The following is a 122,155-nucleotide window of genomic DNA, read 5'->3' on the forward strand; positions in this document are numbered from 1 at the left end:
AAGCCCCAGTAAAGAGAAGAAAAGTTTTTTTTTTAAACAAAAGGAACAAAAATTAATTGGAAATAGAAAAACAGAGAAAATCAATTTAAAAAGTTGGTTCTTAAAAAAAATCAATAAAAGTGATCATTTCTAGCAAGATTGACAAAGATAAAGAGAGATGACAAAACAGAATATTAGGGATGCAGTTACAAATCCTGCAGGGAATACCATGAACAGCTTTATGTTCATAAATTTGAAAACTTTAAAGAAATGAACCAATTTCTTAAAAACCACCAACTACCAAAATTCAGCCAAGACGTAGTAGACAAAATAAATCATTATATAACCATAAAAAAAATTAAATTTGTAATTTAAAAGTTCCTAAAAAGAAATCCTCAACCCCAGATGGCTTCACTGGAGAGTCTTATCAAATATTTAAAGAGGAATTAACACCAGTTTTACAGAGTCTTTTCCAGGAAATAGAAACAGAAGGAACACTTCAAAACTCATGTGTTATGAAGCCAGTATTACTTCGATATAAAATCACACAAAGAGGGTGGGAGGGTGTAGCTCAGTGGGACAGTGTGTGCCTGGCATGCACGAGGTCCTGGGTTCAATCCTCAGTACCTCCATTAAAAAACAAACAAATAAACCTGATTACCTCCCACCAACCTGCCCCAAAGAAAATCGGAGATTGATGGCCATTCTGACTGGGGTGAGGTGGTACCTCATTGTAGTTTTGATTTGAGTTTCTCTGATAATTAGTGACACTGAGCATTTTTCCACGTGCCTGTTGGCATGTGCACGTCTTCATCAGAGAGAACGTCTTTCCATCTGCTAATCTGACACTGTAGGTGCCCTTTAGTGACATGTTCATTCACGTCTCTGCCGATTTTCTAACTGGATAGTTTGTTTTTTTCATGTTGAGTTCGAGGGAGTCTTTACACATTCTAGATGCTAATCCTTTGTCAGGTATGTGGTTTGGAATTATTTTCCCCTAGTCTGTAGTTTATCTTTTTATCCTTTTCACGTGGGCTTTGGGAGAGCAAAAGTTCTTAAATTTTGATAAAGTCCAGTTCACTAATTTTCCCTTTGATGGTTTATGCTTTTGGTGTCAAGCATAAGAATGCAAAATGGTACAGACACTTTGGAAAACAGTCTGGGAGTTTCTTATAAAACTAAACGTGCAATTACCTTACAGCTCAGCAACTGCACCCTTGAGCACCCATCCCAGAGAAATGAAAACTCATGTTCACAGAAAAACCTGTGCATGACTGTCCGTCACAGCTTTCCCCAGATGGCCCCAAACCCGGAAGCAGCCAGACGTCCTTCAACAGGGGAGCGATGAAACGCACTGAGCGCGTCGGTGCTGCGGACCCCGACCCAGCAACGAAAGGGGTCACCGACCGACACGCGCAGGGCAGCTGGGCTGGTCCGCAGGGAGCACGCGGGGGCCGGGAGGCCAATCCCAAAATGGCACATGCCATATAAATTCGTTTCCATAATGTTTTGAAATGACAAAATTACGGTTTAGTGCCAGGGGTCAGGAATAAGTGAGGTGGGGTGGGCGGGGTGGTTATAAAAGGATAATATAACGGCTCCTTGTGGGGCTGGAACTATTCAGTATGTCCTGCCACCACTTTTATCGAGTGAGCACCTCGGCCGTGACGGCGGACACACAACTTACACATGAAATAACACTGTATGGAACGGGATACAACACACACACACACACACACACACACACAAATAAAAACAAGCAACACTGGGGAACCCTGAGGACAAGGGGTAGATTTCACAACGTCAATACCCTGCTCTGATGTCATGCCACCGCTCGGCACGACGTCGCCGCTGGGGAAGCTGGGCAAGAGGTATACGGACTCTCTACATATTATGACTTAAAACTGCGTGCTCACCTCCAATGATCTCAATTAAATTTTCAATAAAAAATAATAGCTTCTAGGGGAGGGTATTGCTCAAGTGGTAGAGCGTGTGCTTAGCATGCATGAGGTCCTGGGTTCAATCCCCAGTACCTCCTCTAAAAATAAATAAATGAATAAACCTAAGTACCCCCGTCAAAAAAAAAAAAAAAAAGAGGGTGAAAAATAACAGCTTCTAATTTTTTTTTCAGGATTTCAAAGGGCACTAAAAATGAGAGAAATACGCATCAATCGTTATTGGAGATATATAGCTATGTATATATTTTAAAGGCATAGTGTCTGCATGAAGAAAGGTAAAAATCTTATTGAAACACCTACAACTGAACAAAATGGAACGATTTTCCATTTTCCAAGTCTTTGTGTGGGAAAGCATTTTAACGACAGATTTCTCAAAATTAAGATAGAAATTCAGTGCAATCCAATTTGAATTCTAATCAGGGTTGTGGTTGTTGTTTTAAATGGGGGTGAAAAGTGGGATCAAAAGACCTCAGTGCTCACTTGGAAGGGTAAAGCTCGGGAGCATATAACATGCAGCATATATAACAACAAAGTCTACCGACAGAGAACCAGCCTCCCGAGGTACCAGGATGCAGCCCCAAGGCCACTGCATTCAAATTTTCGTGCCACGGGTCTGCGACCAGACAGGCCAGGGGAGCACCCTGGAGTCAGGGAACATGATGTTAGGCAGAGATGGGTTTTCCATTTGGAGGAAAAGAATCATTTATTGCCATGTGGTGCCGGCATGACTGGTTATTCATCTGGAAAAGAACACCCCCACACTCTATGCTGCAGCAGGTAAAATTATGAAACAATGAACATTCTACAAGAATAGCTCTGGAGCAGTATGTGAGCTTAATGAGAACTTCTTGCCTGAGACAGGATGTTCAGTGGTGGGTTCCTTCTTTTCTTTTTTTTATGGAGGTACTGAGGATTGAAGCCAGGACCCTGCGCGTGCTAAGCACATGCCCTACCACTGCGCAACACCCCCACCCCCTGACACTGGTTTATAAAAAATACGAAAATTAAAAATGTTTGAATGGCAAGCTACATCAAACACAAACTTGACAAATAAATGGTGGAGCAGACAATCACACTCACAACGCTTACAACAGGAAGAGGGCTAATGTCTATAACATGCAAAGAACTATAACAAACGGGTAAGACACCCCCCACCACACACACACACACACACACACACACACACACAAACTCGCAGTGGGCAGAGTACATTCCACTCAGAGAAGAGCAAATACAAGATGCCAAGAAATGGATGCAAAGATGTTCAGACTCACCAGTGGTTGGGGATGCAAATTAAGGTAAGCATTAAATATTCCATTCATCAGATTGTCAAGTTAAAAGGCATGATTACACCTATTTCTGGATGGGCCTAGGGGAAAGAATTATTTCTGGTGGAAATGTAAAGTCTTTTGGAAAGGAATATGGCAATATTTCTTAAAAGTAAAACTGTGCACGTCTTCAACCCTGCGATCCTTTTGGGAATCTATTTCTAGAAACAAGAGTTCCCAGAACATATGTATGATGTGCACTGTGACATCTTTCATAGTGAAAAAGATGTGAAGCAAAGTGAATGTTCATTGAGAGAGGAATGGGTGGATATGTTACATGCATCCACACTGTGAAATACTATACAGCCCTGAAGAAGAAAGCATTAACATTCTGCCAGTGAACACAAAGGGATCTGGATGAGATACTACTGCAGGATAAAACTAAGGGAGGAGAGCAGACTCTATAATACAATCTCCTTTTTGCAACACAAACCATGATTTAAGTCTACATACCTATGTACGGTTATGTGCGTCTGGAGAAAACCCAAATGTATCATCTGGTTCACACAAATTCCCTGCAGGAGAAGAGGGTGTGCAGAGGGCTAGGGGAGGAGGGGAAGAGAGAAGAGGGTGCAAATCAATAAATAAGGGGGGAAGACTAAACAAGGTGAATACACACTCTAGGATGTATTCTCCTGTGTAAAATAACGTGTGTGTGAGAGAGAGTGTGCTTGAAGAAATGAGAAAACAGGATAAATGGGGAGTTCAAGATGTGCAGATACTAACTGATACACATAAAACAGATAAACAACAAGTTCATGCTGTTTAGCACAGGGAACTCTATTCAGTACCTCACGGTAACTTACGGTGAAAAAGAATATGAAAAAGAATATATGTATGTTCATGTATGACTTAAGTATTGTGCTGTACACCAGAAATTGACACAACCTAGTAAACTGATTATACTTCAATAATAAAAAAGGAATTAGAAAGCATTTATAGATGGAGATCTACTAACTTGCAGAGGAATCTGATAAATGATTAGATGAGAAAAGTAAGCTGGATGCACGGCTGAGGGTGCTTGAGAGGAAGTCAGGATCCGGCACCAATCTCTGAAAATCTGGAGCTCTGTGAAGGGCGACAACAGAAGCCCCCTGACGCATCTGAGTACATATTTGTGTATTTGCGTACGTGTTAACAAGTACTCACAGCGCTTACCTCAGGGAAGCGGCAGGGAGCTGGTGGCGCTGGGGCAGAAGCGGGAAACAGGAGATCATTAGCTTTATCTTACATATGTTGGTGCCGTGTTACTTCACTTGTTATTAGACGCATGGGGTACTGCTATAATGTTCAGAAAATCAAATAAAAACTTTAGAAACATGAACCCCAAGTTTTCCCACACGACACCTCGAAGGTAGGCCGCAGCCGGCCGAGAGCACACCTCAAAGGAAGACACCACATACCGGTCCTGGGGCGGCCACGAGGGCTTGCGGCCCGACACGGATTTGCTTCAAGGAACGTACGTTAGGAGGGAAAACGGCACCCAAACTGAGGTGCATAAATATTGATTTGAGCTGATTTTGAAAGAATATTAGTAGAAAATAGAGCATCAGAAGGACCCCTGCCGCAAAGCGGGAAGGGCGGCGGCCTGACTGACGAGGCGGGCGCAGGGAGCCGGCGGCGCAGAGACAAACCCGCGAGCGGGGGCTGTGGGCCCCGGCAGCGTAGCCCGCGAGCCCGCCGGCCGGCCAAGGCCTGGCTGCGGCCGGTCTGCGGAGGCCCCGGGGCAGACCCGAGAGCCCCAGGCAAGTTGTAACGAGACAATCTAAGTGTCTTCCTCTTCCTCGGACTCCCCAAGCCCACGTCCGAGGATGCGGAAGGAGATTTTACCTCAGTATTTCAGCCAAAGCCTCAAGGCTCGGACAGCAGGTGACAAATGGGCCCCCAGTTAAGAAAGACGCTGTGAGGCGGGAAGCGCCATAAAAAGACCGGCAGGAGCCCTAGGCAGGGCCGCTGCTCTCCTCCCAGCACCCTCCGGTTCCCTGGCCCAGAGGCTCTATCTCACTTTCTGCCTCTAAAGCGGCTAACTTACACCTAGAATTCTATTGGTTCCCTGAGCTCACTTCTGATTGGTTGTTTCCTTTACTCCTGATTGGTTATTACTCTCACTTCTGATTGGTCCACTTCCCTAACTTCTGATTGGTCCATTTGTAGTACTTTATTTGCATGGAGCTCATTCCTGATTGGACTATTTCTACAAAGCTTGTTCCTGGTTGGTCAACTTCTGTTGTACTTTATTTGCATATGATGTTGCACAGGGTAAAACTGGCAGCCTATAAAAGGCCTGTGTAGCCATAACAGATGAGGCCTAAAGGTTGCGTTGTTAGGTGCTGTTTCCCTGTGGCGTAATAAATCTGAGTCCTTCGTTTCTCGGCTGGAGTTAGATTGCTGTCCCAACTGAGCTGTAACGTTTTTCTGCAACAGTTGGCCACATTTGTGCAGGACCGATGAGGAAGGGACCAAACAGACTCGTCAGTAGTCACCAACGCCCACCCCGCCAGCTCCCAGTATGTGAGAGGTTCAGTAAGGAGCCGCCGGGTAGTCAGCGAGTTCACGTGAGTGGAAAGTGCGTCTCCTCTCTCACCGCTAAGCCCCAGAGGAAGGGACCCCAGACGACTTGCTCGCAGAGATGACGCTGTCGACACTAGAGGGGAGGCTGGTGTCTCACTTCCCAGCTAAAAGTGTTGGCTAACACAATGAAACATAACATTTTGGAGTAGAAAATGTCCCCAGGAAATTGGATCACGGATGAAAGGAGGGCCCGATGTCTACCTCCTGCCCGGAAGACTCATGGATGGGGAGCAGCGCTGAAGCCGCCCCTGGAGCAGGGCAGGAGGCAGCCGGGGAGCAGCCCGCCGTCCCGGGGAGCTGTCGTCCAACTCGGGAGCAAGGCAGTGCAGTTTCCTGTGGACCCCGTGCGTACCACGGTGAGCAGCTGGGAAGGGACGGCCTTGGAAGAACCCACCCAAGAGGGGGGCCTTCCTGGATCCCAGCAGAGGGAGGCTGTGGGTGACAGACCGGGGGCTGGAGCTGTCAGGCCGGGACAGCCTGCGTTAGACACCCAGTGGGCGCACCAGAGACCTCCCTCCCATGCTGTGTGTGGACGCCCGCCGTGTACTAGGGGACGACAGAATTAAAAGCATGATCAGATGTGAGAAACAGCCTTTGCCTCTGTCCCTCTGATCCTTGCTCCACTGCCACCTCCAGGCCTAAAGAAGCCAAGGGCTGTGGTGGGGAGGAGGTGGAGCGGAACAGACCAGACCCCCACCCACAGCCAGCCCCAAGCCATGGGTCTGGCCTGAGTTTGAGGGCAAGGGAAGAGCTCTAAGTTGGATGGATTGGCATATTTATTTAGGTTTAGTAAAAGCGCTAAGTTTTTCCTAAAAACTATGGACACTGCTCCAAAAGTAACTTGGGGGGTGGAGAAGAGGAATCCTGTTTGGGGCGTGGTTCAAGGAAGTGGTCGTAAGTGAAATCACCTCCTAACTGCACCTGTCCAACTTCAGCCCACTCAGTACCCACAAGGCTGCGCGTCCCTAGCCGGCATCCAAGGCCCTCCGCCACCCGGTCCTGACCGCTCTTCGAGTTTATTACTCAACTCATTCCCTGTGTTCCAACCAACAGGAGGACACCAACGCCCACATGCACACCATCTGCCCTTCCGTTGTGGCGCCGTCCCTGCCTTCTTTCTGCTGGTCTGCACTCCGGTGTTCTGTGAAGGCTTCCCCTTCAGGCTGCACCTCCACAAAGTGTAACCAACCAGCCCGGATCCTTAAGAATCACCCTTTTCTCTGAGTTCCATGTTGCTGATCGGCAGTAAAATAAGAGATTCCATCCCCATGAGCACCGTTAGTCCACATGACCCGGATTTCATTTGAAACAGGCGGGCACCACACCCCTAGCCTTGCTAGCTCTGTTGTCAGCTACGTCGTGTTTGTGCCCGGCCCTCACTACCAGCCCCGAGGGTGGTGCGTGTGCCCTCGGTGGTTATTGGTTTGTCTGCTTTGGCCTTGCATCTGCACACTCGGCATGTGGCAGTTTCTCCGGGCGTGTTTGGTGGTGGTGCTGATGTTGGTGACGAGTCAGGGCTTCCCCGCCTCCTGGGGGCCTCCCTAAGCCCTCACTGCCCCTGCTTTAGCTTCCGGACCACCCAACTCTGAAACGCCCCAACACAAATCAGAAAACAAGGATCAGTCATTTCACAATCACTTCCAAAGGCTAGGATGACTCAACTGGATTTCTAATGAAGGAATTTCCCAGCTGAACACACCAAGCATTTCGACACAGGAGAGCCAGGAAACAGGAAAGAAGGCAGAGCGGCCGTCCGCGGGAGGCAGAGCAGAAATCCATGGGCTTGCTTCCTGTTTTGCCAGCGATCTGTGGGCCAGGTTTCTAAAAAGGCTTTGTGCCACTTTCTCTATTTCTGAGATGGGAACAACAATGCACTTCCCTCTGCATAACCAGGGGGCAGGTTAGGAGGCCCAAATGAGATGATGTGAACTGCTTTGCTCTTTAAATCTGATCACACATCACTAGCCCTTTGCACGATCTTTTTGGAGAGATGCAGAAATAACTGACCTAAAAGAGGATACTGGCTTCTCGAAGCCTGTCTCTTTGATACTGTTGACAATTTAGGAATCAAGATTGCAGCCGTTTAGAAATAAAACAGCTGGGCCGTGAATCAATGATGATTCATTCCAAAGATTTAAACAAGGTAAAGAAAACCTTAACCCCAAGGCTCCTCACTCCCTAAAGGTTGGAACTTGCATCCTGATTTCCGTTTTCCAATTCTTTCTCCATGAGTCACAAGGACCCCTCTATGCCCTATGATGGCACAGGCAGGTTAAGTGCAAGATCAACATTTGCTCCCACAAGAAGCAAATAGCTGTGGTTCATCTGTGAATCTACCAAATGAAAGAGGTTGAAATTATATGGTGGGTTTTCATTGCCTTAATAATTCTCTGGTTAATTCAGGAAGACAAACCCAGAAATAGAATTGTCTAGATTGTCTGTCATCACCTGAATCTGAGTTTGCTTATTCCACAGACAAGTCAGCCAGTCCGTTGTTCTCCCCTTGCTCGTTTGAAACTGGTTTGGGCGTTAAGAGCAACGTGTCCAATGTGTGACCTTTTCCCTGGTAGCAGGGGCCGGGCTCCAGCCTCAGCTAAAATCTCGGAGGGCAGAGGGTGCAGGTGAAGGGAACGGGGGCCAGAGGCCAGGGACCGATGCAGGGGTCCTGGGAGGAAGGCACCGACAGCAAAGCAAGATCAGTGCATGTGTGACGACGTTTCATTATCCTGAAGAAAAATTTTGGTAAAATTGGGGTGTCCTGTATTTCCAAATCTGGTGGTTTAGAAAAAGAAGCCCTGTCATTTCCTCAAACTTGCATTTAATCTTACATAGCGACAGTGATAAACCAACTCAAAAATTAATAGTCTCCTTGCTAAGAATTTGGTGAATAAAAACAAGAATTCCGAATTTTTTAGGTAATTGTCGAAAAAGTCAACCACACTCCTGAGGCTTAAGTCTAGTTGTCTGACACCACTGCGTAAAATTAGTGTCCTTTAACGCATTTTCAGGTTTGTACGGTAATTAAGTTAGAGGTGTAGAAATACAAGCTCGGGGTGAAAAGCAGCTATTTAATCCCCGTAGGCTGAGGATATTTTACTTTTATGTCTCATTTCTAAACACCCAACAGCACGGTGCGACCTACACACGTAATCTGAGGAAGTCTGCCTTGTCCAGGTGATTCCAACAAGGCCAAATTTTGCACCCAGAAGGCAGTGCCCCCTCCCTCAGTTCCCATTCACTGCTGATTGGACCAGAGGGTCACGCCTTTCCTGAACAGCCAATCAGGTTCTCTCTTTCAGAGATCTGGGGTTAGGACGCTGGTCAATCTGTCAGACACGTGTAATGAGACGTGATCTGGAGGCAGGGCTGGGAGCTAATGTTTCCCGATGAGCACAAGGAAAGAGCTCTGCAGAGAGATGAGGAGCTTAGAGAACAGGGCCTGAGCATGAATGCAGAGGTTCAGTATTCTAATTCCTCGTGTTGCTCCATTCTTGGGATTCTTCATAATAAATCCAATTGCTTATAATAAACTCTTTGTATAGTACATTTTTTGAGATAGCTGGAGTAGATTTCTATTGCTCCAAACCTAAACAGATCTAATGAAGAAACCCTGCAATGTCACTGCAGCTGAGTATTTCAAAGCTGATTTCACCCATGACAGTTTTTAAATTTTTATTTTTATTTTTTATTTTTTATGGCAGTTTTTATTGCTGGTGTAATTGGACTTCAGCTCCTTCAGGGGTTTTGGTAGGCCAAGCTGTGTCTAAATGCAAGAATTGTAAATTCATTATTGAAAAGAATGATTATAATTTCACATATCTTATTTAAAAGACTTTTTATAAAATACTTGAATATGTTATTGATTTGCCTGTCAAAAATTTTCTTCTCTGAATATTAGAGCAGTAATTCCAAATTTCCTTTAAAAGACACTTTAGAATTTAGGGAAAACAATTATAATTGATATTTAATTTTTAGGAAAGAGTCACAAAATGCATTAAGATGATTTCCTCATCTGCCTCGCTCTATACTAGACGTTACACAAGATGAAAACCTTTTGACAAGGATTTACTGTCTAGTGCAGGAAACTTCTGTATCTTGTAATAAACTCTAATGGAAAAGAACTGAGAAAAGAATATAGATACATGTATAACTGAATCACTTTGCTGTAAACCTGAAACTACCACAATATGTAGGTCAACAGTACTCCAGTTAGGAAAAAAAGAAATAGAAAGCTTTCTTTTGGCTAATATTAGAGCAATAACGAGTGATCAGTGTTTCATGTCATAGTTGACTTGGTACATGTTCAAATTTTCATACCAAATTTATTAGGAGATATTTGAACGTTTCTGATAAATTCTCTAAATTTAAATAAATATAAAAGTAACCTTACATCATTTACCTTATCCTCTCTGCACATACTGGAGTTTTTCTCCAGGCTTTTGTAGGTGAACAATGCACCTGTGAGTCCGACTCAATATTTTGATAGAAATAACCAGGAAATGTTATACGTTTTGCCATTTTCTAGTTATTAAAAGTCACGGGGCTCAAACAGGTAGAACTGAAAGAATTTTTTTTCATGTCACCAAAGTTTGGGATAAAATAAGGATCATTTAAAATAAAAATAGGGATCATTTCAACTATCCGAGATATTAATGGCGGTAAATAAGGACATCAGTTAACGAGCGAAAAGTCTTTCTGATGTTTCTGCTGTTGGACCCCAGGATGATGAATTTAGGACATTTGTTTTTAAAAACAAGCTTCCTCTCTAACTAGAACACACAGTCGGGAGGGTGCAGCTGACGACGTACAGCTCCATGGGTTTCGGCACCACGAGGAGGCTCCTCAAGGAGCTCTAAGGACAAGGGACCTGGTGCACCAGGGGCTCCCACTGCTGCCATGGCTCTGACGCCTGCGGCCCCCCTCGGGCTGTACCAGTGACAGAGCACAGCGGGACAGCAGAGCCCGTCCCTGGGAGACATGGGCTCCCCGCCCGGCCCGCATGGCCAGCTGCCTGGAAGACTCGCCATCAGCCTGGTGGCTCTTCCTCAGCTCCACGGCCACCTGGGATGCCCCAGCAGCGTCGCTCCCGCGCTTCCCTCCAGTCAGACCTGCAGATGACGACTGTCCCTGTCTTCCCAGACAGCTCCCTGTTCTCTCTCATGGGCGTTCCCCTGATAAACTGCTCCTGTGTGTGTTTATTTCTGACTTGCTGGCTGCTTCTTAGAGAACCCAGACGAACACCACGTGAACCCACCACGTGGCCGGCCCCACGTGGCCAGCCCCAGATCAAGAAACAGAACTAAGGGGCCGAGAGACCCCCGTGTCTCTTCCTTCCCATCCTCCCCCTCCATCCTCCAAGGGCAAGCACTATCTTGACCTTACTTCCAAAGTACAGTCATTTTGGGGCTCTCAGTAAGTGGACCACACAGAACATACTCTTTTACGTCTGGCTTCTGTAATATAAGTTATGTTTGAGATGTTCATCTGTGCAGGTACATCTCATATACTTCAGAAAGATTTGGGGTTTGATTCATTCTAGTTCTTGATAGGCATGTGGATTTACCCCATCAAGGTGACAGTGACTGCTCCTCCCCGGCTCCTGAGTAAACAATCCCTACTTAGGAGCTGCAGCGCACCGGGAACGGATTACCTGGAGCGCCTCGTGTTAAGTAAATCAGGTCCATCCATGTCTTCCTCAACTTAAAAATTAAATCTCTTTGACCCTTACCTTTACATGCAACTAAATCCTTGGAGGACGAATGGCAGGGTGGGTGTCAGGGTGGGACTTCAACTAAAAACAAGATAGGTTTTTTTTTTAAATGCCCTACATTATATAAATACCCCAAATTTTCAATGCAGCATGATTTTCAGCAGCCTGAGTCTATCCCTCCAACCCACTAAAAATGCTCTCGTAAGGTTACCAGTGACCTTATAGTTTGTCCAACAGCTTTGGGTACTTTCCGGTCCTCATTTTACTCGACCTTCCTGCCGCTCTGAATACCACTGCCCGTACTTCTCCTGGAAGTGCCTCTCCGCTTCGCTCTTGAGAGACACACAGAGATGTGAAGGCGCAGGCTTTCAAGCCAGACTGTCTAGTTTTGAGTCCTGGCTCCAAATTAGACAGCTGTGCAACCTGTTTCAAGATAATTTGAACTTTCTCTGCCTCCATTTCATGACGTTCACCATGGAGATCATAACCCTGCCCACCTCAAAGAGCTGTTGTAAGATTCGCATGAATTAATACATGCAAGACCCTTAAAACGGCATGGACGCAGATCAGATAGCCGTGTCTGCTCAGATCAGTCATTTCCTATTTCTGGCTCATTCTGAACTCCTGGCTGGGCCTCAGTTGTGTCGCAGGCTCCCACTTTTCCCCCCTGATCCCCAAAGTTTTTGTTCCCAGCAATTCTCTGCTACACTTTCTCTCCTGGACTCTCTCCCCGGGGCCTCTGCGTCCACAGCTCAGGTTAAGTGAGCCTTCACGGGGTGACCTCCCTCAGGAGCTCCAGACTCACATTTTTTAACTGATAACTGAACAGCTACAGGTCCCACAGACACCCCAAGGTCATTATGCCAAAAAGTGAATCAATTCCGCCCTCGCCTCCAGCTTTCCAAACCTCCACACCTTTCCGTAACCAGCGGAGGAGCCTGGGAGCTAGGGCAGGGCACTCTTTCCACGGCTCATTTAACAGAAGAGGATACTGCGATGTTCACCCTGGCCCGAAGGATGGTCAGCAGAGAGAAGGTGCTTTTCAAGTTGTTTAAAGGGTAGAAATATCATCCCTTGGAGGTCACAGGAAGGGTTTTGGAGCAAGATATGCGTGGCTGTAAGATACGCTTTGAGAGACTGAGAGGAAAAGCATATGGCGGGGAGAGCGCGAACCCACCCTTCTCTCCTCCTGTGCCCGGGGGAGCAGAAGCCCCTGCTCCCGGCAGCAGAGGCCAGACGGAGGAGGGGACTTGCCCGGAGCCGGGTCAGGCGAGGCTCTGCCACTCGCTGAACCCATGAGAGGACCTGATTCCTGAGGAAGGGGCAGCATGTTCCAGAAACAGGCGTGAAGACCCCAGAAGGGGGAAAGGGTTAAAAAAAAAAAAAAGGACAGTGGGGAGAAGGGAGCAGGGCGGCCTTGGAAGGCGGGTCTGCAACCAGGGGTTCCCTGAAGACCAGGCAAGGGAAGTGGTGCCCTTGCTGCCTGACGGGGGCGGCAGGACGCGGGGCAGGGGCGCAAAACCCGTGCCACCCTCTGGCCCTGTGTGGTTTGGGTTTCTCGCTGGGGCTTTGTGTAAAGAACTACTGAAACGCTCTGCAGAGACCAGTGTTTGTTCACTTCAGGAAGCAGTTTTCCGAAACAGAGTGTGGAACACGTGAGGGACGGGCGGCCTCTCCCCCGCGCTGCCGGCAGCAGAGCTGGGTGCCCGCGGAGAGCAGCAGAGCTCCGGCTGCGGTGACCTCGTGTCCACGAGCCCATCCCAAGGCCCTTGAAGAGGTGGCATGTGCAACTGGCCAAATGTTTTTGGGAAATGCAAAACAGACATCTCTGCATTCTTTCTCTGTGAAGCTTCCCCACTGCCCACTCCTGTAAAATTGCAGAAGCTTCAGCTACGTAAAACCTGAGTCAGACACCCTCCCTGACCCCAAAGCAACAGACTTCTCTTTTTGTTTGTTTGTTTTTTAACGGAGGGACTGGGGATTGAACCCAGGACCTCGTGCACACTAACCATGCGCTTTACCACTGAGCTCTACCCACCTCCCAGCAACAGGCTTTTAAGCATCAAGACAGACTAAGAAACAGAGGAAACACCAGCTCCCTGAGAGAAACGTTAGTCCCTAGAAACACGTCCCTTCTCAGAGAATGGCCTACAGACACATCTCCAGGGACAAAAAGAGAAAACAGAAACAGAAACACCCGTTCGTCCCGGGGGCTCCCGGACACTGGTTAGCGGCGCTGCTTTCTAGCCCATCTCCTCTGAAGGCCCTCCTCCGCCGCCGCGCCCATCCAGTCGTTCACTGGGCCTTGTCTGTCCACCCGAGACATGCACCCCCGCCTCTGTCTCCGTCAGGCTGACCGCACCAGGCCCCGTCCTCCCTGGGCCGCTCCATCGACGCGGGCTGCCATGCTTTCCGGAGCGATCCCGTGGCATGCCGTCCTCCAACGCGGTCTTCCCAGAGACAAGTCTGACTGTGTTACTGCCTGGCTTAAACGTGGTCAGTGGCTTCCAGCACCCACCGGTCAACCTCGTGAGCAGCCCTTCCCGGCCAGGTGTGCCACGGCTGACACTGGGGCTTCCCAAGCATACACAGGACGGTAGGTGGTTTTAATTAGCCGTCATGGGGATGAAATATTTCACTGTAATCATCATTTTCACGGTGTGTGCTCGGAAAGTAAAGCCAGCACATCAAAGCCATGATTTCTTGGGGATGACTGCTTACGGGGGGTAGGGGGGAGGCAGGCAGCACCATGGTAACCTGCCTGTCTCAGACGTCACAAAGCACAGACGTGCCTGTGTCACTGCAGCACGAAGAAAAGATGCTCAAAGTAACTGAAGGAAAAGATAAATTATACCCAAGGATGACAGACTAACGGCAAACTTCTCAGCAGCAGCAGCAGACGCCCCAACGCAGTGTAACGGTATTTCTGAGCTGCTGCGAAACCCAGTCAATCTAAAATTCTATATTCAGGTAACTATCAGGAGGGTGAGGGTGAAATACAGAATTGTTTTTTTCCCAGATGAAAACAGAATTAATCAATCCAAGAACCTCACTGGAAAAACCTATTATTAAGGGATGTCTTTCAGGCCAAAGGAAAGTAATCGCAGAAAGATCTACTTCAGTGAAAACAGAAGCGGCCAGCAAAGACGTTGGCCAGTAAGGAGCTAAGTCTAAACAAATCTGTTTCACAAAAACAACAGCAGTAATTAGATAAAGGCTAATTTAGGAGCATAAACACTGTGGAAATGAAACATTGGACAATAATGGCGTATAAGATGGGAAAGGGTTACCACGACTAACAGATTCTAAGGTACAGTGATCCAGAGAACAGGGGAAACTCGGGACACCCTTGGAGTTTTCAGTTAAAGTATGCACAGCTACTCCTTCACATCTGTGGGTTCCACACGCACGGATTCAAACAAGCGTGGATGGAAAACATTAAGAAAAATAAATTCCACAAAGTTCCAAAAAGCAAACCTTGAATTTGCTGCACACCAATAATATTTACATAGCATTAATATTATGTTGGCAACCATTCACGTAACACTTACAGTGTACGAGGTACTGTAAGTAACCTAGAGATGATTTAGAGTACGTGGGAGGATGTGTGCAGGTCACATGGAGGTGCTACACCGTTTTATATAAGGGTCTTGAGCACCCGCAGATTTTGGAATCTGTGGGGGATCCTGGAACCAATCGAGTAACATAAAGACAACGTGAAAACAAAATGTGCAAAGGATACTAATGGGCAAGTCACAGAAGAAATTCAATTAACATGAAATAAAAATGCTCCAACTCACTTGAAATCAGAGAAATGCTAATTGTAACAAAAATGAGCTAGCATTACTATATGTCAGACCAGAAAAAATGTGAAAGTCCGATGACGTCAAGTGCTGGTATAGACGAGGAATGGGAAACGCACGCTGCGGGTGGGAGTTCAAACTGGCACACTTCTGAGAACAATCGAGAAACAGACGTTTAGTTGAAGAGATGCGTCTTCATGCCGTCAGCAGCTCTCACACGTGTGCCCTGGGAGACAGGCGCAGCAACACGCACTGCGACACCATCTGCAACAGCAGACAAGCAGAAACCACCTAAATATCCGCTAACAGTAAAACGGACAAGCAGATCGTGGTACATTTGTGCAAAAAGATGCTGCACAGCATCAAAGTGAATGAACTTGAGTGAAGTGGGTCAACACGGGTAAATCTTAACAGTGATTGAAAGGGAGTCTGTCAATGTAAAATCTAAAAGCATATGTCGGTACTGTGTTTCATTTATTACACATTCATATGCAATAAAATTATAAAAAGATGCAAAGGGAAAAAACATTTGGTGTATAATAACGCATACGTGGGAGGCAGAGGGTGAGGAGTGGGATGGGGAAGTACACAGAATGTTTTAACTGCACCTGTAATTTTTATTTTTTAAAAGTTGAAGCAAATATAGAAAATATTCAGATTTGACAAAATTGGTGGTCAGTACTTTCTATCATTTCCTGTAACTTTCTGTAAAGTTCTTGAAGTATTTTAAGTAAGTTCCTTGAAATATTTTAAAGCAAAGTAAAACCAATCCTGCTTGATTTATACCTTCAAATAGTTGCATTTGTTGCTTAATCCAGTAACGTTATTCTAACATTTTGAACTTGAGTCGGAATGTCTTAGGATATACTGATTTAATACCAGCAGTTTTTGCTTATAACACAGCAGACGAATAAATCGTTTAAAATCATGCAGTGTTTTTCGAAATCACTTCACGAGGGTGAAAGAGTGAAGACAGTCGTGTTTAATAAAAATGAGGAGCTGTTGAAGGGAGAGTGAGTCAGGCAAAGGGGCACTCAGGGACAGAGAGCAGTTCGCTGAGCAGCCAGGTGGAGACGGGAGCCGGAGAAAAGGGAAATGAGGTTCAAACACACATTCCCAAGACAAGAATTAAGGGAGCAAAATGAAAAGTAATGGAGTGGACAACTCTTTACGTAATTACAGAGACTATTTGAAAAGGCAGAACTAGATGCCAAACGTGACTTCACTTACCTGAGGCTGTTCCCAATGTCATCTTCAATACCCGTTTCCGAGATGGGGAACCTGAGGAGGAAGAAAGCTGCCCGCTGGTCGGTGCAGGGCCGGCAGTAGGGCTCGTTGCCTGGAGGTAGAACGCACAGCGTTCACCCCCACCCCCCACCCCAGGGCACTTGGACGCAGGGATTCCTTCTCTTCTTTGCATCTCCTGACGCACCTGGGCCTCCACCTGCTTTGAAAGGGTGCTGGTGGGGGTGAGGTGAGAGGGCAGCATGGGGGACACACCCTGGGCAAGAAAAACCTAAAAGTGGTGGCAGCAGAGTGACACAGACAGACTGGGTTAGATTTTTAATGCCTGTATGGTGTTCCTCTTGCATTTTTTTTAAAAAAAATTTTGTTTATTATTGAAGTGTAGTTGATTTACAATGTTAGTTTCAGGTGTACAGCAAAGCGATTCACATACATATATACACATACGTACATATGTATACATACATATATATACATATGTTTTCAGATTCTTTTCCATTATAGGTTATTATAAGAAATTGAATATAGTTCCTTGTGCTATTGTTTATCTGTTTTACATATGGCAGTTTATGTCTGTTGATCCTTTTTAAAAACGGTCCATTGGGCATGCTTTTTCTGTTTTAGGTATTTTAATAGACAAATTATATAGAGAATTAAAAATGGGGAATTGAGAATGAAAAATGTTGAGAACTGTTATACTAATCCATTCTTATACTATTTTTATTTCTCTTTTTCCAGCAGAACATTCTCTGTAACTTACTCCTTAAAGTCCACTAGAGAAAGTATCAAAGAGGAATTTCTCTAATTAGGCCCTAGAATAAGTTTACAACCCGCAGAGGAGCTGGCTTATACACAGCTCTGTTATGATTACAACAATTTCCTTTTTTTAAAAAAAATAATAAAGTGCATTATATAAAATTTAAACAGTACACTGTGGTTTTTGATGGTTGTTTGGTCTTGACAGTTAGGAAGCGGCTATGTGCTTTAAGACAGAATATGAAATTAAAGAAAGGAAGCAAACAAAGACCAAATAGGAGCGTGAGACAATGAGTTTGAAGTTTCTTAGATTTTTGTTGAATGGCAAAAGGTCCTCATCAGCTGATGAGATACATGGACCAAAATAACATTTGGTCTATCAGAAGTCCAACGAATGGGCAGGTGCTGGTACATTTTAGCATGTTTCTTTCCATGCCTTCGAGTTTTCCGGGTAGACCTCACTAATGGCTCCAGCAGCCTTGTGTTTAGCTGGTGACAGACTGGAGCGTGGAGTGGCTGCGAGTCTCATGAATGGCTCTTTGTCTGCGTGGAGCTGAGCTGCAGTGACAGCTCCGTCCTGCCCAGCACTTGCCAGTTAAGCCTCCCTTTGCTGGGATTTATAACTTGGCTGGAACACTTTATTCATCACACAACTTTGTGCCAAGGGATTGTTGTTTTTGTTGGTTTTTCTTTTAAACATTCTGAAAACACACACACTAAGTAAAACAAACCAAGCATGTTATGTAGAGCCTGCTTTTCTCCCTTCATGAGCTGTGTTCTCACTTTTTACTTTAAGAAGTTTTGGGAAAGGATGCAATTAGGAAAGTGGGGTTTTCAATAAGACCTTTGATCAAAAACCAGTGAGACTGCTCTTGGCAAGCACTTTTTTTAAAACACAATGAAGTTTTAGTTCCATTTGGGATTTAGAAAGAACTAAGATATTTACCTGGAAAAAGTGTGGTATGCTGTTTACTTTTAGAAAATTTCCTCTGTGAAAAAGTACCTGGGATTCTACTGAATCAGGTGAAAAACACCCGTAGTAAAGACCATGCAGTGTTGTTCTGAACTACTATGGTTAATAGCGACATGTATCTTTTTTAACTTAATGCAATTTTAACCTAATGTAAATCCTGCTGGGTTTTCTTTTGGGGAGGGTAATGAAGTTTATTTATGTAAGTGTGTATATTTTATTTTCGTACGAATGTATTTTTAACGGAGGTGCTGGGCATTGAACCCAGGACCTCGTGCATGCTGAGAACACGCTCTACCTCTGAGATACACCACCCCACACACAAGAATTAATATATTTTTTAAAAAACAGTTTTTAAATGAAACTATGAGGGACCCCTGAAGTGTCGCAGAACTCAAGGACTGAACAAGGCCTCTGAGGCCTCTCAGTCCATCTTGCCACCAGGCTGGACTGCCCCTTCACCATTTTATTCAGCATTTTTGCTAGTCTCCTTGAAATGTCGAAAGCAACACAACATAGTCCTTTGAATTACAGTTGTTAGTCCAGCATTTCACTGAAGCAATGCTGAGTGACTTTACTAAATTGAACGCTGCTTCTAGTCTTTCTTAGGAGATTGAAAACCCAGGCAGTGACGCTGTTTTAGTGTTGGAATTCTGTCTGGGTGTGGGTGTTAGGCTGGTATGCAACGTACAGGCTCCACGGCACGAACGTTTCCTGTACTCAGTCATTATGTTTCAGGAGAGGGCGTTCTGGGTAGAGTCAGGCTGTAAGGAGGACCTGCTGTAACGCTATCATTATTCTGAGGTTTTGTTGCTTATCACGTGCAATTATTCCACGCAATGATACGCTCTCCTTTTGGTTGCTCAGTCGGCAGTGTCTGGTGGAAAAGTTTATCAAAGGAAAGAAATCACCTCAGGACACAAAACGTATCATAGCTGACGGGCCCAGAGGATCTTGGTCAAGAGACCTGTTTTTAATAAAAAACGTAAGAGGGAATTAAAATGCTTTATTTGTGTGAGTGACAGGCGTTCACGAATTGGAAAACTGGTTGTGACATAAACTACAAAGCACCCTCCGCCCTTCACAGACCCGCGCCCGGCCACGCGGGGGCTCCCGGCAAGGCCCGCTGCCCCGCCGGGCGGCTCTCCCGCAGCCAGGGGACAGGCCCGCTTGCTGAAGACCCGAGGCCGAGGGCTTTCAGTACAGCGGGCAAGTCTGCGAGCAAAGTCACCACTCCCAATGCAAATTTTTTAAAAAGTGGTACACATAGACTTGACGTCTGTGTTTTCAGCTGTCCGTCCCATCTCTGTCGGCAAATTTTCTTCTTAGCAAAAGACTGTTAGGGCTTATGGTTTCATGCTCTTGGTTCTGTTCATCAATGGAAACTAAGTATCTAATCCAACGACTTACCATCCCTATTTTTCTACTGCAGTTTATTTTAAACGTCCCCTAAGCGCTAAATAAAATGCGTATTTCCCAAACAGCTCCTTTGAAACGCTGCAGTGCCCACCCACACGTGGGTGGACATTTTAGGAGGATGGAGGGAGGGGTGCGGTAGGTCTCCACACACGTGAATCTGCACGGAGCAAGTGAAGGTTCTGTGGGGGTTACCACATAATCATTGAAGTTGTATTCTAACCAAAAATCTAGGATGGTTTATCCAGCGCTTCCCACTGCGACGTGATCGGGAGGATTCAAGGTGGGGGAAGGAGGACAAGGACAGGAGGGAGGCAGGTGGGGGGGAGCACAATGCAGAGGGGGCGCTGGCTGCAGCATCGCTGATGGGGAGCGACTCGGGCCCAGGGGCCCTCCCCAGGAGTCTTCTCTGACCCCGGCCCCATTCACCATCACATCCACCATCACTACTGCTGCGTAACAAGTGGACCCAAACTATCTCACACACTTTCTGAGGGCCTGTCGTTCGCCTCCCAGGAGGCCGCCGGTCTCTTCCGACGGCTTTGCTGGGACTGAAGAACTGCTTCCAAGGTGGCCCGTCCACTTGACCAGCAGCCTCAGTTCTCCACCGGCTGGGCCTCTCTGTACCAGCCTGAGTGTCCCTACGACGGGCAGCAGGACTTCCCAGGGAAAGGGGTCCCAGAGCAGCCAGCAGGAAGCTGCGGCCTGGTCTCCAGGGACCGGGCGGTGGACGCTGCCCCTACCGCTCCTCCCGGCTTTTTAGACTCCGGTCCCTTTTCCAGCCCACACGCCGGGGAAGGGGATTCACACTCCATCTTTCCGAGGAACATCGGAGAATTTGCGGATGTGTTGTAAACCACCAGGTCACTTACCGCCCCTGGGCAGCGGGGGTGCTGCTGTGTTCTCCTCTGTGCTGCGGTGGGCATCGCATCCGTCATCCTCCTCCAGTCCTCATCCAGTTCACAGTGACGATCACTAATAGAAATAACCCACCGAAATTAGAGGCAATGGCCCAGACCGCATACAGTAAAAGTGGTAACAAATAAAAAGTTGCTTGGAGAATCTCATTTTTAAAACAAAACTAGGCGTATAAAAATGTGACCCAGGAAAGCTGAGCTTGTTAAAAACATAGGCCACAAAAAACTTGCAATAGCAGGCTGCTGTTAGAATCGGACATGCCCAAAGATGTCTTGCAGAAAATACATATATAATCTTGGTTGTAAATTTACAATGGAAAAAAATAATGCCAATAAAAATAACCTCAGTAAAACAGCAAAAGAAAGTGAAAAAGATGAGAGTAGTTTAACGGCCGAGTAGAGAAAATTGCTCAAAGATTTAAATTAGCCTAATGGCGCTCCCTTCACAGTCCACGTCACTGGTGTAAGGACAACTAAAATGCCTGTGTTGCCACATAGTGTAAAAATGTTCTTGCGACCAGAGCAGTGGAGTCTCACTATCTCTGCAGACAAAACACCCGTGACCGTGCACTTGCCACTCATATGTGCATTTTTACAACCTTCTGGGTTGGGTGGCAGTGGGGGAACAGCTTTCTTAAGTTTAACATCTGAGGCAGAAACTGGAAAAGAAAAGATTGACAGCGTTGATCACAGAAAAACAAATACATCAAAGAACGCTATGACTAACATTAAAAGAGAAATGATAAACTTGGAAAAATGACTGTACTTGATAGACAAAGAGCTAATATATTTCATATATAGTGTTTCCCACAAATCAACATGAGAAGATGAGTACACAAATGGCTAAGTGGGAAACTCATCCTGTAAGACCAAAAAAGGCAAATAAAATTATGAAGAAACGTTTACCATCATCGGTCAGCTGTGAAACGACCACAGATGGGAAACTAGTGTATGCTCCTGCATGTTGCCGGGATGGATGAAAACTGGTGCAGCTTCTCTGGAGAGCAGCATAGTGCATGCGTCAAAAGACGTAACAAAAATAGATTGACAATTCACATTCAAGAACTTATCTGTATCTAAGACTAATCAGGCAAAGACGGCTGTTCAAGAACATTCTTTATGGCGTTATCATAAAAACAACAATATAGAAATAAAAATTTCCTATAACTGGGTTTGCTTAAAAACAAACAAAAATAACGCATCCAAACAAAGAAATCCTACTATGCATTAAACTGATGTTTTAGAAGAATACTTTCGCATACTATTATGTGAAAGGTACAGGTTATAAATGAGACGTACAGTATGATCTCATTTTGGTCCAAGATAAATGAAAGGATATACACAGCATATCTCCAGGTGGTGAAATTATAGGTGTTTATTTTTTCCATTTGCTTTTCTGTATTTCCTAAATTAAAGAAGCAAATACAGATTGCTTTCATCGTGAGGAAAAAAAACTGTGTTTTAAGGGTAAAAATATATACTCAATTGCAATTAGGAGAATAGGTTCTAATTTGTTTTTAGTACTAATGTAGGGATCTTTAGGTAGTTTGTACTGTTTTCCCTCCTCCTAGTGAAAACAACATACTTTAAAAAGTGCTGATGAAGATTTAAGAACACACCATAGCTCCACCTTTTTCCGACCCCACCCGCACATCCCTGCGGCACCTCTCACCCTTACTCTAAAAAGTTAACCAAATGGCTAAGTGGCCCATGGACGGTAAAGGATGAAATTCACTTCAAATGAAGTAGAAAGCTAAATGATGCCGTGGTGTTGACGTGCTTGAGCGGCGCCCCGGGAACACTGATGTGGATGTGCCAGCCCAGCGGGGAGAGGACGGCTTACTGTGTGCACACGTCCAGGTACTTCCTAGCATTTCTAACCTTATTTACCTACAAATTGAAATCTGGTTTTCTTTACAAATCGTTGTTACTATTCTGAATGGTGTCCACTAATGTAACAAAAAAATTTGAAGATACAGTAAGAAATAAGTTTAAGTAGATTTGAAAAGAATTAAAGCAGCCATGTGTTTCTTCTGTCTTCAGGGACGTTGCTCGTGTCTGGGAATTGTGGAGGTTGAACCTGGCACGTTTTTAGCCCACTGTGCCATTTGTTGCTTTTTTTCCTTTTCAACTCCTTTCATTTGGAAGAACCTAAATGCAAAGTGTTTCTTACACGGCAAAAATAATGCTCTGAGTTATCTAAGTCCCATGAAGAACGTCATTTTGGAGGCCACAGGCTTTTGCCTTTTCAAATTCTCAACCTCAAGCTGTAATTTTCTTCCTCTAGTTTTATCCAGAACCTTTAAATTAACAACAGAAGAAACTAAACAGGAAGCTGCATTTCTCTGATCTAGAAAATGAGGAGGAAGATGGGGAACAGATGAGAAAACTAAACCAGGGGAAGGAAGCTACCCTATTTTGTTTCTGTTAATCAAAATCGTATATTCGCAATCTTCCCAGGATTCCCTGACCCCAAAGATCAAACATCAGAGAGAGGGGCAGTGTATTTTTCCAGCTGTCAATAGGTCATAATGAAAGGAATGGCCATTTCCTACATCCAGAGACAGTTCAAAAATCTGTTTAGAAAGAGGGTCGCAAAAGTTTCAGCACAGCCCCTAAGCAGTGCTTTAGAGGAAGACTGGATTTGCATTTTCAGTGACTAAAGGAGGAGAATTTAGCCCAGACGCCATGACTTGTTCAAATACCAACATATCTGGAATGACAGTAATAACTGTTTCCATAGCAAATATGATACACAAAAATAACAGTGTTTTGCTTTGTTTTTCTGAATGTTATTTGGAGCCAGGTTGTTTAAGAAGCTAATCAGGACTGATTCACTCGGCTCAGCTGATTAGAGCAGAGGCCTCCAGGCGGGGATGTCACCAGCAGCGCTGGTTCCCAAGCCAGTGAGTAAGTCCCTTGGGGAGGAGTGGACGTAGGGCCGCCAGCTTTTCATTTCACCAAGTGAGCGTACGTAAAAGCCCAGCCGTCACCCATAATCACCGTTACTTCATACAAGAAAGGACATTTTAACAGAAAAAAATCAGGAAGGGAATCATCCCATAATAAAAAAGTCCTTCAGATAAAAAAAAAAAAATTTAGTTTATGGAAAAAATTACTACACTTTCTCAGTGCAAATTCTAGTAAAACATAACAGACTAGTACTTAGGAACCACTGGAAAACACGCAGTATAGTGTTAAGGAGATCAGCTTCCCACTGTTAATTCCCACAAAAGCTGGTTAAGTCACACCGATCTGTCTCCCGGCCCTAGAATGTGCGTTAACGAGTTAGCTATTAGTTCGCCGGTTCTTCTCTTCAACAACCTCTTCCCGTGGCCTGTTATGGGTTAGGCCGTGGGGACGTTATGAAGCAGAATTGCCTCTTCTCTTACAGAAAGAGTGATTACAGTTCAAGACAAAACTACCATTAAGGCGCACAGACCAGGGGAGCCCAGGGCAGAGCAGCGAGTGCTTCACGGAAGAGGTGGCATCTGAGGCAGATGTGAAAGATGAGAGAGTTTCGATAGCTCGTGTTGGTCTGGTGGAGGGTGTTCTGGAGGGAGGTTAAAAAAACATCCAAACCAATAAGCCTTGGAAAGGATTAAATTCAAGGTCTTGGGAGTAATTCGGCTCGATACATACTGGGGAAATACAAACACAACGATGGGCCATTTTGCAGAAGCTCCTCAGAGTCAAGGCAAGTGTCGAGACCACACTGAGTAAGCCGGGCAGGGCCAGCAGGCAGGTGCGTGGGCGTGCAGTTTCCTGACCCGGAATTCAGGAGCCACGAGTCCGAGTGTCAGCTCTATTCTTCCCATGAAACCTTGAGGAATTCTCTTAAATCTCTCTGAGCCTCCATTCTCCAGCTGTAAAACGTGATTACTACCCCTATTATGTGATGTTTTATTATTCAATTAAATAAGATGCAGTATATGAAAGGCCCAGGACACTATTGGATCCATAGTTTGAAATCAAAGTTTGCTGGTTGCAACTATTTGTTAAATCATAAAATTCAGGTTTAGGAAGATGATTGCGTTAACCTGTGGGTCAGAAAGTGAGAAACTGCCGGGGAGTGGACAAGAGGAAGTTGAAGGGAGAGATGTTTGGATGGCTTGGGGAGGGGGAGGAGGAGGGCTCAAGGATGATGATATATTTTAAGCAGAGAATGGTGTGGTTAGCACAATTTGGGAGTCAGAGGCTGAGATATTCATTAGGGAGTCACTGGTACTGGGATGAGAAGGTTGAAGCCATGAAGACATCCTCGTGATGCCAAAAGCAGGAGTACAGGAAGGCCGGGCCCCAGGGCTGAGCTGTGCCCGGCTCCTCTGCTAGGCAGGTGAGCAAAGGCGCTTGGAAGGGCAGTAGAGAGAGCAGGGGCACTCGTGAGCACCACATGCCACAGGGGCCAAAGAAGCAGGACCACAGCAGTTGCGACAGGAGCTCGTGAAGGACTTTTGTGAGCATGGGTTTAGTGGTGCGGCAGAAGCCGAAGCCGCATTGCCAGAAAGGAGCTAAGAGGTGAGTTTAAAATAGATTCGCTTGTATTTTTAATAAGTGAATATGCATATGAATCGAAAGCTACCGAAGCACATAAAGAGAAAACTAGGTCTCTCACCTACTCCTGCATTTTCTTGTGCATCCTTTCAGGAATATCCAGGGAGAGCTCATGAGTGTGTATGTGTTTTAAACACCACGCTGAAACCCACTGCTCGGGACCCCTCTTTCTGCCTGACCATCTGATGTACTGGAGATCTCACCATACAATTGTAATGAACAGAATAATTTATTTGATCAGTTTTCTTGACTGATGGTTATGTGCATTGTTTCCATCAAGCACTTGATAAAAAAACCAAAATCTTCATGATGGACGAAGTGACGCTCTAAGACTCTAGACCTTGATGGTGTAAGGGGTGGGGCTCCTGCAGTTCCCCACCGGTGGCTGCTTCTGCCCCTTCCCTTAGAGCTCTTCCAGCTTTGGTTTGGTCCCTGCCTTCCCTGGAGGACCTCATTTCCGGCTCTGTAACCTCCCCTGGCCTTTCCACACAATCCTATTGTAATGTTTTCCGGAAATAAAGAAGTAACTTCTGCTCTAAAGATTTAAATCCTGAACCCCAGTTAGCTGACTGATCTAACTTTGAGTTATGACCTGATAAACTATAGAGATGTCACCCTCCCCTTGCCGACTGCTGGCATGGGAAGTGCCTTCGAGGCTGCCGAACTCCACCCCTTGGTTGTACAGCAGTGGAAAGCAGAGAGCAGAGGAGTGACTTGTGTTCTCTCAAATCACGTGGCCGAACGGTACTGGGCCTCAGGGCCCTCACTCCCAGACCAGTGTTCCTTCTGTTCCCTCCAACCCCCTTACCTGCCGTCAGTGATTCTGAAAATGGTGGAAGCTTTGCCCATTATTGGAGACTCAGGGACCTCAGTTTGAGTCAGAAATAAATAAAGGAAAAATGTCTTAGGGAGTCCTGGGAAGCTGAGAGCCAGGCTCCACCATTCTGTTTAGACACTGACTCACCGTGCGACTCTGGGAAGTTTCGTGGCCTCCCTGGTTTCCACTGCTCCAGCCCCGGGCTTGGCATCAGACCACACAGGCCTTGCTGGAATGGTTGTGAAGGTTGATGAGGTAATCCTTATAAAACTCTGCTGGCCATGCAGATGAAAGCCGCACTGTGTCTGGAATGACGGGGTGCCAGGTATCCCACCCACACTCTCCCACCCTAAGTTGGTTTATCAGATGCTGCTATGGTTCAGCCAACTAAACATCTTGTCATCAGTTAGCTAAGCATTCTACCCGTGCCCCCCCACCCCCGCCCCGGTCGTTCTTAACCTGGTTGATTCAAAGTTCACTTATTCTAGTTCCTTGAGTTTTAAAATAACGTAAAGTCTTCACCATGTACTTAAGTCCTCTGAACCTTGGCTTCTCCATCTGTCAAATGAGGAAGACAGGGCTGTGGTGAGAGTTGAGCCAGTTAATATATGTGGAGCAGGGCTGGACACGCAGAAGTGCTCGGTAAGCAGGAAGTATTGGTGTAGCCGACTGCAAGTGGGCAGCGGCGTATGAGTACATGCATTCAATTAAAGAAGTAACTGGTGTTCTTACTGTAATGCTCCGCGCTTTAGTATTTCTTTGTTTCCAAGGAAACGCACTGAAGATTTCTGTGGGTGATGTACCAAGGCTTCTAGCCTGTGGAGGTAGGATCATGAGAGTGGAGGAGGACTGGGGTGCTCAGACCCTAAGGTCTCTCAGTCTTCCCACCTCAGAATTTGTTTCCTCAGCTGTCTTGTTCAACATTGCGTCCTCAGCACCCAAGTCCTCAATCAACATTGGCTCATGAATCAATGAATATATTTATAAATCTATCCAAAGACAGAGAAATGGAGGATGGCCACAGGAAGCAAGTCTGGCCAACACTGGGTTTTCCAGGAGAGAGGAGGTAAACTTTCAGAACAGAATGGGGAAGGATTAGTGTAACTATTGCCTGATGGACAGATTCCAAGCCTGGGGATTAAAGCATAGAGAGATGGCTGTGTAGTTGGATACAGCAGCCCAAAGAATCATTGGGTTTTGCTTGTTTTTTTTTTTTAACGAAATCAGACAGCTTAAGAAGGCAGTGGAGAGAATTTCTTTTTGACAGCAGTTCTCTGCAGAGATTTCCAGTTGTTCAAAGGGATCATTCTGAAGGTATCACAAAGAGCACCCTATTAGAGTGTCTGTCGCCCTGAAAGTGAATCCTTCTTCTTTGTACTCAGGCTGTTTTTCTGTTAATAATAGCCTCCTACGATGACCCCAAGTTTCACCGCCCCCCTGAAAGTCAAAGCTGCTCTTTGTGTAGGCAGTTTTTCCCGTTCCTGCACACACTCCTCCCCAATCTGGGGTCATAGTTATACTGTCCCCACTAAAGGCAGCACCACTGAATCCAAGGACAAGTCAGAGCAACTGGCCATGCTTCCTTCTCGTCCTCATGGTGTTTATTTAGATTGAGATGGTTTTCAGTAACATTCAACAAGCATTTAGCCAGCACCCACTGTGAGCCAGGCACTGTGCTGGATCTCACACATGCGACAGAGCTGGTTAGATGTGGTTTCTGGCCTTGGGAATCTTACAGTGGCTTGCAGATGGTTACGATGACTGGGGAAATGTTTCAGGGTCTCCCTTCAACTTTTCCGGGCTACAGGTTTCCCTTAATTGGACTTGTCACTTTAGAATTCAGTTGAAGGTGAACTTGAGTACATTAGATTTAACAGACGTCTCTAAGAGAACTTCCCACCCCTCCACCTGGTGTTCCCTCTGCACCTCACCTCTCTTACAGCACTCACCTCTTTCTCGTTGTGCTTACTTATGTGCAAGTCAGCCCCACAATCCGGGGAGGGAACAGACCCAGGACAAGGTGTCCGGGGAGTGGAGCCGGAAGACTTGTGCTTGTTTCTGAAGCCAGACTCCGGTATGAATCAACCATGAAATCTTGGCCATGCAACTTAATGCCTGTGACCCTCGGTCCTGTACTTAGGAATGGAAGATGGTAACAATGCCTATTTCACAGGCTGGATGTGAGAATTAAGGTAGGCGATCAGATGGATGTGCTTTGTAAACTATTACCCATATGCTAATTTTTGTTACCCCCTAAATGATCTAGCCTTGGCCATGAGAAATATTTTATTAATATTCATTAAACTATTGAAAAGTGGCATCACCCTCCCTGTGGTGTGTTCTTCTCAGTCACATTCTCTTCCTGGTCCAGGCTGTTAGCTAGGCCTCTCTCTCAGCCCACCGGGCTCGGGGTGGGGAGGAGGGTATTTGTAGGGCTTGAACAGGATCCAAGGGGCCTGCCTGCCCGTGGAGCTGCCCGTCTAGATAGTGGGGCCCAGAGCCACCCAGCCGCATGCTCCCATGCCCTGCTTCTGTCCCAAGGGCAGGCAGAGCCAGAGAGGCCCTCGTAGTGGAAACATGGGCTTTGGAGTAACGCAGTCCCGGGTTCAAATTCTGAGTCAACTGATTTACTACTTGCGTGATACGGGGTAGTTTTCACATTTTTCTGAGCTTTAGTTTTTTTCATCTGTGAAATGAGGGCAACGCAGGACTGGACAGTAACTAAAACCAGGGATGTATTGAACGGAGGCACTGCGAGGAATTAGAGTTAAATAAGCCAGCAAGAGTGAACTAGCGCAGTGTCCGTCCCCGCGCCGTAGCTGCGCACTGCGCGGGTGCTGGGCACAGACCCCGCCGTCAGCGGGAAGACGGACGCGGCCCGGACGCTGGCGGAGGCGGCAGGTGCTGCGACGGGACCAGGACGCGGTGCTCCGGGAACCGCAGGGCAGGCACCTTCCCGACAGGACAGCCGTGGCTGGGAGCGTGTCAAGAGCCGCCAGGGAAGGCTTCCGAGAGGAAGCGATCACGGCGGGAGGCTTGCGGGCTGGGCAGGAGCGAGCCGAGGGCGCAGAAGAGCACAGCGAGCGAGCACGCGACATCTGGGGAAGGGGCCCCTTTGGGAGCAGGCGGAGCGGCTCTGAGCGAGCGGGGGTGGGGGGTGGGGGGTGTCCTGCGAGGGTGTGTCGATGCCGGGACGCGCGGCTTGCTTCGGGAAGGAGCTCATGCTTTACTAGGGGCACGAATAGTTGTGTCCCCTCACCTAGAGAAGACATCACCACCCCCTAATTTTTAGAGGGGAGGTAGTTGGGTTCACTTAAGGCAAGTACTGAGGCTGGAGCCCGGGACCTCGAGCCTGCTCAGCCCGCGCTCTGCCACGAGAGAGGACCCCGAGGTGGACGCACCCAGCCGAGAAGCGCATCTCGAGGTCATGAAATTCGCACGGGTGTGGGTCCCGGTCCGGTCCCATGTGCGATTTAACCCCTCCCTGCACCCCCACAACTTCGTGGTCGACCAGCGACGACACCCACCCCTGAGGGTCACTTCGAGGACTAGCTGGAATTATTTACGCACGTCAGGTGGGCAGCAAAGCGTGCCACCTAACAAGCAAGTTAATAAACGTCGGTCCTCTTGGCCTAACCCCTGTGCGCCGAAGCGCGAGGGCCACCGCGAGGCCCATCTCCCGCCCGTCCCCTCCTCCGTCAGCGGGGTCAGCCGCGGCCACACGCCCGGGCCGGGACTCCAGGATGTGCACTCCAGCGGGCGCCGGGGGTGACGAGCAGGGCGGCCGCCGCCACTGCGCATGCTCGACGCGCGCGCCGGGACCCCCGCGGGCGGGCGGCGGGCGGGGCGGGCCGCGGAGGGCGCATGCGCAGTCCCGCGCCGCCGCTCCGTCCAGTGCCGCAGCCGGAAAACCGCAGCGGCGGAGGCTGAGGCGGCGACCGCGCGGGCGGCCGCAGGGGAAGCGCCGGGGCAGGGCTGGTCGGGCGGGGCGCGCGCGCCGGGCCGACGCGTCAGCGGGAGGAAGGCGCGGGGCGGCGGCGGCGGCGGCGGCGGCGGGGAGCGGGCGCGAGGAGGGGCGCCCGCGCCGCAGGGACTTTGACGTGGTCGGCGGCCCCGTCCCGCGGCGGCCCGGGCTGCGCCGGGCGGGGAAGCTCTGAGTCGCCGGGCGGGACCCGCGCTCCGGCCGCCGGGCTCCCCCAGGGCAGGGCCGGGAGCGCGGCCGAGCGGAGGGCGGCGCCGCGGGCGGCGCGATGGCGGGACGGCCCCCGCGACGTGACCGCTGAGGACGCCCCCGCCGCGCCCGGCCGGCCGCCGCGCCGAGACAAAGGGGAGGCGCCGCTCGCACGCGCGCTCGCGGGAGGCTTGCGGCGCCGCCACGTTCCGGGCGCCGAGCGCGGGCGGATGCTCTGAGCGCCGGGCCGGCCCGCACCCCACCCCGCGGCCGGCCGCACCATGTGAAGGGCGGCCCGGGCGCCCCGAGCGCGTGGAAGATGGGGGATGCTGCAGACCCCAGGGACGCGAGGAGGACGTTCATTGTGCCGGCCATCAAGCCCTTCGACCACTACGACTTCTCCAGGGCCAAGGTCGCCTGCAACCTGGCCTGGCTGGTGGCCAAGGCCTTCGGGACAGGTACGAGGTGCCCCGCAGGACGCGCGCATCCCGGTCTCGTGGGCGATGCTCGGGTGTCCACGCGCGTCGCCTCGCTCGGCGCAGGGACGTGGTGGGAGGCAGGGCGCAGAAGCGGGGAGGGGGCAGCGCAGGGCTGGTGTGACACCCGGAGCCCTCGGTTTGGGCAGGTGGGATGTGGCCGCGATTCTCTCCTTGGATAGCGAAAGTGGGTGCTGCTTGTTTTCCCGGTGAGTAATTTTGTCATATTTTCACATCGGGTGTCTTAATTTGCGGCATTTTCCTCTCTGTGCTGCGTACATTTCCTCCCTCTCGTAATTGTGACTACACCACTGAGAAATCGGAGTCGGTTTCGCCGTGTCGGGAGAAGGCACACGGCGCTACACTGATTTTGACATTTGTGGCCATGGCTGCGATTCAGGCCCGTAGACTGTACGGCGGCCTCGGCCGAATGCAGTATTAATTTTTGTTGTCATTCTTTCAGCCTGTGTCCTCCCGGACACATTTCAGGCTCTATTAAACCAGTTATTTAAAACCGATATTTAGCTTGCTGACTGTCAGGTGCTGCTTTCATTTCGTGTTTTCAGACGTATTCCCTTTTCCAAACGTTTTGGCTTCGTGAATTAAGAGACAGGAAAACTCCCTACTGTGGGATTTCTCTTCTTTTCTTTCTAATGGAAGAGTTTTTTGAGGGGATGTGTTGTTGACACAAACTGTCTATTGCAGCAGCAAACGCTCCCTCCATTACCCAGTCTTTGGAAAATAACAGGAAAAGGGCCTCCCGTTGTAATTCCTGAGCGGTTGCTTGAGGAGCCCTTGTCGGGGAGCCCTGGGAACATGAGAGAGCTTTCCATGTGAATGTGCTCCGCGAAGGTAATTGCATCTCATAACTTGGGTCATTTTGTAAGATTTCTGTGCCCTACGTAATGAATTTTGGATATGTAAGATATTTATTGAAGAGTTCCTTAGTATTTACAGACTTTTCTCCGGATATTAATACAGGTTTTGGGGGGGGGTGTAGGCCTGTGAAAATATGTGGGTAAATGGCTTAATCCATTCTTACTGTTTAAACACAGACAGCAGAGTACATACACAGATGAGTATCAGGACTGCATGTTTAGTTAACAGTGCATCTCAGTGTTTAGAAGATTATATGAGTTAGTTTTGAGGGAAAGTTCATGTTACCATGATTCTGTGTTTATGACAGCTTTGGTTTTATTTGAATTCTCATGCTTTGATACTGAAGGAGAAGGATGTTAAAGGTTTCAGCACTGGCATCAGGAGTAAATATAATTAAAATTTATTTTGAAATAATTTCAGTTTTACAGATTTTTTGGGGGAACTAAATGTAGAGTAACACATAGGAGGAAGCACCTAGTGTTAGTGTATTTTTATTTTCTGGCATGACTGATATCAGCAGTGAAAATAATATGTGTATTTTGGTTTTAACTGAAGCAGCATACTGAAGCTAATATCCATTTAGAGGAGAAATGAGAGCTATCTGGGTATTAGAAAAGATGGAAAGAGGGAAGTTTACACAGTGACCTGTGTGGGAAAACAGTGTGCAAAATGAAAGGCAGAGAGAATAGCAAAAATATTTTCTTTCCTTCTGAACCTGAGAGGAAACTTACAGTACAGATGTCAGAATGTTGCCCTGGATTCACAATGATTACTAACCGGAAAATGGCCTGCTCGCTGGATCCCTGTCAGGCAAGTTTCCTAGATGGCGGACCACCTGAGGAACACGCGCAAAACACACTTGGAGAGGAAAAGAAAGGACTAGCGTCTACCTGGAGCGCAGTGCCGGGCGCTGTGCGTTAAGTCGTGCCTTTGGGCTCCCAGCAGCTCTGTGATCTAGGCGATGTGGTCCTCGTTGGAAGAAAATGAGGTCACCAGTGCAGAGAGAGGTTGGACAGCTTTCCCGCTACCACACTTTTAGTTAGGGCGGAGATGAGCTCTGATCTGATTGTCCCTCTCCAGAGGGTATGGCGCTCCTGGGGTGTGCCCGATACTTCAGACACAGCGCTTCACTTATTCCCACAGCAACCCTCTAGAAAGATACCGTGCTCATTTGCGGATGAGGGAACTAGCTCGGATTAATTTTACCAAGATTAAACATCTGGCACGTGGTGGGTCCTGCAGGTCAGCTCAGGTCTGACTCCGAAGTCTCTGCCCTTCCCACCACTCTGCGGAGTGATCTTTGTATCTGCAGGTGTGAAAAATGTGCATCCAATATGTGTTAAGTCTTATTTATTTTTTGTCTTTTAAGAATGGGCAGGTCTTAACACACTCTAGGATGGTTTAGCTGAATATTGCTGATAACTTGGTTACGTTTAGTTGGCAACAGTTGAGTGGATTAAAAATCATATTCAAAATGGGGTGAAAAACAAATTTAGAAGACCCGAAGAGTGACTCAGTAATGAGAAATGAATATATTATTTAAAAATGTTATGTTTGTACATTTCATTTATTCTTTCATCAGTAGTCTTTCAAAGTATAAATTTATATGAAGTGAGTAGAAAAAAAGTAAGGTTTCATTTCTTTTGATGTAAATTTTCTCCATTTGCTGAAGACACTGTTATGTGGCAAATGCTAGTAGAAAGCATATTTCAAAGTTATTGCCAAGTGGTTTTCAGTTAATCGTTCAAAACATTAGCCCAAATTTAAAGTAATAATTTACTAAAAAAAACACTTCTTTAAAGATGACATATAGACTCTTCATTCTGTTCACACTGACTTAGTCTTTTCTCCACTAGAGACTCTAATTTTTCACATAAAAAGAAGTCAGTTATAGAACCGTATGTTGGAAAATTCATTAAAAATGCTAGCTAGAAGTCAGTGATGGGCATGGAATGAAGTTACTGAGCCATAAAAAATATGTACCAGCGTTGCGGCACCTAGAGAGCAGATGGGGTGCTTGCTTAATCTGAAGTCTGTGTCAGAGCTTTGAATCATCTTTTCTTACATTAAAAATATTCCAGAAGCCCGAATCTTAACAGTTTATTTTGCGGAAGATTGCAGATACGGTTTTGATCAAATGAAGGAAAAGTTTGTAGGTGAATTTTAATCAGTAAATAGATGAGATCCTCTCTGATTATTTTAAGCAAATTGCAGACGAGGAGAAAGTTGAACGGTGCTGCCTCTACTGTATTTGAACAGCTTAACCCATTTACGCAGTGACGTTACTGAGCTCGTGTTACGTGTTCTGCTCCCTGAACTCCTTTGGGGAAAGGGTGGGCACAGGAGTTCTCATGACACTCTTCCCTACTTAACCTGCTTCCTAGTGTCAGTTTATCATTTCAACTTTAACAACCGTCATTCTCCCTTTTGTACCATGTAGTTTGGTAATATAAAATCATTTGCTATTGTAAACAGACCTTATTACATTTCTTTGTCTATCTCAACACATTTTGTTGTCAAAATCCTGCACAAGACCTGACTTGCGTTGTGAAGGTTGTGATGTCAGTGGAGACACTGGGGCTGAGAGAGACTAGGAGCGGAGGGCTGGTTGGGGCGGTGACTGCAGGGGTCCCGGCGGAGGCGGGGTGGCTGTGACGCCGAGGCTGCCCACGTTCCGGGGGGACTCACTGTGTCGGGCACTGCCCCCGTGTCGGCTCACTCGAATCTCCGTGACGGCCCTGAGAGGTGGGACCTGCGACTCCAGCGCTCCTGGTGCGGAAAGCGAGGTGTAGAGGCTGGGAGCGCGTCCGGAGCCGCCCAGCACGCGGGTTCTGACCCGGGACTCTGACTCCAGCCTGCGCTCGTAACCACCCTGCTGTGTGGGCGGATGTCCAGTGAATGGAAAAGAGGCAAGAGATAGCAGAATGTTGCAAGGATACAATCCCGAGTGTTTCTAAGTGACGGCACTTGGAGTGCAGGGGAGTAGTTTGAGTCTGTCGGAGGCTGAGGTCGCCTGAGGTGTTGAGGAGAATGCGGTTATCGAGCGTTCGTCATTTGGTGGCTGGGAGAATGAGCCACGGTGCCTGCGATTGGCAGAGAAGGCAGGGTTGGCGTGGGAAGTCAGCTTTGCGTGGGGAACCCTGAACTCGACGTGCTGAGCCGAGAAAACCAGTGAAGTTGGAGGTATGGAGTGTGGCTGACCTGCTCAGGCTACAACACAGCGTAACAAGCTGGGAAGCTTCTGGGTATAAAGTGTAATTACAGTTGGAAGTACCTGAGCTCATAGAGGGAGAGAACAGTTTGGAGACAGCATCTAGGGTAGTGAACACCTAGGATAGTTTTGGGGGGTAGTTTGGGGAAAAGGCGGCAGAATTAGAGCGACCAGAGAGCCAGGAAGAGAATTAAGAATGTGCGGTAATACCGCGGCCCTGGAAGAGAGGGTTTCAACGGGGGCGGTCTTGTTAGCAGTGTCGGGTGCCGCAGGTGTCTAAACCGTGCCTTCCCCCTAAGCGCGGCGCCCTGGTCCGGCGTGGCAGGTGGCACCTGCGGCAGAGCTCGGGACGCACGGAGTGGTGTGACCGGCCGCGACCTGCGGGTGGGGGAGGTCGGAGCGGGGGCACGCGCAGCTGCGGTCTGGGAGGGAAGCCTGGGGTGGAGGTGGCGGTTAGAGCGACCGGAAGGGAGGCGGCGTGGTGGGTGGAGGACGTGGTTTGTGTGCAGACATGGAGCTTGAAACCCAGGTCTTGTGAGTGAAACAACAGAGACCCTTGGATTGGAGGAGGTTTTTGTGATGAAGCGGTGGGAGATCCCAGCTTGACAGGTGAGCTGGGACAGTTCCAAGGACTAGGTTAAGGAATTTGGTATTTATTTAGTAGATAAATAAATTATCCTAAGCACGTTGGATTTTAAAAAACTACTGTGATTTATTGAATGATACTTTGTGTTGAGTACAATTTTGAACATTTTAAGTACATTATTTTAATTCCGAGAACAACCTTTTAAGTAGATATGATTTTATTTCGTCTTCTGTAGCTCTGAAGTGAGGTTTCCCAGCCGCAGGACTGTTGGCTGGTCAGTCTGTTTTCTGGGGGGCTGTCCTATGCGTTGTAAGATTTTAGCAGCATCCCTGGCCCCTACCCAGTAGGTGGGTAGTAGCCGTCCCCACCCCCGCTCCTGCGCCGGTGTGCAGCCACGCGTGTCCCCTGCAGTGGAGCTGGTCTTTTACGTATACCAGCTTATGGACCTTTTCTATTGGTGAAGTACAAATAATGATCCGTAAATTAACGTTACATGTTTCTGAGTAGTGATGAGCGTGGCACTTCTGCCGAGGTGATGATTGCTTTCTCTGGTCGCACTGAGCACTTTCCATCCCCTGCCTTGCGTAGTTTCTCCTTTTCTTTTTAAACACGGACCTTTCGTCAGCGTAACATTCCAGGGTAAAGGCTGATGCCCTCGTTCTTTCCAGTTCTTCTTCCATCGCCTGCTCCCCTCTTTGGGGGCTTTTTCCTCGGTTTCCCTGCTTGCTGAATAGTCACGATAATAAGCATTTGCTCTGCATTTTTCAGAAGAAAAACACATGCGTTGAAATGTGAGTTGGTACATCTCACACTTAGGCTGCCTTTGGATGTTCTGTTCCCATTGTGAAATGAGATTTTATTTGTCTAGTAATTTCCAAGACTTCTCTTCATTAAAAATATTTTTTTCACCACTAGGAAAAACAAAACAAGAGGCTGGGATTCCACCACTAGAAGGGAAACAAACTCTAACTCTCACAGCTGCATCCTCAGTGTGATGCCTTGGGTCTTTATGAAGCACCTGAAAATGGCTTTTTGAGATAAAGAAATGGAATTTCAGTTCATTGAGAAAGTGTTCATCTCCCCACTCCATATTCCACAAACAGAGGTTCCTGGAAATGTGTGTGTATGATCTTTAAAGGTTATTTTGAAACTACCGGGTTCCCCCCATTGCCAGCCCTCTCCTTCGAACCATTTTCTATCAAATGGGAATTACAAGCAAATTTTAAGTACTCTCGGCTTTTGAAATTAAAAAATGTTTGAAATATTTCAAAAGAGATTTGTCCTCAGCAAAGGAAAGTTTCAAAGTGGATGGTCTCATTCTTTTCTGCTGGCATTTTACTGTTACTTTCAGGATTCTCTTTCAACTGTGTTCTTGTTTTCCTTTTTTTTGTGTGTGTGGCATTCAAATAACAAGAATTGCTGACTTGTAAATTTATGCATTTTGTACAATTTTGTATTGTAACAGATTTTGAAACAGCAGAAATACTTTTTTCTTTTTTAGCTACTCAGATTTTAGAGGTCTTGATTATAAATTCTTAAAATTTTACTTTTGACACGTAATATTTTTTGAATAGGTGAGCCAGGCACAGATTCAGAAGTCAAACGGTATAAAGGATGGATCTAGCGGAAAGCCACCTTCCTCCTGGACCCTGAGCCGCTCAGTTCCTGTTTTAAACTTGGTGATGTCATCGGAGTCTGCTTTTCAAAAGAGTGCACTTACAGATGGTAGAAATGGTGACTTTTATGTTGTGTGTACTGGACCACAACAGACAAGAAGATCTCTTGGAAACAGAGGAGAAAATGTGCTGGAGGGAGACCACGAGTTGTCAGGAGGAGACGCTGGGAGGTGGTTGTGGTCCAGGCGAGGGTGATGGCAGGGTGGCTCTGGATGGTGAGGATATGGGAAGAGGTGGACAGATGTAAAGATAGGACTTGGTGACTGGTTGGACACGGAGGTGGTGTTGTGGGCAGTGTTGGGATTGATTTTTCTTTTTACTGAGGAACAGATCAGTGGAAGAGGGCCAGGGTGTGTGTGTGGAGCAGGGAGTAGCGCTGAGACTGAGGGATACCTGAGAAGGTGGTGTGAGCACTGGGCCCTTGGACACTGACGTGTGGGCTTAGAGGGTCTAGGGATGAGAGGTGGGGTGGTGATTACAGTGAAAAGGGAGTAACTGCCGGTCACCTTGCACCTTGCGGGAGCACATGGATAGAGAAGGGGCCCCAGCACAGGAGAGGCAGCAGAGAGCCAGATGTGGGTGACCAGAGAGCAGGACGGAGAAGCGAGGGGTGGGACCCCAGGCCTGGGAAGAGAGCGTGCCGCTGGGAGACGTCCCCAGAGCTCCGCTGGGTTTGGTGACGACTTGGCTGGGAACACGTCTCCGGGAGAGTGGAGGCGGGACCCTGGCTAGAGTTGGTCCAAAGTGGGTGGGAGAGCATGTCGGGTCTTCACTTGTTCTCGCGGAAACCCCACTCAGGTTGGCTGGCAGTTGAAGGACTTACACCAGCTCGTGGGGCTGGAAGAGCTCTGAGGTGGGGCCGGCGTGATGGGGGCTGGTGTGACGGGGGCCTGGGTGATGGGGGCCGGCCCACTGCCCGCTCCCTTCCTCCTGCCTCCAGCCTGTGTGCCACCATTCAGAGCTCTGCTTGATCTCCATGAAAGTTCCCTATCTTTTGTTTCTTTCTTTCTCGTTAAACAAAGCCATTTGATTGTAGGAAATCTCAAATATGTGTATATAATGACAGAAAACTTCCATGTGCTCTTCACCCAGCCTCCACAACCAGCAACTCCTGGCCAGCCTTGACTTGTGTGCTCCTCCCAGCCCCTCTGCTGGTCATCTGAAGCAAATCCCGGACGTAGTGTCATTTCATCTATGAATAAATTAGTACGTGTCTCTGAAAGTCGGGGCCCCCTTCTGAAGCTTGGCCATCGCTCTGCCATCATCCCAGCACTGCCTTCATCACACCTCTCCGTGTTGCCTGCCGTCTTTTGTTTTCATGTTTTGGTTTTACGGTTCATCTCTTCCAGTCAGCGTCTAGATAAGGGCCATCCAGCCTTTGCAATTGGTTGATACGTCTCTTTAAGCTTTTTAAATACGTAGGCTCCCCCTCCATCTCATTTTGTCTTCCTTGCAGTTTACTTCTTGCAGAAGCCAGAGTGTTTATACAACGTTGTAAACTGACTATTCTTTAACAAAAAATACACATATAAAAAGGAAAAAAAAAACCTAACATCATAGAATGTGATAATAAATATAAAATAAATTACAAAAAAGAAGCCCAAGTGTTTGGTAGTTTCCCAGTCTGGAGCTCCATGGTCCTGCTTGACAGGTTTCTTTTTGTCCCCTGTGTTTCTTATAAACTGACAGCTAAATCTAGAGAATCACACAGATTCGGGTTGGACTTTTTGCAGCTTCAGGTGCGGTGTACTTCCACCAGGAGGCAGTTGACGTCTCTTTATTTCTCTTCCTCTCATGACTTCTTCATTTAAGCTGGAATCCTCTTTTAAGAAGAAACGTCCCTTTAGCAAGTGTTTGGTTACCCTGAGTGAGAGACTACCCTCTTGAGTTGTGGTCTCCAAGTGCACAACCAGGCAAACGACCCCAAGGGTCACGGACCAAGTCAGAGTGCTTACATCATGCGGTTTGTGAAGTCAGTCTGCAGTGAGAAGCAAGGGGAAGAGACGGCTGAGGTAGCACACGTGGGGTGGAGTGCAGGCGGGGAGGGAGGTGCCCTGCCCTGGGCCTGCAGCGCGGTGCTCCTTCCTGCGTCCGGCTCTCTCCTGCTGCGTTTGCCTTCCTCACAGGTGATGTGGCCGCAGGACCCAGGCGGAGTCGGGCAGGGAGGCCCGCAGTGACACAGGCCACACACCTGCTCCATCACAGACTCGGGCAGGCGTGCCGGCCACAGCTGCAACTGGCCAAGAAGTCTGATGGATAGCAGTGGTTTTGTGTTCCTTGGGCAGAGGACACCAGGCCAGAATGTGTGTCACTGATGGGTGCCCGGTTACGGGCTCATGAACATTAGTGCTCACGTGTATTTAGTGTGCATCGCCTGTTGTTTGTTTTGTCTCTTGCATGTTTAATGAGTCATGAATATTTATCGCCTTGTGTATTTTGTGCATCAGGAATAGTTAGCACCTTGGTACCTCGTGGACATTGGGTCTCTGGCTTTTCCATCCCCTCCTGTGTTTAACACACACATGCTGCTAACCACGTACGTTTATTTGATACGTCCTGTGGATTCTGTGACTAACAGACTCTTTGCTTACTAGTACTTACCTGTACTGCAGCTATCTTAAAAGATTTCACACATATTTTACAAACATACGCGTCTTTTATAATAGAATTGAATAGTCTTGAAAGTAAAAGTACATTGTACAAGGAAGGCAGGTTAAATGCTGTGTTCTTTCCCTTTATGGGGGGAAGTTGGACCAAAGAGAATGGATCACGGGCCCCATCCTGGGCCCCTCCCGGTCTGCAGGGGAGGAAGAGCATTTCGAGCAGAGTGACCAGCATGGGCAGAGGCCGCGTAGCGGGAGGACCTCGTTCCAGGAGCGGCGTGGGCTGGCAGGGACACCCGTCCACGCAGAGGGGCAGGGACAGAGTCATCTCTTCCTTGCAGCTCAGAAGGCTTTTAATCCTTAAAGAACTTGAAGTCACTGAAAACCCCAGGGTTTGGGTTGACGGTGGTGTGTGACGTGGTCAGCTTTGCTCATGGGAAAAAAGCAGATTCTGGCTGTAGTAGAGAATGGTTTGGAGGGGGGACAAGAACGAATGTGGAAAGACAAATTTAGGGGCAAATCAGTAGTTCAGAAGGACAGTCCCGAGGGCCCGGGCAGGGAGATGTGAGCTGAGACCATGAGAAGGGGGTGGCCTTGACAGGGGCTGAGGGAGGGGGCGTCCGTGCTGACTCCCTGGGTCCTGGCTGTGCGTCCTGGCCGTGGTATGCTTCTTTGATGTGGGAACACTGGAGGCTGATCAGGTTTGGGGGAAAAGACTGATTTGGAGCATTTTGAGATTTTATGACTTTTTTCAGCTTAATTTCAAAAGTATAGGAATAGTAGTACAAGGAACTTCTGAACACCCTTTACCCAGAGTTGGCCGTGTTCACGTTCCTCCCGTTTGTTTTATCACTCTCTCCCCGGCCCTTCCTCCCACGCAAATACGTTTTGTGTGTGTGTGTGTGTGTGTGTGTGTGTGTGTGTGTATTTTCTGTGCTGTTTGAGAGTGAATTAAAGATATTGTACCCCCTACCCCGAATACTTCAGGCTGTCTCCTAAGATGGATGATAAATCTCAGATGATCTCAGTAAAGTGATAAAAATCATGTTAATATGATATTGTTATCTAATCCACATCCTGCATTCCAATTTGCCATCGTCTTAATGTCCATTATGGCTACTTTTTCCCCATTCCCAGACCCAGTCTAGGACTGCACGTTGCATGTAGCTGCCCTGGGCCTGGAACCTCCCTAACCTGGAGTGGTTCTCGAGCCTGCCTTTGTCTGTCGTGACATCGGCACTTTGAAGCCTGAGCACCCCAGCTGCGTGCTGAGCTGTGTGTCAAGCCCCTGCCACGGGCGTTGTTCTGTGCACCTGGCTCAAGCAGGCAGCTCCCTGCAGGGGCCGCTGGGTCTCTGTGGCGTGCCGCATCCTCGTCCTGCCATTGGTCTCCACGACTGGGCTGCTGGGGAGACCCTGGCGTGGCTGCTGGCGGTGTCTCCGCAAGAATTCACCTCAACAGTGTGAGGAGGCGGCGCAGGGACACCCGCCCCCAGACGGGCGTTGATGGGGGCCCGGGAACGGGGACCCTCCCACCCCCAGTGCCCCCCCCCCCTGGCTTTGATTTTCTTCCTCCGTGTCCTCTGACCTTCTGCTCTCCCTCCCTCCTCCCCTCTGGCGGACCTCCCACCCCCACCTCCAGCAGCCAAGGTGCCTTGTTGCCCCTGCCTGGCCTGGTCCCTGCATTCCACAGGGAACCTGGGCAGGGGTGTCCAGGAGGCACCAGAGACAGTCCATCAGGCAGCCAGGCAGCCCCAGAGGAGAGATCCCCGGACAGAGGAGGGCTGCCTTACCTCTGTTCCTCCCGGGGTCCGACAGCTTGACATCCTCAGACACAGAGATGCCAGGGACGTGGGGTGGGGGTCAAGGGGGAGGGAAGGAGTACGATGTCTGTTCTCGGCGCCCGAGTGTCTGAGCCTGCAGTGTGGAGTTTTTCCTTCATTGAAGTGTACTTTGATCTTATAAAGCAGTGGGCCCGTTATTTTCTGGAGCGGCCCTCAGTGTGGGTTTGTGTGGTGTGTGTTCACGGTGAGACCCGAGCCGTGCACATCTGGCGGGACCACCACAGAAGGGCGCTGTGTTTTCAGTCGGCGTGGCAGGAGCACACGGGCTGCGTTCAGTTGGTGATGTAGACTTTGATCATTTGCTTAAAGTGGTACCAGCCACTTTTCTCCACTAGGAAACTATAAATTTCCACTTTAAATTGATAAGCAGTTTGTGGGGAGATCATTTGAAATGCCCTGTTCATCAGAGGATTACCTGCCAGTTTAGTGTCCAAAGTGGCTCTTGCTTGAGTCAGTTGTCACCCCGTTGACTTTAATCCCACTTTTAGTCGGTATCCTGCTGCAAGGAAGAGTTTTCTGTCTTCCGCGCACTTACATGCTTTTGTGTGCAGTCACACTGCACACAGCCCTTACTTGTTTACATCAGATGGACTCATTCTTGTTTTATTCAGTGGATTATAATCCTTCGTTATCTTTAGTTGTTTATTTTTATTGAAGCACAGTCAGTTACAGTGTGTCAGTTTCTGGGGCACAGCACGGTGGCCCAGTCATGCATGTATGTACCTATAATCGTTTTCATACCCTTCTACGTTTATCACTATTTTGATGTTCAAGTTGTCTCAGATTTGGCCGATGGGATCTCCTTCCGCTGACCCTGTGACCTCTGATATGGCCGCATCAGTTGTTAGTGTTTCCTTACTTCCTGGGACACGTGTGGTCTCTGCTGATCGTGTGCTTTTCCTGCTGCAGCCTGGAAAACAGCATTTCTGGAAGAGCCCTGGTTCCTTTGGGTGGGAGGGGTATTGGAAGCTGAGGTGGAGGTGTGGGGTTGTTGCTGCTGGGGGTCAGCAGGCTGAGCTAGGAAGCAGGCCTGTCAGGCGTCACATGCAGCTGCATCTCTGACAGGTGCGTGTCGAACCCCATGTGTCCCCAGTGACACGTCTCCTCAGCCCGGCTCCCAGAGTTCAGGCTACTCTTCCCCTTTGGGTGTTCATTGCTGCCTGTCATTGCGAAGCCTGGCGCCGGTTTGGGGGGCGAGGTTTCTATGTGACGTCCAGGGGAAGGGCTGTAAGGATCTGGGGCTCAGAAGAGGCGCTTGCTCCCCACAGGGCAGGAGGGGGAGTGGAGGAGGGCCTTCAGCTCAGGGATGGGGCGCTAACACCTCAGCTGACTTCACCGCCCGCTGTCGTCTTGCAGGCCTGGCTCTGCTGAGCACTCCACACTGTGCGTGAACACCTGCCTGCCCGCTGTGCTCCAGGCACTGCTCTAGGTGCTGGTGACCGACGGCTGGGAAGGGGCTGCTCTCCCTGTGGTTATGTAGGGGTGGTGGACATCTGAATGTTGGGGGGGTGGCAGTAACTGTTCTGCAGAGAAATGACAGGCGGCTGACCGGGTGCTCAGGACAGGTGGTTCTGAGGAGATGAGTTCTGAGCAGGAGGGCTGAGCCCGGGAACGCAGGCAGAGGAGCAGCTGGTGCCCGGGCCCAGGGGCTGTTGGCAGCAGCGGGGAGCCTGGGCGCGGCGGGCGGGGAGGTGGAGGAGGCCGTGGCGAGAGCGGGCACGGCTGGCTGTGGAGCCCGGGGACACCTGCACTCGGAAGGGAGCTGCTGCGCTCACCGTCCTGCTCACCTGCTCACCGTCCCCTTGGCTTTTGAAATGCAAAGTCCATACTTCCCCAAAGCTCCCTGTTCCCCACTCTGCCTTCCTGACACTAGTGATGCGGGTTAACTGGAAAAAGGTTTGCCTTTGCGAGGGGGCTGCTGCGGAAGTAGAGTGGCCCGGGGAAGGTGCAGGCTCACAGCAGCGCAAGGAGGCAGTTATGATTCCTGGTGCAGAATCTGGGGGTCCCTCCAGGACAAGGCTATGACTAAAGTTTCAGAAAAGTACTATGAGATTTTTAGAAATGTTACTGACCATTTTTATGTCTTTTGGTTAATTTAGAGTTCAAGCTCCAGGGCCTACTTTTAGTTGGAGTTTTTTGAAACTCAGAAGTTCTGTCTTGGTAATTGTCTTAGAAATAATTTTTACATTTGGAAATAAGGCAGTGCTCCCAGATTGAGTGGTGGTATTTCTAAGTGCTTTCCCCTTGTACCTCCCGACCATTCACCATTTTAGAGAAGTGTGTTGTTGGCTGGTGTGTGGACGCAACTGGTGGCTGACCCAGCGTCATAGAAAACTGCCTTGAGCGACACTTTCTCCTCCCTCGGCCTGCAGCCCGGGCGTTCGGGTGGTGGTTCACCTCAGCGCCTAGCTCTAGTCCGGACTGATAACAGCACGCTTAAGGCAGGCTCTTGCTGAGGTCCTGGTGCGCAAGGCGGACCTGGCTCTCACCCTTCGCAGGTCTGGGAGTGGATTCCCCTGCCCGTTCCTGCAGTTTTAATTTCTGACCTTCTTGTTCTTAACAGGTGAGGGGGCAGGTGAGGCCTCTTATCTTTAATTTTGCTTGTTAATTTTCTAGTATGCTGTTCCAGTTCATTTGTTTTAAAATGTGATACAACTCCAGATTAAAAAAAAAAAGATAATCTTATACTACTGGCAAAATGAGAGACATTTTGGAAGTCTTCTTTTAAGCATATTTAGTTCTTGAAGGCCTGTTTTTCAAAGTGACCTATTTTACAATACTCTTTGCAGTTTTGCATTCTTTTGGGGTGGAATAATCTGTTTTTGCCATATTCTTGGAACATTCTTTGACTTGCTGTGGAGCCCTTCCCTTTTCCTTACGTTCTTTCTAAAACTTACGCTTTCATAACTTAGGTTTGTGAGTTCGTCATTATAAAATGAAAATAGCCCCTATTGTCTTCCACCTTCCAGCTTGGTGATCTTGGCAAACCGTTGTTATTTCTGAATCTCCTTGTGCAGATGGTTTAGAGCTAAGACTCTGCACTCATCACCTGTGTGCTCTTGGGCAAGATAACCTTTCTCGAGTTCCTTGCCTGCAAAACAGGGACAGGGGGATTGTTAGCGCTGAATGACAGATGCACGTCTAGGACGGTGCCGGACACACACAGGTCCCTGCTCAGTACTGTATGTTCCTAGCAGTTACCTGTATATTGTCCGATTTGACAGTTTCACCGTGTTGTTATGAAGATCACGTGTGAGAATGGATGTGAAAGCAGTAAATGAGTATCAGGTGGATGCACCCGTGTAGAGGAGTTTGTAATCCTGTTGATGAGCCGTCCCTTTTCTTGGCACAGCTAACGTTTAGGTCCCAAATCACCTACATGAGTCATTTTTTATTGTTACAGGAAATAAAAATCTATTGTGTATACATTTTATAATAATTATCTTAAAATCAAGTAATTTGTCTTTTAAATTTGTTCCACTAACAGCCTCTGTTTAGTTCCTGTGATGCTGGAGTTTGAGTGCGTACAGCTCCGCATCCTGCAGTTTACAGTGGAGCCTGCGCATCACGCCAAGGCCGCTGTGAAGCTTAAGGCTGGCTCACTGCTGGTTAACACAGCTGTGAAGGAAGGAGAGTGTTTTCAATTTTTAAACGAGGGTGATATTTTTAGATGTCTCCAAAATCCCAAATTGGTACCTCTACTCTTGACCTCTTTCCGGATCCTGTATCCCTGGCTGCTTTTTGGATATTTCCACTTGGATGTTTTTGCTATTGTTTCAGACTCAACGAGTCTAAATCTCGCTTCATGATCTTGCTTTTGAAATTGATGCTTCCTCTGATTTTCCTTTTTCTATTAATGATACACCATTTCCCAGGTAACCTAGGCTTTGCCCTCATGTGCTTTATTCCTGGGTCCTCTGGGCTCGTCTTTAGCCGCCTCTTCTGTCCCTCACTTCCTGTTGGCTTCACACCACTGCTGCTGTGCAACTTCATTTAATCTTCTGACTCTGATTTTTATCACCATCAGTATTGAATACTAGTTAATTGTCCCCAAACGTCACTCTCAGTGTGTCACTTTTTTCCTTTAGAACTGTCAGCAATTCCTTGCCATTACGTATAAAGCTGTATATGTACACATGTAATACTGCTATTACCGTGTAAAGGCCTCGTGCGTTAGAGAGATGACTTTCAGCCTCCCGTCCCAGCTTCGCCCTCTCTGCTCCCCTGCGTGAGCCCTTCTCTCCACCCAGATTGCTCAGTTTGGGGTCTCTTCGCACCCCCTCTCTCTCCCCTTCCCCATCTGTTTAGAAAGCCCCTCCGCTCTGATCCCGTACGTTCCGCCCCGTCACCCCCCCCCCCCCCCCCCCCCCCGTTTCTCTGAGGTGCGGCTGTGTCCTCCCCTGCGGCCGCCGCCTCTGGGCCTGACGCGCTCACTTGTTGGTTCCTTTCGTTTGGTGCTTGATCACTTCTTGCTCGGTACTGCCTCCGGCTTCTGAATTGCTGAACTTTGCCTGTCTGTCTAATCTTTTTGTAGATGATTGGCTCCTTGAAGAAGGGATTATTTCTAATTCCTTGAATTCCCCAGAGCCACACTGGTATATAAAAGGAACATGAAATAATTACAATACTATTGTTTGATGAAAATATTTTTCGAAAACATTAAGGTGAAAATTGCTGAGGAGTCTATTAATACTCGGTGAATACACAGTTTGAAATGCTGGCTTTGAGCAGCACTATTGAGCTTGTATTAAAGCGTCCTGTTCAGGGGGCTCCCAAGATCAGTGATGGTGGGTCGCTGGCCATGAGCCCCTACTTTGCAGAGAAGGCAAGTGGGGGCCTGGCTTGTGTCAGGGTCTGTGTTCACGTCCAGCTGAGATGCCGCCTTCCCTTCCGGAAGGCCAAGCTCGTTCTCGCCTGGCTTTGATGGAAAGCTGAGAGCCTGGGTGAGGAGTGGGAGGGGGTGGAAGAGGTCTGGGCGGGGAAAGCAGGAAACCCGTCGGATGCAAAGGCAGTTCCTGAGGAAGTAGCCACCACAGGGAGAGGGACTCACGCCCCTGGTGGGAGGTGGCCAGCAGAGGAGGAACTGGGACCCTCGTCCCCGCGGGTCAGCTGCGCTGCCTGTCTCCCTCAGGTGTGTCGGTTGGGTGCCCAGGAGGGCTTTGCGGGGAGGATGGGAGGTCACAGTGTCTAGTGTGAGGGACTTGGGGGATAGCACACCCTGAACCACAGCCACGGCTGCCCCTCGGCAGCCCCAGCCGGCCGGGCACGGAGGGGAGGACCCAGAGGCCTGGGGGCAGCGGACTCAGTGAGCAGGCAGTTCTGCTTTGCAGCTGATGAGCTGTGCGGCTCTGGCAGATGATTTTGTGTCCTCAGTGTCAAGCCTGGCAGTCCCCCGAGTGGCCGTCACTGCGCTTCCTGTGAGGGAGGCACTGACGTTGGTTTAGTCATCTTGGCTCATTCTGTGAATTTGCGTGTGTGGGGGACTGCTTCCCCAGAGGTGTTGGACTCAGAAGACTTCTCCCCTTGGTTGCTAGGTGTGCTCAGAGCGGTATCTTCTGTGAAGGAAATTTCTGTCTCTTTTTCATTTTAGATTGTCTGCCAAGGTCGAATAAATCACCTTTTCAGTTAAAGAGTTATTAGAAGGGATCTTAGCTTCTGTGACATAAATAATAATTGTTAAATAAATTGTGCTTCTGTCCCCCCTTAATCTTTACAGAAAATGTGCCAGAGGAGCTCCGAGAGCCGTTTTACACGGACCAGTATGAGCAGGAGCACGTCAAGCCCCCCGTGGTGCGCCTGCTGCTGTCGGCCGAGCTGTACTGCCGCGCGGGGAGCCTCATCCTCAAGAGCGACGCGGCGAAGCCGCTCCTGGGCCACGACGCCGTGATCCAGGCCTTGGCGCAGAAGGGGCTGTATGTCACCGACCGAGAAAAGCTGGTGACAGAACGAGATCTCCACAAGAAGCCCATCCAGATGGTGAGTCTTTACGCGCCAAGGTTACTTTGTCTGACGCGTATACTTTTGAGTGTGAATTGCTTTATGCAATAGAGGGAAGTGGGTTTTACAGCTGGACTGTCATCTCTGCCTAGAGTTTAAAAAACAACTTATTCTTATGAACCTCATTTTCAAATTAAGGAAGGTTGTAATAAGCTATTTTGGAATATTTGGTGACTTTCTAATACCTGGGAGAAAGTTATGTAATTTCCGACTACGTTAAAGTAATTTTTAATCAATTTAAAAACTCATTTTTTCCATCATAGAGACTAGAAGAGATGGAAAGTGCTTCCCTAATTTTATTCTCATTAGGGGTGAGATTTGTAAGTGCTCACTTACGTGAGTGCCTTCTTGGTAGAGTTCTTTCTGCACGTTGGGTGTTGCAGTTTGTTTAACAGGCATTGATTCGTCCTTGTGGAGCGCGTGGGGCTCTGAGCTGCCTGGGGCTGGCGTGCGGGGGCCTCTCTCATGGGCGTCTCTGGGCACGGGTCCAAACGTCAGGGCCACCGTGTGCTGCCTCCACCCGCCCTGCTGCCGTAGCTGGAGCTCAGAGAGCGCCAGGCGTCCCCGGGAGTGGTGGTAGAAGAGCAGCGGAGCCGCACGCCGATTGAATCGCGCTCTGTGTGAGACTGGGGTTTTGCCGGGGTTTTACACGTGGAAGAGTATTCGCAATTGTGAAGCTGAAGAGGAATGAGCAAAAACTGGTTTACCGTCTCAGGCACGGGAGGTGTGCACGGCATGTGTGCGAACAGCGCACGCGCGCTTCAGTCTGGCCCGGGAGCGAGGTGTCAGGACGCGCTGTGAGTGTGCGCGGCCTCCGTCTCCTGGGGCCCGGCTTCTGTCCATGGGGTGTCAGGAGGCCCGTGCCTGCCTGCGGCGGCGTCAGCCTTGCCCTGTCACACACGCTGACCTGCGTTTTAAGTATGGGTTTTCAGTCTGTCTTACAGCTTGACTGAGGTTTTCCATTCGCTGTGGAATTCTGATTGATGATATTGGGTTTTTGCGGGGGATAATTGGGTTTATTTATTTGAATCGTGCTACTGGGGATTGAACCCAGGACTTCGTGTGTGCTGAGCGCCTGCCCCACCCCTGGGCATCGTCTACCCCCTGGTGATACTGTAACGTTACTGGCTTTTGAAGACCTATGTGAGAAAATTTCTCAGAGTACTAGGAAAGCTTCGTTTCTTAAGAAACTTTTATTTGGTTTTAGAGTAGTAAGAATTAGTTTCCTTCTTTGTCCTGCTTTTTGAGAAGTATAATGAAAAAGTGTGTTTCATTGTGCTGTATATGTTGATTCCCTCTCCACATCTCCCACCTCTAAATTACCTTGTATGTTTGAGACCTGATTTCTGTATGTTTCCCCACAGCTTTGGGGGGACATATGTGTGGTGACAGAAACATCATTCTAAGTACAAGTCAGGTTTGACTGAATAAATTTTACTAATTTGGGGGCTAGTAGGGATTGAGAGAGGTGCTTTTTTTTTTAATGAAAACACCCATTGGAGAATATGTGCTTTTGGACATTGTGTTTTGAAGCCAATTAATAATGATAACAAAGTTTATTCAGCACGTAATCGTTACCTGTAATATTGCAGGAAGGGACAGTAGTTGTGATTTACCTAATGACTATTACAAACGGGTGATAAAGGACAGATGGAACCTGTATATACAGTTACAGAGTCAGTCACATGTTCTGAGAGTTACATTAATGCGTGTGTCAGCATTAAATGTGTGGTGAGTTATGTGCATTAAAACCACAGGAGAGGGTCCTCAACCAAAAGTATGTTCTAGCCCAAGTCATGTTGTCTGGCAAATTATTTGCGTCCATAAATGCTGGCATCTAGGAGGACTTGGAGATTGAGGGACTTGTAGCGAATGGAGCCAGACGCTAAAAATGACAGCTCTAGAACTTCGTCCCAGAGCAGAATAAAGCTGCACGTGTACTGCACTCAGCTCATCCAGTTGGGCTGGGGGGTTTGAGCTGCGTCATAACCTCTTAAATTCATAGGATTTTGTAGCCAGAAGGAGCCTTAGAAATCAGAAGCCAGCGTGTAGTAGAAAACTTGCCATCCAGCAGGACCCGAGAGCGCGTGCCCATGGGAATGTGAGCACGGATCCCGGCCCTGCAGTCAGACTGCTCACGCAGAACCTTTTGAAGGGGGTGGGACATGTATTTTTAAACAAGCGTTCAGGGTGAGTTTCATGATCAAGAATGTATGGGGAATTTGATGTAATCCAGAGTCATTTCATCTGTGTGATACTTAGAATTGAGAGAGGTTAAGTGACTTGCCTGAAGTAGCACTGTTACTCAGTCGCAAAACTAGAACTCGAATCTGCGCGAGCTAGAGTGTGACTGAGCCCCGGCGCTGCAGCGTGCGGCGCGTTTGGGCGCTGAAATATCTGGACTGACGCTTGCTGAGTGGCAGGCTGGCTACGAATAAACTCCTGGTTGTGAACCAGCCTTCCCGCCATGTTTGCGTGTGTAGGATTTAAGAGTTACTTATAAAACTCTATTAAAGTAAGTTTGCATGTATGTGTATATAGTATGTGTGATTTGAAATAACGAGGTTGAGTTTCATATTTGACATATAAAATATGTTTATTTTTTAGTTAGATCTTGTTTTGAAACAGTCACCATACAAACAAAAGTTTTATTATGAAGTGCTTTCTTTTAATGAGGACCAAAAATATTCTGTGTGCTTAATGGAAATTCAAGTGGACTGACAGGTCATTTGGCAAGTAAGGCATAAAATGTTCTCTCAACGCGCTGTCAGTGTTGTTATAATGGATGTTTCTGAATAGTCAGAAACCGTAAGCTTGGAGGTCTGCGTACATCCCTGCCGCCGGCCCTTGCACTGCTGTGTTATCATGGAAGGCCAGTGCTTGATGGAAGTGTTTGCTTACCCTCAGGAAGGACACCCCTGTGCGTAAAGAAGTGTTGCTTTGTTCCGCCGCGCTTGTAGCCTGTGCGTTCAGCTGACCACGAACATCTCCGCTTGAATGATGTTGAGCTTAGAATCTAGTGAGGAAGACTGAGGAACAAAGCTAATTGGCTGGGACACGTGCTCTGAGTGTCAGTTTGAGCAGCAGGAACACACTGGTGGGTGCGATGATTCCGCCGGGGAGGACCGGGGACGGCGTTACAGGTGGCTGACAGGGTTTCAGTGGGTGGGACGCGGGCTGGGGGAGCTGACTGACCTGGCCGTTTTGTGCGCGGGGGACGGTGTTGGCAGCACTGAGACGTCAGTTTGAGAAGAGGCTGAAGGGCAGCTCAGGGCCAGCAGCTCCCAGGAGTCTGAGCTGGGGTGGAGGGTCTGTAACTGCTGTGAGGGTTGCGGGACCATAGAATGAATTTTCGGGCTGTTTTTCTGGGGTTTGTGGTGGTGGTGGTGGTGACTTGTTGATTTTTTTTCTGCCTGCATTAAACAAAACATTGCAAACATTGCAAAACGCTGAACCACTGTGTGAACGGCGCTGCCGTCAGCGTGGTGTAAATCGGAGCCCTTGTCAGTTCTCAGCGCGCCCTGCCCTGTCGTCCGCCCACCCGCCGTGTCCACCTGTCTCGCGTCGTGTGGTTCCGATGACAGCCCTCAGAGGGATGTGTGCCGTCCCTGTCCTCCCAACGAGGAGGCCGAGGCGTCGAGGGCGCGTCAGAGAGCTGGCAGCGCACAGACCGCGCAGCGGAGTGCAGACCAGCTCTGCCTCACCTGCGCCTCCTGCATCCTTAGCCACCACCCCGCCTCTGCTTGGGTGGGGGTGGCAGGTGCTAGGAGGCAGGTGCTGGGAGTGGGTGGAGGGGAGGAGGGGGCTGGGTGCCCCCGGAGTCAGATTCGGTGTGGCCCTTTTCTCAGGCCTCCTTTCAGGGTGATTGGCCCGTGCTGTGCCCGCCTTGAAGTGTCACGTCCTGGGGAGGAGCTGTTCCCTCTGAGTCGGAGGGCTGCTGACGGAGCACGAAGTCAAGTTGTGTGCGTCCTTTGGGGGATGTGGGTTTCCCTGTTTTCGAGACCTGCAGGGCAGCCACCTGGTCACCATGATTTTTGCCGGGTTCACGGAAGGGGTGACCCAGCCGCCGAGCCCAGGAGCTCGGTGCCGTCCCTCTCCTCGTCCCCCCTCCCTCCCAGCTCACTGTCCTGTAGGTGGGGTCGCTCTGGTGTCTGTGGCACGCCCGTCACTGGAACTCGGTGTCACCCCCCTGAGCGGAAGCTTTTACAAAAATCTTTCCCCCTTTAAGAAGATTAAAAGCTGCACTTTAGAGAAGGATTATATACATGTAACGTTACAGCAGTGGTTGAGGAGATTCTGATTTCCGGTCCCTGTTGTGTAATAATGCCTTGCAAACTCACGAGCAGAGCATGTGTGTGAGAAGGTATTTTAGATCCTCGTGGCAGCTGGTGAGCGGGGTTTACCCTCTGTGCACAGAGCTGGGTCTTTCTGTTTCCCGTGAACCGCCCCCCTCACTTGATGCCACTAGTGCGTCAGGGTAACGTCGACACCTCTGTGACAAGTTCCGCTTAGCTTCTGATGGCTTGCAGCCGTGTGGGTGACGCGAGAGTCGGTGCGTGTGTAACAACTTGCTTAGGCCTCCGGGTCGCCTTCTCACGGAGCCAGCGTGGCGCTGGCGCTTGCTTTACCGGGTGGGCTCACAGAGCCCTTATACTTAGGATAAAACTGAAGTCACTCAGGCCACTGTTAACTTACCCAGTTTATCTACGGAGCTCCTGCCGTATGCTCTGTATTATCGCCTGGGATTGAAAAGAGTGTCTGTCCCTCAGTGGCTCACTTTGCACTGGGGATTATAGGAAAATAAGCAAATTATCATCCATGTGTTTCAGGAGTGCAGAGGCCAGGACTCAGTCTGCTCTCCAGCCCAGTCCTGAAGGCTGCGGGTGGTTGGCAGGCGCGGAGGGCACTGTGAGCAGGGCACCTGGCTGCGGGGGTGTCGGAGGGAGTGTGCGGGCCGGTGCACTCGGTTGTGGCTTTAGCCCAGGCACGTGGGGGGGGAGGCGATGAGAACTGAGGCCGGAGGGTTGGATGAGGCACAGTGACCTGTCACACCAGTGCCACTTCATTGCGGGAGCGGTGGGGAGCCACCCGCATGGGGTTCTCCCATCAGACTGTGTGAGACTGTCTCTCTGGTGTCACTAGACACCGCAGAGGCCAGGGGGGGCGGGGACCTGAGCTAAAGGAGGCAGGGGATGCGGGAGGAGTGGGCAGGAGGGGTGGCTCTGAGGTAGAATTGAGATGATCTGTTGACTCCTCAGAGTCGGGAAGTGAAGAGAGCCTAGAATAAGGGCAGGCACAAGGATTTCATCCCTCCTGTCAACTCCGGTTACTGACCAGCTGGTGGGCCGTTAGAAGCTGGGAAAACCAGCTTTTGCTTTCACTCTGTATTTCTGGGAGCCTCAGGGTCTGGGTTTTAGCCCCCCATCCTCTGTTGCCTCTGGTGCTTTTGAACCCTGATTTTTTTCCTAATAGTGGTTTAAAAACAAAATTAAAAAAGGGACAGCTTTATAGGTTAAAAATCTTGAACTGATGCTCTTAAATCTCTTATTTTTGGTCAGAAAGGTAAAGGCATCTCTGTCTTAAGTTTTTCTTTTCTTCTTGGTAGCTGTTGGAAAAGATCGAGGTGGATGTAAGTGAAAGGGGGTCTGTGTGTGTACAAAGGAAGGAAATAAGATTGATGTGCATTTTGTTAGAATATCCGGTTTTTTAGTTTGTTATGTTACGCTTATGTATTTACCAAGAGGGTGGATGGGAATTCATTTATTTCATACACTTACTCAGTTCCTGCCGTGAACTCTAGGCAGGCAGTGGTGATAAAGTCGATGGTCTCGGTCCTCGGGACGCTCCTGGGGCCCTGAGAGGAGGGTCTTGTGGGATTGGAGGGTCTGTGGTGTGAAAATGGGGTAGGACCCAGGGCGCAGAGTTGTGGGGGCGAAGTCAGGGATGGGAGTTGAGTGTACTTCACAGGTGTTAATTGCCCACACAGTATGTGATGCAGGCGGTACTGTCGCTGTTTTATAGACGAGGAAACTGACACTCAGGTGAGCAGACGTGCCCAAGGCCAGACGGGGTAGATGGTGCTGGGGGTCTAACTTGTATCTGCTGGCCCCAGAGTCCCTGCTGAGCCTGGGTATGCCATATGGCCTTCCCCAGAAACCTGACACACACCCCCCCACCACAACCCTACTATTTCTGTAGTGTTAATGGCTTATAAAGCATTGACACTTTTTTTTTGTAATAACCAGAAAAAGTAAACAGAGCAGTTTTACCATCTCTTTTTATGACAGGTGAGGAAACTGGATGGATACTGGTTCGCTCCTGCTGCATAGGTAGGAGGGTGCAGGGACAGTGTGGGGTGCAGAGCTGGTTGGCAACAGAGCAGCACCTGGCACGGGTCTTCCTGACCCAGGGCTTGTCCTGCACGGACTCCGCGCTGTCCTGTTCTGTCCTGGTGGGTTTCTCTCCACAAGTGTCAGCCCGAGGCTGGTGTCACCCAGTGAGCCAGTGCGGCTGCGGAGGGGATTGTGGTGAGGGGCAGGTGGGAATCCGAGAGCAGGGAGGGTCTGGCGGGGAGCTGTCTCGGCTGCCCAACCAAAGGGCTGCCTTAGTCTCTCCAGGCTTCTATGCCAAAGTCCTGCAGACTCTGTGGTTTATAAGCAACTGGAATATATCCCTCCCAGTCCCGAAGGCTAGGAGTCCAAGGTCAAGGATTCAGCGTGTCGGGTGTCAGAGAAGGCCCCTCTGGGGGGTGGACTGCCGAGTTCCTGTGTGACCTCACGTCGGGGGTGCTTCCTGGGGCCTCTCTTGCAAGAGTGCTAATTTGATTCCCGAGGGCCCCGCCTTATGACCTGATCGCCTCCCAGAGCCCCTCCTCCTCATACCATCACCTGGGGCTTTGGGGTTCCAGCATGGGAGTTTTGGGGAACCCCGGCACGCACATCACAGCAGATGCCCTTTTCTTACATGGGGGTGTCTCGTTTAGTGATCACTGACATACAAAGATACAGGTTTTTAAAAATAGCAATTCATTTTGCAGTAATTTATTAATTTTAAAAACATCTTCCATCACAATTCATTTTCACAACATTGGTTTAGAAAAGTATAACTTTTAATAACCTAACTTTTCAAAAATACATTATGTGAAATGAAAAATGTTTGTTATACCATCCATTCACTATAACGTTCATTATTTTAAGACTTTCTCGTAAATATAACACACATTCTCTTTCATCTGTTGAAAACATTTTGTTTCTCATATTTTCCCCCAACTTGAATGATAAAAGTTGAAGGTGTACAGTTTAATGTTTTAATATACATATACACTGTGTATATCACATTGAACCAAGTATTATGTCTGGTACATAGTGCTTGAAAAAAATGAAACGCTAATTTCTGGCCATAAAAATCAGATATCTTTATGATTTGGGGGGTGGTGGAGAGTTTACTTCCCCAGAGACCACGTCTGGGCTCCTTTCCCTGCCTCACTATTGCTGGTTTACCCCAGGGCTCAGATGCCTGATGTCTGGTGGGCGATCGCATTGTTGGAGGGAGAGTCACAGCACGGGGGTGGGGGTGGGGGGGCCGCCCTGGGAGAGCCCCCGAGCTCCCCCCCGGGGGCTGCTCCGTGTCTGTCCTTCCAGAGCCCTTCCATGGAGTCTGCAGACGACTTCAGTGGTAAGTCCCAGTGTTTGCTGAAATTAGCGTAACCAATTCAGTGGGCTCTGATGCCAGCCAGTAAGAGAAATGGAGCTGAATATTCAGCAGAGAAAAAGCCCCCTTTCTTCCCAGTTGAGGACAGGTTCAACCACAGAAGTAGAGATTTGGAGCAGAAAGGGGCGCTCGCTGTCATCCGGCCTGGAGCTTTGAAGCTCCCTTGACTCTGACAGAAATGTTCTGCTACCAGACACACACCTGTCTGCCTAGATACACGTATATGACAGAAACAAGGTTTTATCCTTGGAACTTGATTTTTCTCTATTCTGTTTGGAAAAAATGTGGACTGTGACTAACTGAATGGACGTCATGCCTGGGTTATAGGGTGAAATGGCAGTGTTGGTGCAGAAAACTGAATACTATACTCACCTTTTTCTTAAAAAGTGTATTTTACTATGCAAGTTACCAATTTGTATCTTTTAATGGAAAGAACTACAGGCATAGAGTTTGCATGTGGACTTGCCTCCTGAAGATTTATTTTATCTGCTTCCTGTGGTTTTCTGCTGTTAGATTAATTTTCCTGAAGTAACACTCTGACATCTGTCTTACTTCCCATTTCAGAAAATTTTAACCGTTCTGTTTGACTTGAAATGTGGTTTACATTACAGATTCAGGTGCATATTCTTTTTTTTTTTTTTAATTTGACTTTTCAGAGCTAGTGTCTAAAGTATGATGTAAGAAGTTACTTCAGACTTGGTCTGTAAAATAGATAACTGACTTTTGAATGATGAAAGCTTTGTATTCTTTTTGTTTGTAATCTCATTTTCACAACATTCAAACTAACAAAAGCTGAGGCACTTAGGAAGTTGCCTGATACCACAGACCTGCTGGCGGTGATGCTTGATGATGGCTGCAGATGAAGTAAACGTGCATTAACTAGGATGCCGTCTTTTACGAAGAGGAGGAAGACAGCTGTGTGTCCAGTGTAGGTGACTAAACTTAAGCAGCTGGTGCGGGAGAAGGTGATCTTTCTTGGTGTGACTCTGTGAGAACACGTGATGGGGGCCTGGGGACTGAGCGCTCTGGCAGGGCGCTGCGGAACGCGGATTTCCCTCACGCGCGGTTAGTCCAGGGCTGGGGTGAACGGTCATGGCGGTGGTTGCAGCCGCCCGCCCCCTGGTCTGTGGTGACCAGACCAACCCCCCCCCCCCCCGCCCCGTGACACCGACCCATCCTGGGAGCTTGCAGGTCATAGTGCTTTCACAGATTGTCTTTAATCAACGTCGGCAGTGAGATTTAAAGGAAGAAAATAGATGATTATTTAAAGCCTTGGCCAACTGCTCCACGAGGAAGCTTGCCTATGTTTAGACGCCTAGATGCGGGAGCTTCTGTGAAGGAAGGGAGGTCCCCAGAGTGCGCAGACTCCCCCCCCAGCCCGCCGGCTCTGCCGCCGGGAGGGGGGTGTGAAACGAGCCTGTGACAGGCTCCCCGGAGCCGTCTCTGCAGGAAGTTCTTCTGATACACCTGCGGGGGTCTGAGAGTGCTGATTGTTGTTTTCCTAAAGCTGAAAGGTTTAGCTGGTGGTAAACAGTCCAACTAGTAAACAGATGAAAGAGATCACTTCAGAGAGTGGTGGGCCGCGTGGCGGTGCGGGCTCCGGAGCGGGCTGGTCCCCTGTACTGCGCGGGGTCTGGCCTCGCACTGCTCGCCGGCAGGTGCTCATCGGGAAGGCGGCGCGCAGCTCTAGGTGCTTGGCGGCCTGGAGGAGAGGCGTTCCCGCTTCTCCCTGTGCTGGCTGGGTCTCTGCCATAGCTGTGTTCAAGTCCCGTGAAGCTTTCCCTGCGGCTCTTCAGGCTTTAACTTGTCTTTGTAGTTTCTGAAAACCCGGGATGGCAACCTCCGTGTCACCAAGGGAGACATCATGACCTTCTTTCTTCTTTCTCATGGACAGCTCTTGGCAGGTGCACCGTGACCGCGTGGTGGAGGCAAACTAGGGAGCGGCTCCCATTGTTCATGACCTTGTGTGGTTCAGTTTCCTTTTCGGGTAAGGCTGGTACCGTCGGGCGCATTTTTCGTACGCACCCAGCTGAAAGAGATTTGCTGACAAGTTTCCTTTGAGGCAATTTTTTGAGTGTTAAGTGGAGCATTTACTGATGGCTATTTTTATATGATGCAGCATATTCCAGTGTATTATATGCAACTTGTTTTAGATTTTGAGATTTGAAGCAGTTTTTGGCTCAGCATCCATATGCCTGGAAAACTTTCAAAACTGGGAAGCTATAAAGCACAGACCTCCTTTGAAGTCCACCATATGTGACTGGTTCAGCTCTGCTAGGAATGTCACACTGGTTAGCAAATGAAAGGACATGGCTGTCATTTCACATTGTTGGCACAAGGGAGCAGCAATTACGTTGAGTCTTGGTGGACAGGCCTGCGCTGCCGTGTATAAACTGTCGTAAAAATAAATCTTGCCAGGTCACTACGGTTAGGATGTTTGAAAACTACAGATGTTCTGTGCTGAAGTCTGGATTTGTCGGGTGCAGGCATCCACGGCAGTGGGTCTCGGGGCTCATTGCTGGCTTTGCCCGCTTTCCGTGGCCCGCTGGCAGCTCCACGGTTAGCAGCCGGCACACGAGGGGTGATTTTGTAGAAGTCTCCCAGTTTAATCCCGTACAGTATTGATTGATAGAGCGTTGGTTTGGGAAAACATAAAAACAAATGAGAACAGTGAAGTCTGGAGATTGTCTTTAGATAATAAACGATTCTGTAGAGTCTTCCACTGACTGATGCCTGCTGTCATGAAGATACTAAGTCATGACGGCGCTCAGCAGCTTTTTAGAGAACTTTGATGTGCTCTGATCTCATTTGATGCCTCGTGAGGTGAGAAATTAAGTATTATCCACGTTAAACAGATGAAGAGGTTGACGCTCAGTGCAGCCTGAGTGACTTTCAGGTCAGAGCTTTCTTTTTAAAAATCAACTTCGTTGAGGCTGAATTTAAATAAAATATACCTATTTAATAAAGTAAATAGTTTGTGTTTTGACAGAGGTATGTGCACATGTAAATCCCACTCCAGTAAAGCTGTGAAGTGTTTTTTGACACCTGTCACCTCCGGGTTCCCTCTGCTGCCAGTCCCCGCCCTGCCCCCCTGCGCGCGGCCTCCGGTCATCTGTGCGCTGTGCCTCTTCTAGCATTTCGTGTGATGAAAGCTAATGTGTGACCCTCTTTTAAACTGGGCGCTTTTGCTCATACTTTGTTGGGATTCAATCACCTGCTCTGTGTGGTGTGTTCCTTTTTATTGCCTAGTACCATTTATCCATTTTGTGGATTGCACAGTTTATTCATTACCTGCTGATGGGCTTGGCTGTTTACGGGTTTCGCCCTGTATAAATAGAGCAGCTGTGGACATTTATATGCGTTTTTTGTGAGGACATATATTCTCATTTCTCTTGGGTAAATACCTGGGGGTTGAACTGATGGGGCCGTACATAAGCGTGTTTCAATTTCAGGCACCATCGGGCTGCTTCCCCAAGTGGCTGTAGGCTCTGTTTGACACCAGGCGATGTGTGAGAGTTCCAGTTGCTCCACATCCCTGCCGACACTTCCACTATTGCTAAGTCTGTGATTTTAGCCGTTCTGGTGGGAGTCGGTGTCTCCTTGTTATTTTAATTTGCCTTTCCCCGATGACTAATGTAGTTTGGTGTTTTTTCAAATGCTTGTTGGTCGTTCCTACCTCGTCTTTTGTGAAGTGTCTGTTAAATCTTTTTCTCATTTTCTTTTTGGGCTTTTTGTTTTCCTACTACTGTAAGAGTTCTTTTATATTCTGACTACAAATCCTTTATCAAGTCTATGTATTGCAAATATTTTCTTCTAGTCTGTGGTTTACCTTTTCATTTTCTTAATGGTGTCTTTCAAGTAGTTCTAAATTGTGATGAAGGCTAATTTATAATTTTTTTCTTTTATAGTTACAGTTATTTTGTTCTTTTATGTCCTAAGAAATCTTTGCCCACATCGTGGTTTAAAGAATTTTTTCTTTGTTCTTTCTTTTAGAAGTTAATTGTTTTACATTCAGTTCTGCAGTTCATTTCGGTTGATGATGATGGTGATGATGATTGTATAGTGGGAGGGAAGAGTTGGCATTTGTTTTGTTTTATTTTTTTAACAAGGATATCAGTGGGGGTGGGTGTAGGTCCATTGAGCGTGTGCTTAGCATGCACAGAGCCCTGGGTTCAATCCCCAGTACCTTCATCCAAAAAAAGAAAGAGGATGTGTAGTTGTTCCAGAGCCACTGTTGAAGCCTGTCCTTTCCCCACCGCCCTGCTTTGACATACGTGTTTGCTCTGGTGCTCAGTGTGCAGCAGGCCAGGGCCGCGCAGTCATGATCACTGTACTTCTGTAGTAAGTCTTAACACTGGACAGCGAGGTCGTTGAGCTTTGTTGTTCTTTGTCACAGTTGTTTTAGTTATTCTAGGTTCTTTGCATTTCCATATACATTTTAGAAGCTCTTGTCAATTTCTGCAAAGAAAGCTTAGATTTAGCTTAGATATAGATTGGAGCTGTGCTGAATCTGTAGCTCGTTTTAGGAAGAATTGCCCTCTTACTGGTGTTGACTCTTGCTGGATAAACGTGCCGTCTCCTCCCGTTTACCCGGGTCTTTTCTATTGCAGCAGTCTTGTAGTTTTTAGTGTATGAGTTCTGTACATGCTTACATTTTACTTTATTTCATATTTTTGATTTTGATTATAAATGGAATTGTTTTTAAATTTAATTTCCAATTTAATTTAATTCCTCATTGCTAATTTGAGGAGTAGAGTTGAATTTTGAACATTGATTTTTGTATGTTGCAACCTTGCTAAATGCATTTGTTTCTCAGTAGGTTTTTTGGTGGAGTTGTTAGAATTCCCTGCACGCTGTATCCTGTTGTTCATGATGAACACAGATTTGCTTCTTCCCTTCCAGTGTGTATGCCTTCCTGTTCCTTGTTTCATTGCACACCTAAGACTTCCAGGTGATGTTAAATGAAAGTGGTGAGACCAGACGTCCTCGCCTCGTTGCTGTCCTTATGGAGGTATATTTGGTTCTCATTGTTAAGTATGATGTTATCTGTAGGAATTTTGAGGATGTTCTTTATCAAGTTTAGGAAGTTCCCTCCTATTCCTGATTTGCTGAGAATCGTGTATAGCAGAGCCATTCAGTCTGAGGAACCAGCAGGCGCAGACTTTCTAGGCAAGAGCAAGCTTGTCATAATCCAGGAACAGAAAAAATAGCACGACTCTACTTCGTCGGATGACCCCGTCTGAATGAGATCCAGGGACCAGATTGTATTGCATCTGGCGAATCATGAGGAGACTTTGAATCCAAGAGAAGTGCAAAGTCATTGGGAGGTTTTTTTAGGGGTGGAGGTGATATGATCTGATTTGTGCTCTAAGGTCACTTGGGCTGCTCTCAGGAGGGTGTATTTCAAGAGAAGAAAGTGGGGGAACAATTAGGTTATCACAGAAGTCTGAGCATGAGGTGGTACCACAGAGGTAGCAGTGAAGACAGAGTGAAACGGACGGAATTAGCCGTACCGTGTAACGCTGTTTGTTACAAATAAATATTGAACTGAACTCTTTGGGGCTACTCATGGGTACAGCTTAGAAGAATTTCTTTTTAACTACATGACTGTAAAGTCTAAAAGTCTATCTGAAATCTCTAAAATTCTTAAAGTGCTAGCCTGTGTGGTGTGTGCGTTTTAGACTAAAAAGTTGACTTGTTCTGGGAGATTTAGGTAGAGTGATGGTTACTCTTTTTTATCATGGTAATTATTTTTTAAAGCGTTCTATCATAAGTGAGGTGCCTAACTGAAAAATCACTAGTAATGGCGCCCATCACAGTGGTTTGTGGTGGGAAGGTCATCGGGGCAGCTCTCCTGTCGGCACTGAGCACGTGGCGTGAGAGGATGGGTCTTGGGTCAGTGTGTTTCTTGCGCAGTCTCTCACCCGGCACATCCTTACCTGTTGAGCACCTGATTCGTGTTAACTGTGCGGCTGCACCGCGGGGACACTTAGGTCTAGAAGGAGCAGCAGACAAGAAGGGGGGGGGGCGGGTGCTTCAGGGTAGCTGCCGCTCTCAGGTGCCGGGGGCCACGCCTGACTGGTCAGCGGTGGGGATTGGGGGCCACGCCTGACTGGTCAGTGGTGGGGACTGGGGGTCATGCCTGACTGGTCAGTGGTGGGGACTGGGGGGCCACACCTAACGGGTCAGCGGTGGGGACTGAGGGGCCATGCCTGACTGGTCAGCGGTGGGGACTGGTGTCAGGGAAGATCCCTGGGCACTGCCCTATTTAGTCCACGATCAGCTTAAATTTTTTCTCATGGGTGAAAGAAATAGTCAGCTGATTGTTATATACAAAAGCACAGAAAAGAAGATGTGCATTTCACTCATTGCCTGACAAGTACTTGTGAAATCTTGAAGTAACTTTTTAAGACTTCCCGGCGTGGTGTTCTTCTGGGCGTCTGTGCACGTGCGTACGTGGGCTCATCTGTCTCACACGTGAGCGCACTGGGTGAGAGACGGGTGAGACCTGTATGGGGGTGTCTCTGAGTCCGCGGCCCCGTATCACCGCCTCTTTGAGAGCTTGAAGCATCACTGAAAGTTGAAGACAGCCCATTACGTTTCCAGACTCCTTCCTGTGTTCTCCTTCAAGGGTGTGTTCTGGGGCAGCGACCACCTGTGGCTGTTATTTCCTTGAGAACCCTCGCGGACATTTACTTTTCTTTATAAGCTAGTTAAGTTAAGAATTCAATTAATACTGAACAAAAATAAACTTCTTTTTATTTTAACTGTGCCATTACAACCTTCTTTTTAAGACTGCAGACTTTAGTTAGAACTTTAAACATTCATAAGAAAGGTAAGTTAAATTGGGGAAATTTGGCCGCCCATGTTCAATAATTGAGTACTTCAATTTACTGTGTTTAGCAGTCTCCCAAAAGTCTAAGACAGTGTCTGCTGGGTGTTCAGTGTATAGGTCAAGCTGGTGTGTTTACCTTTATAAAAGCGTTGATTACCATAATTGCAAGTAATCAGGGTTTTACGAGGTTTACTGGAATGCTACTCAGCACTAAAAAGGAACAACCTATTGATAAATATAGCGGCTTGGATGAATCTCCACAGAATTATGCTGAGTATCCAAAGTTTCATGCTGTGTGATTGTATCCATGTAATATTCGTGAAGGGGCAGAATTACAGGAACAGAACAGATGAGTGGTTGCAGGGTTTAAGGAGAGGGAGGGGCGGGAGGGAAGTGGATGAGCTGCAGGGGCAGCCGCAGGGGTCCTGGTGACAGCAGTGTTCTGTAGGTTAATGTTCCAAGTCTCGCCCTGACTGTCAGATTATACTGTGGTTCTGCGAGGTGCTACCCTCGGGGGACGCTGGTAAAGGGTACGTGGGATCTCTGCGTTACTTCTTACAGTTGCATGTGAACCTATAACTACTTCAAAATAAGAAGCTTACTTAAAAAAAGGTGTATGAAGAACGCCTGTCAAAGATTCGCAGGAAATGCTGCCGTGCGCAGCGGACGCGGTTCGTGCCCCTTGCTTGGCAGGCGCTTCGCTGCTGCTGAGGCAGAACTGAAGTGACCGAGTGCTCTGTGTCTCGGGTAGGACGGGCTTGGGTCTGCGGCAGACAGCTGTGACTGGGCGAGTCCTGGAACTCTCCGAGGCCCGGCGTTCTCCCTGCACTGAGGATTGATGGCCTTTGCGCCGCTCCTGTGAGGAGTGAACAGAGCAGGCCTGGCCTGCGGGGAGACCAGTAAACTTAGCCGAGGTGCTCGCCCCACTTCTCTCCCTGAGTGCTAGTCTCTAAGCCAGTTTGAAGTCATCTGTTTAAGCAGGCAGAGTCACAAAAAATAGTTACTAACACGTGGGAAAGCAAAGTCATGATTAAAAGGAATAAAATTTACTTTCACTTCAGATCCTAAGATTTCTTAACGGTGGAATTGTTTGTGGGGGAGTTGCTGCAGGGAAACCTGCCTCCTTGGACGTTTCTGACGACAGGACAGTGTTGACCTGAGATCCCTGTGCCCTCTTGCTCTGGGCACTGATGGAACCATCAAGGGGGCTTATATTTTGCTTTAAACCCTCAGCCGAAGGCATCTTACCCTCTAGGCTTTTCCCCTTGATTTTATATATAAACCTCCTCGGTTTCTGTATCTCATGTAGCAGCAGGCTGGCGAGCGTTGCTTCATTGCGCTCTTGAACCCCCTAATGACTTGTTTACTGCACGGGCAAGCATGGTTTGGGAAGAAAGCCACCAACAACTGCCCGGGAATTAGAAGGTGAACAGCGACAGTCTGTTGAGTGACGGTGCCAGCGGCTCCTCCTTTAGCTAGACTTCACCTGTGACTGCTCTGCGAACAGTTCCGTGGGGAGGAGCGTCAGAAGAGGGTCTGAAAGTTCCTCTTTAGACCGCGGTTGCCTTAGCGCAGCGTCTGTGAGGCCGCGTGTGTGAAATGCACTTACTCGTGTCTGTGCGAAATGGATGTGAGCTTTCTTCGCTTCTAAGTTGCATTTTCTTCAGCTTTTCCAGTTACACTGGAGTTAGAGAGCAGCTTGACGCTCAGATTTGCCGTATTTGCTTCTCTCCCCCAGCTCTCTGCCCGTTTCTGTGCACACGCACACACGCATACACATGGTCATTTAAGAAGCTTACGAAAACAAGCACGTTTTTCTGCATAATCACAATTCCATGCTCGCACCAAGAAATTAAATGTTGTTACTGTAATATTATTAAACACATGATCCATAGTCTTATTTCCCCAATCATTGTGCCTAAAATGTTCCTTATAGTTTTTTTTTTTTTACCTTTTTCAAACCAGAAGCCAATCAAAGATCACCCACTACTATGGTTGCCCTGCCTTTTGCTCCCCTCCGTCTAGCACAGTCGCCTCTGCCCACCTTGTTTTGTTCTTAGTTCATGACACTGACACTTCTGAAGAGCGCGGGCGAGCTGGCGCTTGGGACACACTCTAGCCCTGGTTTCTCTGATGGTCTCCTCCTGACGGGACCCAGGAATAGGCGGTGTGTTCTGCTGTTGACTCTCACAGGAGGCATGTCGTGTCCCAGTGCTGGTGCGTCTGAGTCTGACCTCCGTTCCTTCATAGTGGGGAGCGTTGTGCGGGGTGACACTTGGGCGTTCATTGCGCGGGGTTTCCCAGTAGTGCGCCCCCTGCTGGTTTTAGCAGCTGCGGCGCTCTGTGCCTGAGTGAGCTCCTGCACTGCTGGTTGCAGTCTGGTGACCTTGAAGTTCTGTCATTGCTTTTACACTTCCTGCCTGGCATTGTTCTGCAGAGAAGGGCTTTCTCTTCCTCCTTCCCCCTTCGTGATCATCACCATGGACTCGAGGGTTCTTTTTGGCCTTGACTAATTGTGTTGTAATTCGTTACTGCCCTCAGGCTTCTGTACTCTTGTGGGCCACGTTTGGCTGGCGGCCCCTTCCGGCTGGCTGCTCGACCTCTGGCATCCCCGTCAGTCTCTGAGCGCTTTGCCCTTTCTGACACAATCGTGCGCTCCAGGCTCACGCCGCGCTTTTCCTCTCTGACCGGGGCCAGCCGTGCCGCGAAGCGCCGTGGGGAGGTGCTGTGTAGGAGCCACGCTCTGGCACAGACGTGTTTACTGCTGCTTTGGTGGTGTCACTTCTAGGTCCTTTCTTCTTCAGGATGGGGCAGGGAAAACATGGATGCACAACTGTGAGTTTTATGACAGCCTCCAATCCCAAACTGACCCCACTGGCTCCCCTGCTGTTCACCTGACCAGGGCTCCCTCCCAGAGGGCACGTCCCCCGCCTAGTGCAGCTCCTGTCTGGGGACAGTTGCACTGCCCCCCCTGCGCCCACCTTAATGTGGCTCTGCTGGCGGAGGTCCGTGTCCACCTGCTGGACTCAGATGAGAATGCAGCCAGCCTGCCCACACTTGTTCTGTGCCGTTTTCAATGTATGCTGTGGCAGCTTCCAGCAGCCCGGCCACCTCCTGGTTACAGAGCGGTGTGGCTGCTGAGGGGTCTGCCCTAGCCTGCTCCTCTCATGGCCATGTGATGTTCAGGGCACCAGGTGCCTTGTGCTGTCATCGCCACGCTGTGCAGAGCGGGTGTTGAGGCACACAGGAGTTGGGGGCTTTGCCCGAGATGACGTGGTGGGTGTGGAGACCAGGCATTCTGCTTTGTAACCGGCCTGCTCTTCGCCTGCCGGGGGACCGCAGGGTTCCATACAGAAGCTGTGGAGGAGGAGACCTGGAAGCTCCATGAAGAGCTTCTTATTCGCATAACTTGGGGCTTGTCTAGTCGGCCCTGGGAAGTCATTCATGGCTTCTGGTTGTGGAGCGAGGTGACTGCCTGTCGTTGTGACTGGGAGGGTCTGTAGAGGTGAGATTCCTGCTGCGAGGCTGTTCGTGGGCCTCCCTGAGGTTTGGGGCAGGAAATTTGTGGTTTCTTGGTGATGATCCGGGTCTGGAAGCACAGCCGTCCGCCGTCCCCTTCGTCCGCCGTCTCCTTCGTCCACCGTCTCCTTCATCCACCGTCCCCTGCGTCCACCATCCCCTTTGTCCACCGTCTCCTGCATCCACCATGTTTATCACTGGTGTGCGGTTCCTGCACGTGTCCGCCGGGCAGCGCCTCAGGTGAGCACACTCTCCTGCCCTCTGAGGCTCAGTGCAGTCCCGATGACAAGAGGGAACTGCTCCGGGGCACAGTAGCCCTCTGTGGTCTGGGACTTGCATTTTAGTGGACATTTGGGCTGAGCTGTTTCCTGCATGTCTTCCTTTTGCAATAAAGCTTAATGTCAGTTTGGCTCGGCGTTGTCTTGGGAACAGGTCCACGGGCGTGTGACGGTCAGATTCACCACACGTGGGTGGCAGGCTGTAAAGCGGACGCTCGTGCTGCTGCTGTGGGAACGGCAGGGAGCGCTCGGCTGCCGGGCTGCGGGCACGCAGCGCTGCTGAGACGGGCAGAACTGCATGGCAGCTGAATCGGAGTTGCTGGGCTTGTAGTCATGTGCTAGTAACCATGCCCTCTACCTTTCTCTCTTTACTTTCTTGACACATCTAAGCAGGTAGGTCCCAGTAAAATAGAAGTATCAGTTTTGTGTGGTCACAAGCTTAATGTCATGTTAAGAGATTGAATAACTGAACCGCTTTGCTGTACACCTGAAACTAACATTGTAAATCGACTACACTGCGATAAAAAAAAAAAGAATAAAAAAAGCTTGAATCTTGCAGGCATCACGTCCCTCCTGGGGCTGCCAGCCCCCCTCCCCTGGTTGCAGCAGGGCCGCGGTGGCACAAGGGTCCTGACAGGTTGGATGCGGCATCGCTGGGACAGAACAGTCGTGGGAGGGCTCAGGAGCTCCGAGTGGTGATTTACGAGGAGCTGGCACTGGGAAGGGGGCAGGAGAGCATCGTAAGTTGGTCTGATGGGGTTTGGTAGCAGCGTGAGGTAGAAATGACATACCGCACAGCGCCCAGCTGCCGTGTACAGCGTTGGGGGTTATTATGTTCAGAGCTGTGTGAGCATCACCACAGTCCGCTTTAGACAGTTTTAATCACTTCTCACGTAGCACCTCCTGTGCACCCACCCCCCCCACCCTAAGCAGCCGCTGATCTGCTTTCTGCCTCTATGTGGCTGCCATTCTGGGCATTTTGTGTCAATGGAGTGATGTGCGTGTGTGTGTGTGCGTGTGCGTGCATGCGTGTGTTCACACTTGCCCGCCCGACACCGTTCACTCTGTCAGGATTCATCCATGTGGGGCAGATGTCAGTCTTTATTTCATTTTATTGCTGAATTATATTCCATTCTGAATAGGATACATATTTCATTTTTGCTTATCCCTTCATCAGTTGATGGACATTTGGGTTGTTCCCACCTTTTTGGCTATTATAAATAATGCTGCTCTTATAATTGTGTGCAGATTTTGTGTGGACACCTGTTTTCATTTCTCTTGGGTAGGCAGCAGAAAGCAGACTTGCTGGGTCAGGTGATAACTTTGTTTCCCTTTTTGAGAAACTGCCAAACCCTTCACAGCGGCTGCCCTGTCTTCCATCCCTGCTAGCAGTGCACCCGAGTTCTGATTCCTCCACGTCCTTGCCAACAGCTGTTATTATCTGACTTTTTAATCACAGCCTTCCTGGGGGGAAGTGGTGTCTCAGTAGGGCTATAAGTGCTATTTTGCTTGTATCTCCATGTAAATTAAGGATAAATGAAAATTATGGTAAACCTGTTAATGTAAATAAATGATATGTAAAGTGTTGTTTTCTGAACTGGAATTAGCTTTGACAGACTGGTCGGATGTGTGTGCTGCGTGTTCCGTCTGCGGTGGCTCGGGTGCTTGGTGTTCACGGTGGGCTTGTTACGTCCGTGTCCCCCTGCACCCTGGGGAGGACGCAGAGGTGCCCTGGCTGCTGTTGGAGACCGAGTTCAGTTTAGGAACTGCTTCCTTAGTCCTGCGTCTGCATCTGATATGAGAATAATCAAAGCATGATGTATCGGAACTTCTGTCTGATAAAAGTGTGAGACTGAGTAATAAACCTCTTACCAACAACACTTACGCGCTCTAAGCGCTCTTCTTTATTTAATAGCTTTAACCTTCATTTCTGATACATGTGTGATTTATTTTTGTCTAGACTCCACTCGTTGGAGACAACTAGTGCCCCCCCCGTAGCGCAGATCTAGACCCTAACATGGGCCTCGGTGAATGCCCGGGGCTCCACTCCGCCTGCTTTCCGCTCCGCTGGGACGCCGGGCGCTGCGCTGCCCCCTGGCGGCCCCGGCGCGCAACTGCGGCCCCACGCTGCTGCCCGGCCTCCTGCTGTGTGACCTTGCACAGAGGCCCCGACTTCTCCCTTGTGAAATGGGTTAATAATACTGCATCTCGCAGTGTTGTGGCATTAGATGAGTTAAGTATAAATGCTGAAATCATCGCATGGCACGTAGCAGTGTTAGCTGTTATTATTCTGACCTCAGTGCTTTAGGTAAGAAATTAAATCTGTGTATTTAGAGTCATAAATCACTCCACATTGATTGGCTGTGGCCAAAAGTTTATTTTGCACTGTTGTGTATGTACTTTGCTATACGTAATTTTTCAGTTTTCTTATACCTGACATTGTAAAGTTAAAGGGCAAAAAAATCATGCTAAAATTTGAAGGTTCTTAGTTTGAAAGTGGATGGATAGCATATGGAAATAAGTGTAGGCACAGTAGTGGAATTTTTTAAAATTTGTTTTTGAATTTAGGAAATGAAGTAATCAGTGAAAAGGACTTTGTTCTGAAAATGTATTACTAATTAAACTAAGTGCTTGCAACCCAAACTTTTGAAGTAAACTATAGATTTTATATGTATTTTTTTTACATGTTACAACAGAGTCATTTCTAAGTAACTTTTCCTGTTATCCATTCCTTTTCCCTGTTTTATATATATATGTTCAAGGCGTGTGCATATGTGTGCAATGTGTATGTGTACATGTGTGCACACACGCGTGTGCATGAGTACTTACATACGTGTCTCAAACGTTGTTGAAGTGTGTGCTGATTTTCTGTTCAGTACCGTGTTGTGCGTGTTTCCCCTATTGTTAAGTAGTTTAAGGTAGCGTACATTGCTCATTGTGGTTGTAACATTGCTTCCTTTCTTATGTATGGTACTGTAGTGGTCCGTTTCATTCATATAGCTCTTTTTTTCTCTCTTAAATCGTATCTGTAGAATAAATTCAAGAGAAAAAGGCTTAATGAGGACATGAATGGCTTTACGGCCCTTGAAATGACTTCCCACATTTTTGTTCAAAAGAGTTACGCTTTCATGGCTATTAGACACTAATTACTAACAGCTTCCCTCCTTGAAACGTGTGCTGGGAGCGCAGCGGGAAGGCCCGAGCCCTGCTCTGGGGTTCGGGGCTCGGTTGAGGGGGCACAGAGCCGCGGGGGGCGGGCAGCCCCGCGGAGGTGGGACTGGAGGGCGTGGCTGGAGCGTGACGTCACTCTCGAGGCGTGGTTTCCCTCCTTGCGTGTGATGTCTATCGCTTCCAAAACGCGTTTCCTTCTAAACTGAGTGACTTCATTTCTGCCAAGCGCACGGCACAGCGGAGAGAACCCATAGGCTTGGACAAACCGTTTAATCTTCGGAGCTTCAGCCTCCTCACGTTAAGAGCGTACGTGATGCCCCCGTCAGAGAGTTTTGTGGCCGTAGACAGTGAGCATCGCCTGCAGCCTTAGTTCAGAAAGGGTCTGCAGGGAAGAGCCAGGGCGCTGGTGACGGCTCGGCAGGCGGCTGGCGTGTAAGGTAGACCTGACGAGGCGTCACCACTGGCTCACGAGGCCGTGGTCAAGCTTCCTGCTTCAGAGGGAGCACCTGCCTTCCCGAGACGCTGCCAGTCCACCACCTCCGGCGCAAAACCCACATCCTCAACCTGCAGAGGAAAGCTCGCTCTTCATTCTTTAAAGTGACCGGTGGACCAGCTCCCTTCCCTGCTTCAGCCCTTGCGAGCTAGTTGCCAGGTGCCATGTTAGGTGGAGGGACTGTGACAGTAACTGGAACAGCGCCCTTGACCTCGACAGTCTCACTCTGACCTGGGAGTCAGTCCTGCTTGAACTAGCAGGACAGCTGGGGACCCCCAGACCTTCTGCTCTCAGCATCACCTGGGGGCTTTTAAAGTTCTGTTGCCCATGCCTGGCTCTGGATGGTTCGGTCAGGATTCAGTGCAGGCATCACAAGATCTACGGTAACAATCGTTTCACAGCGTGCACACGCCCCGTCGTCACACTGCTCACCTTCAGTGACAGCGAGTGTGTCCAGTATGTCTCAGTAAAACGGGAGGAGAAGGAGCTTAATGCAAGTCTAAGTGATGCTCCGAAGGAGCCTGTACTCTGCAGGAAGAGTGAGCCGTTTTGATTGGAAAGGGAATTGGAAGAAGCCTTTCCAAGGAGGGTGGCAGTCAGACCAGAGACAGGACTCGGTCTGCATCACGAAGGGGACGGGGGACAGCCAGCAGGGGCCTGGGAGCATGTGGATTGGCGACAGCTTTGGGGAGCAGCAGGCAGTCTTCTGAGACTGTTCTGAAGGGAGTGGAGACTGGGGGAGGAAGCGGGAGGTATAAAGCTAGACTGATGGGTCGGGAGGGGCCACCTTTTTAAGGAGTTTGGACATCACTGTGAAGAAGATGAGGGAGACTTGATGAGAGAATGATGCGATGAAATCTCTGATTTGGAGACATCACTAGTCTCTAGTGTACAACATCTTCAGAAATAAATTCCAGTTGGATTTACAGTAATAGAAAAAGTAGAGAACGTTATTTCTGTATTTTGAGGGGGCGTAGGGGAGCCTTTTGTCAACATGAGATGAATTTCAAAGCCATAAAGGAGACCCTGAAGACTGACGGATTTTACCAAGTAAGTATTTAGAACTTCTCTGCAGCACGCTGCATTCTGAATAAAGTGGAAAACCCAAAGGCAGATTAGGGAAAACTGATTGCTGCCTGGGTGACACAGAGCTAATGTACCTGACACGTGATGAGCTCTTAAAGATTGAGAAAGAAAGATGAACATCCCAAAGAGAAAAACGGGCCGAGGACGTGAGCAGGCAGGTTTCCAGGAGAAACACAAGTAAGTGCTAAGCACACAGAGATGTCCGTCCCCATGAATCAGAGAAGCGCAGCGCCTGAGCAGGAGTGGGTGTTGTAACCTGCAGACTGGCATGGCTGATGGAAAGCAAAGAGGACAACATCGAGTGTTGGCAGAAAATGTGAGGGAACGGGCACACTTGGTAATGTTCTTGGGGGGAGGTCAGTTGCTGCACCCTTTCTATATCCGAGCTTAACCCCCAGTGAGAAGCCTTCCCTGGGGAAGCAGAGGTTTGGCGTTGTTGGCAGTGCCAGGGAGCAGGAAACAGCGGCAGGGCCTGCCTGCAGGTGAGCAGCGGGATTTTGGCAAGCCTGCATCCCAGCCGCTCACCCTGCCTGGGGAGCAGGGGCGGGGGTGCTTCCTACCTGATACACGTTGTAACGTGTGGATGTTTTAAGAACCTCCCTGTACCATTTCTGTGTGAAACCCTCCCTCCCAGAAACCCCAGCCAAGGAGAGGCCTGCGTTCCTGGGCTGGAGGCAGGGGGAGAGGCGGGGCTTGGGGCCGGGAGAACGGGCGGAGTTTTTACCCGGTTCAGGTGTGAGAACTGGTGGTGGTCTGAAGGAGGGGCCGGTCGGGAGACGTCTCAGAAGCAGAGGTGGCCGGTGTCCGCTGTGCGGGCGCAACGCGCGGGGCAGGAGTGCGCGGTTGCGGTGACTGCCGGCTGCCGGCTGTGCCCCCCGTGGCTGGGGATGGCGCTGTCAGGAGTCGGGAAGCAGGTAAGAGCTCATCGTTTGAAAAGCATGTGAGCGTGACCTGGGCGAGGGCCTGACCAAGTCGTTGGCTTCCGTCAGCGCGTCTCTGGCACGAGCCGTACATGCTCTCTGCGGCTTGTCGTCTGCAGCCTGTAGGTCTGCTGCTGTGTGACGGGAAGCATCAGTGCTTAAATGCTGTGAGCAGCGCCTTCTAAGTGTGTGTTTCTTTACCAGTGGGTTTTTGTTCTGTGTTTGCAGAGCGCTCACTTGGCCATGATAGACACCCTCATGATGGCCTACACCGTAGAGATGATCAGTGTGGAGAAGGTGGTGGCGTGTGCTCAGCAGTACTCTGCCTTTTTCCAAGCCACGGATCTGCCCTACGACATCGAGGACGCGGTCATGTACTGGGTGAACAAGGTAGGCGTGTGCTCCCGCCAGCCAGCGGAGCCCCGTTACCAGGGAGCTGGCATCCTTGGTTAGCCATCTGGCTCTGCTCTGGACTGAATGTTTGTGCTCCCCCCCCAATTCAGTGTTGCAGTCAGACCCCCCAGTGTGGTGGTGTGAGGGGGTGAGGCCCCTGGGGCTGACAAGGTCACGGGGGCCTGGGCCTTGTGCGTGGGATCAATGCCCTTATAAGAGAGACCCAGAGAGCCCCTCGCCCCTCCTGCCGTGTGAGGATGCAGCGAGAAGATGGCCAGGAAGCAGGCTCCCCGGACACCAAATCTGCTGGCGCCTTGATCTGGGACTCCCCAACCCCCAGAACTGTGAGAAAGGAAACTGTGGACAGGCCTCCCAGCCTATGGGAATTTTGTTAGAGCAGCCTGCACTGACTAAGACAGACTGCGCTACTCAGTCTTAAATCAGAGTGAAAGCGAAAGCTGTGTAACCTCACTTAAAATTTCCCTTTTGACTTAAAAAAATGCTGTTAAAATGAGGAAAATAGATGCCACGATATCTGTAATTACATTTATGATTAATCTAGTTCATATCAGGTTAGTACAGAATTCAGAGCACTCAGGGAGGGAGCTGTACGCTTCAGGTGCTCAGTAAGTATTCTTTGAATCCAAGAACGAAATAAGTTTCTCATATTTCCAATTAGATGATTTTTAGGTGAGGAAACACGTGAGGACAGTCTGGTACTCGTGGGAGTCAGCGAATGTGGCGGATGAGGGTCACATGCCAGAACTTCAGAGACAGAACAGTTTGAAAAGATGAAAATAAATGTGTGAGGGGCCGAAAAGAAAACGTGGAATAAAAGCCATAGGAAAGAAAAAGGCAAAGTGGAGGGTATACTGGAAAAAGAATGAAATGCAGCTTTAGAAATTTAAAATTTTAGTTGTTGAAATAAAAAGTATAGACAGGAGGTTAGACATCGTTGAAGGGGGGGATTAGCCAGCAGGAGGAAGTTACCCCGAGTGCGGCCCGGAGAGATGGGGTGTTCATTTGAGTGCTACTGGCATTTGACATCAGAGATCTGAACACGCTTTTAAAGGTGCACGCTATTTTGTTGTTATTTTGAATATAAATTCAAAGTAACGTTTTTGTATTTTGAGGTAAATGAACATTTGAAAGACATCATGGAACAAGAACAGAAATTGAAGGAACACCACACAATTGAAGCTCCAGGAGGTCAAAAGGTATGTATTTCCAAGAAAAAGAAAGGTGCCTTTATGAGACTCTGTGTTCACACACATGTACTGTTGGGGGAGATGTTAATAGTGGTGCTCATTAAATCATTTTCTGGTGATGTTAACTAACTGTACTCTGGACAGCCTTGTCGTAAATAACAAGTAAGTAGAAGCCCAGAGGAGGGCTAATTGGATGATGGCGTTTACAAAAAGTCGTTAATGACTGGAGCTCAGTTTCTGAGGTTCTTTTGGTAAAAATAATGGTTTTGCCTTCGTTTGGTAAAATATATGAAACGAAAAGTTTTCAATGTGTCAGCTTTATAATCACTTGTAATAAGACTAGCCTTTAAAATTATATTCCAGGAATTGTTAAGTTGTCCGTATGGTTTTTCTGTGAAGGAAGAAGGAACATTAACATGGATTCATTCTTTAAAAATTCTTCAACAGGCTTTTAGTTTTTTTCTTTGAAAATTTGTGTTTGTTGTATACTAAAGCCTAAGGTACATTTTCTGCAGTACAGGAGAATATCTTATGTCTTTTTAAATGTATTACGAGAGTCCTTTGAACATGTTGTCTGGCCTTTAAGTTGAGGTATAAGAGATTGTATTATTCAGAGACTTTATTTTCCATTTGGACTTTTTTTTTTAGTTAATACTGCATTATATACTTGAAATGTGCTCATAGAGAAACTGGACCTTTTAAAAACTTTTTAAGTGAAGTATAGCTGTTTTACAATGTTGTGTTAGTTTCAGGTGTACAGCAAAGTGATGCAGTTACACATGTATTTATATTCTTTCATATTTTTTCATTATAAGTTATTACAGCGTATTGAATATAGTCCCTTGTGCTGTACAGTAGGTCCTTGTTGTATATCTGTTTTATATATAGTAGTTTGTATCTACTAATCCCAAACTCCTAATTTATCCCTCCCCCTGCTTTCCCCTTGGTAACTGTAGGGGATTACCAAAACCATTTGTTTTCTGTATCTATGAGTCTTTCTGTTTTGTAAATAAGTTCATTTGTATTACTGTATTTTTTTTAGATTCCACATGTTAGTGATTTCATATGACATTTTTCTTTCTCTTTCTGATTTACTTTTCTTAGTGTGATAATCTCTAGGTCCATCCATGTTGCTGCAGACGGCATTATTTTATTCTTTTTTATGGCTGAGTAGCATTTCATTTGTGTATATATACCATATCTTTATCCAGTCATCTGTCAATGCACATTTAAGTTGCTTCCATGTCTTGACTGTTGTAAATAGTGCTACTTTGAACATTGCAGTGCGTATGTTTTTTCAAATTAGAGTTTTTTTCCAGATAAATGCCCAGGAGTGGGATTGCTGGATCATATGGTAACTATTTTTAGTTTTTAAGTAACGTCCATACTGTTCTCCATAGTGGCTGCACAAATTTACATTCCCATCAACAGTGTAGGAGGGTTCCTTTTTCTCCACACCTCCTCCAGCATGTATTACTTGTAGACTTCTTAATGATAGCCAGTGTGAGGTAATAATCTCATTGTAGTTTTGATCTGCATTTCTCTAATAGTGATGTTGAGCATCTTTTCATGTGCTTATTGGCCATTTGTATGTCTTCCTTGGAGAAATGTGTAAGTCTTCAGCCTGATTTTTGATTGAGCTTGTTTTTTTGGTATTAAGCTATATGAGCTGTTTGTATTTCTGGAAATTAATCACTTGTTGGGTGCATCATTTGCAAATATTTTCTTCCATTCCATAGGTTACCTTATTGTTTTATTTATGGTTTCCTTTGATGTGCAAAAGCTTTTTAAGTTTAGTTAGGACCCATTTGTTTATGTTGGCTTTTATTTCCATTACTCTAGGAGATAGATCAAAAAAAAAATACTACTGCAATTTATGTCAAAGAGTTTTCCTCTAAGAGTTTTAGAGTATCTGGTCTTACATTTTAAGTTTTTAATTCATTTTGAATTTATTTTTGTATATGGTGTTAACAGAATTTTCAGATTTCATTCTTTTGACTGTAGCTGTCCAGTTTTCCCAGCACCACTTACTGAAGAGACTGTCTCTTCTCCATTGTATATTCTTTTTCCTTTGTCATAGATTAATTGACCATAGGTGCGTGGGTTTATTTCTGGACTTTCTACCCTGTTCCATTGATCTATGTATCTGGTTTTTGTGACAGTACCATACTGTTTTGATTACCGTAGCTTTGTAATGTAGTCTGAAGTCAGGGAGCTTGATTCCCCCAGCTCCATTCTTCTTTTTCAGGATTGTTTTGGCTATTTGGGGTCCTTTGTGTTTCCATACAAATTTTAACATTTTTTGTTCCAGTTCTGTGAAAAATGCCATTGGTAATTTGATAGGAATTGCATTGAATCTGTTTGCCTTGGGTTGTGTGGCCATTTTAACAATACTGGTTCTTCCAATCCAAGAACATGGTGTATCTTTCCATCTGTTTGTGTCGTCTTCAGTTTCTTTCATCAGTGTCTTACAATTTTCAGAGCACACGTCTTTTGCCTCCTTAGGTAGGTTTATTCCTAGGTATTTTATTCTTTTTGGTATGATGGTAAATGGGATTGTTTCCTTAGTTTCTCTTTCTGATATTTCATTGTTAGTGTATAGAAATGCTATATAGATTGCTCTATATTGTTAATTTTGTATTCAGCAACTTTGCCAAATTTGTTGATGAGCGCTTGTGGTTTTCTGGTTGTGTCTTTAGGGTTTTCTATGTATAGTTTCATCTCATCTGCAAACAGTGATGGTTTTACTTCTTCTTTTCCCATTTGGACTCCTTTTATTTATTTTTCTTCTCTGACTGCTATGGCTAGGACTTCCAAAACTATCTTGAATCAAAGTGGTGAGGGTGGGCATCCTTGTCTTGTTCCTGATCTTAGAGGAAATGCTTTCAGCTTTTCACCATCGAGTATGATGTAAGCTGTGGGTTTGTTGTACATGGCCTTTATTATGTCGAAGTGTGTTCCATCCATGCTCACTTTCTGGAGAGTTTCTATCATAAAGGATGTTGAATTTTATCAGAAGCTTTTTCCTGCATCTATTGAGATGATCATACGGTTTTTATTCTTTAATTTGTTACTGTGGTGTGTCACATTGATTGATTTGCAGATTTTGAAAGATCTTGCACCCCTGGGACAAATCCCACTTGATCGTGGTGTCTGATCCTTTTCATGTATTGTTGGAGTAAATTTGCTAGTATTTTGTTGAGGATTTTTTCATCTATATTCATAAGTGCTATTGCCTGTAATTTTCTTTTTTTGTGATATCTCTGTCTGGTTTTGGGTATCAGGGTGAGGGTGGCCTCATAGAATGAGTTTGGAAATGTTCCTTCCTCGGCAGTTTTTTAGAACAGTTTCAGAAGGATAGGTGTTAACTCGTGTCTAAATGTTCAGTAGAATTCACCTGTGAAGCCGTCTGGTCCTGGACTTTTGTTTTTGGAGAGTGTTTAAATTACTGATTCAGTGTCATGACTGATGATTGATCTGTTCATAGTTTCTATTTCTTTCCTGTTCAGTCTTGGGAGATTGTACCTTCCTAAGAAACTGTCCCATTTATTCTAGGTTGTCTGTCTTATTGGCATATAGTTGTTCATAGTAGATTGTTATGATCCCTTGTGTTTCTATGGTGTCGGTTGTAACTTCTTTTTCGTTGCTGATTTTATTTATTTATTTTTGTTTGTTTTTCTTTTTATTTGTTTGTTTATTTTGTATTGGGTTATAGTCAGTTTACAATGTTGTGTCAGTTTCTGGTGTGCAGCACAGTTTTTCAGTTATACATGAGCATACATATATTCATTTTCATATTTGTTTTCACCGTGAGCTGCTACAGGATCTTGAATATATTTCCCTGTGCTGTACAGTGTAAACTTGTGTATCTACTCTGTATGCACCTGTCAGTATCTATAAATCTCGATCCCAGTGTGTCCTTTCCCCTCCCCCTCCCCCCCAGAGAATACAAGTTTGTATTCTCTGTCTGTGAGTCTGTTTCTGTTCTGTATCATTGCTGACCTTATTGATTTGGCCCTCTCCCTTTTTTTCTTGGTGAGTCTGGCTAAAGGTTTGTCAGTTTTGTTTACCTTTTCAAAGAACTGGCTCTTAGTTTCATTGATTTCTGTTGGGTTTGTTTTTTTTTAAGTCTCTATTTCAATTATTTCTGCTCTGATCTTTGTGATTTCTTTCCTTTGCCAACTTTGGGTTTTGTCTGTTCTTTCTCTGGTTGCTTTAGGTGTAATCCTGCCCCCAGTTTTGCTCCTGGTTCTAATCAGGAATAAGGTTAAGCATCGCCCTACGTTACCGGATTTCCACAGAAGTCTTGTTTATTATACATAATGATTAAATTCTGTCGTAGTGTGTACACACTATGAACTAAGTAGGGGTTTCATGTGCTGACTTAGGACCCAATAGACATTGTTTCTGTGGAAAGAATGCCATCTGTATTCCAAACTGTAGACTGAGTGACCTTTAAGAAAAACGAACTGTGTGGGATCCAGACAGCACTGACTTTCTCAGCACTTGGCCCCAAGGAATTGCACATGTTAAGTTAAACCAGCATTTGCCGAGTAAACGAATAAATGAATGTGATTCACTTTCAGACACTTGGATTAGCACACATTTTTGTGTTAGCACACACGTAGCATTTATATGTTCTTTCTCAAATGACTTTTATCCCTTTTCTCATGTTAGAATGTTTGTGAAAGTGCGTGGTAGCCTCTCATGGTCTTCCTGCGCGGCCCAGGTGTCGTCGTGAGGAGACCCTGTCACAGTATAGCAGCCACTCCACGCAGGCCCTGGGGGCCTTCCCTGCACTTTTTACAGCAGCCTCGTGCTGTTTTGAATGTGTGGACCAAAGATTCTTCAGCCACTTTCCCATGGGCGTCTAAGTAGTTTACGGCATCCTGCAATTACAAATAATGCTGCAAGAATAATGTTGTGTGTCTACTTCTGTGTCCTCAGGTTCTCAGGGTACATTCCCTGGAGATTGGGTTGCTGGACCAAAGGGAAAATGCATGTGTAGGTTCGGTGGCTAGTGCCAAATTCTCCTCCACGGGGCTTTGTACCATTTTACATTCTTATTGACATTCATCACAACTTTTGGACCTACAACAGGAAGAAGATTGTTAAGACTAACCGGTCATGAGGTGACCAGTCACAGCTGTGATTAACTCCTTAAAGAAGCCCATATTTTTGAGGTCTCCAACGAAGGCCACATCAAAGCAGCATCTTCCCCATATGGCCTGAGAGCACCTAGAAGGTGTTCAGACATTATCCCAAGTCCCAGAGGGACAGTAGGGAGCCCAGAGGAAGACAGAGCTACTGGGGGAGTATTAGTAGCGAGTCCTAAAACTCACCAAAGTTTAGGACGAGCCAATATGTGTGATGAAGACAGTAGAAAGGAGGAACACCTAAAATTAGAGCTGTTCCAGAAAACGTGACCCGCCCGCCCGCGTCCATTCCTGCCGCTGGCGAGGACTTGGTGGAAGCTTCTCCGCCTGTTGTTCATGGACTTTTAAAAACTCTTTGTCTCATAATTACTTACATCTTGAACCAGGACGCGAGGTTGCAGTTTGCTTAGTTCCTCCCTGAAAACCAAAAGGAGGGGCAGTTGCCGGTCACCTGAGAAATACAGTTACCTTCAGCGTGGAACTTGCGCTGGGTATTTGAGCTTTCTGAAGCATGGCTGGTATAAATATTTATTCATTCTTTTAGTACATTTACCTTTTTAAGTCACATTTCCTTCAGATATAGCCAGTCTGTATGCTTTTCCTTTTTCCTCTGATAGGATTGCTGTCACGCATTTAGGCCAGCGGAGAGGCAGGAGGAAGGCAAGAGTAGCCTGAATTAGCAAAAAGGTCGAGTACTGAATATTTTACAAGAAACAAAGAGTAAGTTGAACCATTGGAGACTCCTTTGCACGTCCAGTTTTGAATGACCCACGGTGGTCTCTCGTGGCCGTCGGTTTCTGTGTGGTGGATTCTCCGAGTCTGGCAGGTCTGTTGGGCCCTGGGAGCCCGGACGCGCTCGGGGCTCCTGCTCTGGTACGTCTTGTGGCCGCTACAACTGCGGCTGCTGCCGAAAGCTCTTGGTGAGACCGGGATTAAAGTACATGCAGCAGAACTGTTAGGGCCGTTCTTCCCGGTGCAGTAAGAGAGGTTTATCTCTCCGTGGGAAGCTGGTGTTTTTCTGATTCTTACAGTTCTTGAAAATGACTTATTTATATTAGTTTCCCAAGTAATCTTATCCTTATTATTGATTTTTGTAGGAAAAACTTTCTACATAAAAGTTGAATGTGAATTTTAACACAGACCCCATTTCGTTTGGTTTACTTCAACGAATATTTACTTAAGGCTGCCCGGAAATTGTGCTCGGAAGTAGGAAGATAAACAATCACGAAAGAAGAATTCATAGTATCTGAGATTTGGAGTTTATCATACTCACCTGTTTAAAGAAGTAAAATTACGTTCTTTGGGTCACCACTAGATGGCAGAGTTGATAACATCTGTATTCTCCTTATGTTCGCAGCTGCTTGCTTTACAGACCCTATTAAAATAGCAACTGGTAAGAATTGCCAACTTTTCCCCCCATTAATGAAGGAAGTTCTTTACATAGCTGAAAGAAACGCTCGTCTTGTGCAGCTCCGCATCGCCGCTGGCTTCATTTGCGCACTTACTGGGACAGCGTTCTTCCCTTCCTCTTGGGAAGGACGCTGCCTTCCCTGCCCTGGTCTCCTGGTGTCTGAGCACTTTAACGATCGCAGACCGCGCTGTAGAATCTTTCTGCTCCCTCTGTGGTACGGATTTATTCTTCAGTATGGTGTGTGATTCCCAGACCGGGGGGATGGAATTCTGAGCATACAGCACATCGTGCGTGCCCCAGACACGGAGAAGAGGAGGTGCTGGTCCTCATCGCTAGGAGCCTCTGTATTTTAAACTAAATTCTAAGGTCTTAACATTTTTTAAGTGTTATGAGAACTGTAAACTTGGAGCTCCACTATCAGAAGCTCTGCTCTAACTCGTTAATTAACAATAATTCTGATGGATTTTCCCTTTGCCTTTTGCTCTCCCTTTTCTCCTGCTGCTTCCTCTGAAGTCTCCTTCCAAGTGGTTTTGGAAACTGGTTCCAGTAAGTTTGCCCAGTTACTTCAGTTTGCTGTCCAGAAGTGTAACTGTACAGTGATGTGCTGTGTCTTGCTGGTATAGTCATTTCGTACAATTGTCGGGCACAAGTGGAGATTGGATTTTAAGGTATTTGATTGTAATGTAAGGCAGATTTTAAAACCCTAGCCCAAGTTTGGATTAGATGCTTTAAAAATAATTCGAAGTGTAAGCTAGTCTGTCAGCCATCACAGACCATCAGTGACTGGGGAGAAGAAGGCACGGCCGGAGACCCACACGGTCTTTCACGGCGTTAGTGACAGTGAGTATGAATTGTAGGTGTGGGTTATTTGCGTTTTAAAATAATCTTTTTGAAAAAGTCATTTCCTTCTGGCGAGAACTGTAGAGGACACTTTATGTAATAAAAAAAAAGCGACAGACTCTGTGTTCCTAAACTACATTCAGTTCTGGTTTGGCTTGAAGAGTTGATCTTTCAGGATTAAATCTGGGGGTTAGACCACTTAACAAGTATTTTACATCCTCAGAAATAGAAATACAACTTAAAAGTATACCATAAAAGGGGTCAGGGTACAGCTCAGTGGTAGAGTGTGTGCTTAGCATGCACGAGGTCCTGGGTTCAGTCCCCAGTCCCTCCACTGAAAAGAGGTAAATAAATGAACCTAATTACGTCCCACAGCTAAATTAATTAATAAATATTTTTTTAAACGCTGTATGCCAGAAACTGACACAACACTGTAAACTGACCATACTTCAATTGAAAAAAAAAAGTACACCATAATGTTGAAAGATAGAAATTATGCCCCTTTCAAATTCCAGATTTCTCAGTTTGTAGAAGGAGCAGGGAATGCTTCCACGCAGTATGTTTGTAAAGCACACAGCATGTGCAAGTGTAAGAGACTGTGACCTTCACAGACTGCAGGTGAACTTTCTGGAAACTGCATGTGACTCACCATTTAAAGTCGGTTTCCCTGATACATCTTCTAGGATAAAATCTTCAGGAACGTGTTTTGGCATCCACTTACAGATCTCTGGTTGTCTGGCCTGACCACAGGCACTACGGCCTCAGCCTGCCGGGGCCAGGGTGTGTCCGTGCCCGCAGAGCAGCGCTCTTGGCAGAGCAGCTGGAACATGTCACACGGCTCTGTGCTTTGTTCCATGAGCCTTCCCACAAAGCTCAGCCCAGCTCAGACTGTAGGCCGAAAACAGGCTGGTCCCGGAGATCTGGGGAATCTGGCACCTGGCCCAGCCAGTTTAGAGGATTTCCAAGAGGCAGACTGTTTTGTTTCCAGCTGGACGAGGAGAGGTGGGTGAGGGTCTGGAAGCGTGCTTCCCGGACACAGGGAAGTAGCTCAAGGCCGGGAGAGGCACCTGCTTGATTCCTTTCTTCCTCTCCCTTCCCCTCCCTCTTCTCTCCACCTTTTTCATGGCTGATTTTTAAACTGATCGTAGCAAAATGAGGACATGCTCTAGGGATTATGTAAAAATCAGTAATCAATTAAAGAATTATGTAGTGCATATATATGATTTTTTCTGAATTTGGGTACTCCATGAGTTTGGAACATGCCACTGAACACAGATGTCTAGTCTGCACGGATCAATAAGAACAAGCCCTCTGGGGGTCTGCAAGAGAAAAACTCTCCATGAATCTGTTCTTGAGGAGCCGTGAGAGGGAGGGAGGGATAAACATCTCCTTCATTGCCGTGTGCACTTGCTGAGGGACAGCACTTAAAGGAACTCTGACTTTACCACCAAGTAGTAAATCTTCTCTCTCAGTAAATTATTTTTCTATTTTTATTCTCACAAAAGTATTATATTTCATAATTATATTTTAATTATGAAATAGATGACCAGTTTAGATGGAGTTAGAAGAAAAGCTAGTTTTGATTACCTTTTTTTAAACCCTCTATTTAAATATCAGTAACCACTGTAACGTAAATGTAGCTGATAAAATTCTTCAGCGTGCACTTCATTGAGTCTTCAGCATTGTTTTTCCTGGCTTCTGGAGCGCGGACAGCTGGTGACAGCTGCCCTCTGAGTGCCCCGCTGTGCAGAGCACTTTCTGTCCCGCCTCCTCTTCACCCCTCCAGCGGTCCTGGGAAGTAGGGGCTGTCGTCTCCCGGTTCACAGATGGGGAAACTGAGGAGTGAGAGTTTAAGTGAGTTGTCCAAGATTGCAGAGCTAAGAGGTGCAGAACCGAGATCGGAACCCAGGTGCCCTGACTGAAGAGCTGAAGGTGTATAGCAGGTCTCACTTCTAGAGCGCTGTCTTAGGTTTGTGTCCGGTCAGGCCAGCCAGCCTGTAAAAGCAAAGGTTCCTTCTGTTCCTCTGAGAGGGAGCAGAAGCCCTGACACTTGCTCTGTTGCTGGTTAATGGAGCCTCAACTGGGAGGGTCTTCCCGGAGTTTTTACACTCAATTTTTATTTTCTTAATATTCATATGACAACCCCCTTTGTGGTATTTTCCCGATTCTCAGAGTGACGGTCGTGTTCTCCTCCTGCTCCCGCCTTGGTGACCCTGCTGGTTCTCGGGGCCGGAGGAGCGGCCTTGCCCTCCCACCCGAGAGCTCGCAGTCCAAATTACACGGATTTTATCATCCACTGAAGAGCGGAACTGGCGATTGGGATACAGAGTGTTCAGAATCCGTTTTGTGATGCTTTTATATTTAAGTGTTTAGGCTAAATGAATTTACATAAATGAGCAGTGTAACGTTGTCCTAAGTACTTAGCTCCAGAGCCCTGGTGTGGTTGCTGCATGCTTAGCTTTGGTCACGTGAGCTTTGGTACCGTTCAGAAAAGAAGGACGTTGGTGAGTAGTTCTCCCTTCTCTTGACTTGTATTTTATTACCGATACAGTAGAGTCTACAATACTGGTTTTTCCTGTATGTTGTTTGGTGCTTGTTCATTTTCCTCTTTTTTCTATCGTAGGCTCGTTACAGGAGAGAGCAAACATTGCTGAAGCAGCTGCCTTGCATTCCACTGGTAGAAAATTTGTTGAAAGATGGTACCGACGGCTGTGCGTTAGCGGCCCTGATCCATTTTTACTGTCCTGGTGTTGTCAGATTGGAAGGTGAGTTTTCCGTTGAAATTCCAAGCCATGGGCGGGAACAAACACTTGAGACAATACGTACAGGTAATGAGGCTTCTCTGAAAAGGACACATGTGTGTGACTCTGAGGAGGACAGCTGAGTAAAATGGTGCTTGGTTTCTAAGTCTGTCTGTGGAATGACCACTGTATTTATACGTGAGTGTGTTAAACAGATTCTATGCAGTTGTGTATTTGTATTGTTACTAATTACAAAATGGATACAAAATGCATATTATCAAAATTAACCCTCGCTCCTTTCCTATTTGCAGACATTTGTCTAAAAGAAACCATGTCTTTGGCTGATAGCCTGTACAACCTGCAGCTGATTCAAGAGTTTTGCCAAGAATACCTGAACCAGTGTTGCCATTTCACCCTGGAAGATATGCTGTATGCGGCTTCCTCCATAAAGGTGAGGTAAATCGCCCTTTGCCCTTCGCCCTTCGCCCTGTGCAGCTAGGTACATGAGCAGTCCAGCCGCGTTAAGCTCGCAAACGAGCTATGATTTCAGTCAAAGCAGCTTCTGAAAAAATAGTTTTTGTTTGAGTTTTCTGCAGATTTTATGTTTTGTGATTTTTTTAAATACACTGTTAGCTGCAGGTTTCTTTTTCAGTACAGAGCCATGTCATCAACCCTGCACGCGCCCTGGCTTCAGGGCGCCGCACTCCTGCGTGTGAGGGCGACATGCTGGTGAACCTGGTCGGGGGTGCGGTGCCAGCCTCGGGAGGCCTGCCAGGGGCCCTCAGGGTGATGCTGGCACCTTGTGGGTCTCAACTCCTGCTCTCCAGTGCCTCTGTTTCCCTCGCCCGGTTCTCCTTCACCACGACGTAAGGACAGAGCCAGCGGTGAAGGCGTTTCCAAACAAGCCACCGCTCCTTTTGTCGGAAGCAGTGCCCCCTCCCCACTGTCTGACACATCAGAAGACAAACCTTGATTAATTCTGACTGTCTACATTCTGACGTTTGTACCGAAATGGAAATTAGGAAATACTTCCACGTATACCTGGTTAATGCCTTTTCAGGCACTTACTTGTTAAAAAATTTAAATGCTACTATTGTGATCTCAAAGGAAAGTATCATCTCATTAAATATATTGAATTGTAAAATCAGTTACGTTTGTTTAAGTTGTATATCTTGAACTTCCAGTAAATACCGCATAGCCCTGATGTTTAGATCAGCTTAGTCTGGGCGTGATCCAGATACAAAGACATTTTCTTCATTCAGGCATTTTTAAAATAGATAATTGTCTGCAGAGATGACTTTGGTCACTTTCTATATTCTTTGCAAAATTATAAGAACCACAGCTTTGATTTCAATTGAATATTTTAAGACTCCAAGCCTCCAAGAGGTTGCTCAGTGCATGATGTTGGGCACCTTGCTGTCACTTTGTTAACTAACAGGTGTTCATGGCGGTGTTGGGAGCGAGCTCTCTCTGCCCTCTTGGTGGAAGTGTAAACTGGTGTGGTCTTTTAGAGGGCAGTTTGGTGTTACCTGAACGGATCTAAAGGGCAGGCAGGCTGTATAAGGGCTGTTCATGGTGGTGAATAGTTGGAAGCAATTCATCTTGTAGGGACACAATTAAAATGTTTTGTAATATAGTATAGCTGTTTATAGGAAGGAGGCAGACGTATTTCACTGATGCAGAAAGCTCTCCAAGACGTTGTTAAGTAAAGCAGCAGACAGCAAACAGTATATATAGCATGATGTCATTTGTATTTGCTTAAAAAACCCTTTTTCTATTTGTTTGCAAATGTGTACACATATATAGATGCATGAGAAAAGGTCTATAGAAAGAAAACACGAAACTGCTAACAGTGGTTTCTTCTGAGTGTGATACTGGGATTTGGGCAGAGGTGTTAACGTTTGCTCTTATTTTTCAGTCTTTATTTGTGTTGGTTAGCATTGTTTACATTGTTTAAGAAAGTTCAGATACAGCTGCCTGTCTTAACTAAGAGCAGGAAAGAGAAGCTTTTAATGAAATTAATTTGCTATCATTCCTGGAAAATGGTGACAGATTTATAGCTGTTTAATCATCGTAAATTCAGAAAGAAATTATCTTCATAAGCTTTGATTTCTGGGAAAATGATTTCTTACTGACATCTTGTGGCCAAACACAGTAATGTTTTAGGACAGTTACCTTACCAGAGTGCTTACAGTACATTGTTTCCAGCTTTACTGAGATGTAATCGGCATGTAACATTGTGTAAGTTTCAGGTGTGCAGTGTGTTGATTTGATACACTTACATATTGCAGAACAGTTACCACCACGGTGTTGGCTAAAACCTCAATCACATCGGATAATTACGTTTCTTTGTTGTGAAGGTTTAAGGCCTACTCTTAGCAGTTCAAATATATGATACAGTGTCATTAACTACAGTCACTAGTTCCCTTGAGCCTGTTCATTTTAGAACTGGAAGTTCGTACCCTTTGAGTAACACTCCGTATTTCTCCTGCACGCCGCCCCCCCACCCCAGTCCCTGGTAACCACCACTGTGCTCTCAGTTTCTGTGAGTTTGGCTTTTTTAGATTCACGTACAAGTGATACCATACAGTGTTTGTCTTTCTCTGTCTGACTTAGTTCACTTAGCATAATACCTTCAAGGTCCAGCCACGTGGTTTCAAATGGAGGGATTTCTTTATATACATACACACCGTGTCTTCATCCAGTCACCTGCTGGTTGACGGGCTGTTCCCCATGTCCTGGCGACGGTGAGCAACGCTGCAGTGGACACGGGAGTGTAGATACCTCTTTGAGATCCTGTTTTCATTTTCTTTGGACGTGTATCCAGAAGTGGCATTGCTGGGTCTACTGTGGTTCTATTACTAACTTTTTGTGGAACCTCCAAACGGTTTTCCACATGGCGGCATCACTTTACATCCCCACTAGCAGTGCACAAGGGGCCCCTTTTCTCTTTTTTGTCTTCTTGTCGACAGCCGTGCTGGCAGGTGTGAAGTGATAGATTGTGTTTCTGATCTGCACTTCCCTGACGATAAGTGATGTCCAGCACCAAGGTCCTCAAAATATTAACTAATTTTCTGTCAACAGGCAATTATCGAGCACTTAAACAGTGTCCTTCCAAAAGACATATACAGCTTCCAGTTAACTGTGCTAGTAGAGTGCCGCCTAGCCCATACTTCGTAGTTTTATGCTTCGGCTTTAGAAAGTATACTGCAGAGATAAGCATACAGAGAAAGCACGGGTCACAGTCGTCTTCTCACCCAGAGATCCTCCCTAGCAGTGTTTGATGTTTTGCCAATCACTAGTCTTTCACATTGTAGGTTTATTCCTTCATTATTCATCGTTCAGTAAGTGGTTATTGGGCGTCTGCTTTGTGCCAGGCCCTGCTTTAAACACTGAAGATGCAGTGGTGAGCACAGCTTGTCCTTCTAGACCACAGAGTGGGGAATGTGGTATCAGATGAAGCTGGAGAAAGTAAAAGGGACCCCATCACATATCCTCTGGTAACCTGTAGTCGGTTCCCAAGAACAGGGGCAGGTGGGGGAAGGCAGGTTGCAGTGTGGAAATTTTGTTTGGCTGAAACAAAATGAGAGTAATTATGATGAAGATGGGAGAGAAGTGGGTGGATTCCAGAGATGTTTAGGGTGTGAGATCTGCAGGCCCCGATGTGAATCGGATCTGGGAAAGGAGTGAGGAGGAGGCCCACAGGTGACCCTGAGGTTTCTGGTCTGCATGCTGGGATGGTGGTTGCTGTCCAGTGCGACAAGACTGAATAAGGTTGGGTCTGTGGGGAAGGTTAACTGCTCAGTCCCGGACAGTCGAGGTGCCTTTGAGACGTGCAGGAGGAATGCTCTGTAGGCCGCCTCCCGTGTGAGCACCGTCAGCACGTTTGGAGTCATGTGACAGCTGGTGAGCATGGGCGGCAGCTCTCGCAGGGGGCAGGCCAGGAGTATCAAGAAAAACGACTGAAACCTGCTTGATGTAGTGACAGTCGCTGGCGACTTGAGCAAGTGCTGTTTTAGGGGAAGGGCGCCTGAATGCCAGGTTGGAGTGGGTTGGAGTGGGGACGGCCAGGGTGGAGGTCAATAGAGACGTTTGCAGAGGCACAGGAAGATGGGGCGAGCAGGGGGAACAGTGAACCGTGGAGTGCAGGCCTGGTTTTGTTTTTAGTAGGAGAGAGGTGAGTGTGTGCAGAAGCCGAGTAGGAAGGGTTCAGCTGAGGGGAAGAGTGAGTGTCCGGGAGCAGGAGATGGAATAAGAACGTGAGGTTCCTGCAAGGCCAGCAGGGCTGAGATCCAGCTCCCAGCACAGCTTCAGGGATTATAAACATTCTCATTTCTTTCTTTAGAAAATCACAAATTTTAATGACTGTTTAAAATGGTATGTATTTGTATACAAGTGTTTGAATATTCTGAGAAGTTGTCGTTAAAAGCAAACGCTGAAAGTAGGAAACCTGCCAAGTTCTGTTCACCGCTGTCTCATCCTCGGTCACCCTCCAGACTCTTAGCTCCACCCGCCCGGGCAGGCCCCCTTAAGTGTCTGCTCAGCCTCTCAAAGCCAGTAACTCACGATTCCTTTCACAGCTCTTTCCCCATCTTCCCACTTCATTAAATGGCACTGTCCGTTGCTGGAGAAAACCTGAGCCCCCCTTGATTCTGCTCTGCCCCTCACTCCTGCACACACGGTAGCCTTCACCTTCCAGAGCAGCCAGGGGAGAGATGTGTATTGAAAGTCACCGGCTCAGTACACAGGAGAGAACAGAGAGGATGAGGAGCCCCGAGACCGTCTCTGGGCCCTGAGGGTCGTTGATAATCAGCCAGGAGGAGGTGGGCGCGGCGTGGGGACACTCACGTTTCCAGTGGTGGTTTTGCAAACTGAAATTTCGTGTGAAGTAAGACCTTACTCATCAGATATTAGTCGATTTAACAGCAACAATTGTGTTAGATGCCAAATACCCAGAAGTTAAAAGGTGTGGTGTTGTCAAAAATTATGTAAACAAATTTTGTTGTAGTGCTGTTTTTTAGAACTTACCAAATACCTACAATTAAAATAATTTTTCATGTTTATAGCATTTATAATGTACGCACTTTAAAATATAAGCCTGTGGTAGAAATGTGCTCCTGAAGACCCACTTACACCTTTCTCTTAATTTTAAGCCATTTAAAAAACTATTCACATTTTCAAATATAAGTAACAAATGGCAAATGACATTGTTGACTTATCCTTATTAATAACACTTAAAAACTAGGTGGGTGTATCAAACTGTGTTAACAGTGTCTTTGTACATTTCAAAATTAAGAATTAGCCATGACATATTGATACATTGTAAACTGACTATAACTCAATAAAATTTAAAAAAAAAAGAATTAGCCACAATAGTCTAGAGTTTTGTGTTACTTGTTTAGCACCTGGATTACTCTTGACTTTGGTTATTACCAAGCACATAGATACAATGTTTTTAAACTGGGCACCTGATTACGCTTCAGAGAAATTTCTTACGAATCTGGAAAGAACTTAATTATTCTGTCAGAGTTGTGTGTGTTGACTTCGGAAGAGGAGCGGCTTATACACTGTCTCCATGTTCCACACAGTCCGAGGTGTTAACGCCTGACGGATAAACGGAAACTGTAATAAACCAGGAAAGAGATTTTGAATGGTTGTTGTAAGTTCTACCTACAAGCGCTAATTTTCTGTCCTAGATTTAACACCCTATGGTAGATACACTCTAGTGAAGTGTGAATGATGTCTAAAGCTGCATTTAATTTGCGAGGTAAAACAGAAGAAAATTCTATTTCTCATTACTGTTTGGTCAAGTTCTACCTAATTTTTCTCTGAATTTTCTGAACTCTCTCCTAGAGCAATTACTTGGTGTTCATGGCGGAGCTCTTCTGGTGGTTCGAGGTTGTGAAGCCCTCGTTCGTTCAGCCCCGCGATGCTCGTGCACAAGGAGGTGATGGATCTTTGCAGCTTTGAGTGTGCTGTGAACAGTCGGAGTGGAAAGTTGTGTGGCCTCACCTGCTTGTCTTTGCAGAGGGAAGCCTGTTGCTGTTTGATGTTGCGCCTATTAGCCCTGATAAAGTCTGAGTACTTCAGTGTTTAAAGCCACCAAGTTCTCTGGGAGAGAGAGAGGCTGTGGAGGGAAGGAAGTGGTGAGAACAGCCCTGAGTTGAGAGGCTTGTGTTGTGGAACTTTTAGGTCTGACTGTTTGCCCACTCTCTTTTCTTAGCGTTTTTTACCCTCATCCCTGGCCTTTGTTCTTAGATTCCAAGTTTTTAATATTGTTACCCAGAGTCCACTCAGATTATGGCTTGGCATGTGTACTTTGAATTTGCCATTAAGCCATAAAAAGTTTGTATATATGTATGTATTTTTTTTAAGCATAGTAGGTTTTGTGATTATTACAGTATCGTGATCTGTTGATTGCACGTAACGAGAACACCAGTGAGAAATAAAGGGGTGAGTTACCGTAAAGATCTCTAGAAATAAAGAATAGGAAAGTCTTCCTGCGTTTTCTCTCAAAGCAGATTTTCCATTGGCTTCCATTATAAACCAGGGGTGTGTTTCTATATGGGAAAATGGTCCCACGTTACAAGTTTAGCCCCTGAAGAACTTTCTTCAGCGTGACTCGGCTCTTCCTGCCATCAGTGCCCCCCCCCCCCAGCGCAAAACGTGGCTATTGTGCATCCTAACGAGTTGGCTGCTCCCTCATTTCTCCCCACGCCCGCCTCCCCCCGGAAACACCGAGGAAGAGGATGAGATCGGGAAGGAGGGGGAAGTCCGCAGTTGGGTGGGGGGAGGCGTGTCGCTCTAGTGAGCCGAGTGAGGTTACTGCAGTCAGCCCGCCGCACCTCAGGCCGGATTCTGTAAAACACGCAGTGTTTGATCTGGTCTGTCTCCAAGCTGCTTAAGGAGGAGGCCGCATAGCAGTCATGATGTCACAAGGAATACCTGTCAAGAAGTTGGGGTCCTTCCCCACAGCCATTGATGGTCATTAGCAGTTGTAACCGATATTTGTACAACTTTTTACTATTAACATAGAATTTTCACATACATTGCTCCCTACGATCTCATCTATGAAGCCACTATTCAAAATGTTCAAGAGCTGTTACATTAGGCCTCAAAGGCAAAAAATAAATTGAATCTTCCACCAGAGTAGTTTACAAAAATGTAAACTGTACCAGTAGGCTTAATTATTAACCAGTGAAATTCTGTTTCTTTCTTTGATTACTTACCAAAATGCCAGCTATTTCATAAAGAAGCAAAAATGACTATATGTAACTGAAGTTCTGCGAAAGCTTTAGCAAAACTAGACATTTATTTTTATTTTAAATTCTGTATTTATTTTATGTTAAGCCTCCCCCACCATTAGCTTTAATCAAGTGAGTATTTTAAGCAAGAGCACTTCAAGAAGAAATTAAGGAAAGTTTGTCCTTTTGAAAATGATTTTAAAAGAAAACTTTAAATATGCTAAGAATTCTCTATAAGTAATAAGAGAAATTGAGAATAAACTTAAACATTTATTTGCGGTGCAGAGTCCTTGAAATAATGTTGGAAACATGCTAAATGCGTAATTCTGAGATTCTGTCTTTCATTGTAGCTGAGCCTGTGGACGATCCGCCTTCAGTTCCCGTCTTTAATGCTGCCCAGAGACACGCCCTGGACAGCCCTGATCTCAGTCCAGGGTAGGTTCCAGAGTGACTTCATGTTCCCTGTTTTTACCCATTCACTAATAAAGTCAAAATAAAATTTTATAGGGTGAGGAGGGTGTAGCTCAGTGGTAGAGCGTGTGCTTAGCATGCACAAGGTCCTGGGTTCAATCCCCAGTACCTCCATTTTTTTAAAAATTGTTTTTAATAGAGAAACCTAATTACCTCCCCACCCCACTCCCACCCCCCAAAAAAACCGAGAAATAAAATTGTATTGCATTAGAATTTTTAAATTTTCAGTTGAACTTTGAACTAAATCAGTTTCCATTAGCCTATTAAAGTCTGTTTTAACGTCAATGTAATTGAAATGCACACTGAAAAGTGGAGGAATATATTCTAAGGTCCAAATAACTGGCCTAAAACCAAACTTTTGCTGCATAACTTGTTTATAATTGGGATTATATGCTGCTTAAGTCATAGGTAACTCTTAGGCCTTGGGGAAATTTTTAAATTCTACTTGGGTTTTTTAATTTTTTAAAAACAGTTTTTTAATCTTTGAGGCAGTTTTTCCTACTGTTTGTTTGCGGGTTACTTTGGCTATTAAGAGGTCACAATGGAATATTTATTGTAATATTGAATCTTTATCCAGTGCTTTAGTTCTTAGTATCAGAAAGTGAATTGAAAGCAGAGTAAACATTTAATATCAGGATAATCCTGACTTCTGACCCAAATATGATAGAGACATTAATTTGTTTAAAAATGCTTTTCAGCAGATCCTGTAAGCAGCTTTTAATGTGTATTTCTTAGAACCTGAAATGTATATTGACTTTGGACTCAATAATTTGTCTGATTTTTTTTAAGTTTAGAACTGATGTATTCTGTGGGATTTTTTAGAAATTCAAGCAAATCTATTAAAAATATTGGGGGAGGGTATATTATAGCTTAGTGGTAGAGCGCATGCCTAGCATGCATGAGGTCCTGGGTTCAATCCCCAGTACCTCCACTAAAAAAATAAAATAAAATGAATAAACCTAATTACTTCCGCCTCACCAAAAAGAAAAATCTATTAAAAATACAGTTAAAATATACGAGTAAGAAATTAGAAGTACTTTGTGTATGAACTCTTGTCTCAACACAGAGAGCTGTCGCCCACTCCCCGCACGTGAGCAGTTCCCGGCGGCGGCTGCCAGCCGAGCAGAGCAGGCAGCCCTGCAGGGCCGCCTCCCCCGCGGCTCCCTGGGCTCCGTGAAGGCTTCCTGCAGGTTCAGAGGGCGTCTTCCTGACCTACCCTCTGATCGCCACCTATGAATTTTCTTACTTGCCCTGAGTTTTCTCTTCCGTAACTGTCACTGTGGTTTAACAGGTTGGACTGAGGCTGATCTGGGAGCCTCCCTGTTTGATGCCTTGGGAAGCTTTTCCGCATGGGGTTTCCTCTGTGCCTTCCTGGCCTGGCTGTAGGGTGACATTCCTTCACTGGAAATTTAGGAAACAGTGCTGTAGGTTGTTACTCTTGTACTGTTAAGTCTTTAAAATCTCTGAAACTTGCCACCTAGGGGTGAGGTTATTCCCTAGCTGTCCCTTCCAGGCACCCGAGTGGACAGCCGTCCACGTTTCTGACGCTGGAAACTGTGTTAAGAGCCCCTGAAAGACTCGTCCCTTTTCTGTCTCCCAGTTGGACGAGCGGCTCCCTTTCTCCATCTCCCCAGCAGCAGGGCATTCTGCAGCGAGGTGGATGTCTCAGCTATTTTCCTTGAAGAGCCGTTGTGTAATCCTCTCATTTCTGTGAGTTTCCATGTGGGCCGTTCGTGGTTCTCCTGCTGGAGAACTTTGGAGGAAGGACTCAAGAATTTCTGCCCTTCTGAGAATAATGCAGTCAGCACTACAAATATATTACTCCTAAATAATGATCTTATGAGGGAAAAAGAAACAAAGGAAGGGGGCGGCAAAGCAGAGGACATTTCCAGCAGCTGCTCCGTGTCCTGGCCTGCTGCTCCCTCTGGGAGTGAACGCCATGTCCTCTGTGCGGGTGCTGAGCCGCTGCTGGAGAAGGAGAAAGGGCACGTGTTCGAGTAACTTGACCTGCATCTCTGGGATTCCCCTCTGGTCACAGACGTGGGAGAGCAGAGACTTGGGAAGGGACACGGGGTGGGGCAGTGCAAGCACCAGAGAAATCACTGCGGACAGCGGTGGGGGGGGACGCACCTGCCGGGGGAGGTGAGGCAGCAGCTTTGTGTCAGTGCTTCAGGGGTCGTTGCTTTTGCAGAGCTCACGAATGTGGCTTTGTTAAACAGTAAGCATATGATATTGTTCCTTACCTTTGAATTCCTGAGTTGGCTGGTCCTCTCAGTGCGCATCAGCCGGATGGTGCGGGTGGTGTGGTCTGAGAAGGGAGTGTGTCCTGCTGCCCTGGCTCCTCTCACGCAGCAGGGGTGGGGACGCCTCCCTGCCACAAGGCGGGCCGGGGCAGGCTGGAGGCTTAGAAGGGGAAAAGGTAAACTTTGGCCAAATGTCGTTGTAATTTGAGAAATAGACTGTCCAGTCTAGCCCGCACTGGCTGGGATGGGGTGACATCCAACAGAAAGAAGCGGCAGGAAAGCCGCCCGTCTTGACGGGCCCGAGGGCTCTGTTGGTGCTGGTGTGAGTGCGGGGGCCGCGCGCCGGGCTGCCAGGCTCTTGCAGAGACCGGTTACGCCTAGTCCCTGAGAGGCTTAGTTTGACCACAATATTTCTTCTAACTTCTTTAACTCAGTTTCTCTGCTTGTGAAGTAAAAACGGCGCTCTGTATTTTGTCTCCCCAGGACACTGAGTTATGCATGGAGGTAGGGTTTCCAGCTCTTTGGCTAAGACATAAAATACGTAGAGATTCACGTAGTCCCAGCCATTCTTTGGTTTAAACACTGTATCGATGTTTCCCCAACTTCTTTTCTGCTTAAGATGGGGACTCAGGAGCAACAGTGCAGTTTCTGCCTGAGCCGCTCTGCGCACGTCTGAGAGACCAGGGCACCGTAACCTGTCCCGTTTGTTCCTTTGCAGGGGGGAGGGCGCGGCCTTCACACACGCGCCTCACCACTTGCCCACCAGACACGCACGTGCCCAGGCTCCTGCTTCTGCCCCAGGTAATCCGTCTGGAAAAGCCTAGGACGAGGTCATTTAGGTGGTTGGCTGGGAGATGTAAATACACAAAAATACCCAGCCTTTTTTCTAGGAAGTGTGGATCTGTTTCCCCGTGCTTGCTTCTCTTACAAAACGACCTCTATTTCTCCACATGCACGCACTTGCCTTTGATGCTGTTAGTGAGTCCTCAAATATGTGAAATCTGTTAAATTGTTGTAAGTTAATGTTTTTTACGTGATTTCAATGACTTTCTTTTATGCGTCTGAAGGAGGAATAAGAAGGTCTTCATCCATGTCTTATGTTGATGGCTCCATCGGGACCTGGCCCAAGGAGAAGAGGTATTCCCGGGAGGTCTCGTGGGGGCCCCCCTTGTTGGCCACATCCAGTAGACTTTTAATTAGTACCCACATTTGAAGACAGGCAGGTGAGAGAGGCCACAGGGGCCAGGGTGGCGGGGGTCCTGGCAGCCCTCGCCTCGCCCTAAGGACTGTGATTGGGGGGGTGGAAAGAAGGCGGTGTGGCTTCAGAGAACTGTTGCTCAGCGGCATCAGACGTCCTTCTCTGAGCTTGTTTAGGGACTCTCTCTCTAATTTTTTTTTTTAGATCATCAGTGCATGGAGTTTCATTTGACATTTCTTTTGATAAAGAAAATACTGTACAGAGATCCACTCTAAACCGAGGAATCACCCGTTCTATCAGTAACGAGGGACTTACCCTGAACAACAACCGTGTGTCCAGGAACGTTAGGAAAAACTTGTCCTTCAAGCCCGTCAACGGGGAGGAGGAAGCAGAAGGCCTTGAGGAGGAGCTGAACGCGGGCTCTCACGGCGACCTGACGGCCTGCCTGCCCCTGAGCACAGACGAACTGAATTCTGACGAGAACCTGCATTATAAGCTTCCAAATGGAGCTTTACAGAACCGAGTGCTTCTGGATGAGTTTGGCAATCAGATCGGGACACCGAGCATTGAGGAGGCTCTGCAGATAATCCATGACACCGAGAAGACGCCCTGCCCACCCCAGACGGACCACATCGCCAATGGCTTCTTCCTTCACAGCCAGGATACCAGCATCCTGCGCTCCGGCAGCCCTCTGGGCCGGCCCAGCCCCGAGAGCACGACCGATGGGAAAGGCGCCTTGAGCCCTGTTACTGACAACACCGAGGTGGACACTGGGATCCACGTCCCTTCCGAAGACATCCCCGAGACGATGGATGAGGACTCCTCCCTGAGAGACTACACCGTCAGTCTGGACTCCGACATGGACGACGCTTCTAAATTCCCTCCGGATTATGACGTGCGAGGCGGCCAGCCCAGAGACGCGCCGAGCCCCTGCCCCAGCACCGTGAGCACCAGGTCGCAGCCCGGCAGCAGCGCTTCTTCCAGCTCCGGCGTGAAGATGACCAGCTTTGCCGAGCAGAAGTTCCGGAAGCTGCACCACGCCGACGGGAAGAGCAGTGGCGGCAGCTCCCAGAAGACAACGCCCGAGGGCTCGGAGCTCAACATCCCTCACGTGGTGGCCTGGGCTCAGATCCCGGAGGAAGCGGGCCTGGCGCAGGGGCGGGACACCACGCAGCTGCTGGCCTCCGAGATGCTGCATCTCAGGATGAAACTGGAAGAAAAGAGGCGAGCTATCGAGGCCCAGAAGAAGAAGATGGAGGCCGCTTTCACGAAACAAAGGCAGAAGATGGGGCGGACGGCGTTCCTCACGGTAGTGAAGAAGAAAGGGGACGGGGCCTCCCCTCTTCGCGAGGAGGCGGCCGGTGCTGAGGACGAGAAGGTGTTCACTGACCGGGCCAAGGAGAAGGGGCCGCCACGAGCCCACGGGCAGAGGAGCAAGTCTCTGGCGGACATAAAGGAGGGAGCGGAGAACCCTCAGGGCGGGTGGCTGAAGTCACCTGCCGCCCCCGGGGACCCTGAGAAGCAGTGGGGCCTGGCCAGCCCCTCGGAAGACACTCTGAACGAAGGAGAGCTCCTGGAGTACAGCAGGTCCATCGAGAGGCTGAACTCCTCCCTGCACTTCCTGCAGCAGGAGATGCAGCGCCTGTCCCTGCAGCAGGAGCTGCTGATGCAGATGCGGGAGCAGCAGGCCTGGGTGATCTCGCCGCCCCAGCCCTCCCCGCAGAAGCAGCCGCGGGACTGCAGACCCCCCCGGCAGGCTGGCACCCCGTTCTCCGCGGACGCCCCGCGTCCCGGCCACCCGTCTCCCCAGTCTAATACCAGGAAGACTGCATCTTTCTCTGCTAAGAATCAGAGGACTCCCAGGCCAAATGAGTTAAAAATCACCCCGTTGAACCGGACGCTGACGGCCCCACGCTCCGTGGACAGTCTTCCCCGCTTGAGGAGGTTCTCGCCCAGTCAGGTCCCCATTCAGACCAGGTCATTTGTGTGTCTGGGGGACGACGGAGAGCCTCAGGCGCAGGAGCCCAGGCAGAAGGAGGAGGGTAGAAAGGAGGAGCCAAGGTCCGCAGGGTGTGGACATGGCGCGGAGGGTGGGGAGAGCCAGCCTCTGCCCTTGGCCGCCCCTGAGGGCCCGATGCAGCCTGTCCCAGAGCCCGCGGGCCCCTCCCCTGATGGGGACCCGCCAACCCAACCTGCAGAGCCGCCTTCAAAGCCAGTGTTCCCACCTGCTGCTCCCAAAAATGTCAGTCTGATTGAAGTCTCCCTCTCAGATCTGAAACCCCCTGAAAAGGCTGATGTGTCTGTTGAAAAGTACGATGGAGAAAGTGATAAAGAACAATTTGATGATGACCAGAAAGTGTGCTGCGGATTCTTCTTTAAGGTAAAACGGTAGAATCTGGGTAGTTCCAGGCGTCTTCACTGGTGGGCTTTTTGAGTTGACGCGCTGGCTTCTTTCAGTGCGTCCCTTCTGTTCCAGGCCTGCCTTTGATCCCCAGGCACATTTTAGTGACACTGTACCCCCCGCCCCCCCGCCCCCCTCCCCTGGGGCCTGCGGTACCGGCCGGTCAGGCTCACTGACCTCAGGGTCCGGCTTCCTTTCGTCACGTCAGGTGCGTGTCTGGCCTCCACACCCTCTCCCTCGCCCTCTCCCTCTCTCTCTCTCTCACTTTCACAAAAGTCTTTTAAAAACTATGTGATTCAAATGTCTTCAAAAAGTTATTGCCAGTTTGCAAAAAGCTCCTAACTTGGCACTGCGTGTAAGTCTGTCTGAGTTTGTTTTCTTAGTCTTGGCCATCTTCCCTCTTACGTTTTGTTTTAAGTCTTTTAAAAATTGACCAGGTGAAGCTGGCAAGGCGAAACATTGTAAAATACGTAGTTTTGCGGTTGTCATAGAGCTAGCCCCTCAACAGCCCTGGGGTGCAGTGCGTGACCCCCCGTCTCAGCCTTGGCTGGGCAGAGCACGTGTTTAAACAGTGCAGCAGCCACCTGACACAGGTGCTGGGCAGTGTCCCCTCTCAGTGGTAAGTCTTGAAATTTATCATAGATACTAGAATAAGGAAAGCCCGATAAAATTTAAAAACTTTTCTCCTAATATCACCCATTTTTTTCATCTTCATATTTTTCAGTGTCTTCCAAATTACCTGTAGGGTAGAAGATGGTTTTTTATAATCAGAAGCGTGTGTGTGTGCTACTCATGTTGCTTTTGTAAATTAAGGGGCTGGAGTAGATCATTTGTGACCCTGAGCAGCTCTGCAGGTTGGAGTCAGGTAGAAAGGACAGCATTTGACGGCACAGAACCCATCATCCCAGACTTTAAATGCAGCAGACGCAGCCCCACTGTAGTCAGAACCAAGATGCTGCAGCGGTCACGGTCGCTGGTTTCCCTTTGGGTCGTGACTCAGAGAGATGGCTCCTTAGGCCCTTCTGAACGTTGAGGCGTTTGAATGTGAGTCGTGTTTTGTCTCTCATCTAGGCAGAACTGCTGTTTTCCATAGAACGCTGCTTTTGTGTCCGGAACGTACTCAGGCGGTGCTGGTGGCCCGGGGCCCTCAGCTGCCTGTGAGCGTCAGGCGCCTCTTAGCCTGTGAACTGCTAGCGGTGCTGCGTCTTTTTAGCCCCAGAGCAAAGGCCTGGAAAACTGCCAAGATACAGACGTGTGTGTGTTTGGACTGACTGCTCTCCTCTGACCTTCTCCATCCAGAGCGCATCTCTTGGGGTTTCTGTGCAAAGCACCTTGTTTGGTCCCCTTCCCCTCCCCCTAAGCTGCCCTGCGGAGCTCCCTGGAGCGCCTGAGGCTGTGCTGTAAAACACTCACCGAGTTAAGCGCGACAAGGAGTCCCTACGGTAGTGAGCCTCCTCTCCAGCTTGTCGCTTTCCTGACTGCGGGAGTAGGAAAGCTGTCTGAGCACCCTGTCCCCGAGGGCCCGGTGGAAGCTGGGGCAGGCCCGGGAGGCCTGCAGACCGTGGGCTGGCTCTGGGTGGGTGCGAGGTGTCACACGCCCACCTTCTGTCTGAAGGAGAGACCTTCAGTGCAGTTCGGAACTCCTCGAGCAGCAGTGGTTTCACTTTATGTGACACGAGTCTGGGCAGCTGCTTTTCTGGTGCTTTTACTTGCGTTTTCTGTATTGAGCGTGTATTTAAAATACAACTTAAATGCAGGTTTTAAAACTGAGGAAACTCCCCACTCTAAGTTATTTATTAAGGTCCAAAAAACCTTTGTGTTCTTTTTTTTTCCTTTTTTATGTTGCTCTTTGCTAATTTCCTAGGTTTTAAAAACATGTAATTGAGTAAGTTTATGTCCTTTGTTACTTGGTAAGTGTCACCATTAGAATTCATTTCTTCCTTTGTAATTTCTGGGTCGTGTCCTTCTGTGGTGAGGTTGGAGTAAGGGTGAACATACTCAGATTTTCAGTTATAAGAGTAACTACTAAACGTGACTACAGCCGTTGAAAATGAGAATATTGGTACCTAAAACATCTCATCTTTCTCATGAAATTCATTCTTAGGATGATCAAAAAGCAGAAAATGATATGGCGATGAAGCGGGCAGCTTTGCTGGAGAAACGGTTGAGGAGGGAAAAGGAGACGCAGCTGCGGAAGCAGCAGCTGGAAGCGGAGCTGGAGCACAAGAAGGAGGAGACCCGGTGGGGCGGATGGGGCCCAGGGCAGGCGGGGCCCAGAGCAGGCGGGGCCCAGGCAGGAGACGGGGACCTAGACGGGAGACGGGGGCCCAGAGCAGGCAGGGCCTAGACAGGAGACGGGGGCCCAGAGCAGGCAGGGCACAGACAGGAGACCGGGGCACAGACAGGAGATGGGGGAACCAGAGCAGATGGGGCACAGATGTGGGGACTAGGGCCCGGCCTGGTGGGTTCTCGTCGAGTCCTTATCAGCAGGTTTCTCAGAGTTTGCGCGTGTGGGGACCTCTGGACTGATGCCAACTTGGAGTGCCTTGTAAAGTTATTTTCCCATAGTGTTGCTTGATTGCGTATTTTTATCCCAAGTTGGAGGCATCTTAAAGTTCTCCAGAAACAGTAATTTAAAGTAACTTCCCTGGGTTTTACACACACACACGTTTTTTGAAGTAGTTATTTTATTTACTAATGGTACATTCAAATGACCTACGTCACCCCCAGGACATTTTAAAGGAACTGTTTCCCAGGCGCTGAAGTGAGAGCCCCCCCACCACATAAGCACCCCCTGCAGGGCCTGTCTGGCCGGGCGTGGTGAGACCCCTGCTTTCGGTCTGCAGGCGGAGGACGGAGGAGGAGCGGCAGAGAAAGGAGGACGAGCGGGCGCGCAGGGAGTTCATCCGGCAGGAGCACCTGCGGCGCAAGCAGCTGAAGCTGATGGAGGACATGGACACGGTCCTCAAAGCCCGCCCGCAGCCAGCCCGGCCCAAGAAGCAGCGGCCAAAGTCCATTCACAGGGACCACGTCGAGTCCCCCAGGACACCCGTGAAGGGTCCCCCAGGTAACGCGCTCGTGGTGAAGAGTCTGTTCAGGAAGCAGCCTGTGTCACGCTGGCTGCCGGAGCCCTGCTGGACCAGGATGAGCGCGGGAGGCTTTCTGGCTCGGACACAGCCCGTGCGCCCGGCACAGCAGGCGTGGCTGCAAGGAGCCCGTCTGCGGAGGACCCGCTGGCGCGGGGCGCTGTGCCCCACCCAGAGTCTCTCTGGAGTGCTGAGCCCTCCTGCTCCGTGACGGAAGGGTAGGCGCTGTGTCGCCAGGTGGACAGGAAGCCACGTGAGGAGTACGAGGCCCAGAGGGCAGGAGTCCCTCCTTTAGGGTGGAGATGGTCAAAAAGCTAAGTTCATCATTTCTAGAGTAGACAGAATATCTTTTTTTTTAATTGAACATGCATACTCATTTCTTTTTTTATATTCATTTTATTAAAACTAAATGCCATGGAAAATTTTAGAGAATTCTTACAGTTATTCTGACTGAAGGAAAATAACCTAACATTGACTGCTTGAAGAGAACTCTCCCTTTTCTAGTCGGTTACATTTTTTGATACACAATATTGGCTGAAATTAAATTAATATTCTAATATTAGGTATTCCTAAATATGTTATTCTTTTTGTTAATTTCTTTTTTTATTTTCTTTTTAACTTTTTTTTTAAATAATCACGGTGTCTTAGCTCACTTTGTTTCTGGAATACATCCTAACAGCAGTTAGTTTTATCATTACTTCCTCTTCTTCCTGCCAGTTTAATTGAGATGTGATTGCCACACAGCACTGTGTGAGTTTAAGGTGCACAGCAGCTCGGCCGAGCGAGCTGAGGTGCGCACGTCATGAGATGTTGCCCGCGGTGAGCTTGCTGACACCCACCACCTCATACACGAAATGGAAGAAGAAGACGTCTCCTCGTGATGAGAACATTTAGGGTTCACTCTCTTGAAGCTCTCAGGCGGTGCGGCCCGCAGCGGGGCCAGCTGCGGTCAGCAGTGCACCTGTCACCCCAGCACTGTTTGTCCAACACCTGGACGTCTGCGCCTTCGCCCACCTTCATCCATTCCCTCCCCCCCCCCCCCCCCGGTGACCACGAATCCGTCTCTTTTTCTGTGTCTGTGTTTTGAAATATGACTGACCTACAGCAGTGTCAGTTCCCGTACGCAGCCTAGTGACTCGGGTTTCTGTGCGTTTCAGACCGGTCGCCACGACCAGTCTGCTTCGCCTTGCCGTCCCATGTGGAGGCGGCGCAGTTACTGACGACACCCCCGCTGCGCCCCGTCCCGCCGCCCCCTTGTTCTCTCACTGGCAGTTGCACCCCTTACTGTCCCTCGCCCACTTCATTATCTCTCAGAAGTAGGTTCCTTGCTAACTTTAAACAACTGACACGTGTGTGAATCAAGCATGTTGTGCACACAGGTCGAACCGGAGAGGAAAGGGGGTGGAGCTGCGTGCGCGGGAGTTCGCATGCTGGTGCCGAGGAGCAGGCCCTTCTAGTTGCTCCGTTTAAACTTGTCATTTTGTTTTTATTCGGGATCATGAATTTACCATGTCTTTTCAGTCTCTAGCCTTTCTTTGGCGTCACTGACCACGGCGGATAACGAGAGCGTGCACTCAGGCAAGAGGACCCCGAGGTAAGTCACAGTGCGCGCTCTCGAGGAAGCATCGTTTTATGTCTTACAGCAAATGAATCATGACCACAAATTTTCATAAGTTTTGCTGACTAGGACCGTTTGGGTTTCTGTTAAAAGAATTTGTACATAAAGAGGCCTATTCATCTTCCAGTGTTTTTTGGGATTTTAGAATTGTGACCTTGATGAGATGCTAACTTGTAGCTGTGCCTCAGCCATTGCTGACAGGGTTGTGACAGACATCATGGTCTGCAGGAATGGGAGGTCCCTCGTCTATGTAGTGCCAGCCTCTCTGGTTTATTTCTCTCCTTGGAGCACCTCCAGCAGGCTGCCTGCGCCTCAGGCGAGGCCTCTTGTGCGTGCTCTCTTTACTAGGACAGACGCTAGAAAATCAAGACCAGCATTTCACGGTCTTACACTGTAACCCCCGTGAGAAAAAGTGGCAGTCGTCAGCTCTGAGCGCTCATCTCTGTGTCTGTCCTGTTGCATTAATTGCCGGTTTTCACGTGGAAGCACGTTCATTGTCATTCAGCAGATATCGTGGGGCGCCTGCCGATTCTGGGCACGTGGACATGCCTCCCTCGTCTTATTTTTAAGATTCTAGGTTGATTTTGGTTGGCACTCACATATACCCTTCTGACCCCGAATGTTTTTCCTCCATTTAAGACATAAAAAATACTTTGTCTGTGCCTTAGATCGGAGTCTGTGGAAGGCTTCCTGTCCCCCGGCCGCTGCGGCAGTCGGAACGGGGAGAAGGACTGGGAGAACGCGTCCACCACGTCGTCCGTGGCCTCTGGGGCGGAGTACACAGGTCAGTGTCCGCACGGTTTTAGGGGAACAGAGCGACGTGGGGCTGAGGACAGACGCAGGCTGTGCTGGGGACATCTTACTGCCCAGTGATGGTCACTTCCAGGTGGGTCAGTGTCAGTGACATGGCGCCACTCGGAGGTGGCACTGGTCCCATGTAGATTGAGGTGGTTTCCAAAGCTCAGCAGCCCTGCGTCCACCTCACCCCTCTACTTCCCATGGGGAATGCTGGCCGCCTCTGTCATGGTTTGGGTCTGACGCAGTTGTAGAGAGGCTCCTGGGGACCGCAAGGGCTGGCTCCACATCCCCTGTCCCTGGGGTCTCTGGTGCCTGGGGTCATGCGTTTGCAGCAAGTGTGGAGAGGCTGTTACGACTGAGGACAGAGTTGGATCCCGGAGGGCTGGCGGCCTCTGTGGGGTCGGCAGCGTCCAGGCAGAGCAGGCAGCAGGGTGTAGGTCAGGATGCGTCCAGAGGAGCGGCCGGGGCGGGGGCAGGCCCTCCGGTGCCTGGAGCCCGTGCCCTCCAAGGGCTCTGCTTCACTCCGCGGCTTTCCCTGCCCTGTCTGTGGCTTTTCATGCAGCATCCCCCGCCCGTCTGACCGCCTTCAAGGCCAGCTGACAGTCTCGGTTGCTGCCATGAGCCTGGAACTGCGGGTTTCGGTGTTCACCGACCAGCTTACACCAGCTCTTGGACCAGCTGTTAAATTTTTCAGGAATTATGCAAACTCTAGAGCCATCATAGCTTGGGCTCCGCCACGGTAGGGGTAATTTTCACCCCAGAACAGTAAATACACAAATCAGGGCTGATTTCCTTCCTTCACAGAGCACCGTTTCCAGGATGGACTTCAGTTAGTGTGAGGCAGGAGGGAGCCTGTGCGGTGTCCCGGGCACCTCCTTCTGTGCTTTGTGGACCGAGTGTCATTGGGGAAAGAGATACTCACAAAACAGAGGTGTGGAGGAAGAAAAAGGGAGTTTTCTCTTGCCTTTTAAAAGCTTAAAATCCTCAAGGTCCTCTTCCGCTCACCAGTAACCTCACAAACTTGAGGAAGACGGTGAAACGGACCGTGTGCCCCGGCCCCAGGGCAGCCTCGGGAGGCCTCGCCAACACCCGTGAGGGAGGCGTGTCCCCCCGGGGTAACGGTGCTCAGACTGGAGTACAGCCAGCCAGAGGCCGTCAGGCACGGAGTTTGGTTTCTGTTACTGTGTTTCATCCGTGTAGGAACGTGACCTCATTGAAGCGTAGTGGTATTTCTGACCGAAGAATGTTATCTTTATGCTTGTTACTAAATTCTTACCATAGGACCAAAGCTCTACAAAGAACCCAGTGCAAAATCCAATAAGCACATAATACAGAACGCGTTAGCTCATTGCTGTTTGGCTGGAAAAGTAAATGAAGGTCAGAAGAAAAAAATACTGGAGGTAAGCACACCTGCCTGACAGAAGTGACAACAGAGTGAACTGGCGGGAGGTCACTGCTTTGTCGGCTCAGAGTCAGAGGACACGTTGCTCGTAAAGGGTCTGTAACCGTGTTCTCATTGTTAGAGTCCGTCCCTTTCAAATGCGAATCTGAAAGACTGCAGATTTCACTAAAGGCTAGGAACAGATTTCAGATGGTACCATAAAACTATAAATCATTTTCATGCCCAGAGTCACTCACTTATGTTGCAAAAATGTAGGTAACATAATTTGCCTTTTTAAAAACGAAGCCGTGTTGCAGAGGAGGTTGTCAGTGCTGGTGAGTGATGGAGACAGCTGAGAAGATTAGCGGGTGCTCGGGTCTCAGGCTTCCCGCAGGACTGTGCGGGCTGTGCCAGCCGCGCAGGGCCAGCAGCCTCCGTGCTCGGTTGTCAGCACGCGGGTCTAGCGCAGCGTGCTGTGCTTCTGTGGGGGCGGCTCGTTTTGGCAGCTAGGGATTGTGTTGTGAGCTCCAAGCCCTAAAGCTGACGAGGCGCGACCTAGCGGCGCAAGCTGACTCCATTGCTGTTGCTGAGTCTCTGCTTCTGCCCCCCGTCCCGCAGGAGATGGAGAAGTCGGACGCCAACAACTTCCTGATCTTGTTCCGGGACTCGGGCTGCCAGTTCAGGTCTCTGTACACTTACTGCCCGGAGACTGAGGACATTAGCAAGCTGACTGGGATAGGCCCCAGGGCGATCACTAAGAAGATGATCGAGGGACTTTACAAATACAACTCCGACAGGAAACAGTTTAGCCACATACCTGCTAAAACCTTATCCGCCAGTGTCGACGCGATCACCATCCACAGCCACTTATGGCAGACCAGGAGGCCCGTGACCCCCAAAAAACTCTTACCCACAAAAGCGTAGGAGCTGGGGGTGCTCGCTTCAGACACTTGTGGTAAATTTGCACTTCATCTTTCCTGCCTGTAGAAACCTTTCTAATTGCCAACAGACTTTCAGTAATTGGAACTGGACATTCAGCTCTGTGGTCATGACAACTGGAATGTAGCCCGATGTTTGGAGTGGGAGCGGGTGACGGAGAGGCGTTTGGACTCGCAGTGGAGGCTGTGTCGCCGGGTCCTCCTGGTGGCGTGCCCGGCGCTGAAGCGCTGAGTTCTCACGGACACGAGTTGGACCTAGGATTGAAATACGGCTGAGGTTATGAATTACGTGTTTTATTTGTTGCTTCTGTTTTTACCTTTCTGGTGTGCGTGCTTGTCTGCAGGCACTTTGTTTCACTGTTTCCTCCCCTGGGGGTTTGCTCTGGGTCCTTGGTGTCTGGTTTCGCTATCAGGAGAGTAGGAAGCAGGCCCTTGGAGTCGCGCTCACCTTTCCCGCGAGACTGCGAGGAACACGAGTGTTGAGTTTTACAGTGCCCCTCATGTTTTGATGGTGTTAGAGTGTTTGCAAGAATTACTCTGCTCAGTATTTACAATCCTGTATTTATTATTCACTCAAGTATTAAGGTTTCTCCACTAGGTAAGAGGAGGACTTGTGAGGAGAGAGCTGCTATAGGGTCGCTGAAGCCACGTGAGCTTAACGCAGGACATGCTGACCGACGTTGCTGATTAAATCAGTGCTGGTCTCACACCACTTCTGGCCAACTCAGAATAGGTTAGATTGTTCTTTTAACAAAAAGGCTTTCTATCTCTTTTAAAGTCTGTCACTTTATAAGCTGGCAGAAGTGGATGGCACTTTGAGAGAAGTCTCTGAGTCTGAGGATGGGAGACTTCCTGCCACAAGTTCTCAAGAGGTCTTTACATTATATTTATAACTGATATAAAAATTATATTTAGAATTTTTAAACATGTACAAAGGGCTACATTTTAATTTTAAAATAGCTTCACCTTATTTTACTTATATTGAGTTTTTCTTCCTTTTTATTCTTCTCAAGTGGGACGGCTTGGATTTACATCCACGCTTGAACCCTTCTCTACGTGATCTTTAACCGTGTGTACCAGAGGGCTAGTGGGGGACCTTCATTCTCAGGAAAAGACTTGAACGATGCTTGGCCCTGTCCTGTTTCAGTGTTGTGGCGGCTGTGTAGCTAGAGGGGAGGACAGCGTTGTACCTGTACGAGGTGCGTGGTTGGTTTTCTTTCACGGGAAGTAGAGACTGAAATAGACCCATTTCTCTAATGAGTTGTCTGGAGAAATGACTAGTATCTCGTATGATGTATTTACTTATTTTTAAAGAAGTAGGAGTGAGATGTCGCTGAGCTGCACTTTCCTGTTCCTATGAGGCCATGAGGCATCAGTGCATCTGGGTTATCGACATTTTCTCAAATGTTGTCAATATTTTACTGTAATTTATGTTCTTATATTTATGTATATTTGTTTAAACTGTAAAAAAATTTTCACAGATTTTTTTCCAATTCCTGTGCAAGATACGTGTGTAGCTCAAAACTATTTGTGATCTACTGTTTGCATGTAGGAGACCAGGATATGTAACTCTTATATTTTAAGTGTATACATACTGTGTATATAATATATGAAGATTAAAAATGGGGAATTGCACATTTTACCTTTCAGACAACAGTTTCTATCACAGGAAACGATTTTCAAAAACATGTTTAGATTGACTAGTTTAAAAAAAAGTAAGTGAATCTAAACAAAATGTGGTGAAAGTCAAAAGGAGAATTAAGAAACGTTTTACGTTACTAAATTTGTTCTTTTCAATCACTTAAATTTCCCTTAGCAAAAGCAATCATTATGATATTACTTGGCCGTTAAATTTTTAAAAATTGGATGCAAGACAATGGAGGAAGTAATTAAAACCAGTCAGGACCACCCTTTATCCTTAAACATGTGTGTGTCCCAACAGGTAGGACGTGAACATCGCACGGAAGTCCCTGCTCTCAGTGTAATATTTTCACTCTATTAATGCAGGAAGAACACGGACACAGTTATTTAAGTCTGCAGATTTTTTTTTATTATGGTGCAGCTTTTTAAAATTATGTTTTAAAAATTATACAAATGAAAACTATGCTATTTCGTAAAGTCTGGAGAGTTTCATTGAAACCCACTGGTGCTTCTCATCATTGGAGGTCAAATTCTTAGGATAGTTATTCAGTTCAGTTTGCCAAACGCTTGTCATGGTTACCGGTGCGGCCTGTCGAAGTCTGCTACTTGACACAGCTTGGGAAAGCTTTTAATTCCTCTCAGCTTTTCGGTTTTGTTTTATAAAGACTGTTACAGTTTTTATTTGGCTGTTGAAAGCCGAATTCAGCTTCCGAATTGTGGTTTCATGGACGCTTCGGGCAGCGTGCGGCCTGTGGAGTGTTCACCTGTCCGCTCGAGAGCGCTGCTGACAGGTTTGGTTGAGATGCTGTAAATTAGGTCATGTCTGCTGCTTCCTGGTACCGTGTAGCTTTCCCCCTTCATTTGAATAAAAGCATGGCAGCCAGTGACTCCTGTCTGTTTCTTGAATAAAACATGTTTTTTTGTTATTTCATTTGAACTTGGGCAAACTCATCGTATGGTTTTCCTTTCTCTGAACCTATGTTTAAGTTGGACGCTTTGGATACAAGTCATGAGAGTAACGAGCACGCGCTGTCGTCTGAGCCCGGCCTCGGGCGGCGTTGGTGGCAAGCGTGTCGCTCTGTGCCGAGCTCACACACGGCCTGCACCGCGGAGTGGACGCTGCGCTTGCCTCGCGTCCGTGTGACCTCCCTGCCTCCTGGTGAATCACCAGATACGGCGTCCACCCGTGTTGGTGTCCACCCTCTGTGCCCTGACCCTGAGTGGCTGCACAGCCCACGGTGGTGGCCACGGAAGCCAGTTCTCGGCTGTCACTCTGGACGGTTCACTCTGATTTTGCTGATTCGCCTCGTTCAGACCAGAGCAATAAGAAAGAATCAAAAAACAGTTTAACAACAAAGGAAATCCTCACATGTAACCCTGTGTCTGAAGAGAGAGCTGCAGGTGCCAGCCAGGTGTATCGCCGCCTGCAGGTCCTGGGAGGGGCTGGGCTCTGGCCACATGGGGCTCCCGCTCTCCTTTCTCAGACCTGTAACTTCAGCCTCAGGGTGTGAACCAGGAGGCTCAGGCAGAACCAGAGACAGACCCAGACCACGGGGCCCTGCGGGGCACCCCGTGCGGGAGCACGCGCCTGGCTGGGGACTGGAGGCCTTCGTGGGGCGGGGGGACAGAGGCATGTGTCCCCGCCCGTCTGCACAGAGCGACAGCGGCAGAGGAGCTGTGCCCGGGGACCCAGGCGGCAGGAGGGCACCTCATCATCCCTCAGCAGCCTGGAAAAAGCCCGTCTCCAGCTTCTCGAAGTGGCACTTCTGCTTTTAAGAGAAACAAGTGAGAGAGTTACTTGGGTCATTCGGGTGGTTTGTGAGAGCGGCTCGCCACGCCGGGGGTCTGCCAGCGCCCCCGGTTCCCAGTCCAGATGCCCCGACGACAAGGTCTCCTGGACGTGTTCAGCAACACTGTGACATTTGTCAATAAGCCACCTCCATCCACAGTGGCTTATATTTACCTCAGAAAGAAAAAATGACTTCCATTGAAGAGGATAAAAGCAATTGAGTTAAATAAATGTTTTAAGTCCCACTAAGGTTTTTTTGTTTTTGTCCTTGTTTTTGGTTTAAACCCGTTACGCAAGGCGGCATGCTGCCGCGACTCCGGCGGTCTCTTGTTCTGCCCCCCTGCTCCCCGGGCCGTTACTTTCGGTGGTGACAGCACTCTCCCTTAGAAGCATCTCGGGGCTACAGACACTCCGGGCAGCCGGCGTGTGTGGCTGACAGTTAGGTCCACCTGCGCGGTCCTGCCCCCCCCCCCACCAGTGATTCGTGCTCCAGGATTTGCACGTCTACAGGAGGAAGGAACGTGGCTCTCAACCCTGAAACAAATGGAAACCACCAACTTCAGCATTGCCTCATGACGTAGAAGGTCCTTGGACTCGCTCCCTGCGGGGAGGTGAGCAGGAGCGTCTCCATCCACAGGCCTTAAAAAGTCGGTCACAGTGTCCAGGGGCCCAGAGCTGGAGAGGGCCGGCAGCATGGCCGGAGCATGAGCCCCTGGATTCCAAATCCCCTTCCCTGGGCCCCACGGTGGAGAGACTGAGTGTGACAGGTGCGCTGGGTGGGAACGCAGGCTCCGTGGACGGAGATGCACGTGCAGCCGGAGTGGACTTGCTTATCTTGCCCAGGACTCGAGCCAGCAGCACAGCCGCAGCCCGAGCCTGACGGGGGTCCCACACCTGGAACATGTGGGCTCACAAAGATGGGAAGTGGGGGCTGCGGATGCACTGAGAAGAGACTGATCCTGCTCACAGGTTGCTTGAAGGTATCGAGGAAGCAGCCACCGGGTGCAAGGGTCACAGCAGCAGGGCCCGTTCCGTCCAGGAGCCCAGCTGTGTCGAGGCAGGTGCGGCCAGACCCGTGAGCCAGCTGATAGTCTGCGCCGCGAGGGCCGTGCGGACCGAGGGGGTGTGGAGGCGAGCCCTCTTCTGCTGCGCCGAGCAAGATCAGTCTTAGAGCCGACCTCGTGAGGAACACGAGACTAAGCCCCGTGCGCAGGGGGAGGGAGCCACGTGCTACTTCTGCTCACACCTGGATTTTGAGTTGGAGAGACGTCAGTCACGGCGATCAGCAAAGGCGCGTCTGCAAACTGCGTCGTCCTGACTTCCACGCGGGGATTACACGGACGTGTCTGGACACTGGAAGATCGTGCTTGGATTCTTTATTCTTAATTGGTGCCTGAACACAATCGTGTTCAATTAATATTTGCCAAATGTATGCGTGAAAGGAGGGCTGCCCAGTCCTGTTCCAAATTCCAAAATCAGACCCAGACTCGGCCTGGCTTCTGCTGAGCACCCCCTACTTCCTGCTTTTGATACTTCTGCCCTCAAATTATGAACCCCGAGTTGGCCTCCTGGTCTAACCCCGTCTGGTTCACACACGCTCCATGGGCTGCGGGGGCAGCTTCCTGGACCCAGAATCCCAAGCTGCCGGTCCTTGTGACCGTGAGGCCCCAAGCCCCTTCCTCCCTTCTCTCCCCCATGAGCGAGGGGCCATCTCAAGGCTCCGCCCTCCTTCCGTCATCTGCGTGGACCGCTCCCCGCACCGCCTGCATCTCAGCCCCGGAGGCTCCTGGCTCCACTGTGTGTCTAGCTGTCATCCCAGCCTTTCCCCAGGGGGCTGGCGCCACTCTCTGCTCAGCCTGCTGGAAACCCACGCCCTCCCAGCACCCTTTGAACCACCAAGGCCGAAACCTTCGAGGGTACCTGGTCCTCCTTCCTCTGTGCAGAGACCCGTCTGGTGTGCACCTCTTCCCAGTTCCTGCCGGGGCCTCCAGGGCGCCTCTCCCACAGTGGGACTCATCGTCCCTGACATAGCGCGCCGTCCCCGCCGGTCACACAGCCCGGTGCCGCCTCGTCGCAGCCCCGCCGTTGGCACCCGGCCCTCCAGCCGCCACGGGCTCTCCAGCTGGGTCAGAGCTTCAGGCAGGGGAATACCCAACAGACAGCAAAACTAAGAAAGGCTGGTGTTTCAGGACAACGCATCGGCGTAGCCATGACAACGACCCAGCCGTGAGGATGCTCCCCTGCTTGTTTTATTTCTTTGTTTTAAATTGAAGTCTAGTCCCTTTACGATGCTGTGTCAGTTTCTGGTGCACAGCACGCCGTACAGTCATCCATAGACAGACGTGTCCGGTGTGTCTTTACGGCTTCTGTGTTTGAGTGCAGAGGGTGTCCAGGTGACTGACTGTCACCTCCCCAGCGCTGGGGCCACCAGCGGACCGTGTGCTGTTTATCACGTTGCCCCCGGACACGGACCGCTCCTGGGAAGGCAGGCCTGTGCCGACCCTCCCCCGGGGCAGGACAGCAGGTCAGGGGTGGGGGCTGCCTGCTTGTCGTCTCTCCTTGTTTGTTACCTGGCATCCCCTCCCCCGCCGCAGAGGGAGTGATGCCCTTTCCTGCTGCTAATAACTAGAAACGTGCACGACTTTCCCACACTAGCTTTCTGTGAAATCACTGAAAAAGAATGGCAGGTCCTGGTTCAAAAGCTCGTGTGGGCAGAGGAGTCACTGCTGAGAGCTGTCACTTCCTCCCAGAGTCTGGGGCCGTTTTCCTGCTGAGGGACTTCCCTGCCGCTTGTCTGTACGGTTTCTGAAGCATCTGCGTTGACCTCGGGATGGAGGCCCCGGGGTGGAGGCCCTGGGGTGGAGGCCCCGGGATGGAGGCCCCGGGATGGAGGGGATAGGAGTCTCACTTTCCTTGAAAGCCACCCTCTGCCCCTCACCCTCCGTTCCCAGGGCTGCCGGGAGGCCAGGCCCCAAGACGGCGCCCTGCCCCGGCCGCAGCCTTTCGCTCTGAATCACCACAGCCCGAACGCTGCTCTGGCCCAGGTGGTGCCTTTCCCAGCCTCCCCGCTTCAGTCCCTGAAAGTTTCTGAAAAAGCTGAGCATCTGAAACACACCACTCAGCCCCTGGCACCCAGGGTGGGGCCCTGTCCCTGGTGTGTGCCCACCACCCTTGGGTGAAGAGGCTGCAGGGCAGGGACAGAGCCACTGTCACCACCCTGCCTTCCACAGGCACACGTGTGCGCACACGTGTGCACACAGGCACACACGTGCACACGCAGGACACAGGGGTGTGGTCTGTGAAAACCCACCCTGGCAGCCAGGCAGCGGCAGAGAGCAAACCAAGGCCCCCATTCCCGGCCCCCTACGCATCACCACAGGGGCTGTAGGGGGAGGGTGGAGCTTGGTGGAGTGTGTGCTCAGCATGCGCAAGGCCCTGGGTTCAGTCCCCAGCACCTCCGTTACATAAATAAATAAACCTAATTAATCCCCCCTAAAACAGACGGGGCTGTGGGCCCCCAGGGAGAGGCTTTGCATGGTCTTCCTCCTGCAGGGGCAGCGAAATACCATCCGTCTGTGCCTCAGCCCAGAAGACCCCTCAGCCGGTGGGACACAGCACCCCTGTGACCGCAGGCCTGGTGACGTGTGGTGGCCGAGTCTGGACGCCCCCTAAATGGGGGTGATCTCTGTAGAGTCCCAGTGCGATTGCAAACCATTGCCCGCCACCCACGACAGGCCAGGAAGCACCGTGTCCTGGGTGTGTATGTCGGGAGGGGGCACTAGAGTCTGGAAGCTTCTGGGGGGGGGGGGGGGCGTGTCCCCTGGACCCAGTCCCCACTGTCTAACAGGACCCTCTCCACACCCATTCAGGGAGACACTCTCACATCCATTCTAAGTGTGGAAACTAGCCCCACAACACACAACCGTCAGGTTATAAAATTGAGGTGGAAGCCTCTCGTGGTGACAACCAACCTGTTTCTTCAGAAGCAGACACCCTGACCCGGTGTGTGAGGCGTCAGGGACGTGACAAATTCCACGTCTTGACACAGAGAGCCAGCTTTTTTATTTATTAAAATATTTGTTAAAAAACTTTTAATTTAATAGTGTTGGGAAAGTTCACTAGAAATTTGAAAAAAATTACACTCTTTAAGTGGAAGAAAAAAGATGATACAAATTGTTTTTTACCAAGACTAGAATGTTTTTGGATCATCAAAGAGAAAGGAACATTCTGAACTCTGAAATTGCTAAGAGCAATACATTCAAACCTAGGAAAACGTAGAACAAAAAAATCAAAGACAGCTAAGAAGAAAAGACTAGAAAAATATTGGAACCAAATGGGACAATGATTTATCCTGAAAAAACAGTTCACACAAATTAAATACAAAAGATTATAATAGATAAATGTCTGAAGGACGTGCTTCGGCAGTTCACGTAAGAGGAATTATATTTGGAAAGATGGTCATTCTTATTGTAGTCAAAGAAATGTAAATTAAAATGAGGTCGCCTTTTACCTCTTTGCCTAGTGAAGTGGAAAATACATTCTACTGATGAATGTCTCGAACCGTGTTGCGCTGATCCCATGCCCTCCCGCAAGGCCACGTAATTCCTGGTCACTGAGCGTTGGTATCAAGCCCTGAAAACGTTCACAGCCTCTGACCCTCATGGGGGCACTTGTGGATGGAAACACTGTGAAAGAAGAAAAAGTCCTAAGTGCAGTTATTTATGATAAATTTCTACAACAGCAAAAAATACTGCAAGCAACCTGAATGTCCAAGATTAAGGGACTGGAAAATTCAGCAACATAGAAAAACGTGGATTCGCATGACACTGAGGAAAGCAAACTATAAACCGTAGCTTCAGATTACAGACGTGGCTCTGGACAGTTGTGTGAAAGGCATGGGTGTGGACAGTGTCTGCCATGGAATGTTGACAAAACAGAAAGCCAAGAACAAAGGGATTACGCGTGAATACTCTGCTTTTGAAAATGTCCTTCACGGGCTGGAAGGAATGTCCCCAGGATGCTGTGCTGTGGGACCAGGCCTGGGACGACCTTCCTTACTCCAAATTCTTCAATGTGGCTTTTAGGATGAAAGAGGCAAGATAATTTTCAAAAATTTTCCCAAAAGTTTCAGATGATTATTTGTACAGAAAAATTAAAATTGGTAGGGGTTGCGGGGGGGGTGTTAAGAGCTTAAATATATAGCCCACAAAGGGAAAGAAATAAAATAAACCTACTCCCAGAAGCCATCGAGATCAAAGCATTGGCTGTGTATTTATTAAGTATCTCCTCTGACCTCAGGCTTGAGCCCCCCTCACCCCACGGCCAAGGCAAGGCTGCCGCTGCCCAGGGCTCCGGCCAGACAGAGCGGGGCTGCTGGGGCGGGGCCCAGAGCAGTGGGGAGACGGGCCACCTGCACTGTGCGCCCGTCAGCAGTGGCCAGGGGTCTCAGCCGCCGGGCGACTGCTTCCACTAGCCACTTACTATTCCATTCATTGATTCTAAGCCTGTGGTGGTGGTGGGGGGGGTCCCCTGAGGGGAGAAGGGAGAACCTTGTCCTGGAGTTGGCCTTGGTCTCTGAAGCCAGGCTGGACCCCGGAAGCCGGGCTCAGAGCGGTGTCCCCAGCTCTGGCCCGTGCTGCCTCCACCACCCAGAGACCTGCAGAAAGGCCCGCAGCCAGGGCTGGCAGAGAGAATCCGCCATGTGCTCGGGACCGCAGACTTCCCCGGGGGCAAGGCCACAGCCCCAGGAAGCAAGATTCTCTGGTTTTAATAAACAACCCACTTCTACTTCCCCTCCCCCCTCGCCCCTCGCAATCCCCTCGCCCCATTCTCCTCTGTCACCTGGCGGTAGCTTTCAGAACCCCTGGGGCTCTCTGTGCCCCCAGGGGAGGTGCAGTCTGGAGGCACAGGGCCTTTTCCTGATGGTCTCCAGGCTCCTGCCGCCTCTGCTGGCCTTGGAGGTAAGGAGGCTGCAGCCCCAGGCCTCCCAGGGTGTGCCGGCCCTCACCAGCAGCCACGTGGTCTGACATCAGAACCATGGCCTGGAGTCTCCAGCAGCCTCTCTGGGTGGGTGGGGCAGGGACTCCCGGCCTGGGAGCCGGACCTGGAGGAGGGCGGGGCCAGAAACCACCCCCCCAACCCTGCCCGCCGCCTTTCCCCTCCCGCCTTCCCTGACTTGTAACTGGCCCAGGAGAAAACTTCCCGACAGGACTGGTGTGGACATGCTTGCCCACCTCTCCTAAAGCTTGTCCACTCCCTGGCGCTCCACGGACCAGAGTGGCCACAGCTAGGGTGACCTTTGGTCTCAGTTTGCCCAGAACAGGCCAGGTTTATGGCCCAGATCACTTACCATGTGACCTCTTTTGTTCTCAGAAATGCCCTGGTTTGGGTCATGAATTATCTCATCACCTGACCTCAAATCAACCTGGAACAAAGCACAGCCCTCCCTGGTCCCCACCTCAGGGAACCCACAGCACCTGCGCCATCCCCCGCCAGCCACCCAGGCCCATCGGACTCCTGTCTGCTGAAACCCTCGATGCCACCTTCTCTCTCAAAGGGTCCTCTCCTCTCCACCCCCACTGCCAGTCATCCCTGTTCAACCCCACCCCCAGCCCAACAATGGCAGCAGCCCACGGTGGGGTCCCCCCGGCTGAAGCCTCTCCCCTCCAGCCACAGTTCCCCACTGACCTGCTCAAAGCAGACTGGAGGAGTCCCCTCCTCAAAATGCCTGGTGGCTACAGACACCCGAGTCCCCCGCTATTTCCCCTGCATCCTCCCCCTCCTCTCCCCCTCCCACCTGGGCTCTGCTGCTCGAATTCACACTTCAGCTCCTTTCTGGAAAACTGCATCTCTGGGAAAGATTTCTGACTCACTCTCCCCTCAGAACTTGCTCCCTCTGAGCTCCAGGCAGATTTCGTTCGCACTCACTACAGAAGCCTGACGTCCAGCCTGCCAGCCACTGCATGTCCCGCACGTGTATCTGTCTCCTGAGCCTGAGCAAGAACCTGCCAAGTTCACGCACGGCATCTTTTGCGATGCCCCAAACAGTGCCTGCCTCAGGGAGGAACTCACTGTAATGGGACTGAACTGAATAAAATGGATAAATAATCCACTTCAAATCTTTTAACATCAGATTGCCCAAAGGTCATTCACTCCTGGGGAGGATGGCAGAAGAGGCGGCGGTGGAGGCGGGGGTGGGGTCGGGGCACACACTGTCACATCAGGTCCAACACAGGAGCTCCGGGCAGGGTGTCTGCTGAGGAGACTGGATCTAACTGGAGATGCTCAGTGTCCCTGCTGCACCCCATCTCCTAGCCTCTCCCCAGCCCCACTGCCTGCTTCAAGGCCAGGCATCTCCTACCTTCTCCACGAATCCTTCCCTGGCTCCTTCAGTCCACAGAGGACCTCGCCCGCCTTCTAGGCTCCTGACTCCTGATTTAGGGCAACGGATCTGGTGCTGAGTCAGGTACCATCTGTGTCCTCCCCGGCACTGAGCTCACCTCTGTTTGGCTTACTTCGTTGGTGTTACCAGATGGAGGGACGTGGGGAAGAGCTGGGACTTGAATTCTAGGCTCTGCACCTGTCATCGGCCAGCCTGACCACATTGCTCCCTCTCCAGTAAAGCCTCCGGTGTGGCTCCATGATTTAGTTAAAAAAGCCTCTGTTAAGACATTTAGCCCATTATTTCGGGAGGCTAACACCACTTGAGAGCCTGGTGGCCAATCCTTAACCTATGCAGGCCCCCAAGGGCAGGCTGCCCCGACCCCGACCGGCTGTGCCCAGGTGGTAGGGTCCCTCTCTCTCAGCCCTGGTCACAGAGACAGGCAGCAGCGGGGAGCAGCGGGAGATGAGGACGGACTGGGGCTGTGGGCACTCACCGCCTTCTGCCACCAGCCATCAGACCCCTGAGAGAGTCCACGTTCTTGGTTCATAAACAAAGAACCCCTGCGAGAAGGAGGGACGGGACAGGCTCCCACAGGAGGCAGGGCGGCCTCCCAGGCCTGAGGACGTTCCCACAAGGCCCCAGCTGGGAAGCCCTCGGCCTGCCCTGCCCTCCCCTGCCTCTGGGGCCGGCCCCAGATCCCGCCGCAGGAGCCTCCCCTCCCCCTCCGCCCCCTCCTCCCCCACCCCTTCCTGCCCACCCTTTCGCCTCATCGGTCGGGGTGGCAGGAAGGGAGGTGCTGGGCACCGGCCGTGAAGAGCCAGCCCGCTCACTCGGCGCCGCGCCCGCCCGCCCGGGCCCCGCCAGCCATGCGCCCCACCGAGCCCTGGAGCCCCAGCGCGGGGCCGGCGTCCTGGGACTACTCGGGCTTGGGCGCCCCGGCGGAGCTGGAGCTGTGCGCGGCGGGGGACCTGCCCTACGGCTACGTCTACATCCCCGCGCTCTACCTGGCGGCCTTCGCCGTGGGCCTGCTGGGCAACGCCTTCGTGGTGTGGCTGCTGGCGGCGCGGCGCGGCCCGCGGCGGCTCGTGGACACCTTCGTGCTGCACCTGGCGGCCGCCGACCTGGGCTTCGTGCTGACGCTGCCGCTGTGGGCGGCGGCGGCGGCGCGCGGCGGCCGCTGGCCCTTCGGCGAGGGCCTGTGCAAGCTCAGCAGCTTCGCCCTGGCCGGCACGCGCTGCGCCGGCGCCCTGCTGCTGGCCGGCCTCAGCGTCGACCGCTACCTGGCCGTGGGCCGCCCGCTGGCCGCGCGCGCCTGGCGCACCCGGCGCTGCGCGCTGCTGGCGTGCGGCGGCGTCTGGGCCGCGGCGCTGGCGGCCGGCCTGCCCTCGCTGGCCTTCCGCGGGCTGCGGCCGCTCCCCGGGGGCCGCGGCAGCCAGTGCGGCGAGGAGCCGTCGGACGCCTTCCAGGGCCTGAGCCTGCTGCTGCTGCTGCTGACCCTCGCGCTGCCCTTGGCCGTCACCGTCGTCTGCTACTGCCGCGTGTCCTGCCGCCTGCGCCGCCCGCCGCACGTGGGCCGCGCCCGGAGCCGCTCGCTGCGCATCATCTTCGCCGTCGAGGGCGCCTTCGTGGGCTCCTGGCTGCCCTTCTGCGCCCTGCGCGCCGTCTTCCACCTGGCGAGCCTGGGCGCGCTGCCGCTGCCCTGCCGCCTGCTGCTGGCGCTGCGCTGGGGCCTCACCGTCGCCACCTGCCTGGCCTTCGTCAACAGCTGCGCCAACCCGCTCATCTACCTGCTGCTGGACCGCTCGTTCCGCGCGCAGGTGCGGCGGCGCGGGGCCTGCGGGCGCGCCGACAGCGGGGCGCGCGGGGGCAGCTCGGCCTCCTCGCTCTCCGGGGAGGACGGCTCCCCGTTCCGGAGCCCGGCCCGCGGTCGGGGCCGAGCCCAGAGGGAGTACGCGCCCTCGGCCATTCCGTAGCCGCCCGGCCCGGCCCCAGGGAGTGGGCGGCAGCTGAGCGCGGAGCGGCGGCAGGCTTGGCAAGGTGGGCTGGCCTCCCTCCCCGCCCGACTTCCCCGGACCTGCTTCCCCGAGACCTAGAGCGCGGGCTGCTCCGACGGCACGGTCTGCACTCAGGGTCTCCTTCACCAGCTTTCCCAGAGCCTCAGCGTTTTGAACTTCCCCCAAGCCAGGCCGCTGAGACCAGCTCTTCTCTCCCTCTGCCCACGGGACACCTGGGCTCATTTCCTCCAGTCCAGTGAAGGTCCTGTGAGATGGAGCCGACAGCAACACGAGCACCGTGTAGGGGAAAGGGAAGTGGGCCTTCCTTCAGCACCCCGTTGGCGACAGCACCGGCCAGACCCCACAGAAGTCATCCATGTCTTGGGCTGTGGGTTCTTTCGTCCCTGGCAATGGCACTGCGTTTGAGAAATAATCTTCTCCAGGTCAGGCCCTCTGGCCCCTCGCTTTCCAAAGAATCCTACAGACAATGGAACCGACAGCCATTTACAGGCAGTCATCTCGGTGACTGACATCACCTGTCATCAGTCACCATCAGTTCAGATCTTATCAAAGCTCTCCAAAGCCTGGGAACCAGCCCACTGTCTCCTGCCAGCTGCCCCAGAAGCCCAGGCTTGCCGGGTTTTGTGCCTTCTCCCCTCCTCCTCCCCCCGAAGCGGCAGGACTCACCCTGGAAGCTATCCTGACTTCCCCGGGGCAGAGGGATCTGGAAAGTCCACCCCTCAGCCGGGGCGCCAGGACCGTCCCTGTGAGTTCCCCTTTCTCAATAAATGCTGTTGCTGCCTCTTCTGACACCGTGTCTGTCTTTACTCGGGCAGCGGGAGTGAAATGAGTGTCAGGAGGCCAATCGAACACTGGATCAGACAAAACTCAACCCAGTAGTTGAGGCTGACCTCAAAGTAATGGGGATGTGGTGTGACGTCGGGGGCCGAGGGAGCCAGCGGCCTCTGTGGGCGCAGGAGGCCCACAGGAGGGCAGCAGATCGTTTGTTCTTATTGTTTTAATGGACGGCTCACATTTTGAAGGGTGTGGAGAGAAAAAAAAGATTTAAGGGCATCTGCCAGCCAGGTGTCCCTTCAAAGAGGAAACGTGTCACTGTGATTTTCAAATCGGCATGGGGCCTTTTTTTCTATCCCTTTTGAGACCGTCCAGTACAAAAGTGAGGAGCATCCATTTCCTGACTCTGTGACTTAGCCTCTGAGGTTTCTGGAGGGTTTGGAAATTCAGTATTTATATTTTTAAAAGAACTTGGCCTAAAATGTCAGTCAGTGCAGAAAGGAACTCAGAAATTCTCTCTGAGAGCCGCCTCTCAGCCAGGTCCCCGGGCCAGTCGTGAAGTTCAGGTTCTTGGGACTTCAGCCCAGCTGGGGGCGGAAACCTGGGCATGGTCCCTCTCTGTCTCTGTCTCTCTCTGTGTCTCTATCTGTCTCTCTGTCTCTCTCTCTGTCTCTCTCTCTCTCTCGGGCTGTGTAACCTCCCCCCAGTACCACTGGGTTTCTCTTCAGCCTTTGGGGCTGGTGGATTAGTGCAGGCGGACCCCCCTCCCCCCCGTCAGCCGCCCTCGCGGGCCAAGCTGGGAGGAGACACCCCTGCGGCCCCCCCACGCACACCTGAGAGAGGTGGGCCTTGCAGCCCGTGGGGTCACTGCTGCCGCCTCCAGTCCAGGCACTTTGTCCGGGCGCTCAGGTGCACTGTGGACACTCACCACGGCTCTCCCGGGCAAGAAATGAGTGTTTCCTGTGATGAGGCCCGAGGACGGGGGTGCCAGCTCTCATCCGGGTTTGCGTGTGGCCCGACATCAGCTGACAGCAGAGGTGCCTTCTTGGCTGTTCTGACGGAGCCCCCAGCTCTACCCCAGCCACCTTGCTTCTCCGGCTTGCTGATGAGTTGCGCTCCCTGAAGACAGACAGGAAGAAAGCTTCTCCATCCCCCGCCTCCCCAGGCAGTTATCACAACTCAGCATTTCCCTCCTGCTGCTGAGAGGTTGGAAAATGCTGATAAGCTACAAGAAAAAAGGGCGGCAAAGCTGCTTGTGGTAAACACCGCTCATTCGAGCCTGGGGGATGCACCATAGCTACTAGCAGGGGCTTTGTCGAGGCACCACCAAGTCCTTTGGCTAAAAACTATCTTTTGCTCTTTGCTCTCTCCAGCTCTATCGGGGGCTCTTCTCTCTTGGTGGATGTTAACCAGCGGACGCCCGGATGCCCGCCGTCTTCTCTCTCTGCTGCTTGTCCTCCCCGTCGGACTGCGAGTTCCGTCCACCAAGGGAGGGTCTGTTTTGCTGGCTGCTGTGTCCCCAGTGCCTGGAACAGTGCCTGGCAGGGGGCTGTGGCACCGACCGCCCGTGGAGGGAAGGGTCTTCAGGATATGAGATAAGAAATACCGTGAAGGGCAAACGGGAGGCGGTGGCACTTTATGTACGATTTATAGGTGGTGCACAGGAAAGGCTGGGGGGAATACTGTCCGAGTCGAGGGCGGCTGTGTAGGTGGGAGACACTGCAGACTCCTGTCCCCCTCCATTTCTTGGTCTTGAAATTTTTGACAAGTTTTTTAAGGGCAGTGGACACAGAGCTGTCACACTGCCCGAGTGCTGGTGCTCAAGGCAGAGCCCGTCCTGACCTGCTTTCCTGGGGCATCCCTGCCAGGCACCCCCTCGAGCCTCTTTCTTTGTCTGAAGGATGGGGGAGACAGTCATGTCTGTGCCATCGCCTCACAGATCAAAGGAAATCCTGTTCTTGAAAGTACTTCGGAAACTGGTGTTTTGGACAAAGGACCACAGGAGCCAGCCCCTCCCCAAACCCCGTTACCCCTTCTCCATCTCCCACTGCCCCCTTCTCTGTCAGGCTCCCCTCCCCATTGCGGCCAGCCCCTCCCCATCCTCAGCTCCCCCTACCCCGCAATGCCCCCACATCCCCACATCGAGGGTTGCCCCCGTCCCTTCTCAGCCAGACCCTCCCCATCCCTGGGTCTTCTCGCCCCATCTCAGGCTGCCCCCCAGATCCCGGGCCACCCCTCCCCTGTCCCGGCTGGCCCACCCTACCCCAGGATGCCCCCTCTCCATCCTGGCCAGCCCCCCCTTGCCCAGAGTCTGTGGCCGGGAAAGGAGACAGGTGGAGCTGCTCTGGGGTTTTTAAAGATCCGACGAAGTCTGGGCACATTGGCCTGTGTAGTTCTGATTTGAACTTGTGACTAATTCTGGGCTTTCTTCTCACTTCCCTCGACCTCGCGGGCTCTTTCTCAGGGCACCGTGTGGTGACCCAGGGCCCCTGGGTGAGTGATCTGGGGAGTTCAGGCGAGTGGCAGGGCTGGCAAAGACGCTTTTGGTGACATGACTCAGCCCCCGTGACACTTGGGTAGAGCAGGGCTCTGGACACTTGTGAGGGTGTCTGGAGCACTTCTGGGGTCTAGATCCCACCCCACCTCGGCCCGCAGGAAGCCACTACCCCCGCCCCCGTCAGGACTCCGCCCTCAGTCCAACGGGGCGAAGATGAAAAGACCCCGTGGCCGAAGACCAGGATGCTTGGTAGGCGGGCAGGGACGTGGGAGCAAGGACGGGCACCAGCCTTCCTCCCTTTACCGTCGAAGCAGATCTATTTACCGAGCGCAGTGGCATCTCTCATGCGAGCAGGCCTGCGCCAGATCCCTGCTGAACGGCGTCTCATGACTTGAGAGCTGGGGGCCGGCTGCGTGCATTCTCTGAGAAGGACACGGAGGACCAGGGGTGGGAGGTAACATCTTGCTGGAGGTCACAGCCACCGCTGTATCCCTGCAGCACTGCACACAGTTTAAAAAACACACATAGGTGATTTCCTGACCCTCACACCCTGTGGCAAACAGGAACGATCACTTCATTCAACTGAAGATGAAACCGAGGCTCCGGAGGACGGTGGCCTGGGCGCGTGGCAGCGAGCCAGCGATGAAGTCCAAAGCTCTGCCTCTCCCTCCCTCCTCGCCCGGCGCTGCCCTCGCTGCCGTGTGACACTCGGGTGCTCCCCACTGCACCGCGCTCCCGCCTGGGGACGCCCAGGCCCAGGCTCGCTCTTAGAGTGTAAGGTTCCCTCCGATTATTCAAGTAATACAGTTTCTTTGATTTTTTAAAAAAATAAATTACAGGAAAATAAAATGAAATAAATGGAAAACACCCGTTATTCCAACGGTGAAGCGATGCCTTCTTTTTCTACGTATATAATAACACACGCGTGCATTTTCCCCCCGCTAAACTGAGGTCAGTCCAAAGGAGACCAAACACTGAGTCTGCTGTGTCCCCAGGCGTACACCCGGTGCCCACCCCGGACTGGCCCTCAGGGACCGTGTGGCCTGTGTATCACGTACACGGCGTTGTGGCCTGCCCCCTGCATTTGGCAATGTGCCGTGTTTTACTGTGTCATTAGATCTTGCTCCAAAACATCTCTGCAGGGTTATGTCACCTCATCATGTGAAAGTAACGACATTTATTTCACCAAGCCTCTCACCTTTTCTTCAGTTTTTCACTCTTGTAAGCAGTTCTGTGATCCACCTCCTTGTACCAAAACGGGAACCAAACCCCGTGACCCCGTTTAAGGGAAAAACGACAAAAAATTTTTAAAAATTTTTTAAAGGACTCCTGTTGTTACCCCCATTTTACAGATGGGGACTCAAATGCCCAGGTTGTGGGCCTGCCAGGGTCCCACACGCGGGGCAGGACTTCCTGGGCCACCACTGAGCCCATCTTCCACCTCCACTAG

The 122,155-nt window shown here is 49.2% G+C and overlaps 2 protein-coding genes and 1 long non-coding RNA gene across 3 annotated transcripts; all 3 read left to right on the forward strand.

The window, feature by feature from the left end:
- Positions 1-5,597: 5,597 nt before the first annotated feature.
- LOC116659360 lies at positions 5,598-9,682 on the forward strand. Its single transcript, XR_004314720.1, has 2 exons — positions 5,598-6,192; positions 6,890-9,682. It is a non-coding gene; the product is annotated as an uncharacterized LOC116659360 (long non-coding RNA).
- Positions 9,683-30,514: 20,832 nt separating this feature from the next.
- CAMSAP2 (calmodulin regulated spectrin associated protein family member 2) lies at positions 30,515-107,133 on the forward strand. Its single transcript, XM_032466840.1, has 17 exons — positions 30,515-30,653; positions 47,186-47,445; positions 71,707-71,868; positions 73,005-73,088; positions 83,110-83,251; positions 83,539-83,678; positions 89,081-89,174; positions 90,822-90,906; positions 93,904-93,986; positions 94,253-94,322; positions 94,588-96,763; positions 98,889-99,025; positions 99,631-99,851; positions 101,392-101,464; positions 102,157-102,272; positions 103,568-103,686; positions 104,286-107,133. The coding sequence occupies exons 1-17, from the start codon at positions 30,515-30,517 to the stop codon at positions 104,589-104,591; spliced, it is 4,407 nt and encodes a 1,468-aa protein (XP_032322731.1). The 3' UTR covers positions 104,592-107,133.
- Positions 107,134-115,697: 8,564 nt separating this feature from the next.
- On the forward strand, positions 115,698-118,398 carry GPR25 (G protein-coupled receptor 25). Its single transcript, XM_032466841.1, has one exon. The coding sequence runs from the start codon at positions 116,286-116,288 to the stop codon at positions 117,390-117,392; it is 1,107 nt and encodes a 368-aa protein (XP_032322732.1). The 5' UTR covers positions 115,698-116,285; the 3' UTR covers positions 117,393-118,398.
- The last annotated feature ends 3,757 nt before the right edge of the window (positions 118,399-122,155 follow it).

This window comes from Camelus ferus, chromosome 23 (genome assembly GCF_009834535.1).
Source record: "Camelus ferus isolate YT-003-E chromosome 23, BCGSAC_Cfer_1.0, whole genome shotgun sequence".
Classification (NCBI taxonomy): domain Eukaryota; kingdom Metazoa; phylum Chordata; class Mammalia; order Artiodactyla; family Camelidae; genus Camelus; species Camelus ferus.

Bases quoted from the DNA above. Each gene is read 5' to 3' on its own strand.
- GPR25 (XM_032466841.1), top strand. From the start codon at position 116,286: ATGCGCCCCACCGAGCCCTGGAGCCCCAGCGCGGGGCCGGCGTCCTGG.
- CAMSAP2 (XM_032466840.1), top strand. From the start codon at position 30,515: ATGGGGGATGCTGCAGACCCCAGGGACGCGAGGAGGACGTTCATTGTG. The intron at 83,679-89,080 runs GTGAGGTAAATC...ACTCTCTCCTAG, and splicing joins ATGCGGCTTCCTCCATAAAG to AGCAATTACTTGGTGTTCAT. The intron at 89,175-90,821 runs GTGATGGATCTT...CTTTCATTGTAG, and splicing joins CGATGCTCGTGCACAAGGAG to CTGAGCCTGTGGACGATCCG.